General features: G+C 39.9%; 2 protein-coding genes and 1 non-coding gene across 6 annotated transcripts; 2 read left to right on the forward strand and 1 right to left on the reverse strand.

Moving 5' to 3' along the window:
* Positions 1-12421: 12421 nt before the first annotated feature.
* On the reverse strand, positions 12422-69874 carry MTDH (metadherin). Of its 4 annotated transcripts, none has more exons than XM_043879125.1 (13): positions 69125-69874; positions 53096-53197; positions 39811-39895; positions 38911-39087; positions 37423-37488; positions 35878-35964; positions 33162-33251; positions 31091-31189; positions 25012-25136; positions 21836-21943; positions 19484-19624; positions 17492-17648; positions 12422-16796 (listed from the first exon to the last, which is right to left on the reverse strand). In XM_043879125.1, the coding sequence occupies exons 1-13, from the start codon at positions 69506-69508 to the stop codon at positions 16726-16728; spliced, it is 1692 nt and encodes a 563-aa protein (XP_043735060.1). In that variant the 5' UTR covers positions 69509-69874; the 3' UTR covers positions 12422-16725. The 4 variants fall into 4 exon arrangements, with proteins under 4 accessions (XP_043735060.1, XP_043735058.1, XP_043735061.1 ...); XM_043879123.1 differs by having other exon boundaries at positions 35728-35964; XM_043879126.1 differs by lacking the exon at positions 33162-33251.
* LOC122679743 lies at positions 21281-21387 on the forward strand. Its single transcript, XR_006336528.1, has one exon. It is a non-coding gene; the product is annotated as a U6 spliceosomal RNA (small nuclear RNA).
* LOC122678955 (NADH dehydrogenase [ubiquinone] 1 alpha subcomplex subunit 3-like) lies at positions 55271-55525 on the forward strand. The gene has a single exon (XM_043879127.1). The coding sequence runs from the start codon at positions 55271-55273 to the stop codon at positions 55523-55525; it is 255 nt and encodes an 84-aa protein (XP_043735062.1).
* Positions 69875-144179: the final 74305 nt, after the last annotated feature.

Genomic DNA, 144179 nt, shown 5'->3' on the forward strand with positions numbered 1-144179 from the left:
TCTGTTGTTCCATGTCCAGTTCTACCTGTTGTTTCTTGACCTGCATACAGATTTCTCAGGAGGCAGGTAAGGTGATCTGTATTCCCATCTCTTTCAGAATTTTCCACAGTTTGTTGTGATCCACACAGTCAAAGGCTTTGGCATGGTCAATAAAGCAGAAGTAGATGTTTTTTTGGAACTCTCTTGCTTTTTCAATGATCCAGCGGATGTTGGCAATTTGATCTCTGGCTCCTCTGCCTTTTCTAAATCCAGCTTGAACATCTGAAATTAACCACAGAAGTAGTATCAATAACCTCAGATATGCAGATGACACCATCTTTATGGAAGAAAGCGAAGAGGAACTGAAGAGCCTCTTGATGAAAGTGAAAGAGGAGCATGAAAAAGCTGGCTTAAAACTCAACATTCAAAAAACTAAGATCATGGCATCTGGTCTTCATGGCAAATAGATGGGAAAACAATGGAAACAGTGACAGACTTTATTTTCCTGGGCTCCAAAATCACTGCAGATGATGACTGAAATGAAATGAAAAGATGTTTGCTCCTTGGGGAAAAAAGCTATGACCAACCTAGACAGCATATTAAAAAGCAGAGACATGACTTTGCCGACAAAGGTCCGTCTAGTCAAAGCTATCGTTTTTCCAGTAGTCACGTATGGATGTAAGTGTTGGACCATAAAAACTGCTGAGCGAAAAAAAAAAAACCAAAAACAAAAAACTGCTGAGCGCAGAAGAATTGGTGATTTTGAACTGTGGAGTTGGAGAAGACTCTTGAGAGTCCCTTGGACTGCAAGGAGATCCAACCAGTCCATCCTAAGGGAAATCAGTCCTGAATATTCATTGGAAGGACTGATGCTGAAACTGAAGCGCCAGTACTTTGACTACCTGATGCAAAGAACTGACTCACTGGAAAAGACCCTGAGGCTGGGAAAGATTGAAAGCAGGAGGAGAAAGGGACAACAGAGGATAAGTTGGTTGAATGGCATCACCGACTCAATGGACATGAGTTTGAGCAAGCTCTGGGAGTTGGTGATGGAAAGGGAAGCCTGGTGTCCTGCAGTCCATGGGGTCGCAAAGAGTCGGACGTGACTGAACTATAAACTAACCATACTGTATTTTGGGAACCGTCCACCTTCTGACTTGGCCCACCCTGCCTGCAGGGTCTGGTTCTCTCTAAGTGAATCCACCTTTTATCTATCTGTTTGTCTCTTGCTGAATTCTTTCTGTGATGAGACATCAAGAACCTGAGTTTCATTAAGTCCTGAGACCAGGTGTTTGACCTCAGTTAAAAGTGGGTTCGAGCCCCATTCCGGGTTCTGGCCAGGTTCATGTTCTGGCCTAAGGGTTCACGTCCCATCCGAGTTGCACGGTTTCAAGCGGACAGGGTGGGGTTTGAGAAGGCCCTGTGTTCTGCTAATAATCGCCATCTGTGGTGGTTTCAGATTCCTCCTTCAGACGTTAAAGCTGGCCTGTGGGAGGCAATGGTAGGCACATGGGGCCAGAGGGCGGGGGGTCAGTCGTGGCACTCAGCAGCCAAGTTATTTGCTTGGAGTCAGAGATGCTCTCAGTACCTCCTCAGCACCGTTGTCTTCTCCACCTGCTCCTCTGTAATGTCTCGGCTGCCCCTTAGGGTCTGAAAGAGACTTCCCGATGCTCTGAGTTTGCACTACAGCCCTGCAAAGCAGTAGGGTTGCCCTGTTTTTGAGTTTCGAGTCCCTATCAGGTGCATCTTCAGCCATTCTGTGTCCTGCCTCAGAGGACACACAACATGCCTCCTTTATGACAAGGCTAGGTACCTTTGTCTTGGTCCCATTCTGCAATTTCTCAAAATGACTTTTTATACTTCATATCTTAAACATCTTGCTTATAAGTATCATGAGTTTATGGATTTGCTCATGTGGTGCTATTTGTAATTTATTTAAAATGCCTCAGCATGGACAGTGTGATATAAATACGTGTGTTAGTTTAAGCTACTCCAGGGGAAGCTGGTTACTCTAATTACAGTGATAATCAGCTAGCATCGTATCAGAAAGATCCTGCTCCAGAGAAATTTACCAGAAATACTTCCATTTTCTATATCTTTGATCAGCACTGAATGTGTCATTTGCCCTTCTACATTGCTTATTGAGGCTCTTGTTTTTGCCATGAGTGTTATTTTTGTAACAGTTGAGTTTTTATCAATGGTTTTCCATTACACCTGACTTTTTTGAGTCAAACAAGCCTTTTTATTCACCCACATTATACAGGAATTCATCCATATTCTCTTTAGTATTTGGATAGTGGGGGAGGGGGGATGTTGCATGCCATTCCATTTCTGTAAGGATGGAGACATTAGCCACCGCAGTTGCCCACCACCAGTGCACCCTGAGGGGAAAGCAGGAAGGAGAAAAACAGGAAGCATTCTGTGCTTTGTATATATCATATATCGGCTCCTACACAGTGAAGATGCCTATCTAGGGAAAAATTTCAACAACCCCAGATTCTTGCATCTTCCCACCCCTAGAAAAGCTCCAAAATCAATGAGATGCCTGGTCTTTGTAATCAGCAGTTAATCTTTACATTTTTGACTACATGTTTTTGCAACAAAGTTCATGTGTATTGTGACTTCTCCTTTACTTCTTGGGAGCAGTTCTTCAGAGCTACCTGAGTGGCTGTCTTCCAGGCACTCAGGAAGTTCCTAGAATAACACTTAACTCACAACTTTTACCTTGTGTGGATTTCCTCTCAGCCAAAGGTTTTGGCGATCATGAAGGAACCCAGAGGAGACATCTCTCCTCTACCTGAACCTTATGAGGATCTGGAGCCTTAGTGCTGATCTCAGGTCTCCTTGGCCTGAAGCAGCTTGAAGCAGGATTTTGGTTCCCAGCCAGAGACTGAAGTCAGGCCAGAGCAGTGAGAAGGCTGAATCCTAGCCCCTAGACCACAAGGGCCAGTGGTTAGTGACAAGGTCCTGGCCGGTCAGCTTCATAGAAGTAAATTTCCACAAAGAGATGGAAAGAGACTTCCCTGGTGGCACAGTGGATACGAATCCACCTGCCAAATGTGGGGGACACAGGTTTGAACCCTGGTCTGGGAAGATTCCACACACTGGGAGCAACTGCGACCACTGTGCCATAGCTACCAGAGCCTGCATGCACAATCACCGCGCCCGCGTGCTGCGGCCACGGCCCGCGCGCCCGGAGCCTGTGCTCCGCAACTAGAGAAGCCACCGCAATGAGAGGGCCACGCACTGCAACGAAGAGCAGACCCTGCTCACCCCAGTTAGAGAAAGCTTGCTTGTGGCAGCGAAGGCCCAGTGAAACCAAAAAATAAATGAAATAAACAAAACAAAAAGCAGGGAGGCAGGAAGGAGTGAAACAAGTAAAGTGTTTATTAGGAGTATGTGTGGATACAGACATGGGTGGACTCAGAGAGCCAAATCCTTGTGGTAGTTTATATCAGTTTTACAGGGCATTGCTTTTGGGTTCCCTCTTGGCCAATCATCTTGCTCTGTCTGGCTTTGATTCTGCGTTTGGTTTATCTCAGATCCTTCCCTGTGTGAGCACACAGCCCTCTGTGCGTGCACATCTCTTCTTAGCCAAGATGGATTTCCAGCGAAGAGGCCTATCGGTAGGTTGACATCACATATTATAGGGTGGGGCCTCCTCCCTTTCTGACCTCCGAGGAGGCTTTCTGCAAATGCATAGTCGGGAAGGTCTTCTTGACCTCAAGGGTGAGTAATATGTGGTTTCTTTATCTCTCATCTGGGCAGAGCTCAGCTCCTCTCTGCCCTTGCCATTACTATTATCTTAAAGTCTCCATCAGAGGCAAAGTCCAGCAATTTGTCCTGTGCCTGTTTTTATTTCTATCTGGACGTGTAAACTATCAATGACTGGCTGTAGATGTCTAGCCTGGAGCCCATCTATCTCCTGCTGAAGAAGGAATTCATAGGGCCTGGACTCCACTTTAGGCCTGTTCATGCTGATCGTGCTCGGCCACCTCTCCAATGGACTCTGAACTCTGTGCTTATTGTCTATGGAAACGACAACAGAAGGATAAGACCCCCTCCGGACAGGGGAAACTTGAAGATCATATCCAGGTTACTCATCACCTAAGAGAACACATACACTAATCACTCCTTCCTCCAGACAGGCCATAAATTTTTCTGTACCTGTCAGAGTATAACCTTGTGCTTATTGATTATTGGCTAATTGTTTAACTGAGCACATGGCACATGAGTGATGGGGTTATTGGGATTGTATTTACCCTTCCTTAGTTTATGTAAGTCTCAAGGAATTTGGGGTGGTGGGTTCGGACACGTACACATTGGGTATAAGGGATTTTCACAAATGCTGGTCGGGGTCTTTGGCTAAGAGGAGACTCTGCCTTGGGCCTGCCGGTGTAATAAACTGCACTCAACTATCTGCACTGTCCTTCTGAGTGAGTTTGTTTCCCAGAAAGCGTGGCTACAACACTGCCTTAACACCTGCCAGGGTCATGTATGTCCTCCCACCTCCTCGCTGGGTCTAGACAAACCTGGGTGAGTCACTTCCGGGTCTTGGCTCTCCCAATTACAGGCAGACAGTCTTAAGTTTTATTCAGTGATGGATTAAAAGATACCTGATTCCTCCCTTGAGAGACACTGAGGAGGGTTTATTTGGTTGAAAGATACTGGAGATACCTGAATTAAAGGACACCAGGGAAAAGTGCCCCCAGTGGAAAGACACTGGGATTTGCTTAGCTGAAAGACAGATGGTTTTGGACTGGGTGATTAGGTAGGAAGCCAGCCAAACGTCTTTCCTGAGCAAGGGGCATCAGAAAGCCAACCTCCAACTGATACCATAGCCAGGTATATAATTTATACTTGTGAGTATTTAATATGGTACTTCCCTTGTGGCTCAGCTGGTAAAGAATCCACCTGCAATGCGGGAGACCTGGGTTTGATCCCTGGGTTGGGAAGATTCTCTGGAGAAGGGAAAGGCTACCCACTCCAGTATTCTGGCCTGGAGAACTCCATGGACTATAGTCCATGGGATCGCAAAAAGTTGGACACGACTGGGTGAGTTTCACACACACAGTAGGAAACTAGGGAAATTGTACCCTAAAAATGGCCAAGATGGGGCTCTTTTTGACATTTCCAAACTGGTTTTTTAGTATCTCATTAGGGAAAGCTGGTTGATAAAACAACTTTGCAAAATTCTGACCTTAAAGGAACAAAAATCCTTCTAGGAGGAATTTGCAGTTCTCCCTCTGGGCCTTTAAAACTATTTTTTTAATTAATCGATTACTTAACTTTGGCGGTGCTGGGTTTTCGTCGCAGTTGCTGTGCGGGCTCTTCTCCAGTTGTGGAGCTTGGGCTTCCGCGGTTGCAGAGCACAGGCTCTCAGGCTCTTGGGCTTCAGTACTTGTTGCAGGTGGAATCAGCAGTCGCAGCTCCTGGGCTCCAGAGCACATATTCCGTAGTTGCGGTATACGGGTTCAGTTGCTCCATGGCATGTGGGATCTTCCCAGACCAGGGATCAAACCCATGTCTCCTGCATTGGCGGGTGGACTCTTTACCACTAAGCCACCAGGGAAACCCTACAATATTTTTTGAATGAAAATTAAAAAAAAAATTGTAGCTCCTTTACAATGTTGTGTTACTTTCAGGTATATGGCAAAGTGATTCAGTTATAAATGTGTATATTCTTTTCCAGATTCTTCTTCATTATAGATTCTTACAAGGTATCAAGTATAGTTTCCTGTGCTTTAACAGTAGGTCCTTGTTTACCTATTTTGTATCTAGAAATGGATATCTGCTAATCCCAAACTCCTAATTTATCCCTCCCCCTCACCCTGTGCCTCTGAGATGTAATTGTCCCACCTGGTCTTCGTGTTTTGTGTTTTTTGAGAGTATAGTCTTTGCCATCTGGAAGGTACACACACACAGTACATCTGGCAGCCCGTTGAGTAGACCAGGATTCTGAGCAATTTTTGTCTGGCTCTGCAGCTTTCAGGAAAATCTGTTATAAGGGCCCTTTGTCATCTCAAACTTCACTATGCCCACCTGTACAATGAAAGCCTTTACTATTTTGGGGAGTAAACATTTTGAATCTGTTTTAGAACATAGGTTCGTGTGCCTGACACATAGTGAGGCCAAACAAAAATGTCAGAGTTTGGAGCAGAGAAAGGTTTATTATCGGGCCAAGCAAGGAAAGTGGATGGCTCAGGTTCAAAACCCCTGAACTCCCCAGTGATTTTGGGGGGAAAGCTTTTGTAGGCAAAATCTGGGGTGAGAACTGCAGGGTGTGTGGTTTTCTTGATTGGCTGGTGGTGAGGTAACAGGCTCAGGACTGATGACACTGGAGATCCTTCCCTGTTGCCTGGGGCTTTGCCTGTGGCACAGCCTTGGTTGGGATTTTTCCCTTTTGGACTAACCTGGGCCATTTATTTAGCCTCCCTGACCTTCCTTGAGTTCCAAAGGGCAGATGGACAGTTGCTCATCCGGGAAGGGAGGAGATGCAGAGGGAAAGGAGGAGCTGTCGATAAACAACAGCGCAGCCTCGGGGCAGGGTCCTGGTTTTCCCTCCAAAGACTATACAAAACAACGCCTTTGAATTTTTCTGCAGGGACTAAGGCCCCACCCAGATGGAGGGTGGTAACTTCAGGCTGAGAGCAAGATTCCTGGAGGACCGCCCTGGTACCTCAGGACTTGATGGGTCCAAGGGCATTATACTGAATGAAAAGGCCAATCCCCAACGGGTGGCATGCTGAATGATTCCAATTGTATGACATTCTCAGGATAACAAGGACGTGTTAGTGATTGTGAGGGGATAGGGATGAGGGTGGGAGTGGGAGTGTTTGACTATAAATAATGTTGCAGGAAGGGGGACCCCTCTCAGGGCCTGAGAGTGGGCTCTTGTCTAACACTTGGAAATGAATTGTCTGAGGAGATACATGAGCTGATAAAGCAAAAGACTTTATTGGGGAGGGGCACCTGGGCAGAGAGCAGAAAGGTAAGGGAATCCAGGAGGACTCATTAGCCACATGGCTCGAAGACTTGGGTTTTATGGAGATGGAATGAGTTTCCAGGTTGTCTCTGGCCAATCATTCTGACTCAGGGTCCCTCCTGGTGGCGCACACGTTGCTCAGCCAAGATGGACGACAGCGAGAGGGATTGTGGGAGGTGGTAGGACACGTGGTGTCTCCTTTTTACCTTTCCCGGACTCTTCTGGTTCAGTTCAGTTCAGTTCAGTTTAGTTGCTCAGTCGTGTCCGACTCTTTGTGACCCCATGAATCACAGCATGCCAGGCCTCCCTGTCCATCACCAACTCCCCGAGTTTACCTAAACCCATGCCCATCGAGTTGGTGATGCCATCCAGCCATCTCATCCTCTGTTGTCCCCTTCTGCTCCTGCCCCCAATCCCTCCCAGCATCAGGGTCTTTTCCAATGAGTCAACTCTTTGCATGAGGTGGCCAAAGGATTGGAGTTTCAGCTTCAGCATCAGTCCTTCCAATGAACACCCAGGACTGATCTCCTTTAGGATGGACTGGCTGGATCTCCTTGCAGTCCAAGGGACTCTCAAGAGTCTTCTCCAACACCATAGTTCAAAAGCATCAGTTTTTTGGCACTCAGCTTTCTTCACAGTCCAACTCTCACATCCCTACATGATCACTGGAAAAACCATAGTCTTGACCAGACGGACATTTGTTGGCAAAGTAATGTCTCTGCTTTTTAATATGCTGTCTAGGTTGGTCATAACTTTCCTTCTAAGAAGTAAGCATCTTTTAATTTCATGGCTGCAGTCACCATCTGCAGTGATTTGGGTTGGTGGTGGCTTATTAGTTCTGTGTTCCTTACCAGGGCCTCCTGTTGTAAAATAACTCACACAAATGGTTACCATGGTGCCTGGCCAGGGAGGGCGGTTTCAGTGAGTGTGTTTCCCCTGACAATAGGAAGCACAAGGGAGTTCCTTTGTGGTCAGGAACTGTTCTGTATTGGGATCATGGTGGTGATTACATGAATCCACATGCATTAAAATTGCATAAACTGCACAAATATACATACTGAAGGAAAAGCGGGTAAAATCTGAACAAAATCTGTTGATCGCACCAACAGGATCTATTTCCTGTTTTGGGTGTCGTATGGTTCTTGGTGAATTTAAGATTCTTGCCTTGTCTTGGAAAGAATTCGGAGATGAAGCAGGGAGGTTAAGAAAGTAAAGTGAGAATCTATGAAAGCAAGAATAGTCTATCGGAGGGAGCGCAGGCAGAGAGGTGAGGAGCTGCTGCCCTGGGTTTCTTTGGAAAACCGGTGATGAGGAGCATACGAATGAAGAAGTGGAATATTCACTGGGAAACGAGGGGTTTGAGGGCAGTATTCCCTGATTTTCATCCCGGCTCCATCTTCCCAAGGGGAGTGATGTGGAAAGCTCAGCCTCTCTGTACACTGGTGCCAAGTCAAATCTTAGAGACAGAGTTTTGGGTGAAGTAGGAAAGGATAGCTCTATTTACGTTGCCAGGCAAAGGCAGACACCATAGACTCCTGCCTCAAAAAAATGATGTGTCCCAAACTTCCCAGGGAAGTTTGGTGACAGGTTTTATCACAATGGTTCAAGGGTGCGGGATTGCACTCCCTTAATCTCAAGTGGTTGGTCTCCTAATATTTTTTTTGAGGTGGGGGTGGGGGTGGGTTGCTGTGCTAAGCACCATACGTGGAGAAAGTAGTCGGGTGGGCTACAGTCCTTGGGGTCACAGAAGAGTCAGACACGACTTAGTGAGTCAACGAGAAGCAGCAGCATACAGAACTTCCCAAAGAACGAACCCATGCCCCTGTGTTGGGAGGGCAGAGTCCTCCCGAACCACTGGCCCACCAGGGGAGTCCCCGTCTCCTAATCTCAATGAACTTCTGTGTGTTAGTCGCGCAGTCGTGCCCAACTGTTGGTGACCCCATGGACTGTAGCCTGCCAGGCTTCTCTGTCCGTGGGACTCTCCAGGCCAGAATACTGGAGTGGGTTGCCATTCCCTTCTCCAGGGGATCTTCCCGACCCAGGGATCGAACCCAGGTCTCCCGCATTGCAGGCAGATTCTTGACCATCTGAACCACCAGGGAAGTCTTGCTGAGCTTCTTTTACTCTTTTACTCTTGCTTCTGGTGGTTTCTTGGCTGCCCCTCCCATAATTAACAACTGTTGGAATCTGCCCTTTGGAATTCAGGGAAGGTCATGGGGGCTGGAGTCTTGCCTACCAGAAATGGGGGAAAAAAAACAGCCTCTGTGCCTGAGAGCCCCACGGGGCCTCGCTTGGTTTCTCCTGACGGATTTTTGCCCTTATTTAGCTTAGATCAGAAGTGTCATGGAATCAGTGCAAGATGGATACTTCTTATCTGCAAGGCTAATTTTATTGTAATGAGAGCATAATGAGCAAGCGGTTACCTTGGGCTGCAGGAGATCCTGCCTTTCCCCACCTTTCTTTGTCTGCTTCTGGGAACCTTATCACCCAAACTGTGTGATTTCCTGTCAGTCTGGGGGTTCCTGCTTTTCTTTGTTTGCCCAAGTCCTCCTGCTGTTTACAGAGATTCTTGATTTCCTGCCACCTGGTCCCTGTTTGCATTTCTCTGCTCCATAGTTCTTTTTTTTCCCTAGTTCCATATTTTTGTAAGAGATTGCAACTGGGGGGGAATTGGGTGAGGGGACACAGGACTGCTCTGGACTATTTTTGCAACTTCCTGTGAGTCTGTAATTACTTCAAAATAAAGCATTTGAAGGTTTTAAAAAAATTGTGTGCAGTTGAATATGTGTATCTTTTCTTTCATAGTTTTTAGGTTTCTAGTTCTTGGTTAAGAACATCTTCTCATATAAAGCAATAAATGTTAATTATTTATCTTAACGAAACTGGAAAAAAAATTTCCTTTATAAGAAAAAAAAAAAAAGAGTATCTCTTCCACTCCTGAGTTATACATGTAGTTAGTTTCCTATATTGTCATTTAAGGTTAAAAAAATTTTTTTTCGGTCTTATATCCAACTGGGGTTTATCTTCATGTATAAGGCATGATGCGATCCAGTATTATTTTCTTTGTTTTGCTGTGCTACCTATTAAAGAAATCAACATTTTACCACTGAAACGAAACCACCACCTAAACTGTAAACAAAATTCCCATGAATAATAGGAATGTATTTCTGGATTCCCCATCCTGTTCTTCCGACCTATCCTCTTACTGACAACTTACTGAATTGCATTGGTGTAGTGCTCAATAAATTTTGAACATTCGTATGTCTGGAGTTCCTCACATTGCCCAAGTTCATTCTCCAGTATCCCTTGCTGATTGACACACACGGATGGGAACTTGCCTCTGCCCAGCTCTACGAGAGGAGGGAGGGAAGAGAAGGCCTGGGCAGAACCCAGTTGCGGACACACGTGGCGTGGCCTCCAGCAGCGTAGGAGCAGCCCCTGTGGAGTCCGGAGTCAGTCCTGAGCATCCTCGGAGGAGCTGGTGGGTGGGCTGTTTTTGTTCGAGCAGCCCTTGGAAGAGGCGAGGTGTTATTCCTGGTGGTAAGGGAATCTACATCTCTTGTGCTTCCAGATTCTTTTTCAGCATAAACTAGCCAGAGGCGGCTCTGGGTTTTACGGCTAAGAACCCTGATGGATGCAAGGCATTTTAAAGTTTATTCTCATAACTGGTATTCATGAGCAGGGTCCCCTGGCCCTCTCCTGTGGCCGCCCACTACTTTTTCTCACTTCCTTTTTTTTCACATTGTTTTCATAGTCTTTGAAGTACTTAAGAATCTGTTGCAGTCTAACTGGAGTTGAATTTAACTTAAATATTTATATTTTTGCTTTCCAGATAAAGAAGGACAGTTTTTCATTTGTTAGATTGTTATTCTGACCTTCGAAAAGACTGCAGTTTTCATTTGACCTTGTATCTTTTTTGAAACATTTAATTTTAGATATGGTAGTTACGGAAATTCCCTGGCAGTCCAGTGGTTAGGACTTAGTACTTTCATTGCCAGGGCCTGAGTATGCTCAGAGTACTAAGGTCCTGCAAGCGCAGGGTGAAGCCAAAAAATAAATAAAAGGGAGTCTAGTGGTTAAGACTCCTGCCTTCAAATGGAGGGGGTGCAGCAGGTTCAATCCCTGGTCAGGAAGCTAAGTTCTCATGTGCCTTATGGCCAAAAACAAAACATGAAACACAAGCAACATCGCTAACAAATTCAATAAAAACTTAAAACAAATTGTGGACAAAAGATTGTCCACATTTAAATATTTGGTAGCTTTAGTGGTTATGTAATTTTTTTGTTTTCCATTTCCTTTTGCAGATACTTACTCTAGTATAGAATATTCTGTTTTTGCTTATCAGCCACTTTAATGTATCCTCTTTCTAGTGCTCATAAGCTTTTTATTACCACCTCTGGGGTTTTCTAGGTATGCAATCAGGAAAAAATGATTTCTTTCTTCTTTGATGTTGTACCAATTTTAAATTTTTGTTAACTGCTAATACGTAAGACAATGTTGACTAGCGAGTGAGTAAACCTGCCTTGGTTTGACTTTAATGAATCTGACATAAGTATTTCACCTACTTTAAGTTTTTGAAATTTAATTTTGGAATAGCTGTTAGATTTAACACTTTTTCAGCTTAACTGTCATGATCATGCACTTTTTCTGCTTTGGGATTAAATGGTTAGATTTCCTGCTATTGCATCTGTTTAATTCTTTTGAAAATTTTCTGGAGTTTGACTGCTAATAACACAGATGCCTCCCAGTTTCTGGCATCAGATGCCCCTTTCCTAGTTTCAGTGCTAAGACAGGTTTTCCGCCATTGTTCATTATCGTGGTCACTTCAGTTTTGATGAGAAGTGGGAATAGCTCCAACTATTCCCAGCGATATATTTTAAAATTATGGAAGACAGTTTAGAAAAGAAATTATTCATAATTCTAGTGTCTTAAGGAGCTCAGAGCTCTGGTTGATCTGCCCACAAAGCCCTGTGGTGTTTGTCAGCAAGTCTGTAGCCCCTGGCACACTTCACAAGATGCCCTTGCCCTAAGCAGGACACACACGGCTCTTATGATCCTGGGGGAGCACCTTCTAGCAGAGCCTCGCTATCCTTCCGTGTGGAAAGGCTGCCATGTAAAGTGTGCATCGCACAACTCCGAGGGCACTCTCTGCCCACGTTGATTCACTGTGTACCTTTGCATATTCATCCCAACAATTTCCCACCAGATGTCCATGCACCAGTGAGGCTGTCAAGGCAGCCTTCCGAGACCTGGTGATGTGTGTTACCTGGGACCCCTAGTCAGTTCTGGCACCGAAAAGGACCTGTGCCAACCCTGGGTATATGAGAGCAGCTATTTTCGTCCATGCCTCTGCAGTCCCCCTCCAACACCCCCCACCCCCGCTGCTTGATCCTGTTACCAAAGATCCAGCTCACCCCCAACACCCCCTACTGGTAACGTTCTATATCTTAAGCAGAATGGTGGTTTCAGAGGTGTTCTTTTTATTATGCTTTATAATTTATGTACATGTTACATATATTCATTTTGAAGGCTTTGATACAATAAATAAAAAAGGAAAGCACACATACAAATAAGAATGCCATTATCATGGGGATGACCTTGAATCTGCTTAAATTTTTCTTCAGATTAGCCTGTTCATGAACCTCAGTATTGTTAATTATTATTAGGTAGGTAGCAAACATTTTACAAGCACCTCATATACCTGTCTTGATGCTAGGATTAGAAATCTTTTATTAAAGTATTTTGAGTAGTAATAATGCCTTTTAATTTTTAAAAGATTATACACCAGGGTAACTTCCCTGAAAATTGTTATAATCTATACTTGCAGTCAACATGTGATAGCAGGCTAGTAAGTTTCTTCAAGCCTCTAGGTCTCTAGAATTTAAAGCATTGAGTGGCAGAAATTTTTCAGAATCTATTACATTTAAGTTAGCATCCAAGAGATTTTAAATTTCTGCTCAATGGGAAAAGCTAACCTGACCTTGAAAGTGATGCTTGGCTGCATAATATACACGATGTATGTCAACCCTGTTCCTGATAGCCCGCTCTCCGCTGCTTCCTCTGTCATGAAACCTGAATGTTAATTTGGCCCGTGAGAGCCCAGGATAGAGACTTAATATTTCCCACACCCCTTTGAAGCTAGCAGGATCAGGTGACTGCGTGGATAAGCCTGTGTGGTGTGAATAACTTGCTAAGAAGAGCTCTTCAGAGAAGGGGGCAGAAAGGCTGAGAGGGGGTTTCTAACTGGTGCAGCTGTCTGCAGTCGTGACACGGATGCTGCATGCTGAGAAGGCGGGAGAGCAGCACGGGAGGACGGACCCTGGGCGCCTGGCCCCGCTGAGGGTCAGGGCAGCTCTGGACTGCTTTCTCAGACGGACATGAAAGAGAAACAAACTTCTAAAATAATGATGCCAAATTTGAGTCTAATTTCCTTAAAAGGGTTGATACGAGTGATACACTGCCCCTGGTGAGTTACATCTACTGCTAAGATGATGGAAGCTGTTTCCCACAGACAATGCTGCGTCACAAACAGGGACAGCTCAAGAGATGCTTCACTCTAAACACTTCTGCCTTTTCCAGTGGTTAAAACCTCCAAGTGCACCTGTGGTTTCAGAGCATCAGGAACATTTGAAACATATAGAACCTAGAGTTTAGAAACATTAACATCAAGAAGCCTTTTAGACTAGCTTAGGATGCGAAGTCCCCTCCAGTAAGAGAACTGTAACGAGCAATTTAAACAAAACAAAAATGGCTTGTTTTATTTACAATACTCAATGCATTTTACAAATAACATATTTGCATTCCCTAAGTCTGTTGGAAGGTAATTCCAGTTTGTGCAATGAGTTTATAGGAAAGTCTTAAGACATCTATTAGACATCTTAAGCCTAAATTCTAAAATTTGAAAGACATTTCACACTATATTAATAGAGGATTGTTTTTAAGAAAAACTAAACTCTGTAGTTAAATATTGCCCTTCAGTATCTTTAACCCAAGTACAAACTGGATTAGTCTATGAAATAATACCATTAGATTCAGATGACTTATTCCCACTCCCCATCCAATAAAATGCATGCACAAAGGAAACACGGTCAATTACATTAATGACATTTTATTTCAATACTTGTTTTTTGGACTCTCTCAACTTTTGTTTTGCTCAATGTAGGGTACAGAGAGGTAGGATTCCAGTCTGGGGAAGTCCTAACCCATTACTCCCCGCTCCAGGACGGGAAGGGTTTTCACTAAGTCTGCGGAGAAAGGTCAGGATGAAGGCCAAGTTTTATTTAGGAGGCTTTGTTTGTTAATCAGAACAAGGATCCCCTTCAGGCCTGATGAAAGTTTTAATGGGGTCATTTATCTCCCTACTAGTGGCTGGGGGAGCGTCTAATCCAAGCCTCCAAAGGACAATTCTCCTCTCTTCCCCCCTCCCTGGATTTTAGTCTTTTGAGTTGATGCTGGAAAACAATTCCTCTGGTTCAGATGCCAGAAACTGCTTTCATGTCATAAACATTTATGGAACAAGTGAAGAGCGATGAACAATGAATGATATTTTAACTGTGCAACAGTCTGCACCTCATGCATGTGTAAGAGAATGAACTGATAGTAATTTTAACACTCATAGCTGCCATCTCTTGAAATATAAAAGCCATGCCCTAGTTCTTGAGCCAGAGAGAAGGGATGGGCATTTCCATCTCGGATCCACCCAAATTTAGAAGGGCACTTCTCTGTCTCTGCACCCATCTCCCCTCAAAAGAAGGTGTTTGTAACACCCAGCATCGGTGGTTCAATGAGAGATACTAAGCTGGAGAAATATAACGTCTGACATTCGACATAGCCAAAATAATTCTAAGATAAAGAAATGGTGAGGTAGAGTTGAGAGAGTTCAATTAAATTTTTTGAGCATAGATCTTTTGGCACATTCTAAAATTACAGACTTCCTATTCAATTATCCTTTGCTGATACCTTTACAAAGTGCTGCAACGCAGGAATTGAATCCTTGGATCTCTTTAGGAAGCAGCTATACAAAGCTAATACAGTCATTTCAAGAAATTCACTCCTGGCACTTTAGCTTATTTACCCCGATACTGAAGCAAATAAAAACAATGCTATCCATTTGCTGAATTTATTTAAACAAATCAATTTAGAAATATCATAGAATTAAACAAAACTTCTGACATGTAAACATACTGCCGTGTTCCTGAAACAGATGTTAACACCTGATAAAAGTTAATAATCGCTTGTTGGGAAAGCTGTCCATTAATAAGGCCAGTCTTCAGCAAAACTAAAACCATTTTGTTTCTTTAGCTTTCCGGTGTAACAATGCAATACTATCAAACCACAATCAAATAGAAGAGACAAAATTGGATGGATAGATCAGTACCATTGGTTACAGCTGTTAAACAGTTTCATTCTTGGCGCCACAGAAAAACAATTAAGCCAATCACATCAAATAAGTCATGGCTTTTTTTCTTTATCACAATTCACTAAGTGATGTTAATTATGGTCCTTGTCAAACACGTTTGGTAAAGGCTATTTACAGTGTACATGGCTGAGCATGCACTATTTATAGTTACAAAGATACCTGCCAGTTTATTACAATAGAATTACACAGTGCCTGAAAATGGTGAAACGTCTCACACATCATTTAAATCAATACAGTTTCAAGCAGGAAACGTTCCTTATTTGATCACGATTGCAATAATTACATGAAAATTCTTATAAAAACACGAATCCCCTTCAAGAAATTGATGCATATTCTACGCACTACAGGTTAAGGCAGTAAAAAAATGTATTCCTGATAACTGGAGGTCTTGACAATGTCAATTAAAGCTGTCTGACTCTAGTTTTTCATTCTCCATCATATACTCAAAGTTCTGTCTGTATAACTAGTTTGTGAAAGATTTCACTTGTAAAGTCAAAAAAGTATTAGTAACGAAGAAGAATTGATGCTGGAAAAAAGTAATTGCTAGGGAAAGGAAAAAAATATAAGTTGGATTTTGCCTGAAAGTTTTCAAATCATACACAAGAGCATTATTTGTGAGTCTCAACCTTAAAAGTATAAAACAAATACATAGAGTTTACCTTTCTTAACTTAAAATATACTGTAGTTTGAACAGTTCAAGTAAAGTAAGACTATCAAAAATAACTTCATAAGCCATACAAGTGTCAACAGCATTTTGAATGTTTTAAGAATATTTTAAAAATTGTAAACTAAACCATGACAGTTTAGTTAAATAATAAATGACTTTTTATTTGCACTTGTGATTTCTTTAATACAAATTGCTACCAACAAATATGTAAAGATATGGCAGATTATGCATTTGATCAAAGCACTTTGATTTAAGCATAAAACAGATTCAAATGGTTTAAGTTCCGTGCATAAGATCCAAGAAGCTGCCTACTAATTTGTAGGCAGCCTTCTCTCTAATCAGAATCCTTTATTCTTTAGCTGCAGATGAGATAGGGCACAATCTGTTGTAAACAGGGCACTGCTGTAAAACCAGGATGAGAATCTTAAGATCGTTCTTGTTAGATTGACCTTCCCCAAGTGTCTTCCAGCACTGTAGTATGTTCTGCTGACCTCTTAATTTCATAAATTAACTTTCCTTTGATTCCATTTTTACGGTGGTTGTGTTCACAGTTTTGTTTTAAAAACTGGTTTAAATTTATATAAAACTCTGTACATGTTCACAAATTATTGCATAAACAGCATAATCTTCAAGACAGTGTTTGCAAACACATGTCCAATTCAGGAAGAAAAAAATTCACGTTTCCCGTCTGGCTTTTTTCTTCTTTTTTATTTGTTTGGGAGATTCCCAACTAGTTTCAGACTTGGCTAAAAGGGAAAAAAAGAGAGAGAGAAAGGGAGAGAGAAAGAGACGTCAGGAGGATAGTAAATACTGTTCTGTTTCAAAAGTATAAAAGCAATATCACTAAAACCATGCTTTGAAATCCACTAATAATGCCTCAGATTTTATGTGCACATTTTCAAGTTCTAGTTAAAGGTTTTTAGGTTATTATCTGGTTGCCTTCCTCTTTTCCTCAATTCCAATGTATTATTTGGTTTAACCATAAGGATGTTCATCATTTTGACCTAGAAGAACCATCACTTACAAGACTCAATCTAAGTAATAAGAGTGAAAGTGGATAAACTGGAAACTAAAGGTAGCTGAAGGCAGAAAAAGGGGTGGGGCGGAAGGGGGCACAGTTTTAAGAACTTGTGCACAGAAAAGCGAGGGGCCCGCAGAGCAGGGGCAGGTACCCAGGGCTCCCCGTGTATGTCCTTAGCCACCGACTCTGGCCTGAAGTGACTTTAGCTGCCTGGTCCTCACCACTGAGCTCTGCAAGGTTCCACGGAATCTAGGCTTTGCAAAGGAGCAAAGGTCTGCTCCAGTAATCCTCTCATGGGGTCGCACAGAGTCACAGGACTGAGTGACTGGACTGAACTGAGTGATCCTTTAGACTTCTGAGACAGTGACACCTATGAACAGTACAGAGAACCCCAAAAGAACCAAAATGAGGATGACTCACTCTGTGAAGGAGGCACGCTGTTTTGCTTAGCATTTGACTTGGATTTATCTGTTTCTTGTAGCATCGGTGGCACTTGGGAAGAGCTTTTGTCAGAATCATTTTTTGATAAAATAACAGATGGCTCGGTAGAAATAGCAGGTGGAAGAGTCTTGATAGGCTATTTTGAAATAAAATTATCTTAGGTTTTAATAAAAAAAATCAAATGTCATAGTAATAACAAGAGGCTGCTCAGCTGGAATATAAAGATGGTGAATAAATCATTTACCAGCAGAAGCACTATAACTCATGCCTGCCCTCTAGTGACATATAACCAAATAAATCTTTAACTACAGTATCCACAAATACAGGTTGAGATAAAAATGATTAAATGTGTAAAATTACAAGATGTCTACTGCATCTCAAAGAGGAGCGAATAATTCAATTTTCATTAACTTTTACATTTGTCTTTTTCATTACAAACAACAGGACTTTTTCATGTACTGGTATTCAATGGTTCCGTCCATTTCCCACAAACTCTCACCTCTTCAAAACCTTTTCTTGTAAAGGCAAAAATAGCAAATTTCTGAACTACCAGAAGTGACATCTCCTTTCCTCCTTTTCATGAGGTAGGGATATCTCAAGCAGCAGCAGCAGCAGCTTCAGTTTTCTCCCCAAGGAAAAACATGGCCTCAGATAAAGCAGACTATAGCTACTAGTCCTAATCTATTAAAGCAACTAGTAAAACTCAGGTCCAAATCTTCAGAGTTTCATTGAGTCTGGTAGTGAAATTATAAAGCTTAGGGCCAAACTTGAGTCTTGCTTCTCCTCTCCAACCTGGGAGCAGAGCGGTCAACTAACTGATCTGCTGGAATGAGGCTGAACTGCTAATGCATGTTCGGGACAGGTAAAGGACTTGTGGAGTGAGGCTGGAAGAGGTGAGGCAGAGATCATCTCACCCTAAGCTCTACCTGTGATGATGACTTTGAATACAGAAACAAGGGTAAGTCATACTTCTCTTGCCCCTTGTTCTTCCAGGCTCCATGAATGCAAAAAAGCAAAAGGAGAAAGGAAACAAAGAGGAAGATGTGCGTGCTTAGATAACTACTAGGGCTCCTTCCATTTCAGGTATCTGAAGCTGTATTTACAACGCTTGCTTCAGTTTTATTAATGCTCCTTGTGTTTATTCCAAAATTTTAGTACCCATTTTTAAATCTCTTCCCACCCTCCATCCTCTCACTTCTCTATATTAAATCACAGAAGGACTCAAATATCCTTTACAAGGTGACTTCTGAAAATGACTTATCAAAATGTCACATGACCCTTTGCAGTCTTAATATTAAAGCTGTTTCATTAAATATGTAAGTGCCATAAAAGCAGGGGATTTTTTTCCCCTGCTTTGTTCTCTGATATATCTCCAGAACTTTAAATAGTGTGGGAGATTCTCAATACATGTTTTGAATGAGAACCATGCACAATTTCATAGTTATTAATATTTAATATATTTCTAAATGATACAACTTACCAAATTAGAAATCAGACTTTTAAAGCGCTATGGGCTTTGTGTCACTGGTCTAGACCTTTTATAAAATGGTCCCTTCTGACATATCAAAATTTTCCACAGATGGCACACATTTCAAGATATTGTCACTACATAAAAAAAAATGCTATATTTTAGAGATTGGACCATAGTCATAATATATTATGTGCATGCTTTTGGAAAAGTGCAACTACTCACATTTTCTGTAAGCCATCTGTCTATGTCCCTTGTATACCTAGATATTTAACAAGAAAAAGAAACAGTCTAGTGGCTTTCTCTAGTTTTGCTTCTGACAGTTGTGGGACTTGGGCCAACTTATTCAACTTCTCTAACGTCATTCATACCTTTTCTTTTGGGGTTGCTATGAGGGCAATCTGGTATATTAAAAATGTTTAGCACGGTGTTTCAATAAAATATTAGTATTAATACAATTCTCCAGTCATCAAAATTTTATTTCTTGGATAGCAAAACGTTACCTGGCTATTTTTGATTAGTGCATCAGCTGGATCACTAGTGCTCATGGTCTTCAGAGAAAAAGCTTTGTCCTGCTTTGGACGGACTTTAGAGGCGTTCACTGGGAGCTCTTCTCTAACGTCTGTTTCTAATTCCTCTGTGTCCTGCAGAGAAAAGCAGTGCATCAGATGGTATAAAGAATTCTATGAATTAAAACATACTTGGTGTAGAATGCCAATGTCCAAAAGATATTTCTCAAGAAGATAATTTTATTTCAGAAACTGCCCAAATAGCTTAAAAGAGCATAAAAATAATTATTCAAAGGTTATTCAAATAATTATTATTCAAAAATTATTTATTATTATTTAGAAATCTCTGGTATGTTCATCATTCCTGTTTTCTTCAGGGATTTAAAGCTTCTGTAAACTAAAAAACAACACACTCACAACCTCAAATGGGAATCATTTAATTTACTAAACCAAACAAAAAAACTAGTACTTTTTCCTTTTAGAAAAAATTACACGGTGAATTAGTTGATACTTTGAGACTTTAGAAATAGTATTTCACTTAATGACTTCTTCAAGGCATGAAATATATATACACAAGTGCATTTTCTAGATAAAATAAGCTTGCCATAAAATAGGCATGTCATAAAATATCAAGGACAAATTTTTGATTTCCTCAAACTAGTTTTCTCAACTGAAAAATAAAATTTGTGTAGATTCTAAGGTCCTTTCCAAGTTTAAGTTTAAACATTTCCATTCTTAGGCCTTTATAGACTTTCAAAAATACATAACATGCTTAGGTATGTGAAAGAAGTTATGAATAAGAATATGTTAAATATGACATCATTGTAAACGGTAAGAAAGAAAAAAAATCCAAAATGTAATCACTTATGCATAGGCTACCATGTGCTATGTATTTTACAGAACTTCACAGATCTCATTTAATTCTCAAAAGCAACCTATGCAGTTAAGCAACTTGTGCAAAATACAACAACAAAAGAATAGTAAATGGCAGAACTGAGATATGAATACAGATCGACTTATTCACTGTATATAAGTGAATTAAATACACTTAAATATATTTAAGTGAATTTAAGTGATTATATACTTATTCACTGTATTGAAAAAAACTGTACTTCCCTGGTGGTACAGTGGATAAGAATCCATCTGCCAATAAAGGGGACATGGGTTCAATCCCTGGTCCGGGCAGTTTCCACACACCACGGAGCAACTAAGCCCATGTGCCACAACTACTGAGCCAGTGCACCCAGAGCGTGTGCCCTACAAGCCGCCACAGTGAGAAGCTGCGTACCATGATGAAGAGCCGCCCCCAACTGCCCCATTAGTCTGTGCGAAGCAACCAAGACCCAGTGCAGTAATAATAATAAGAAAAAGAGCACCACCAAAGGAACTTTCACAATTTAATTAAGTAGGAAAATTATTATGTAGCCTGTTCTCTAAATATTTTGGCTATCTCCTACATTTAAAGGAATGAAAACAATTAGCCACAAAGTTACAGGTGAGAAACAAGATTTTCATAAGCTGCAATGTAACAGTGATAATGCTTTCAAAAACAAAGTCATGCATATTTCTAGTCATCTAGTACACCTGAAATTAATCTTTGTTTTCATCTATACTAAAATCTAGAAATATTTTCCCAGATAGGAAAAGACAAAAGAAAAGGAAAAGTTTCTGTTAAAAGCCAAAAATAGCAGGAAAGGATACCAAGTGCAACAGCCAGCAAACTCAGAGTTAAGTGCAAGATATCCCTTGTTGTGCACATGGTTTTTATAATTGTATTAAAATTCTAATCTGGTGCTCGCTTCGGCAGCACATATACTAAAATTAGAACGATACAGAGAAGATTAGCATGGCCCCTGTGCAAGGATGACATGCAAATTCGTGAAGCATTCCATATTTTTACACATGTACACCCATGGTGGATTCAAGTCAATGTATGGCAAAACCAATACAATGTTGTAAAGTAAAAAAAAAATAAAATAAAATAAAAATGGGGGAAAAAAATTTCTAATCTGCTAAATTCCACTGCTCAAAGAATTTCTGAGTATGAAATACCGTAACCTCTGTTTCATTTCACCATAATATAAACCCAAGTGCACTAATTTAGAATTTTAGTTAGTTGCTTTTGGTTTACATCTTTGATATGATTTTCTTTAGAGCAATAATCTTTTTATTACAGTATGATATATAAAACCTTTAAAACATTCTATGACTTTTCAAACACTAAGTAAATCTGATGTCTCACATCCTGTATTTATATCTCTACATTTTCTTAGCATCTGCAAATGATCCTTTCATAAGTCAGTAGTAGGTGCTTAATGAAGGATGTCTGTTGTTTTGATATTTTACCTGTGCAAGAGCATTATCTTCACCTTGCTTCTTCTTTTTCTTTTTTTTCTTTTTAGATTTTCCTGTTGGAAGAGCTCCCTCTCCCTTTTCTTTATCATCATCTGAAACCTGATGTTAAAGGAAAAGTACTGAAATGAATCAATGAAGTTTTCTTTATTCATAATTTAGGAAATAATTTATTAGGTTTAGTCTTTTTCTCCCAAATTCTACAATTAGTAATAATAAAACTGATCTTAAGTCACACAAAAAATAACAAAACTCTTCTTCACTCTTCTATTTGTTTATGATAAACCCCTTTTTCTTACATCTTTCATTATTCACTACATGATCAATTAGAGCTGTGCAAACATTGGTTTTTAAAAGTTCATTTCATAGGTCATTCATTTTATTTAAACACAGAGCTATTTGCATTAAAGTTGAATTTGACTCTGTTAAGACAACGACAAGGTACAGAGGAAGAGAAAGTATCTGTAAATCATATATCCAACAAAGGACTTGTATCCAGAATATATGAAGAACACTCAAAATTCAACAGTAAACAATCCAGATGAAAAACATGCAAAAGATATAAACAGGTATTTCACAAAGTGACTGGAAAGGTTCTGCATCTTTAAAAAATTTTTATTTGTATTTATTTTGGGGGCTCTGCTGGGTCTTCTTTGCTGTGTGGGCTTCTCTCTAGTTGTGACGGGCGGGGGCTACTCTTGAGTCGCAGCATGTAGGCTTCAGTTGCTGCAGTTCTCAGGCTCTCTTGCTCCGCAGCATGTGGGATCCTCCCAGACCAGGGATGCAACCCCTGTCTCCTGCATTGGCAGGCGGATTCCGCACCACTGAGCCACCAGGGAAGCCCTAGAAATGTTCTTTGTCTTGACTGTATTAGTGTCAAGGTCCTGGTTGTGATATTGTCCTAAAGTTCTGCAAGATGTTATCATTGGGGGCCCCTGGGTAAAGGGTACAGGTGTTTTTTCTCTGTATTATTTCTTCTAAGTACATGTGACTCTAAAATTACCTCAAAACAAAAGCCTTAATTAAAAAAAAAGTGAGAAGGAATGTCATTAAAAATAATACTGTGCATGACAAAAATAGCAAATTAGAATCTTGGTTAAGAGACATTCAGTCCAAGTCGGTTCCTAGCTGTGGAGAAACTTCCACAGAGGTTTTAACCACAGGCTCATAATGATGAAAATATCACATGAAAAGATGCATCCTCTGAAGGATATTCAGGTCACAAGGACTCCAGTCCGTCTGCTTTTCAGCCAATTTATAATTCATCCATAAGAGAAATGTGATTCCTCATGGTAGAACATTATTTTTGCTCATGGGAAAAAGGCTGAAATTAACATCTTTTAACTCATGAAAAAATTGACATTATTGGCCTCCCTGGTGGTCCACTGGTTAAGAATCCACCTCATAATGCAGGGAACATGGGTTTGATCCTTGGTCTGGGATGATCCCACATGGCACTGAACAACTAAGCCCGTGTACCACGACTTTTCTTAGGCCTATCTACAAAACACCCCGCATCTAACACATTCCCAAACTGAACCAACCACCTTTCCCCTCAGTTAACCAGCTTTTGTTTTCTCTGTTGGGAATACCACTTTCACCATCCCAGTTACCTAAGTGTTCTGGAAGTCATTTTTGATGATTCTTTCTCCAATCAATTCTAACCATATGTTCTGTTGATTTTGCTTCAATTTATTTTTCAAACCTCTCCCCTACTCTGTATACTATTCTTACCACTGCTGCACAGGTCTACTAAAGCAACGTTTAAACTGGTATTCCTGCCTTTATTCTTATACGCCTCCATTCCTTTATCTACAGGGATTACCAAAGTAGCAACCAACCCCCCAAAACAAAAACACCCCCACAAAAACAAACAAAAAAATCTCACAAAAACAAAACAAACCACTTTAAGACTCTCCCATTATTTATAGGACAAAATCCAAGGTTTTTTGCATGATATTCAAGGGCTTGTAGAATCTTCCCTCTTCTTTCCTTTCCAGCCTCATTTCTGACCCCTCTTTGCTCTGACCCCATTATGCTCTTACCGCTGGGATGCCTTTGCTAAAACTCCAAAGTGCTTTCATAATTCCTAATACATTATAACATGACCTTTATCTTCCAGAGTGCTGGTCTCTTTCCTCTCCTCCCTACCTGGAGTGTAGTGCTCCTTGAAAGCAGTAATTGTACTTTGTTTCTCTACTAGCACAATATCTGAGCCACAGCAGATGTAATTTTAATCATTGTTGAATAATAATGGCCCTATTATCTTCTCTTTGACTTTTTTTTTAATAGAAAAACTAACCAGCAGAAAAGTTCAATCAGTAGCTTAGTGTCTCTTGTAAATATCACTTCCATTCTTTTTCAAAGCTATCAACTTAGTTCATTATCTCCTGCCCTGATTTATGTAATCCAAATAGTACAAAATAGGCTCCAAAATCAGTCTTCTCAATTTTCTGCAATATCTAGCCTAATTTTTCTAACCCCAGCAATGACCAGGTTATCCCTGGTTTATTTTATTTTATTTTTTATCCCTGGTTTAAAGACTGTCCATAGGTTCTCATTACTTACAGAATTCCATAAAACTGTGGCAATCTACATCATTCGTTTCATCTATTTACCAAATGCCAAACATGTTGCTAGAGCTACAAAAACAGAGACTTCACAGTCCCTTCCTTAAGGAATGAAGCCTAGAAGGGGAAGACGGACATGTAAACCACTGATCCTACCACCAGTCGATTCCACAGGTGTATTATTCCTCCCCATCAAACATGCTACTTTCCTTGGCTCCTTTTTCATAATGTTCTCAGTCTTATCTTGCTATGAAACTTTCCTTAATTTTTTACTGAGATCCAATCTGCTTGTATCTAAACACACCAAGAGTTGGTAGGCTGGTAAATAATTCTAGTAAGAGGACAGAAATTGTGCGTTTGTTTTCTTATCAATATATAGTAATGCTTTCCACATAGAATCGTCAGTAATCTGTGGAAAGAAGAAATAGTAATAGAGAGAAGGCATGCGACCCTAAGATGATTGAAGCTAGTGTGATTAGAATGCCTCTCTGAAGCAGTTCTACCCCTGGATACATTTATAATACAGAATGTAACCCTTAATAATTCCAATACAGTTGGATGCACAGAGAAATAAACATACCCACCAATCCTTTTACTCACTTTTTGATCATCAGGAATTGGTTCCTGGGACTTCAGAAGTGAGGCTCTTTCTTCATCTACCCAGTTCCCCCACTCTTCTGCTGGTGCATTCCAATCAGAACTGGGATCAGCAGAAGACAGACCATCTAAAATTTAACAGTGTGAATCAGGTTATCTGTCACTTCTGCCAAAAACCAAATGCAAAACCCCAAATTCTTTATGTTGAACTAAGCTGTAATTTTAAACTATTACTCTTCTTCCTCCCAACCACATTTTAAGAGCTAGGAAAAAACCCAGTAACATGATGGTAAAAGCCTTTCCCCAACTTCTGCTGGGCACATTACATGACTAGATGGAATGACTAAGAAACTCCAGAAAACTTATTAATTAACCATTTATTCCATTCTTCCTACTTCCTTTATTATCAAAGGAACTCTGTCTCCTGAATTTGCTTTCTTTTCATTGTGTATATCTAACTATAAGAAGGACTTGGTCATTTTTTTTTGTTTTCTGATTCTTCCCCCCAGGGTACAAAATGAGTCTTTAACAGAAGTGCCAAAATCATGCTCTTCCCCTCCTTATGAACTTTTCAAGATTAGGTTCTTCAAGTTCACCAAATCATGCAGAATATTTAACCTCTTCCTCTTCTCCTATTTTTAAAAATACTTAACCTGTACCTTACACTTTTTTCAGATTATTCAATGCTACTTACATCTTTCCAAATATGTGAGTCGTTTTTAGGGTTTCTATCACCCTATCCTCAAGAACAATCTTTTCGAGGACAGGGTGATAGAATTTAAGAAAAAATTTTTAACCTAGACTTTCATACACATCCATGTATACACCCATGACTACTTACTGTCAAGATAACAGAAGTTAGACTTTATTTCTAAATGGTTAGCAAGTCATCCTAACATTATTCTTAACTGGGGGGAAAAAACCCCCAAACCAAAAAACAAACCCTGACTTCTGCCCAAATAATGCCAAATGCTACTTTTCCCAAATAATAAATTCTTATATACTTCAGTCTGTTTCTGGAATTTCTGTTCCATTCATCTATTCCTGGGATAGTGGAATACAAAATGTAACTCTGTATGCATTTTAACATCTACAAAAACAAATCTGCCTGCATTTCTCTTATTTTCTTCACTATTCTTATTTTTCCACATGAATTCTATTATTTTTGTTTAGAGGGGAGGAACTATGATACATCTTCATCAAGACTTTTAAAAAGTCTATCTTTTAGAAAAATATGTAATGATCTGGGAAAATGCTCATAGGGAAAAAAAAGGCAGACAAAACTGTCTGTGCACCATGATCCCAAATTTATATAAGGAAGAGATTAAGGAATACATTAATAATAGATACATCTCAACAATGGAGTTACAGGAATTTCATCTTATTAAGTACTAGAACTTGAGCTAGACAGGTAACAGAGATACAAAAATGAGTATGACAAAAGGCCTTCCCACATGGAGCTCACAGTACAACAGACAGTTAAGTACAGAGTGAGATTCTGTCATGAGAAGCGCAAAAAGGGAGAAGAGGGACTAAACCAGTAGAGGATGGGGAGAGACTGAAAGCATAAGAATCTATGGTCCAGTATAGGAGAAGCATGGACAAGTGACTACAAGTGTGAAATATATTACAAACCAGGAAGTTCCTTTCTATATTTCTGTATTTCCTACTACAAGCAGGTATGCAGAGCCGGAATCACACAGTAACAGCATAGAGGTTAAGACTCTAAGGTGTCTTAGAGTCAAACAGACCTATATTTGAATACTGCTCTACTACTTAATAACCATGTAATTTGGGTCAAATTTCTTAACCGTAACGGGCTATGTACCAACTTCATAGGATTGTTGAAAGGATTATATAAGATACATGTAAAGCAGTTCAGGACAATGCAGTAAGTGCTTAATAAATGCTATCTATTGCTTTTATACATTATTGATGACATTAATAATAGAAAGCCAGTTTAAAAGTTATTAGGCATATACAATTAATTTATTTCTCACAATCCTGTAAATCTCCCAATAAGATACACTTGGTTATGTCTTAATGTATGTGTAATTTTTATAAGTAAAGATGGATCTAGTAGATGTCTGGAACCAACTGCTCACCTTACACCAAGCATTCATTAACAATATTTTTAGGAGATTTGAATGCCAAAGTTGTCAATGATTTTGCTTAACCCTCACAAGTAAGATTTGGAAAACTGGTGTTCATAAACCAAGTCTCTTAAGACCTCTTATCAGGAAAAAAACCCTTTGTCAAGGGGGAAAAAAAAAAGTTTAAGCAAATGGGACTTCCTTGGTGGCTCAGTGATAAAGAATCCGCCTGCCAATGTAGGAGACGGGTTCAATCTTTGGGTCAGGGAGACCCCCTGGAGAAGGAAATGGCAATCCATTCCAGTATTCTTGCTTGGGAAATCCCACGGACAGACGGGCCTGGCAGGTCCATGGGGTTGCAAGAGTCAGACACAACTTAACGACTAAATAAGAACAACATAAACTCTTAATAAATACAGCAGTGGTGCAGGTGTGGTGAGGGGTAAAAATCTAATAAAGTACTTGGTAAAATTATTATTTTTTTTAAAGGTTTAGACAACCATAAAGCTTGAGGAATAACTGTAGCCCATGCTTCAACTTCTATCAGAACATTAACAGAAACATAAATCTCTACAGGCTTTATTAAAGCTTTATGGTGATTTTTCCATGTCTATTGATTTCAGGTTGGTATACCTATCTGTTTTTTGTGGCTACATTGTGTGGCATGTGGGATCTTAGTTCCCCAACCAAGTACTGAACCTGCGGCCCCTGCAGTGGAAACTACTGGACCACCCTTTAAAATTAACTGGAGATCAAATAAAACTGCTTCCTACCCCTGCCCCATTTGTAGGATTTTAGTTCCCCGACCAGGGATTGAACCTGGGCTCTCGGCAGAAAAACACAGAATCCTAACCAGGGAATTCCCCAAATAAAACTACTCTAAAACAACAGGTCAATCCCCTAAGCCTAAAAATTGTCACCAGGCAACTTCTCAATGCATAATTCTTACAGTTCATGGGCCTAATAAACTTCTAGACAGTTTCCTTGAAATTGTGTAGTATAGTTTCATTCAAGCCATAGTTCTCTCTAATTATAATTTCTCATTTCTTAAAATTCTTCCATTAGTTTGCTAAACTTTCCAAAGAACTACATTAGCTGTCTTTTCAAAATGGTCTTTTCAAAATAGCTCTCTATTTAATTTGCTTGTGAAACCATGTTTTAGGTTTAAGCATCTCATAGCTGTTTTCCTTTCTATTTCAGTAATAAAGTGGCTGTCAGTTGTTTCTGGTCAAAACTTAATTCAGCATTAACTTTAATAAAACAAAACAACTATGTTAGAAAGACATTCTCCAGTGTTGAAACAGACAATACAAGTTAACCTCACTGAGTCGACTATGCTCCTAAAAGACAATTAATAGTACCACAACACTTACTGAATATTTACCATGTAGTAGGCAGTGTTCTAAGGGCTTTATATGTATTATGTCATTTAATCCTCTCAACAAGTCTGTGAGGGAAGAAATATTATTTACAGATGATGAAACTGAAGCAGAGAAAAACAAGGTGGCCAAGATTCAAACTCAGGCAGTCTGTCCTCAAAGCTCATGCTCTTAACCTCTTCACTATGGGGCCATTACTTCTTTCACTCTGTGTCAACAAAAACAAAATTCTATTCAAAATCTGACTTTTTATAGGGGTTATGACATTGTTCCTTTATGGTCAAGATAATTGACAGATTAACATCTGCCTTTAAAAAATGTTACCTTCTGTACTTTAGCATCTTAATTTTACTTTTTAAACTATTTTGGCTGCAAGGCAGGAACTTAGTTCCCTGACCAGGGAGCGAACCTGTGCCCCATGCAGTGGGAACGTGGAGTCTTAACCACTGGACCACCATGGAAGTCCCAGCATCTTAACTGTATATTCAAGTGCTTCGGTAAATTAAGTGCCTTTCTGCCAGATAATGATGTCTATGCCTCAAACCAGAGGGTCAATATATTACTCAAATCACACTGTTAAATAATATATATACTTTGTGGGATTAGTAATCTCAAATATGTCATGCATTCTATAAATTTAGAAGGAATGACTAAACTCACTGAGTACCAAAATTAGGGACATTAAAGAAGGTAACACAAAAAATAAAATTCAGAGAAAATGTGGTTAAAGAGTAACTGAGGACTTAAAAGACTGCCAATACAGCATAACGAACAAAGAAAGTGTTCTTAACGCTTATTACTTTAAGAACAGAGTCCCATGGATATGTTTATTTCAGTATATTTATTAGCCATTTTTTTTATACAAGGATAAAAAGTAGAGCTGTTGTGTCCAAGCAGTGAAGCCTAGAGCCCTGCTTGCTCAGTTTTTCTCAGCTTTAACCCACAGCTGCCCAAGACACCTCAGTGCTATTTTCTTACAATCACTACCTGTTAGTCCTATAATCATTCCTCAAGTCTATTTTGCACATAGCTGTTCATTCTTCCCAAAGTACAGGTAAGGCTTTTTTCCCCCTCTAAAAATTGCTTTCACATCTTTATAACACTTTGTATTTATCTGATACTTTATAATTTTCAAAGAATTTTCATGTTCATTCAGTATCTCATTAAAACCTCATAACACTCTATGGAAATAGGTATGAGAGACTATTTGCTCTATTTCACAGGTCAGTTAATCTAGATTCCAAGATAAGTGACCAAATTCAAGACATATGAATTGCTACTTTTTAAAGTCAGGATTAGAACTAGGATTTACCTTCTAAACTAGTATCCTCACCCTTACCTCCCTAATATTTAGTCAGCAGATGGTAAAGAATCTGCCTACAATGCAGGAGATCTGTGTTCGATCCCTGGGTGGGGAAGATTCCCTGGAGGAGGAAATGGGAGCCCACTCCATTATTCTTGCCTGGAGAATTCTATGGACAGAAGAGCTGGCAGGCGACAGTCCATGGGGGTCACAAAGAGTCGGGTTAGATACGACTGAGCGACTAATACTCAAGGCTTTTTACAGTATGGTCCTTCGTAATTTACCTTTCCAACCTCATCTCCCTCAACCTCTAAGAATTACGCTTCAACTAATCTAAGAGAGCAGTCTAAGACTGATTTTCAGACTGTGTTTCAAACTTACCTTTATGATTACTATCATCACCAAGGCTGTACATGTAGTGGTTAAGAGCATGAACTCTGGAGCCAGACTACCAAAGTTTGATAGCCGTTCCTCCAACTTAACTGTGTGGCTGGGGAAAATTAGATAACTTTTCTGTGTTTCAGTCTTTTCATCTGCAAAGTGTGGGGAAAAAATAATACCTACACCTCATAGAACTGTACTAAACAAACTAATAATATACATAAGACTTAAACCACTGAGATCAGCGCCTGGCACGGTCAGGTGTCTGCCTTTATTATAACATCACTACCGAACACCTGTATAAAGCGCTGCACTAAGTACTGATGGAAAGAAAAGTCAAAGAGAGCTCCTGTCTTCAGAGGGTTGTAAATTCTAAGATTTGAGGTTGTGGGGGAAAAAAAACATTTTTTTTAAATGAAGATGGTATGAGCTTTCTGAACATAAAAATCATATTCTTCCCCCCTTCCTCTTTTTTGTGATTCTTGCCTTTAACTTTCTTATGCTTCTACTGGAAATTAGACTAAGAAAACGGTTTTCTACCAACATAAAAACCTGCATAACTCACAAATTCAAAGCCATTCTTATATATTCTATTCACTCTAGTATATTAAAACTAGGGAAATAAATAGAATATTTATTTAAAACAAACAATTTTAAAAACTATAAAAACTACAGTGCAACTATAAGAAAACTTCATGTTTAAATATTGCCTCAATCATGAAAACCGAATTTAATTTTCTTTTTTAAAATTCTACAGGTATTTAATAATCGGTTTATAAGTAGGATACATTTGGTATTAAGTTATATCGCTATGACCTAAAAGGTGGAAAATTAGAATTAAAATTAAAAAACATAAACATGAATTCAGGGTGCTAGAAAGAAAATTCTGAAAACAAAAACAAAAGCAAACTGATAAAAGGACATACTTAACCCAGACCATTCATCATCGATATAGGGTTGATTACGGCTAACATCCCACTGATAATCAGAAGTGGTAGACTGAGAAACTGGCTCAGCAGTAGACCCTTAAATGAAAACGAATGCAATAAAATTAAAAATGGAAATTTCTAATGATGTTTCATAACAATAGTTCTATACTTTGCACACGAAGATTTAATTATTTTTCATTTCTCCTAAAAGGAAAAATTCAGACATTAGAAAAAGAGTTAAGATAAAGAAAAGTAGAATTGATGGTAATTTTAGATTAAGTATGATAATCACTAGATTGAATTCACTGATCAGAAATCTATTTTTTCCCTAGTACCGATCCATTAGATTTTATCTTTTATTAATACATACTTCAAATTGGCTATCTCCAAATTTCAAGTCAAAAAAGTTTTATTTTTCTTAATGAAAAGTAATAAAGCGTTAAAAAAAACCTAGATGTTTCAGAATATCCCTATATCCTTAGAACCCTGAAGGAGAGAATTACAAAATGTCTGAGTTTCCTAGAACTTTCTAAGGAAAAAGACAAAAGAAATAGATGATACTTAGAGAAGTGAGGCAGAAAGAAGCCGAAGAGAATTTAGAGAGCTGTGCCGGCGGTTTAGAGACCAACTTAAGTTCAAGTGCAGTTAAAGAGAAGAGAAAATTATCTTTTAAATTTTTTGTCTTTATTTCTTTGGGAGGTGGGAAATAAGTGTGGTGAGTGGGGGTCACACAGCCCTTAAGCAGTATGATGAAAGCTATGGTTAGACTACTGTCCAGGACTTACACGAAATCCTGCATACAGTTTTCAGGGCATACACATTCAAAGATGCCAGGTCAAAATCCTTGGCTCTACTGCCATAAACTCATTTTAGCATGGAAATGTGAAGAGTGGTTCTCCATCAGGGATTTATATACCATGGACCTTCTGCATCAGAATTTGCATGTGTTTTGGAGTCCTTCTTAGGTGACTCTGATACTCACTTTGGATTCAGAGCCACAGATATAAAGAAAGGGTTAAGAAGAATATGTTTGTATAAGAGATTTAGCCATAATCACTTCCTCTCATAAAAATCCTCACAGATTTTCAGCTGGTTGTAGATTAGCTTATTAGCTTACCACTAACATGCTTGACATAAACTCAAAATGGTTACATATTTTAAAAATAAACTTTAACAAGTAGAGCAACTCTATAAAATTCATATATAATTAGCACATTAGTTGTTTAGAAAGACTATAGTAACACTGTTGCTATTTCTTTAGCAGCTTTCTCTGAATATATGGAGGGAACAGCATCTGTGTTGTACAAAGTCACCAAATGAAGGAAAAAATTAACTTGTACCTCTGGAACTACAATGTAGCCTGTAAGACCAGGGGTTGGCAAATCACAACTCATAAACCAAATCTAGCTACCCCCTTTTTGTACGGGCCCAGGAGCCAAGAACAGTTTTTATATTTTTAAATGGTTGAAAGAAAGTCAAGAGAACAAAATTTCACCCAGACACACTCATCTGGTTTATGCATTGCCTCTGGCTTCTTCCCTGCTACAAAGGCAGAATGGCCCACATAGCCTAAAATATTTATTATTGGGCCCTTTACAGATAAAGTTTGCTGACCTCTCTTCTAGACTAGTGGCTCCAGACGCTATGGAACTACATGGTTAGCACACTGGGTCCATGAACTATTATTAATAAATGGCATATCTATGTAAGTGAGGCTGGATTGATGGTAGTTTGGTAGTAATAATGGAATAAACTAGTAACAGAAGTGTCACGGCTTTGAAGGAAGGCCTTCTATTAATATTTGCATTTGTCTGCATGTGTGCCAACAAGTTTTCAATTATGTTAGGCCACACAATCTTCCTATCTATACAACAAAAGGAACTAAGCCACCAGCAGGTAAGAGTTTAGGTCTTTCGCTCTCTGTTTCAAGGCCTTTGCTACTTTATATTGTTTCATCTATAATTTATGTGGCTAGCAGTACTTGACTCTGATTATTTTTTCAAAGAACAAGTGCTACAATTAAACAGAAAATTCTTTGTTAACTAAATGAAAGACTGTTTTCACATACCAGAAACAGCAGAGTTAAGTGTGAGAGATGCAAAAGAAGCAGAATTCTGTTCAGAGGTATTCATTCCCCTATCCACACTAGACCAAGCAGCTGTTAAAATAAAGAACGTCACTTGGAACCTTCAATTTGCAATGAAACTTGAAAGACATGTACAGATTTAAAACTATGATAATAATATTAAAAGATACCCTGAGAAATCTGAACCACCTAGCACAACAATAGTGACTGTTTATTGAATGTCTGTTATGTACTGGGCTCTTGACACCAACTACCTCTAATCCTTAGGGCAACGCTGCTAGGCAAAGTTTCAGCGCAGTTAAGTGACTTGCTGACAGAAAACACCTGAGCCAGCCTGGAACCTGAGCCAGCTTTCCAAGCCCATGTTTTCTCTACTATGGCGACACGCCGATCGTGCGCCACATGAAGCTACTGCTAGCTTGGATCAGGCACTGAAACTGAGTGCTTGATATTCATTCTAGACAATCCTTTAAACTGCTTAAATAGGAGGTTCACAGAGCTTCAATAATTAGCCTAATCTCCCTAACAACTAACTAGTATGTGGAAAAATAGGGATTCGTACCAAACAGGTCTGTCTGAACTAGGAACATGCTCATTCCATTATACCATGATATCTTCTCAACATTTTTAAAGCAATTTCCTACTTCATATGAGTATTTTAAGGAACATATACATCTATGAGGGCAGTCACATCTGCCTCTTCTCAGAAACTAACTGCAACCCTCATTTAATACAGTTCCTTTCAATTTCAATAAAGGTCCTAATCCATCTAGGCAGGAACTCTAATCTGATGTTTAATTTTATCTACAGCAACATTAAGCAAGTACTACCATCTAATTTATGTCCTAATTATGATTAATACTACATAGCTTTTATAAGTAAATTACAAATATCTCAAAAGGTCATAGTTCTTCTTCAGATTACTTGATTAAACATTGACCATTTCTTTTATTAAGTGAGAAAGGATGCTTTATACCATAGAAAGTTATTTTTTTATCACTGCTGAAATGAGGCTAGGAATTTAGGGACTGTCTTTTACAAAACAAATTTTGATATTTCTACACAATTTTTGGACATTGCAGGGGAAGAGAGAACAAGCTTAAGAACAATATTAGCAAATGATCTGAGGTCTGTTTCTTGGGGATGTTTCTCAACATAAGTTTTTCTAAGCTTGGAAGTGATGGGAAAAGCAAATAATATAGGAAGAAATAGTTTTTTCTATTTAAACACTAAAAATTCTGTAATTATCAATCCCCTAAACTAAAATAAACCTGCTATAAGCTTAACAGAAAAGATATGTTTAATGCACAAGGAATTACAAATTAAAGCACAAAAAACAAGAGGCCATTACACAAATGGGCAAAGAACATGAATAAACAATTTATGAAAGAAATAGAAATGATCAAGAAAGTTGTGAAAAATATCCAACCCTCACTAGTGGTTTAAAAAAGTTAATAGAAATAATTTATGTATTTTTTCTTATTAAATTAGAAAAGATTAAAAAAAGAATACTCAACCTTGGTAATATACATATGATAAATGACACTCATACTGATGCTGACAGTATAAATTAGAACTTTCCTAGAAAATACTTTGACAACATGTCATAGAGCACTGTAAACATCCACATTTCCTTTAATCCAATAATATCACTTTCAAGAATCCATCCTAAAGAAGTAACCCCCAACAAATATATTCAGTACAACATCATTTATATTTCTTTTAAAAAAGAAAAGTTATTTCTGTCATAATGTGGGAACAGTGATAGTCTACGCTATGCTTACACAACATTGTAGGATCATTAAATGAAATACAGAAAGTAAAGAAAATGTTTGAGGTACAACATTAAGTGAGGGAGGGGGAAAACAAAAATGCATACATGATTTGGATTATGGGGGGGAAAAAAAAGAAAATACTGAAACTGTACACAGGGGGAAAAAAAGACCATAAGGAAAGGTTGTCACTGGGTGATGTGATTAAGAGTAGGTTCTTCCTTCTTTTTGCAGTTTTCCATATTAAATATGCATCTCTTCTATCACACACACAACCTGAAATTAAGTTGCTTTTAACTTGAAGGCTCTCAGCAGAAATAAGGCTCTCACTAATAGACTTTATCTTTAGAATCCAGGGGAAAAATTAATTACCAACAGTCATTTTGTAGACTGTAAAACAGTATATAAAATTGATGCTAGAAACTGTACCTCCATTTATTACTTTTATTTAAACTCAATAGGCATACTGTTGAAATTAATCAAGAACTCTGCTCACACATTACACTAATTATAAAACTAAAAATACACAATTATACCAGTTAGCTACACTGATAATCAAATGTGATAAAAGCATTAAGAGTAAATAATAAATGCTATTATTCACTTATTTAGTTTCCAGTTTGCTCCATGTGAAGGATCTGAGATGAGTTAGTCATTTTCTTTCTGTATAGTTTGACTAATTTTTCTACCAATGGATCTGTTTTTCATTCTTGGAAAATTTTAAATGTACCAGATAAGCATTTTAAACTAGCTTAAAATTTTCTAACAGCTCTTACCAATGCCAGAAAATATTGATCGGTCATTCCAACTCCTTCCCCAGTCTTTTCCATTTGCATTAGCATCTCCAGTGTCTTGACCCCAAGCAGATGGCTCGGTTTTCCTCTTGCCTGCAGAAGCAGGTGAAACAGAGTTCCACTTCTCCTCACCTGCACTGATCTGTGAGGAGAGTTTCATAGACTTTTCATTCCAGCCTCCTCCATTTACAGTGAGGTTTTCATTCAATCCTGGAGAAACTTAAAGAAGAGAAAACAAAGATTAAAAATGGATACATGACTCCTTGTTAAAACTGGATATTTTCAAATTTCCATAATTGCTTGGCTTACATTTATCACTCATTCACCCCCTACTGTCCTCTAAACAGTTCGAGCTTTAAAGATAAAATGAAGGATCTGAAAAGTGACATGACCACCATCAATGACTTTAAAAAAATACAAGTAGATTTGAGCTTATATATGTATATTCACACAGTAATAACGTTTTTAAAAGCAGACTGACTTGCTCAAAAGTACAACAGAGCAAACAGGAAAACAAACATTCTGGTATACTCAGAACACTCACCCACTGAAAACACAAAGGCTTCTCCTTAGTTACATGCTCTTTCCTTAAATGTTCATCCATATATATCATGTCTAAGGCAGTGATTCTAAAACCTGGCTACACATTAAAATCAAATGAAAAATTTCTTAGATGTAGACACTGGAGTTTGAATTTCAGTAACCTCTGTGAGTTGGTGATGGACAGGGAAGCCTGGCAAGCTGCAGTGCACGGGGTCACAAAGAGTCTGATACTGCTGAGCGACTGAACTGAAGACATTAAAACCTCAGCCCAAATCAATCAAAATCGAAATTACTAGGGGTAAAGTCCAGGCATCAGTATGTTTGTGTGTACACATTTATATGCAGGTATCCATACATATGTGTAATGCATGTATCTGTGTATACACAAACACACACACAAATATACATAGGTGTGTATATATAAGTACATGTTTCTTTTTATTTACATGTGTGGTTTTCTAATAGCCAGGACTGAGAACAAAGGAGGCTGAAAGTGTTAAGAACAAGTCTGAAATAAGTTGCTTCTTCATTTCTGAATTTTTGTTTCACTACGAACACTTCAGTTTTTAGGTAACAGATACCACTCTCTACTGAATTCAATCTTTATCATAACTTAGTAAATAAAATATATTTTCTATTTGTGAAGTACTGTATAATTTTAGACTACAGTCCATTTATTATGAGAGATTTGATATTGTTCAGGAAGCAGTTCAGAAGATTAAAGGTATTAAGGTTTCTCATTTAATAAACAGGAATAAAGTCTTTTATCCCATATATGCCTATATAAAACCCAAGTCCATGGGATTCTACTGGCTTAAACAATGCAAGCAAGAATCAAAATTGCATATAAACTATTACTAAAAGAATGTTTTTCCATACAAGGGAGAGGGATGAACAACGAGAATATACCAAAGACTATTACAAGTGGGAGTGACTTTTCTGTTGATCTATTTTCCAAAATCTCTGAACTTTAGTAATTACTTTAGTAAAGTAATTTAATTACTTTAGTAATTAAAATAATTTCTAAGCCTTTTTTTTTCTTTTGGTGTCATTCATGTGAGGAAAGAGACATATATATGTTTCTATTAGTACTTAGATGGGCCTTCAGTTTAAGTTACACGTAATTTCTCTCACCCTGAAGTGTAGAATCTCCTTTTCCAGACTTAAAGTTGCTAACTTGAACATTTAGATGAGAATCACCTGGTTGAAATAAAAATAAAATTTATTTACTACTAAATAGGCTATTATGCACATTAAAATTAGGAGTAACATACAAATTAATTTTTTACTAATTATAATAAATTGTTCCTTGAAGTACTAAAGTCTTATAATGGAAAAGAGTTTTACTCACAACATATTTCACATGTTCTTAGGAACTGAGTTCTCTAGTTACCATATTCTTAGTCAACTAAAATGCCAATAAAGGACCTGGAAAATTGCCCGAGTAGATATAGAGTCTCCTGTTCTACAATGGTTATCAAGATTCTTTAAAGGAGGAATTGGAGAACTGGGCTCTGTAATTGGATTCAACTTTGCCACCTCCCAACAATAGCAGCTAGCTGCCTTTTCAAGAATCCTGGAAGCAAACACATCAACTTAAGAACAATTTTGCCAATATCTGGACCAGGATTTAGGAAATATGGCAAGAGGTGAGACCGTAACGTCATAACATAGACGCTACTGCTTTTTCTCTGACACAAAAAAGCATAATGATCACAATGTATCAAAAAATCAGCATGACACAGGACTGTGCTAGCAAGGAAGGCATGCAGGAAAACAGTGAAAAAGGGTCACCAACACACACACTTAGCATGGCTAACAGGTGACAGTGAAAATGGATAAGCAGAAATCAATGCAATAAATTCCACCAAACCATGAAGCAAAAAAGTAAAAGCTATAAAAAAAAAAAAAGGTAAAAGCTATCAAGGCTAAGACATAGGTCTGAAAACAAGTGGGAAGTGCTGGCAATTAATGAAAAGGTAGAGGGAGAAAAGTCAATGCTTTGAAGCAAGATGAACAGCATCACTCTGCAGTCTGATGTCTCCAGGGTAAAAATGATAATAATGTAAGAATTACCAAGAGGCCATCAGTATTGGATAGTTTGAACATCTGAAAACTTGGGAAGAGCAGTAGCTCAATAATTTTGCAGTTCCAGTTTAGCTTTATCAAACACCTATAGCATTCTCAAAGAGTTGGGGTGATAAGAAATTCAGATAGAACCCACACTATCCAGAACATGCTTGTTTCATCTTGGAATGAAAGCACCCAACATGTAGAATGGGGACAACTCATTTCATTTAATGAATGTCCACTCTAAGAAATGGAGATGTTAAGAGAGTTGGGTCAAAGCAATACACGTGAGAAAAAAGCAACAATCATTTTCTCATGTGACTCAAGGCAGAAAGGCAACTTGAATCGGTCATTCATTAGGCAGTATGTGACAAGTAACACTGCTGGTATCAGGTAAACAAGTACGTGGTCCACAATGCTCTCATGAAGAAGGGTATATCAGCACAATGAGGTAAGCAGCTCAAAATAGCCAGATTTTGATGTAATGATATTTTGTACATCTGATTAAAGGAATTGGATTTGATCTATCACTCTTACGTTCCACTAATATACCTTTATTCTTCTTGGAACCAACAGGAAATGATGCAGCTGTAAGTTGCTCGGTGGTGACTGTGGCGGTACTCTCTATCCCAGGGACAGTTGAATCCAATGAGCCAGAGTCAGACTGCACCTTATCACGCTTACGCTGCTGCCGCTTCTCTCTGTGACTAATCTTAGTTTCCCAGGCTCCTGACGTAGCCCCAGAAAGAAAAGTGTTATTCAGTAGGGCGAAGACAAAAAGGTTCTAATTTTCGGGGGAAAATAGGGTGGGGCACCTGAAATATCATGATAAATTTAGATATTAAACTAAAAACCAAGAGTGCTGATTATATTCATTTATCCTGTGAATTTATTCTAATTGTGCTGTTTCAGGCAGCTAATTGCCATTATTTATTCTGGCAATTTTGATCAGATCTGTCATCTATGGTTTAGAAAAAAATGGATAGAAGTTATATCTTTTTTTATCTTGCTGGGGAGAACTAGTAGGAGAGTGTTATATATACTTATTAACAAAATGGGTTTATTAGGTGAGGACAATAAATCGTTTACTTAAAAATTTTGTACAGGGTCTTCTAGGGATTGTATATTTAAGAACAATGGGAAAACCCCAAGCCACACTTCTAGGAAACAAAGACAAAATAAATGGTTTTTAAATTGCTCAAGATATTGAGCTAGACGTTAAATTTCAAGGCAGTTCCCTTTAAGGAGAGAACTATTAGATCCTTAAATAATTTAGGGGAAAAAGTGTCTCCTAACAATGTCACTGATGTGTACATTAAAATCTAGAGTTATTAAACAGAAGAGCTAGATACAAGATTAAGCAAAACAAATGCGGCTTTTATATAATGCACCTTGGTTAGAAAAAAAAAAAGATTAAAAATTTTCCTACAGTCCTTTCACTTGCTCAAGTACCTTCATCAACTTCCTTTCCATCATGGCGTGAACTGTTTTGCACTGCTTTAGCATCTGACTTTGATTTCTTCTTATTTTTCTTTGACTGAAAATAAAATAGAATGTTACTTAATATTTCATTATGTTTTTGAAAAGGAAGTCAGTAAAATACATAATGAAATGTATGATGCTGACAACCAAAAAAATGTTTGATTAAAAAACTTAACATATTTAATGGCAATAACAGTACGAGGTTATCATTTATTCAGTGGTTACTATATGCTAAGTACTTTACACTTAATACTTTATTCCTTAAAAAAAAAAAAAAAATCACTGGAGACGGTATTATTCCCATTTTAGAGACGAGAAAACAAAGATTTAGAGATGTTCAATGTTAAAAAGGCTGTTCTGGGTCACATGAAGTTAACAGATTAGGAAATAGGTCTATCTGGCTCCAAAATCTGTGCTCTTAGACATCATGCTATCCTACCCTAAATCATAAATAAGCTACTATACCATGGTGTTTTCAGCACAATAAAACAAAAGACTACTGCGAGTGGTCAGAAAGAAAATGATGTACTGATTATTGGTTTTTTGATTTCAAAAAACAGACTGTTGGCATATTCTACGTATAACAAATTAATGAGTCAATTACACAAAGCAGCTAATATTTTGTCAGTTTCAAACCAGTGTGAAAATATCTAAGATTTGAATATGGTTCATGTATAGTAATTCATTCAAGAAAAACACCTACATGCATACAAGATATGGACATTTTTAGAATGGCCTTCCAATTCCCTTCTGCTAATATTTTCTCCTTTCAAAAGCCTGCTAAAAATTTCACAAAGCCATGATAAGTGTTTCCAGAAGAGAATTACTATTCATAAAATACAGATTTTATTTATACTTGTTAATTTACACTTGTTTATTTACTGAGATTGGCTATGTATGTATTATTGTACACTATCAAGTTTACAATGCAAAAGAATAGGGTAAGCAGTAAATGACAGTTTGCGTAAGCAATAAATGATAGCTGATTGCTTTTCTTACTAAGAAACTATTGACAAATAATTTCAAGTGACATCAGAATATATAAAAATCGATTACATTTTTTTCTTATATTCTCCACAGTTGATTTGCATGTTTCTTTACACGTTCCCATCATCATGAACATGTTTTAATGTATTGCTTTATTACATCTACCAAACCAGGCTCATATCCACTTAAAGAAAAAAATTTGAGATACCATCTTTTCAAGTGCACAACTCAGTGGTTTCTGGTATCTTCTAAGTTGCACAACTATCAGTGTTCTCTAACTCCAGAACATTTTCACTGTTCCCCAAAAAGAAACCTGGCATCCATTAACACTCTCCACTATCTTTTCCCCTCTGGTCCACTGACCCACCACTGATCTACTTTCTGTCTTTCACATTCACTCTTAAGCAAAGATAAAATACATGAAGCATTTATCAATTACAATCTAGTGCAAAGGTCAGCAGCGGTTTTCTTTTTGCTCTGGCTGCATGGCTTGTGGGATCTTAGTTCTCCAGCCAGGAATTGAACCTGCGCCCTCAGCAGTGAAAGTGCAGAGTCTGAATCACTGGACTGACAGGAAATTTCCAGCAAACATTTTCTATAAAGGATCACACTGTAAATATTTTAGGCTTTGCAGGCCGTATGGTTATTATATATGCAGCAACAAAATAATCCTGTTGCTGTAGCATGAAAAGCAGTCACATACCACACAGAATGAAATGGGTGTGGCTGTGTTCTAGGAAGTTCTATTTATAAAAATAGGCTTATCTGGCTGAATTGTGGGGGGGTGGTGGCCCAGAGTTTGCTACCTCTTGGTTTATAGGAGTACTGTCCAACAGAAGTATAATACAAACCACAAACATAATTAAAAATTTTTAGCATATATTAAAAAGTAAAAATATGTAACACTAATTTTTATATTTCACCCAACACACTATCCAAAACAGTATCATTTCAAAATGTAATCAATATTAAAAACTATTAAGATGGGCTTCCCTGGTGGTTTAGCAGAATAGAATCCACCTGCCAATGTAAGCGATGCAGGTTAGGTCCCCGGTTGGGAAGATCCCCTGGAGAAGTGGCAACCCACGCCAGCATTCTTGCCTGGGGGATCCCATGGACAGAGGAGCCTGGCGGGCTACAGTCCATGGGGCCACAAGAGTCAGATATGACTTAGCAACTGACAACAAGTTAATAAGACAGTATGAAAATAATGAATGTTAAATAGCCATATGCGGCAAATGGCTACCATACTGGACAGTGTATACCTACAAAAACTAGGTAAGAACCCCAACCTATGGATAAAGAAACTGAGGCCATAAAGAGATTATATAAATTGCCTAAGATATAGGGTTATTAAGTTTTGAAACTGAGACTAAAATCCAGTTCTGACTCCAGAGCCTGCCCTCACAAATCTTTCCTCTCTGTCTCTCTACATTTAATGCCAAATATAAATTCAATCAAGTATTAGCTATGTGATTTGAAGCTGAATCACTCTAAACCCCTTTCCCCAATGGTCATATGGGACAAAATCTACTACTAACTTCACATAAGGTTCTTTTAAGGATTAAATAAGATGTGAAAGCAGACTAACTACAAAGCACTATACATAAACTTTGATCTTCCCAACCCAGGGATGGAACCCAGGTCTCCTGCATTGCAGGTGGATTCTTTACCAGCTGAGCCACCAGGGAACCCCTAAAAGAGGGAAGTTATACAAAAAGGACAGAAATTGTACTCACATTGAAATATACTATGATTTGTTGTTAAAACAAGGTCTGTAGAAAAGCAAGGAAAATTATCTTGACTTTGGCTTCCATCTTGTTTGATTTCACTATTATCTTTAAAACTAACTTTAAAAGTAACCTCTCACTCAGATGAGACTTAATAACATATAAAATGCTCTTTAGAGTCATAGGTTCACACACTAATTGACTCAGCCATCCTGGTAAGGTCAATCTTTTACTTCTGATCAGCTCCGCTACAGCTAACAGTTGAAGGAAAACTGAGAACATAAATTCTGCCTGTTACCCATAGTTCCCCCTCCCCCCAACATTGTTGTAAGCTTCACCATCGAGCTGGGTGAATTATTAAACTAGCTTCTCTTGAATGGTATTCACGCAAATCAAGATTTATTAAATACCTACCATGTGTCAGACACTATATCAGGAGCTCAATATATATAGCTAAATAAAACTTTCTACTAGTGGAAACTGTACTATAATAATCTAATAGGAAAAACAGACATGTAAATGAGACATTATGAGAAATTCTTATCTTCAAGGGCTTCCCTGCCATTGCTCACTTCCCAACATTATTTATACCAGTCCAATTAATTTATATTCCCATTACAAAATTCCTACCATTTTCTACCATCTATAAAGTCTACCTTCCTTATATGACATATAAGGCCTTCCACAAATTAATCTCAACTTTATACTCTTTTATTTACATACATGTAATCACTTGGTTCCAACAGGACTGTCATCTCTAATACTCCTCTCTTTTGCCCAAACTCTACTGATCATGTATTTCTTTCTAAATACAATGCAGCAGCCTGGGTGCTTTAGGGTGACTTTCTCTGTGCCCTTTACCATGCACCCTCCTCCCCGCCGATGGCCAAATCCTAAAACAATGTTCACTATTTCTTCTTAACTTGGCTCAAGTTCCACCTCATCTGCTTTATCCCTGCCACTGTCCTGTCCCCTAATTAATTACTACCTTTTAACATCCGAATAAAGGTGCCAATGACTAGCCATATATAAAACATGTAGTAAAGCTTAATTAAAAAAAAAAATAGTATAAATAGAGAGCCTAATATCTTCTTCCTTCATCCCAGTAGCTACTTTTGGAGAGCACAGTCTTTAAAAGCACATGCTAAAGTAGTTCTAAGACGCATATCTGCTCTTAAATTCACAGAACTTAAATATGAGCTGGGAATCAAATAAAACACACAGAAATACTTCCATAACTAAGCTCATCTTTCCATTTTAACATAGACATTCCTAATATTAGACAATACCCAAATAAATGCTATTGTTTATCAGAGGGGCAAAAAGTATACCCTGATAGCAAAAGCAAATCTACTTCAATGGCTAACTGCTCTCTTAACAGACATTGTATTTTAAAGAACTGCAAAGAGTAAAGAAAGGCAGAACAGTGCCCAGTTAATGCTAAAAAGATTACCTTAGGGAGTATAATCTGATATTTGTATTGCATCAAAACTATCATAAGAATACTGAACAAATTTTAAGTGAAATGATATTTTATTTTGCAATTAGCTATTAACACACAAGGTAAGTAGCCAGGTTCTGAATGTAACCCTTATTCAATTTATTCTCTAACTTGGAAAGTAACTGGTCCTGAAAATTTGGGAAAACTGACTTAATATTTACAACTTTATAATTGTCTGAAGTCTCTGCTGGCAACGTTAGGAGTGATAAAGTTAATACAGCACAAAAAAGAGGAATTCTGAGTATTTTCTAAAGGCTAGAAATGGATACTAGTGTGTTTTGGTCTGCCGACTAATGGCTGGTACATGAGGTTTTTCATTAACTCATGGCAAAAACTTTTTTCTGAGATTTTTGTTCTTCTTCTATTGTATCAAATTTTCTTTCTTTTTTGCAATGGTGACAGTGGTTTTAAAACTGTACTTGTATAATATCATTTACATGTGGAATCTAGAAAAATGGCAGAGATGAACTTATTGGCAGAACAGAAACAGTCACAGATGTAGAGAACAAACATGGTTACCAAAGTGGGGGAGTGGACAAATTGGGAAACTGGGATTGACACATATGCACTACTATTAACTAATGAGAACCTACTGTTCAGCACAGAGAACCCTACTCAACAATTCATGGTGACCTAAATGGGAAGGAAATGAAAAAAGAGGGGATGCATGTATACATGTAACTGATTCACTCTGCTATACAGCAAGAGACTAATGCAACACTGTAAAGCAACTATACTCCAATAAAAATTAATTTTAAAAAATCAGGAAGAAAAAAAGTACTTGATGGGACTTTCCTGGTGATCCAATGGTCAGGACTCCATGCTTCCATGTGCAGGGGGTGCACATTTAATCCTTGGTCAGGGAACTAAGATCCTGCATGCCACAAGGCGAGGCCAAAAATAAAGTAAAATGGAAAAAAAAAAGTGCTTGACAAAATTAAAAGTTGTTAGTGAAATTTATTTTGGAAGTTTTAGCAACTGCCACTTGAAAAGTCTGAAAACCATTGCTTCAGGATTCTGCCTAAACAAATATGGCAAGTCCCTAATTTTATACTGCTCAACATTTTGGCACTATTTTCCTCACTTGTCTCAAACATACAGGCGAGCTGCGCCTGGTTAAATAGCAAAGGATGAAAGGCCCAAAAGGCATATGAAATTCCATTTCTCTATCTAAACTAGCAGTTCTCAATTTAACTTAGTAACTTGATGACACAAAATCAAGATGAGATTATGAAAAATGTCACAAATCTTTTTAAAAGTAGAGAGGCTTGGAACTGATTTCCCCCATTTTGGGGAGTGGATGTGATTTAAACTAGACTCAGGATCACCCCACTCACTACTATCCTGATACATTTTTTTGAATGGAAGAGTAGAGTTGCAGGTGTCAGGAAGTGCACACAACTTGCACTTTAACTCTTCTCTTTCTGGTTATTTTCTTTCACAGCATTTATACTTGCTTGTTTCTAGTTGTTTTTCCCCACTAAACTTCATGAGAACAGTGACTCTTTATTAACCCTTTTATCCTGTTTTACCAACCATCATATTGCTAGAGACTACAATACTGTATTTTGCACACAGAAGTATTTCATTAATGTTCGGTTAATTAATGAAAGGGCCTAAAACTAGACTGAATTACATATAGCCCTATTTACCCAACTTTCACTGCCCCTTCAAATAAAATATGAGCTATTATATTTGTATACTTGATTCACCAACCAAGCCATTAAATTATTTAAATATATTTGGTGTTAGCTCATAAGTTATGGTACATTGCATAAGCAGCATGGTTATCAACTTATAATCTTAAAAATTTATAAGAAACCTTTCTTAAGAACTTCTTTTATGGAGGCTTTAACTCTTTTCCCAGATTTGGTTCTCACATTTCCAATTTTTTGTTGTTGTTCAGTCTTTCAGTTGCGTCCAACTCTTTGTGACGCCATGGACAGTAGCACACCAGGCTTCCATGTCCTTCACTATATCCTGGAGTTTGCTCAATCTCATGTCCATTGAGTAAATGATGCCATCCACCCATCTAGTCCTCTGTCGCCCCCTTCTCCTCCTGACACTTCCATCTTCCCCAGCATCAGAGTCTTTTCCAATGACTTGGCTCTTTGCATCAGGTGGCCAAAGTTTTGGAGCTTCAGCATCAGTCCTTCCAATGAATATTCAGGACTGATTTCCTTTAGGATTGACTGGTTTGATCTTCCTGCAGTCCAAGGGACCCTCAGGAGTCTTCTCCAGCACCACAGTTTGAAAGCATCAATTCTTCAGCAACCAGCTTTTTTATTGTGCAGCTCTCACATCCCTACATGACTACTGGAAAAACCACAGCTCTGACTATACAGACCTTTGTTGGCAAAGTAATGTCTCTGCTTTTTAGTATGCTGTCTAGGTTTGTCATTGCTTTTCTTCCAAGGAGCAAGCGTCTTTTAATTTCATGGCTTCAGTCACTGTCTGCAGTGATCTTGGAGCCCAAGAAAATAAAGTCTGTCACTGTTTCCATTGTTTCCCCATCTATTTGCCATGAAGTGATGGGACCGGATGCCATGATCTTAGTTTTCTGAATGTTGAGTTTTAAGGCAGCTTTTTCACTCTCCGGTTTCACCTTTATTAAGAGGCTCTTTAGTTCCTCTTCACTTTCTGCCATAAGGGTGGTGTCATCTGCATATCTCAGGTTACTGATATTTTCTCCTGGCAATCTTGATTCCAGCTTGTGATTCATCCTGCACAATAGCCTAAACTAATTCCACTTGGGTGATCCATTCTCGCTTCCATCTAAGCACTTTAAAAAACAAATTCACTGTTTCACTCTTGAACCCCTTACCATTTCCTGCCAGATAGAACCATAGCATTATGGAAAAACAATGTGCTATGGCAGCAGTCCTGGTTCTAGTCTCAGTTCCACTATTTGTTAGGCATTCAGACTGAAAAGTCTAAAGGCAGAAATGAGGGTTCTCTTGGTTAACCTTAAAGAAGGCCTTAAAAATTAATTCCTTGGGTGGAACCCAAATCACAAAGCTATTGACTGTGGTACAAGGGAGCCTGGAAGATCAAAGAGTCCAAGACCTAGAGAATCAGATGATATTAAAGCACTCCAGATAAGGAGACATTTTAATGAACCCAAAAGACTATATTAAGAGTTTAAAACAGAGGTTTAGGGAATAAAAAAAAAAAAAGAGAGACCAGATAGTAAATATTCTAGGCTTTGCAAACTATAAGACCTCTTTTGCACTCACTCACCTTTGCTGCTGTATTGCAAAAGCAGCCACAGACAATACAGAAATGTGTCAGTCTGTCTGTGTTCCAGTAAAACTTTCAACAATAGGCAGAGAGCCTGATACGACCAGTTGGTCTTGGTTTGACAATCCCTGGTTTGAAACTACAGTTTCTAAGATGCATTATGGAAGATAAAATAAATGTATGTAAGTTCCCTGGGCATGCAGGTTTTGCTCTATTTTGCTAAGAGCTGCTACAGTTTATGCCTGTATAAAATCTATGCTGCCTCAGAATAACTTTGTCTTCGGTCTTCTAAACCGAAGACCACACATCTTGGTCATAGGATAATCTTTTATACTCTTAAAATGTGCTGAGAATATCGAAGAGCCTTTGTGTGGGTTGTATCTATTGATATCTACCATTATAAATTTAAACTAAGAATTTGTTTAGATATGTATTAACTTATTTCAAAGTATAATAAACTACGTACTATATAATTGTACCTATATAAACAACTTATTTTCCAAAACAAACATTTTAGTGAGAAGAATGTCATGTTTCATATTGTACAAATATCTTTTGCATCTGGCTCCATTAAAAAAAAACCCTGATTTGCATATGTTTTTGTGTTAATTTACTTTGATACACTGTCTGATTGAAGCATATAAAAAATATAGCTATGTACATGCAGATATGAAACTGGAAGGAGCAGTTTTCCAGATAATAGTGTTACTTTTTTGCATTAAAAAAATATATTTGTAAAGCAATTAAGTATAATTGCTTTACAATGTTGTGTAATTGTGATATTCTTGAGAGTACACCAAAGATTAGTAGTTGCAAGTGGAGGACAGGGAAAACAGGAAGCAACTGTTGAACAGACACACGTTTTCTTCTTGGGAAAAGGAAAATGTTTAAAGATTAGATTGTGGTCACAGCTGTATAACTCTGTAAATACACTAAAATTGTACACATGAAAGAGGTAAGTTATATCTCAAAATAAAGCTGTTTAACAAAAAAGAATGAAAACCAATGTGTCTGGAGCTTAGAGAAGATAAGAAGCAGGAAAAGACTTGAGCTACAGTGCCTTTGATGATGTTCAAGATTGTAGAACAAGAACAATGAGAAGTCATAAAGCAGTTCAGATAGAAGGAAAAAATATTAAATTTGACCAAAACTTGTCAAATGTAGTTTCTTAAAAACTGTTGCAATGTTGAAGTTGGAACTTTGTCAATGAGCTTTCTATACTACATTTAAATCCACTGATCTTGCACCTTAAATGAATCTTTTATACTTGCCTAATTTTAGAACATGCAATCCTTGAGCATTTGGAAAATACTGATTTGCTGAGTTATACTAAGCAGAGCACATACATCTCTCAAAAGGTTAAGAAGCATTGCATTATACACAATATTTAAAAAAGGAAAATTGTTAATATCACCACTGACAACAACAACAAACAAGTTCATCATAAACTCATTAAGTACTAGGATGTTGTCAAGCTCATGGTGGTAGACATTTTCCATATTTCTAATTTTCACTTGGAAACAAAGCACTTTTCAACAATACTGTCAGTTGTTTTCCTTGAAGTATCCTGACTATTTTTGAGAAAAGTCTACAAATACCCAAGTCTAAATGACCATGGCCTAAAAAAATAAAATAAATAAATAGCCATGGTCTGTCTACTGCTTGTTCTCTCAGGTAAAAATGGAGTATCAAGAACTAAGTGGCTAGTCCAGCCTGCAACTCAGTTGCACTGGTGTTTTTCCTCAAGACAACCACTGTTTTTCAGTACACAGCATACTTTATGCATACTTTCCATTTCATCATACAGAATAATTAAAAGGCATGTATTCAGAAGCCAAGATTTAATAAAATTAATTATCATTTTTATAGAGTCATCAAGGACACTTTTTAAGTGGAACAGGTTTTTTTTAACTGTAAGCAGACTACAGTAAAGAATTCAACTACTATTAGTTTGGTGTCACTGCCTTTTTTTGTACTACAGAGTCAATAGTTTTGCTCCCTGTTGCTTTCGGACCATTAATGCAAGTATTAGAGTAAAAAAGACAATGTCTCAATTATTAGGAAAACAGTTTTGTCTTCTAGGACCCAAAAAAGGTCCTTGAAACCTCTGCCCAGGGGTCTAGGGACCACACTTTGAGAACTGATATCTCAGAGAAACTGAGAGACAATTCCTTACTACTATGTGATCCTGGGAAATTCATTAAACTCTTTTCAATAAGCTGTATTAAAAAAAAACCCAAAAACGATAATACCCTCCTCCCCAGAGTTGTATATTAGGATTAAGAGATGTGGAAATACTTTGTACACTGTGTACATCACAAAATGTAAGAAGCCGTTAATACTTAAAATGAGTATTTCAGTAGGACAATCACTGACTTCGTCCTCAACAACCTGATGGTGACCAAATGTTATATACATTTTTGCGTTTGTTGTTTTTCTTACTAACCATCTTTACACTTCTATCTTAATTCAGACCTTTAAAATCATAAATACAATGCTGATTCGTTCATTATAAATACTGCTGAACATATCTAAGTTTTTATCACACCCCACCCCACCCTGACCCGTCAAACTTGATTGGCCTTTCCCTTGAGTATGTCTAAATATATTCTTTCGTTTCAAATGAACAATGACTGTGTTCACTTGTTTCTCTCCTCTGCAAAAACTGGCCCCCCACTTCTACTTACTGAAATACCATCCCCATCCTCAACAGTCCAATTAAGTCAATCTTTTCTGGCTACCCAAATAGGATAATCTGTCTTCTCTGAATACCTGGCATTCAAGGCCTTAACTGATACCTTCTCTTATGTTTGCCTTTCCTTAACAAGGCTGTAATCTCTCTGAGGGTAAGTGCATCTTCCATTTTTCTTTATTCCCTTTCAGCATCTAGTAGCACAATACATTCAGCCTGGCTAATGGTCCAATGTATATTCTACTAGAGACCAGCATCAATGAAGCACTGACCTCCCAGCACTTTTGGGTCAAGCACCGACCCAAATGAAAACCCGGTGGCTTAACTTGCTTTATACACTCAAGATTTATAGCTCGTCTTAACTGCTTTTTAGACAAAGTTTTATCTATAAGGCTTACTCAAGTGATGGACTTCCCTGGTGGCTCAGTGGTAAAGAAGACACCTGCCAATGCAGGAGATGCAGCTTTGAACCCTGGGTCAGAAAGATCCCCTGGAGAAGAAAATGTCAACCCACTCCAGTATTCTTGGCTGGGAAGTCCCATGGACAGAGGCGCCGGGCAGGCTACAGTCCATGGGTTTACAAAAGAGTTGGACATGACTCAGTGACTAAGCAACAACAACAAACAAGTGACAAGACAAGGTATTCGGTATCACTGCATAGAGTCCAATTGCTTTATGGGCAAATTGTGGGTCTGAGACAAAAACAAATATATTAAGGTACATAATAGATCTAAAATGTTTATTTATAAAAAAAGACAATAAGAAGTCTGAAAAAAACACCTCATATTTAAAACACATAAAAGCACGCAGCACAAAAAATTAACTGAAAGAGAGCTGGACTGAACCAAATTAAAAAGGATAAATTTAACATGCAAGATGGAAAAAAGAAACACCAGCCATGGGTTGTAGCATTTATTATTCAGCAAAAAGTCAAATCAAATAGGCAACTAACCAAAGGTAGAAGCCTTATACTGAAAAGGCAACAGTGACTAAAAGGAGGTGGTTCTGTCAAGTGATCACAAAGTGCATGGGCTTTTGCTTCAGAATGAGCTGGGTTCAATTCCTAGTTCAGAAACTATTAATATACATGAAATTAAGAGAAGTCACAAACCTCCTCTATACTTCAGAGCCCTTATCTGTAAATGGGGCTAATACTATTTGCCTGGAAGTGTTTGAAAGGATTAGAAATAATACAAAGCAGTAAAAAGCACAGACTTTGGAGTCAGATGGGTCTGGGTTAGAAGTGAACTATACTTGTAATAGCTTAGGTAACTTAAGCCTCAGGTTTCTTATTTTTAAGATAGGTATAATACCACCTCCTCAGTGTTCTTATAAGGATAATTAAAGTAACATGTATAAATATTCTAGAAAGTCTTAAAAGTACACTCAGTGAGTGCTCAATAAGTTGTTCCTACTATATGAGTAAATACATTTACCTCATCTTGCACAATGCCTGCCACATTAAGATACTTAATAGATCTCAACTATTACAATTACTTTCTAACATGAGAGATTTCAGAATGATTTAAATCATCCTGTGGTTTTACATCCTGATACATAAAATCTATATATGATTAATCAGAGACAAATGGTAGCTGATAAATTCTTCCAACTACAGATTTTTCAGGATAATTCAGGGAGTAGAAGCTGGAGTTAAATATGAAATGCTCACTAGTAGAGAGAAAGCCCAGGAATAAGGAAACATTAGATGCAAGAAGTATAAACCTATATACCTATATTAAACATACAAACTATTCACAGTATAAATTCACAATTCCTAAACTGTATGCTTATTTAATACAAGTAATTTTCTATTTATTTTACTGCCAAAGGACAAGTCAGGCATATATTTAATTCTTTCCCACAACCATCCTCCATTTTAAGCTATCCTACTTTCAGTTATCTTGGCTCTAGACCAATTTCACCAGATTACAGGGACAGAATTGGTCTCACCAGTTCTTCAGTGTTACTTTGAAATTACAAGCATTAAGAAACTTTATCAACCACTTCATACCACGATTCTATGGGACAGGAGCTGCAGTACCTTGGTTTCTAGAAACTACTTATCTACCTGTGGCTGTTTTTTTGTTTGCTTCCCCTGAAAAGGAGTTATGTATGCACAGGGTTAAAAAAAAAAAAGGGGTGTGCATGTGTGTGCAGTTTCTTTTTTTTTTTTTTAATTTTCAAGAAGTTTGGTAATAATAAGGGAGTGCCTAGAGGAGACAGCAGCTTCTAATATGGTAGCCCTCATAAGAAATTTGCAAAAGCTGGCACACAAGTTTATCTCTGTTGTTGTTGTGCCACTGGTCATGTACGCAGTTTTTAATATACCAAAAGGAATTAAATAAGAAGTCTCTTGCCCACAGCAGCAGGTACCACTGTTAACTTTCTTGTACATTTTGCCTACTTACAAGCTAAATTAAGTCAAATAAAAATGGGTCAGTTCTAACACTGGCAACTAGGAAATGAATAAAATCCCAGGAATGTACCATTTATGGGGTATACACTGTCTTATTTGAAAATTTAACAGTGCACACCCAAACCTTTTAATAATGACCTGAGTATAGAACATTTTCCTTTGTTAAACAAAGTCAAATTGTATCTAGTAAACAAATGATTATGCTGCTATCACAAAAGAAATCTACTTTAACATTACAACAGGACAATTTTGTCAAGCTTTTTATGTCAGATGTCTACTGTTAGCAAAGATAACACAATCTTGTCTTCTCATAAGAAATATGTAACATATCTGGAACCTTATTCATATAAAAGATGTTCAAGTCATGAATAAATTGTCTTTAGCAGAATGAATACTTAATAATGCCACAGCAAAAAAAAAAAAAAATAATGCCACAGCAATGTTTAGAAACACAAAGTGATACATCCTTCCTTAAAAAATACACAACTTAATAAAAAAAATTAAAACAAAACAAAACAAAACAAAAACACAACTTACTTAAACCTTCACTATCTATCCATCCACTACGATAAACTCACATTTTTCATTTTCCTTAAATGGGGGGGGGGGGGGGTGTATGTAACATTTTGTATGTCACTGTCTTTATTAAGAGTCTTGCATATAATTTCATAGGCTCCCAAACTTACCTTTTCATTTTTCTTGTCTGTCTCTATTGGCTGCTTTGCTGTTACACTTCGAGGAGTTCGGACAACTTCTTCCTCAGCCACTTCAATGGTCCGTCCATTTGGCTACATAGCAACAAAAATGGATTCTGTTATCAAACTGCCTGGCAGATCAAACCGAAGATCTATACTCAGGAATAGAATCAATGATCAAATTCCACCCCCTAACCCAAATTAGAAAGACTTTTGTACAGCTGTATCATCTAAGACTTGTCAGACTACCATTTCTAGGAACTTGCAGTGTAAAAAAGAATGAACTTACAAGCAAAATTTGTACCACAAACTTATACTGATTTCACCTAGACATCAGTACCTCCAACAAAACACAATGGAATGGAAGCAAGAACTAAATTGTACTTGCACTCTGACCACCAACTGGCTGTGTACTCGGAGTATTTCATTATCTTTGAGTATTATTTCTACATCTGTAAAAATGATAGGTCTGATCTATTCAAAAGTCCATGAACGTTTTTGGTAAACGGCCAAACAAAATATTTTAGGCTTTATGAGCCGTGTAGTCTCTGTTACAACACAAAACTCTGCTAGCACAAAAACAGCCAGAGATGATACATAAATGAATAAGTGTGCCTGTGTTCTGAAGAATTTTATAAACATAGGTGGAGGGCCATATTTGGTCCATGGACCATAGTTCATTGTTCTTTGTATTAGATAATCTCTAATGTCCCCTGTAATCCTACAATCTAATGGCTGTACTATTCTAGGATTTAGAAGCTTTGCTAACCCAATGCCACAGTTTAAAAAGGCTATCTTAGCTTTCCCAACATCTCTAAAACAAAATGATAGCACTCAAGAGATTTTCATGAGTAGAATGAAGTCTGTGAACACCAATTCTAGCTTTTAATCAGAATCACTAGTGTTTTTTTTTTTTTTTAATTAAGCATTTCTGAGCCCCATCGCCAGAAATGTACTTAGATTCAGGACCCTGAAGAAAAGCACCAGGAATCTGTATTCTAATCTCTTCTTTCTGGATCTTATTACGTCTTTTCCCTTGCCCATTCTTCTCATATTCAACACAATAAGTTAATAATCAATATACTAGTTTCAATTGCTTTATTTCCAGTTCTTGCAGAACAAACTTCCATGAATTACTTATTATAGCAAAGCTATAGTCAAGAAAACAATATGAACATGCAAAGTTTTTCTAATGTGACATTACCTACATTTGTGCTAAATTATCAGGGATATGCAGTTGGAAAAAGAGACAAGATTTATAGCAGAAAAATCAAAACAAAAGCTGTCTTTTACTTGATTAAATTCCTAGTTAATCCAAATTTAATCTGCTGAGTTTTGAGCAACTTGCTAAAGTCAGACGGCTAATGCTGAAACCAGGTGTCCTCACCCTTGGTTTGGTTTTCTTTCTGTTGTGCTGTTCTGCTACTTTAATGCTATCCCTTCTCATTTCTGTTTATGTATATTGGGTGGCAGGAATGAGGTGGGGTGGAGGAGACAGTGCACAGAGAATGGTCAGAAACCCTAGAGAGGCATTTGGACTTACAGCCATATCCACATCAAGAATACAAAACTTATTTAATTCTATCAATACTTTCCAGTATCACCACCTTACCTGTCAATTCTCACATGTCATTTGTTTCAGACTATCCTCTCTCTAGCCAAACTTACTTTTTCAGGTCTTCTGGGGTCATCCTCACCTTTCTATGTAAGCTTCCAGTCCACACTGTTCCCCATCTCTTTACTTGGCAGCTCACAAGCCTCATATCCATGAAGCTTCATTTAACTAATCCTTTCAGGAAACTATCATAGTCACTTACAAATACTTCCATTTTACTCATGTAAATGACTAAATTGAGTCATTTTATATACTGGGCCTTCTTGGTGACTCAGTGGTAAAGAACCCACCTGCCAATGCAAGAGACAGGTCCAATCACTGGGTTGGGAAGATCTCCTGAAGAAGGAAATAGCAACCCACTCCAGTATTCTTGCCTGGGAGAAATCCCATGGACAGAGGAGCCTGGCAGGCTACAAGTCCATGGGGTTGCAAGAAGAGCTGGACATGACTTAGGGACTAAGCAATAACAACAATTTATATACTAACTGTAAAAAAGTGAAATTAAGTGGTTAAAAACTATGTTAAAAAACCACCGAGCCGCCGCGACCAAGATGGCTGAGAGAGTCGCAGCCTTCCTCAAGAATGTCTGGGCCAAGGAACCTGTGCTAGTGGCATCCTTCGCCATTGCAGGCCTCGCTGTAATCCTGCCCACACTCAGCCCCTACACCAAGTACTCGCTCATGATCAACTGGGCCACACTGCACAACTACCCAATGCTCCTCCGAGACGACAGGAACATGCCCGACGTGCCCAGCCACCCTCAGGACCCCCAGGGCCCGAGCCTGGAGTGGCTGGAGAGACTGTGAGCGCCTCCATTGACAGGGAGCGGCCCCCGAGCTGATGGCCCCAATAAATGCGTGAAAACAAACAAAAAAAAAATTGAAAAGTTGAAAGAAATTCATTTGAGATAACTGCAAACATGTTGACAGAGCCTCCCAAATCAAAGATGAAACCATCTTTCCTTTTGAACAGTCAGAAGTCCTCAATCATTGACCAGGAACACTCAGTTTCCATTTCATATGCTTTCAATGATCAGCAAGCCAAAGGTGGTCCCACGCTCCAACCCCTGCTGATTTTCCATACTTCTCTGCAACATCGACTTGTGTAGTGGCTAGAACTGCAGCTGTTCCCTCTGGTCTATGCAGATTTCCCAATTTCCCACTATCTCTTGGGCTTTATATAGGTCTCATAATTATTGGGACTCCATAAGTCATCAACAACTTCCTGCAAATGCCAGGTATCATGAAATATTGATAAAAATCCTCCTATCCTAAAGAAAAAGTCAACAGCAGGAAGAAAGGATACACATCATGGTTGGGCCTCTCCTATCCACCACCAATAGCACTAATCTGGTCTCCTATTCTGCTACCACTGGTCAAGAAGGCCTTGTCCTGGCTGGAAGAGCGTTGTTGTTCAGCTGCCCAGTCGTGTTTGACTCTGCGACCCCATGGACTGCAGCATGCCAGGCCTCTCTGTCCTCACCATCTCCCAAAGTTTGCCCAAGTTTATGTCCAATGTATCAATGATGCCATCCAGCCATCTCATTCTCGGACACCCTATTCTCCTTCTGCCCTCAATCTTTGCTAGCATCAGGGACTTTTCCAATGAATTAGCTATTCACATCAGATGACCAAAATACTGGAATTTCAAATTCAGCATCAGTCCTTCCAATGAGTATTCAGGGTTGATTTCCCCTAAGACTGACTGGTTTGATATTCCTGCTGTCCAAGAGACTCTCAGGAGTCTCTGCCAGCACCACAGGACATCAATTCTTTGGTGCTCTGCTTTCTTTATGGTCTAGCTATCACAACTGTACGTGACCACTGGGAAGACTACAGCCTTGACTAGACTGACCTTTGTCAGCAGAGTAATGTCTCTGCTTTTCAACACACTGTCTAGGTTTGCCATAGCTTTCCTGCCAAGAAGCAAACATCTTCTGATTTCATGGCCGCAGTCACCATTCACAGTGATTTTAGAGCCCAAGAAGAGGAACTCTGTCACTACTTCTACCTTTTCCCCTTCTATCTGCCATGAAGTAATGGGGTCAGATGCCATGCTCTTAGTTTTTTTTTAATAATTAGTTTTAAACCGGCTCTTTCACTCTCCTCATTCAACGTCATCAAGAGGCTCTTTAGTCCCTCTTTGCTTTCTGCCATTAGAGTGGTAGCATCTGCATATCTGAGATTGTTGATGTTTCTTCCGCCTGTCTTGATTCCAGCTTGTAACTCATCCAGCCCGGCATTTCTCATGATGTGCTCAGCGTACACGTTAAACAAACAGGGTGACAGCAGACAGCCCTGTCAAACTCCTTTCTCAATCTTAAACCAATCAGTTGTTCCATACAGGGTTCTAACTGTTGCTTCTTGACCCACATAAAGGTTTCTCAGGAGACAAGTAAAATGGTCTGGTATTCCCATCTCTTTAAGAGCTTTTCACAGTTTATTATGATCAACACAGTCAAAGGTTTTAGTGTAGTCAATGTTTTTCTGGAAGAGGTAGATGTTTTTCTGGCATTCCCTTTTGTTTTCTCTATGATCCAGCAAATGTTGGCAACTGGATCTCTGGTTCGTCTTCCTTTTCTAAACCGAGCTTGGACATCTGGAAGTTCTTGGATGGCATAATGCTGAGCCTAGTATGCAAGATTTTAAGCTTGACCTTACTAGCATGGGAGATGAGTGTTAATTGTCTGATGGCTAGCACATTCTTTAGTACTACTCTTCTTTGGAATTGGGATGAGGATTGACCTTTTCTGGTCCTGCGGCCACTGCTGGGTCTTCCAGATTTGTTGACATAATGAAGGCAACACCTTGATGGCATCATCCTTTAGGGTTCTGCTGGAATTCTGTCACATCCACTAGCTTTATTAACAGTAGTGCTTAATGCCCATTTTACTTATCTCTCCAGAATGTCTGGCTCTGGGTGACTGACCACACCATTATAGTAATCCAGAAAAGCATCAACCACATTTAAATTAGTAAATCCCTAAATGGAAGCATCAAGGTTTCCCTAGTGGCTCAGTGATAAAGAATCCACCTGCCAATGCAGAAGACAGGTCTGATCCTGTGTCAGGAAGATTCCCTGGAGAAGGAAATGGCAATCCACTCCAGTCTTCTTGCCTGGGAAATTCCATGGACAGAGGAGCCTGGTGGGCTATAGTTCATGGGGTCACAAAAGAGACGGACACGACTTAGCGAGTAAACAACAACAAATAAAAATGTATTAGGAAAAAAAAAGAAAAGAAAATGTATTAGGTAGATTTGCTCACATGAAAAGAACTAATCACAAACTAACACTTCAAATCCAGTGTTACTTCCACGCTCAGTTTTACATGAAAGTATTTTCTCTGGTCATGGAGCCGTAATATATGCAGTTTCGCTTCTACAGATTAGAATTACATGAGCTTCTCTCTGTGCCCCAGTTTAAAATTCTCTGGAAAATTTTGAGGTGTTCCCCTCTAGGGCCAATCAAAGTTAATTTTGTATGTAGCATGCAATCTATACTTTAAATTAGACCAGTCCAAAATATCCTTCAAATTTGCTGAAAATCAACCAGTAACAGAAAAATAAAATTTCTTATGTGGATAAACTTATAGACAATGCCATGTCAACTTTAATATTAATACATTTCCTCAACTCCCAGCCCAGATCCTTCTTAAAAATACATTCGTAAAAGAGCAAGTGCACACATGCGCACATGTGTGTGTCTTGGGAGGGTGATAATGCAGAATTAAAACACTCAGCTGACAATCCGGAAAATAAAAGGGAGGAGGGGGCCACACAGCATGGGAGAAGGATTTTATATTTAATAACTGTGATTTCAAGGAAATAAAATTCTTCACGTTCGTTTCCAATTTATTAATTTCATACAATTCTTTACATACTAAGTATTTCAGTACAAGGCACTGGGCTAGGGCCTCAGGGACATGTACATATGATAGAAATCTGCCCTCTGGGAGTCAGAATAAGAAGATATGCTTAATAATAGACTTCCACTCCATTTGAGTGACCTTTACATATTTGTTAAACCAATTCTAAATTTCAAAAGAACCTATAGCTGGGACTTCCCTGGTGGTCCAATGGTTAAGAATCCGTCTTATAATGCAGGGGACTCGGTATCAACCCCTGGTCAGGAAAGTAAGCTCCAATGTGCCGCTCAACAACTGAGTCCTTGTGCTGTAACTAGAGAGCCTGCGTGCCACAACTACCAAACCCCTGGGCCACAACTAGACAGTCCATGCTCAGCAACAAAAGATCCCACATGACCCAACAAAGATCTGATGCAGCTAAATACATTCATAAATATTTTTTAAAAAGAATCTAAAGCTACAGTAAGCATATATAAGGTTTAACATTTGACACTATTTTCACTTAAATATGTAAATTTTTATTTTTAGTCATAAAATGTAAAAACCATGACTTCAAATTACTTGGAAACTTCTTAAGTTTCAAAACTAAAAGGGTAGCCTGCTGCCGCTTGCTGCTAACTCACTTCAGTCGTGTCCGACTCTGTGTGATCCCATAGATGGCAGCCCACCAGGCTCCCCCGTCCCTGGGATTCTCCAGGCAAGAACACTGGAGTGGGTTGCCATTTCCTTCTCCAACGTGTGAAACTGAAGTCGCTCGTTCATGTCCGACTCTTAGCGACCCCATGGACCGCAGTCTACTAGGCTCCTCCATCCATGGGATTTTCCAGGCAAGAGTACTGGAGTGGGGTGCCATTGCCTTCTCCAAAAAGGGTAGTCTACTAACTACCAAAAAAAAAAAAAAAGTGAAATATGAAAGACTATGGGGTTTGGACTGGACAACCTGGGATTAAGGTCCAACTTCTATATTTAATCACCGTGATTTTAAACAAATCCTCAACTGCAAATATGAAAATCTGCAAATATGAAGAAAATATGTACCTTGTCTTGTACAGGTTTCTTGTTAAAGTAAATGAGAAAACATGTGAAAGCATTCTTTACATGTTCAAGAAAGTTTCTTTCCTTCAGTATCCTTTCCTCTCCAAAGCTATGAAGAAGGCCCATATCCTCATCCTATGTTCCAGCATTCAAGTCATTTTTCATATTAGCAAGCTCAAAATGAATGTTAAGTCCTGGTGGTCAAGAACCTTACGAAACAGTACATGTATCCAATGGGCCCAATGCTGCAGACACAAATTCTTTTGGGAAGTTAACAGAATACAAATGATGAGTAAATATAGCCTCTCACAGGCTAGAAATAGTCCCGGCTTGCTCAAGAGACATGCCGTACTATCTTTTTTCTTAAAAAGCTGCTTATAGTCTGTATTCTAAAAAAGATTACACAATATTCACTCATGTTCATTCACTCAATATCCATTAAATGAACCCAGTAGAGTAATAAGCAGGGCTCTTAAAGTCTTGAAACAAGACAAGTGAGGCACAATCCCTGTCCTCACAAAGCTTAGACTCCAAAGGAAGACAGGTATAGCTCAGAAAAAACACCAGACAAAAGGTATACTCTGCCCTGGCTCCCCACCTCCCCATCCCTGGCCTCTAAAAGGAGAACAGTGTGTGTTTTGAAGGCTAGCTGAAATCATGGTTGAATCTCCAATGTCTATCACCCTGGACAAGTTACTACTTCGCTGCAGTCTCAACTTGATTAGCAAGAAATTATACTTTGCATACTGGGAAGCACAAGTCTACATAGTATGTCCATGATTAAAAAAAAAAAAAAAAGCAAGACATCATGGAAATTCAACAGATAACATCTTTAGCTGACAGACCTAGAAACTTCCAAGTATTTGCCATGTCCCGTCACTTCATGGCAAATAGATGGGGAAACAATGGAAATAGTGAGAGACTTTATTTTCTTGGGCTCCACAATCACTGCAGATGGTGACTTCAGCCATGAAATTAAAAGATGCTTGCTCCTTGGAAGAAAAGCTATGACAAACCTAGACAGCATATTAAAAAGCAGAGACATTACTTTGCCGACAAAGGTCTGTATAGTCAAAGATATGGTTTTTCCAGTAGTCACGTATGGATGTGAGAGTTGAACCATAAAGAAGGTCAAGGGCAGAAGAACTGATACTTTTGAACTGTGGTGTTGGAGAAGACTCTCGAGAGTCCCCTGGACTGCAAGGAGATCAAACCAATCAATCCTAAAGGAAATAAATCCTGAATATTCATTGGAAGGACTGATGCTGAAGCTAAAGCTCCAATTCTTTGGCCACGTGATGTGAAGAACTGACTCCTTGGAAAAGACCCTGAGGCTGGGAAAGATTGAAGGCAGGAGGAGAAGGGGACGACAGAGGATGAGACGGCTGGATGGCATCACCGATTCAATGGATATGACTTTGAGCAAATTCCGGGAGATGGTGATGGACAGGGAAGCCTGGCCTGCTGCAGTCCATGGGATCGCAAAGAGTCGGACATGACTGAGCGACTGAACAACAACATTTGCCATGTGCCAATCACATGCATTATCTCATTTAGTGGAGAAGATTTAGTCTTGGTCAGTTTCTTAGTTTTAGTTAGGAAGAGTGCTGTTCTTTTAGGAACAGTTCTAATAGGAAGAGTTCTATTCAAGGTAGAACAATTTCTTGTCATTTACTTAAAAACACAAACTGTGTGCTTCTGTCAAATGCTGTGCACGTATCAACTACATAAACTAAACATTACAGTACACAGCTTTACTCACAGTAATTTATCAACTTGCTTTTAAATTTAACCTCAATTTTAAACTCTTAAAAGCTAAGAGAATAATCTTATAAATGTGGCCTATAAATCAAATTTGCAAAAATCTTGCTATATATCCTGAGATATTTCCTTTAGGATAAAGATCCTTGCACGGGCTTCCCAGGTGTTACAGAAGTAAAGAATGTGCCTACCAATGCAGGAAACTCAAGAGATGTGGTTCTGTCCCTGCGTCAGGAAGATCCCCTGGAAGAGAATGGCAACCCACTCCAGTATTTTTGCCTGGAGAATCCCATGGACAGAGGAGCCTGCCGGGCTACAGTCCATGGGGTCGCAAAGAGTTGAATACAGGAGCACACAAAGATCCGTGTGCCTTCTGAAAAGCTAGCCAAAACTAAACCCTCCTCAGGGATTCTAAAACATCTCTTTGTTGACTCTAAAACATCAAGGATGCTCAGGGCTACTTTTATAGATGATACTCAATACCAGTCACATGGCCAAGTTATGCTAATTTTTGAAACACTAAATACAGCATTGGTTTTTAAGGTTTTATATCAGATGGGTACTGAGATAAGGATTACAGGTGACACAGTGGACACATATCCATGTAGTTCTTTCTGAGATGGATCTGAGAAAGTAGTTTCTGAGATGGATCTAAGAGTAGTTTCTCTCCAAACTACTAGCATAGTTGGAGAGAAACTAGAGCAAAAAACTAGTCGGGAAATCTCCAGCAAGCCAGGGGTTAGGACTCCGTGCTTTCACTGCCAAGGACCCAGGTTCAATCCCTGGTTGGGGAACTAAGATCCCACAAGCTGCATGGTGCAGCCAAAAACACCAAACCAAACCAAACAAATACAAATTAACTACCAACTCCCCTCCACCCAAACAACAAAAAAAGTGGTCAAGCAACACCCACTCCTCACACAGATCTCTGGATTTTGTTTGAATAATACTAATAACTTTAAAATGCTTTCAAGACTTTCACAACCTCAAAAAATAGCACATTACCCAATAATGCGGAATTGCAACAAAAGCAAGTGCTCAGAGAGTTTACTGCTGCTCTTGGTATCTGAGATGAACACAACTGTTAAAGGTCTTTTCTGTCAGAACTATTAAAGGTATTCTCTACAGCGCCTCTGGCAGAAGAAAACGACAGGATGAAAAAGTCCTGTCCTATGACCAAACAAATGAAGCCAAAACTCTGGAGCTGCTGTAAAGGTCATTATAATTTCCAGCAGAAACTTCTGATTTTTAAAAGTAAAATTTAAAAGCAATAAAGTTGTAACTCACTGAGAAAATTAGATTTGTTCTCTGAATGCAGTGTAATATCCTGGAACATGCTATCAAAACCAGAGCAGTATAATGGAAATAACAGTGAGTTCTTAAGCTAGAAATCAGGATATTGTTTTGCCTTTGAAATGCCATTGCTTTATAACCTTGAATAAGTCCATCTCTCTGAATCTCAAGATTCTTTTTTTTTTTTTGGGTATAATCAGGGATATTTGTTTTACTATCACTCAAGATTTTTAAATTAAATGAGTATTCAAGGCTTAAAACATTAGCAACTTAAAGGGAAAAAGAAAACCCTATAGATGACATGTAACTTTAGTAATACCTGAGATAATATGGCAAAACCACTACCTATGAATAAAAGACATAATCCTATTGAGAGTATCTTAAAATACAAATCTATTTAGCTCCATAACAGATTAGACCATCCAGCTAAACAGGAAGGTATCATTTTAGATCATTCAGCATTTAATTTAACAAATAGTTACCAAAGGCTCTAATATGCCAGTCACTGTTTGCCATCTGACAGCATGGCTTATCATCTAGAAGAGAGAAAAAAAAAAAACCCTGAGCAAAAGTAAATGAAGAAGTTAATAAACAATTTACAAACTATAATAAAGGAAACACATACAAAAGATTGAGACAGAAAATAGAAAGGGATGCCTATTTCAAATAGAGTGATTAGGAAAGTATTTTGTAGGAGGGTGAGTTTCAAAGTTAGATCTAAAGGCTGATCAGAACAGTGGGTCAAGTTTGCAGCATTGGGTTGCAAAAGAGCGTGAAGAAGTGCAAAGAAATTACTGTAAGTGAAGGTAGCAAATGAGAGGAAGCTAACTCAGGTTTGCTCAGAAAGAAAAGCAGCTGCTGAGCCATACAGGAAAAAAGTTTAGATTTTAAATGCAAAAACTACTAAAATGTTGGTTTTAGATAAGATGGCGATTTGCTTTTAAAAAGGCTCCTTACTAGGGTGTTGAGAAATGACTGCAGGCAGTCGACAGAAGCTGTTGCTGTACAAGTGAGCTAAGGTGGAAACAGAATGAGAGCGGCTGGACTAGATATCTGTTTTGGAGATAAAAGTGATGGTACCTGCTGAAGGATTAGATATCAGGTGAAGATGATGAAGATATAAGGAAAAGGGGAGAATCAAGAATGATTCTTAGATTTTTCGCCTGAATAACTGAAGCAAAGGCAGAGTCATTTACCATTTACAGAAATGGGGACAACTGGGATAAGGCAGGGAATTGAGTGCTGTTTTGGAGATGTTAAAGTTTTTGAGATAAACATCAGGTTTCCTATTGAAGAAATCAAGTATACATCTAGACATGAGGTTCTGGAGGTAGGAGAAACAGTCCAGTCGTTGTTGTTTAGTCGGTCAGTCACGTGCAACTCTTTCGCAACCCACCAGGCTCCTCTATCCATGGGGTTTTCCAGGCAAGAGCACTGGAGCAGGTTGCCATTTCCTTCTCCAGGGGATCTTCCCAACCCAAGGATTGAACCTTCATCTCCTGCATTGGTAGTTGGATTCTTTACCAGTGAGCCACCCCAGGGAAACCCATTAGTTCAGTTATAGATACAAACGAACAGTTGATTGCCATTATTTGGAGATTCAATATCCACAAATTCGCCTACTAGCTAAAAGTATTTCTAACCCCCAAATCAATACTTGTCATTCTTGGACATGCAGAGAGTTATGAAAAAAGTCTGAGTCATTCTACAAGCACATTCCCAGGCAATGCTCTGTTTTAGCTCTCATAAAAAATATAAACATATAAAAGAGAGACTAACTCTAGCTGGGGAGCTAGACAAAAGCTTTATAGTAGAGGTAGCAATGTAGCTGGGCCATTTAAGGATAGGTAGAAATTGGCAGAGATACAGAAGAAGGGGGCTTCTTAGAAGAAATCGTATGAACAGAAGAAGGCAGTATGAACAGAGACACGCTGACATCTGGCCAATGGGAATGTCTCATGGGTAATGTGCTGATGTGCTGAGTTGTGGCCAACTCTTTGTGACCCCATGGACTGTAATCCGCCAAGTTCCACTGTCCATGGAATTTTCCAGGCAAGAATACTGCAGTGGGTTGCCATTTCCTTCTCCACATATGGGTAATGGTAACAGATAAAATCTAAGATGGGATTAGATCATGAAAAGGCTTGAGAGCCATGCCACTGAATTTTATTCAACAGGTGTTGGGGAATTACTGAAAGGATGTGAACTTGAAAGTCACATGATTAGAGTTGGGCTTCCTAGGTGATGCTAGTGGTGAAGAATTCACCTGCCAGTGCAAGAGACATAAGTGATGCAGGTTTGATCCTTGGGTTGGAAAGAATCCCTGGAGAAGGGAATGGCTACCCACTCCAGTATTCTTGCCTGGAGAATTCTATGGACTAAAGAGCCTGGTGGGCTACAGTCCACAGGATCACTAAGAGTCAGACATGTCTGAGTGCCCAACACTTTAAAAGATTTAACTGGCATGAGTGGGTAGAAAGGATTGGCAACAAAGGGACTGAAAGCAGGAAAACCAGTTAGGATGCTGTTAGGACAGCCTAAGCAAAAGGTAATAAAGTCCGAAAGTAGGGCAGTGGAAGTGAAACTAGAAAAGAAGTAACTACTACAAAAGACAGCTTACTATTTAGAATGATTTACTGGCTGTAGAAAGATGGACCTTACAAAATTTATGCCAGATGAGGCAAACACAGCCATTTTTCACTGTAAAAATAAAAAGGTGGCTCACATGGATGTTTCTAGGCATAAAAAACAGAATCAAGCTGCATAAATACTTTGGCGGGACATTTTACTGTATTATACATTCAATAACTACTTGTTAGGTGCCAACCACTATGCAAGGTCATACAGTAGCAAACAAGACAAAACACTATTTATTGAGCTTATAGATATTAACACTTGTACTATGGAAAATCTTTATGAAAAATGAATTTTCTTTGATGATGATCTTGGTTACCTGCTTCCAGGTGAAACACAAAGCAATAACTGCTAAAGACCAGCTATCTGAGATGTTGTTTAGTTGCTAAGTCATGTCCTGACTCTTTGGGATCCCATGGACTGTAGCCCACTAGACTCCTCTGTCCATGGGATTTCCCAGGCAAGAATACTGGAGTGGGTTGCCATTTACATCCATCTAAATCACCATACAGGTTAAGTCAAGAAAAAAATATTTACTGAGTGTCTACTTAATACACACGATGAACGAGGTGTCAAGAAAAACACATGTAAGAAAACAGTGATAAGCCCAGTGAAAAGTGTCACCCCCTTCACCTTTAACAGGGGAATGAACACAAAAACCTATGGCAAGGTATTAGGGGATAAAAAGCAAACCAATACAAGAATTAAAAAAAAAAAAAAGCTTATGAAGAGATTTAAAAAAGCTAAATGACATCTACTCTATACATAAAAACAGGCAACTAGAAACAACTGAAAATTTGAGTTGTGAAATCTGGAATGATTTAAGAGAAAACTTAAAAGGGACCAAAATAAATTCAGAATTTTTTTCAAAAAAACTGTAGTTGATACCCCTGAATCCACTTGAATCAGAAGTATATTCAAAATGTTTATCAGAATGACGTAGTAATAAAAGATGAATTATAAGATAAACATGACTGGACCTAGAAATCTCTCTTACACTTTGAATCTTACGGCACTACTGCAGTCAATGATTTCCAGATAGGCAAGGGAGCTTGTTAAAAAAAGCAGATTCCCTGGACCCAGCTCCACAGACTCTGAATTTACATCTGTAGTTGGACTCAAGAATCTACACAATTTAACAAGCATTCAAAGTAACTACTGCAAGTAGTCAGGGTGAGCACTCTGAGGAATGCTGCAGTGTTTTACCTCAAGTAAGATCTTCAATTTATAAACAAGATAAGCTAACGGAAACAAGGTTAAATGCCTCACTCAAGTTTAGAGTTCCAATTCCTGCCAGGCCAACAGAGCTAAGTCTTCCACCCCCAAGCCTTTGCTATTTCTTCAGCCTTTCCCAATATCCAGTTCCTCCCCACTTTCAAAGTCAAATTCCACAAAAGGTTTTTCCTGGCTACCTGGGTCTCAGTAAGGTTGCACTGTTAAGTTTCTGATATCTTTTTTCCACAGCTGGAATAAGAAGTTCCCTGGGGAAAACTGAGCTTTTGCTTTTGTATCCCTTTCACTATAAGACACATGAATATGGTGTTCCTTTTTTACTGCCTTCAATTTGCAAGCCGCATCCTGCTTTTCCCCAAACAGAAACTTAGCAAAGTGATGAAGCATATGAATACTAACCAACTAATAACTAACTAAATGGAAGCTTGGATTTCTTAACCCTATAAAGCAGCGTTTTCCTGTGGGTCACCCCTAAAATCAAATGTGAAACTAATTTAGTAAGTCACAAATATCATTAAAGAAAAATAGAATAGTGTGAAGGAGGGGGGTATTGTAAAATGTTTTCTCTAGGTTGTGGTCAAAAACTTTTGAAAGCCACAGTTTTGTAAATGTTGATAAACTTCTCCAACACATCCTTACTGTTAGGTAGGCAAACATATTTTCTTACGCAATTAACACTCAGTCACTCTCAGCCTTCCCATTCTCTATTCTCCAAAGCTAATACTGTATTTATTTATTCATTCCCCCTAGCACAAACACTAAGTTTGATGAGTATTTTTCACAGCACAAGTTCCACAGGAGCCTGTCTGTGTTCCTTCTTCAGATGGGTCATCTAAGTATTGTGATGCGCTTCGAATGGGCTCTTGTCAGCACCGGTCTGTTAACCCAAGTCTGTGTGAAATTAGAGAGGCGCAAACAGGGCTTTGAAATTTTCACAACCTGTTTCATCCACACTGGTCTTAGGCTTATGAATGAATGTAATTTTTTAAAAGATCACCTTCTTTCCTATCTTGGAGCCAGGTTCCCACCATAACATTACTTTCCAGTAAACTTTGATACTCTCTACAATTTTAAATATAATTACATAGTTTCCAAATCACTTCTATTTTCTCTTCTCCTAACCTAAGGCAGTAGTCATACTAACAAAAGTTGTATCCTTTTCTAGTTCTTGTACATATCTTGTATCCTCTTCACCAGCAGGTCTAATCTAGACCTAATAATGCAGTAATTGTGGCTTGTCACAGCTCTAATACAGTGTCATCCTTTGTACTGTCACCAACCATACTCTCATGACTTTAGCTTGAATTCACATCTGACTGCCTCCATAACTTTGCTAAATTCTCCCAAATCCCTCCCACTCTCTAAACCTCATTTACACTGTTCACACCTCTACAGCACCTGTCAGTCCACAAGATATTAGAATTATTTTTGAATCTGTCTCCTATATTAGTTTCCACGACTAACTTTCACGTACATACCAGTCACTGTCCAGCAAAAACCAGAGGGCATCTCACACAGAACCTTACTGTGCTGAAAAGGTGTGGCGCTAAAACCAGCGGCTATAAAAATAGGTTAGGAGTCGTTTCCAATTTTGCACACCCTCCATACTCTGGTCAACTATACGCTATTTTTAAAGAAGTAAAATAAAACCATGAAAGTTCTAATGAGAGACTCATGGGGGACATGGCAATCAAGGCTACAGAAATAAAAGGCGAAAGCACGATAAGACGGTCGTGATGCGCTCTGCCTTTCCACACGTGGTCCGGTAAATGGGCGCCTGATCACTTTTCTCAGCCCGGCACCATTCTGCTCTGTCATCCTTTTTACCCTATTTCAAAACCTCCCACACGGCTCCGCTCAACTTGCCTTGGCGCCCTCTCAGAAAGCCGTGTACCCCAAGGGACGTTAGAAGACAGACTCCCTCTTGCCGGGCTCCTGTTCCGGCCTCCAGGGGCCACATGCACCAGAAGCAGAGTGGGCAACCATTTCCCTTCTAGAGCCCTAACTAAAATGGAAGCGCGTCCAGACCTGGGTACCTTTAATCCTCGAGTAAGCCCCGGAGTTTTTAATTCACCGTTATCTCCTCCACTGCCTCCCACCTCGGCGGGACCTGAAGCACGCAGGCTCTTGGATTCCAGGCGCAGTCTTGCCACAACTTCCCAACGCCACCATAAGGTCCCGCCGGCCTCCGCAAACACAGGCAGCCTAACCCAAGTAGGCCTCCGGGGGCGGGGGGGGGGGGGAGGTGCAGCGGCTTGGCATGTCATTCGGGCGGTCAAGGGTCCCCAAACTGTCTCGCCCTCCGGGGGAGCTTTTATTTAAAAGTACCCCCAAAACAGTCTAACTTCCTTCCTCAAAACCGATCTGCCCCGCGGGGTCCTATACTTCCTGAGTTTCCACCATTCCCCAAGAAACGTGTCCACCGATCGCCGCCTCCACCTGGGAGGCTGCATCCCGGCTCTCGACTATGTTCCCTCGGTCCCCTTTGCCGGATTCCGGCGGGGGCGGCTGGGGTTTGGCCTCCCGATTGCTCGACGGGGGCGGGGGGCTCCCCACCCCCCCCCGCCGCTCCTCCCCTACTCACTTTGGGCTTCTCTTGCAATTTCTTCCGGTTCTTTTTCTTTTGCTCCTCGCTCCTGAGATTCTTCAGCACGCCTTGGTCGTCAGCGGCCGGGGCCGGCGCGGCGGCCGCCGCCTCCTCCCTCTTGCGGGGCGGGCTCCTCCGCTTCTTGCGGGCGCCGGCGCAAGCCGCGGCCCAGCCGTATCCGAGCAGGAAGAGCAGCAGCAGCCCCAGCGCGCCCGTGCCCACCAGGATCACCCAGCCCGGGTACCGCTTCGGCTCCAGCCCCAGGTCGAGGCCCAGTTCGGTGCGCAGAAAACCCAGGCCGACCGAGAGCATTTCCTGCAGCCGGGCCGAGCCGTCCTCGGCCTGCTGGGCCAGCTCGTCCAGCCAGCTCCGTGTAGCCATCTTCCCTCCCCGTCAGGGGGACCGGGGGGACTCACAGGATGACGCCGGGCCGCTGAGACGCCGTGGAACAGTCGAGGGAAGCGAGGACGCGCCGAGGCCGGACTGCCTCAGGCCGAGCGCATTGCGGCCGCCCCTCGCGCCGGAGCCGGGTATCGGCCTCTGCCGCTGCCAGGAGGACGGGGGGCCGCTCCCCTGGTTCCCCCCTCGTCAGAGCCTCACTCCGCCGCCGCCAGAGGAGGGGGACGGCGGGAGGGAGTGTCTCCAGTGGCGGCCGCTAAGCGGCGTCTCCGCGCCAGTGCCGGGCCCCAGCTGTCCTCCCTCGGCGGAACAATGGCGGCTCCGGCCGCGATCCACGCAGCGGGAGGCGACGGGGGGGGGGGGGCGGGGCGGAGCGGGGCCGCGGGTCACGTGGGCGGCGGTGGGCGGGGCGTGGGTGTCACGTGGGCGCGGGCGCGGCCAGGCGGGGCGGAAGCCGTTGGAGGGAGCGTGTGGCTGAGGCGGTCGGCGGGGACGTTTTTCGGCGTGTGCCGGAGGCGCGCCGAGCACTGGGGACCGGTGACTCTGGGCGGGAGGTTGGGAGGGGTTTACTGAAGGAAGCCTCTGAGGGATGGCTGGTGGCCAGGAGCTAGGAGACGTGGCGCTTTGAATGGGTTCTAGGGGAGGGGCTCTTGAGGAAGCCTGGGGAAGCCTGGGGGCTGCGGCGGGGCCGGGGAGGTGGGGGGCGGGGCGTGCAAGAGGGTGAAGAGCTAGGATGTGAAAGTTGGACTATAAAGAAAACTGAGCGCCGAAGAATTGATGCTTTTAAACTGTGGTGTTGGAGAAGACTCTTGAGAGTCCCTTGGACTGCAAGGAGATCCAACCACTCCATCCTAAAGGAGATCAGTCCTGGGTGTTCATTGGAAGGACTGATGTTGAAGTTGAAACTCCTGTACTTTGGCCACCTAATGCGAAGAGCTGACTCATTTGAAAAGACCTTGATGCTGGGAAAGATTGAAGGCGGGAGGAGAAGGGGACGACAGAGGATGAGATGGTTGGATGGCATCACCGACTGGATGGACATAAATTTGAGTAAACTCCGGGAGTTGGTGATGGACAGGGAGGCCTGGCGTGCTGCGATTCATGGGGTCGCAAAGAGTCGGACACGACTGAGCGACTGAACTGACTGAGGAACCAGGTCAAGGGGTGTAGGTCCAAGTCGCCCTAGTAGCTGTCTGCTTTTCTCCGTTCTTTTTCTGGGAGTAGTGTTGGGGTGGAAGCAGCTTCTACTCACTGTATCACGGGTCCAGCTAGACTCTTTCAGAGTTGAGCTCAGTTGAGTCCGAAGCCGGGCACTCTTCTTTCGGGGCCTAGGTTTCGTTCACAAATTAGGTTTGTCTCAACTTACCACGTTGCGTGGCTACAGTTTGCCTGCCTGACCTAGGGCGCTTTGGCGTAGTTTTCGCTCCTTCGCTTTTGGCTTTCGTTCCTGTCATTCGCCAAAACTCAAAAAGGTTGGAAGGCACGTGGGCAGTATTATTTTCCTATTGCAGTTTAATAAGAAGTAGGCTCAGACGGTAAAGCGTCTGCCCGCAATCCTGGAGAACCGCGTTCGATCCCCGGGTAGGGAAGATCCCCTGGAGAAGGAAATGGCAACCCACTCCCGTACTCTTGCCTAGAAAATTCCATGGATGGAGGAGCCTGGTGGGCTACAGTCCATGGGGTCGTAAAGAGTCTGACACGACTGAGCGACTTTTTACTTTAACTTTCACAATGTGAGGCGTATTGGATTGTGTTTCACATGTAGATGAAGTAGTTCCCTCGTTGCGTTCTATTTTAAGCTTTTGTGCAAGATCACAGAGAATTTCCAAAAATTCTTTTTTGTATGCTGCGTTGACCATATCTGGGTAACATTAGGAAGAAGTGAATTTTCAGATCTTAAAAGTACAAAGATGATATTCACGGCTGCCTTAGGGTTTTGACATTATACTTCCCTATGAGAAAACTTGATGTGTTATCGTTAAATGATAATTAGCATTTTTAGCAAGTGTCTTAACTAAATACAGGCTTTCTCAAAGAATAGAAAGGGGAGTAATATTAATAAGTACCGAATGCCAAAAATGTATTCAGGAGTATTTTGACCTATTTTGCAACTGTGTTGTAATGCATATTGTGATTAATGAGTGAAAGGGAGTTTGGTAAATAATAAACTGTTACTCTAGCCAAGCTTTATACAGACTTATAATTAAAGACTGTAATTAAAGACAGTGTAAATTACAAGGCCAAAAACTTGGAAGCTGTCATTGGAACTGCTTTATCTAAAAGGTTCCAAATTCCATTTATATTTATGAAAGTAAGTTTACAATTTTACATTTATGTTTTGATTCCAGCGACATGAGGGATATCTTTCCTAAGAGGCCCATTCTAGGTGAACATGTGAGGGCTTATGAATTAAGCTATTATACAATAATGGTAGTTGGATATCCCTGTTCTTTGGCAGTCTGGCAAATATCGATTATGTAAAATCCTATCAGCTTTCTTTTTTTGTGTGTGTGACTCCCCTTTGACCTTAAAAAAAAATGTTTACTGTATTTGGTAATACAGATTAATAATAATTTTTCACATATAGCTTTGTGTCATCTTTTAAAGTATTTTAATTTAAGAACAAAAATGGATTCATACACTATTTACTGTTTTGCATTTAATGACAAATGCAAAGTGACGTTTTAGTGACATCAGCATTCATGTCACTTGATAGAACCCAGCTGATAAAACTCACCAGGAACATACCAGCAGCCCCACAATGTTGGGTTTATTAACTTGCTGCAGAATGAAATTTAGGTAAAATGTAAATGAGGCAGTGCTTTGAAAGAGTCAAAGCAAAGCAAGCGGTGTCTAAAAGAGAAAATATCAAGCCTGGCCTGGAACATCCTAATTCCTTGAAAATAGTGAAGTTAAAAGAAATATTAGATGTCGTTCCTGAAACCTCTTTTCTTGAAGCAACTGGATTGGAAATGAAGACTGCTAATTCAGAGTCAAAATGACCCACACAATGAAATACCACGAAGAAATAAATACATGAAGCGGCATAGCTGAATCTCAACACAAATATGCCGAGTGAAAGAAGCCAGGCAAAAAAGAGTATGTAATGTATGATTTCATTTATATAAAACTAGAAAATGCAAACTGTGAGAGCACGGAGTGTTGGGAGGGAGCGATTACAAAGGTGCACCAGGAAACTTTGGGGAGTGATGGATATGTTATCTTTATTATTCTGGTTTTATGGGCCTATGGGTTTTATGGGTTTATATATGTCAAAACTTACCAAATGTGTACTTTAGATATTGTAGTTTATATCAAGTATACCTCAATAAAACAGTTTACAGTTTTTTGAAGTGACCCACGTGGAAGGAATAGCTGCATACAGGAGTGGCGGGCTCCATGTTCACTGTTCGTATTTTTAACAAAGTTTTTACCAATCTATAATTTTAAGGTTTGTTAGCAGTATATACTTGATGTTAATTTTTTTAAACAGGTTTGCACAATAAATATTCACTTATTCTATGATCTGTCTCTACTATATAGTTTATTTAACATCGTTTATTGTTGGATAGGTTATTTACAAGTTTTTTTGTTGCTGTTCTTGTTTTTTGCCATTAAATGCAATTCTGTCATGAATACGCTTGTAACTAAATAGCTTTGTGAATACCCATAAGAACTTCCTGCTTTGTGAGGATAGAATCCTGGCATTGTCATTGCCTGAGCCATAGCCCACAGTATGTAACACTTTTAGTTTGAAAGTGTTTTTGTTTTTACATCAAGGCAATTTATTAACAAAACAACAATTTGAGGAGTCCTGTTCACAGATGGTGACGGTGGAGACCGCTCTTCTTGCGGGTGCTGTCAGAGGGGATGGGGGTTACATTCTCAATCCACCCAATCTTCATCCCTGAGCGGGCAAGGGCTCTGAGCACTGACTGGGCTCCTGGTCCAGGAGTCTTGCTCCTATTTCCTCCTGTGGCCCAGAGTTTGATGTGGAGGGCAGTGATGCCCAGTGCCTTACATCTCTGGGCTACATCCTAGGCAGCCAACATGGCAGCATATGGAGAGGACTCATCTCAGTCAGCCTTCACATTCATCCAACCAGTTACACGGCAGATGGTTTCCTTGCCTGAAAGATTGGTGACATGGACAAAAGTGTCGATGAAGGATGCAAAGGTGTGGCACACACCAAATACATTTTCTTCTTTAGCCATCTGAGGGCCAAGGCCGATGACCTGTTCTTCCTTCTTTTCTTTCCCCCTGCAAGGTGCCATTTCTGCACATCTTCTCCAGACTCTTATCACTGGAAAGAGCTTAGTTTGGAAACTTTAAGAGACCTGAAGAAGTTCTACCTAGAGCCTCTCATTTCATAGAAGAGAAGAAAAGTGCTTCAGAGGGTTAAGGGTGTATCACAGAGAGTGGCTGAGTTCCTGGTAGAAGCCAGCCTTAACTGTTCTTGATTCCTATTCTTGATCCTCTTTTTCTGTATACTCTGTGATTAATTCTTGGGATTAGTGTGTTTTTGTTTGCTCAGACTGCCAAAACAAAATTCCGTAAACTAGGTAGCTTAGACAACTGAGATTTCTTTTCTCACAGTTCTGGAGACTGGAAGTCCAAGATCAGGGGACTGGTTTTCTTCCTGGCTTCCAGATGGCCACTTCCTTGCTGTGTCCTCACATGGTGGAGAGAGAGCCAGTGAACTCTCTGACATCTCTTCTTATAAAGATACTAATCCTGTCAGATTAGGGCCCCACCCTTATGACTTCATTTAACCTTAATTGCTTCCCTAAAAACCTTATCTCCAAGTAACAGTCATGTTGGGCTTAGGGCTCCAACATGTGAATTTGGAGTGGGGACAAACTTTTGCATTTCAGTAAAGCTTCCCAGGTCCCGCAGTTGGTAAGAAATCCACTTGCCAATGCAGGAGATTCCAGAGACTCAGGTTTGGTCCCTGGGTCCAGAAGATCCCCTGGAGGAGGAAATGGCAACCCAATCCAATATTCTTGTCTGGAAAATTCCATAGAGAAGCCGGGTGGCTACAGCACATGGGGTCACAAGGAGTTGGACACATAAACAAGTTATGTGTAGAGGGTTGCAAATGAATATGTAGTGTTTTTATCTCTTAAATTAGGTTATGGGTGTAAGAGTGCTCTTTAATCTCTACTTTTCGTATACCTGAGATACTTTGTAATTAAATTTAACTGATAAAAATTAAATGACAAAAGCTATAGTTTGCATAGAAGCTAGGCAAAATAATGGAGGCTTCTGTGACTATACAGTTGTGGAGTTGCTGTAATTTTACAATGGGGAGTGATATACTGGACCGTATCTATAGGTATCCCTTTAGGCCTTTTAACCCCTTTTGCTCTGATTTCATGTTCAGCATGCCACTTATTTTGTAATGAGGCATCTTTACTATAAGATGCACTGACTTAAGTAATCTGATCGGCTTTGACATTATATTTACTAGTGTAAACCATACATTTTCCATGGAGCAATATTGCTCACACAGGGATTTTTCAGTATTGGTTTTGGGGACAAAAAAAAATTTTTTTTAGTGTACAGATATAATACACTACAGGTACAGATATGCAATATATATGTGACATTAAAACTTCATAGGAAAGAATATCCTTTAGAAGGGTGATATCACCTTAGAAGAATATCACCTTAGAAGGGTGATAATGAAAGAATGAATGAAAAATACTGCTGCAAAGGAAGAAATTGGCACTCTGTTTCATCAGTTAGACACCTGTGGTTTTAGTTAATCAGTTTCCGAGGATCATTAATTCAATCTTTTTTTTTTAATTTAATATTTATTTGCCTGTGCCAGGTCTTCATTGCTGCTCAGGCTTTTCCCTAGTTTTGGGGAGGGAGGGCTACTCTCCATTTGCAGTATGCAGTCTTCTCTTTGTGGTAGCTTCTCTTGTTGTGGGGCATGGGCTCTAGGCTTGCAGGCTTCAGTAGTTGCTGCTCCCAGGCTCCAGAGCACAGCCTCAATAGTTGTAGCCCACAGGCTCAGTTGCTCCATGGTGTGTGGGATCTTCCCATACTAGAGATTGAACCCCGTGTCTCCTACATTGGCAGAGAGACTCTTCACCACTGAGTCCCCAGGGAAGCCCCTATTCAATCATTTCTTCACTGGACATTTATTGAATCCCAGCTCTTTGGTTTAAATGCATGCTATCTGTCCTCAAAAATCTCAGAGCCTAATGAGGACGATGGATCCTTTCTTAAATGGCTTAAATGCAGGAGGGTATCACTACAGTAAACTGATTTAAGCACAAAGATTGTACTGGATGCTGTGATGTACCTCCCAGGTCCTGCTTTGGTGATGAAAGAGTTTTCCCACAACTCTGGGAATGTTGCCAGTGAATTTGAGGTTCTTTCTTCATTGAGAATTTGAAGATGAAGAAGAAAGGTTAAGAAAGTAAAGTGAAAGTTTATTTAAGCAATAAAGTTTCTTGCCACCTGGCCCCTGCCCTCATTTCTCTGCTCATACCTAGCCACTTGCCTACTCTAACAGGAGTATTACCAGGGGCCATCTCTTAGGTGTCAGATTTTGGGGAAATGACTGAGGAAAACTTCCTCAGCAAAGGCCATGTCCCCATTCAGGGACAACCTACATCCAGTGACTCATCAGCCTGGGGCTGCACAGTCCTGGCCTTGTCCCACCCTGGGTCAGTTTTGAAAGACCATCCCAGCCCCACAGTACTCCTTGAGCTTGGCTGAGGATTGTTGATACTATGTCTCAGCCCAGTTCTTGCCCTTCTCAGTCCCGTTTCCTTCTTCTTCCCCTGGTGTTGGTTCCAAGAGCGCTTCCTTATATGTTCATCTAAAAGTCTACTTCACGGAGAACTTAGTCTGTAACAGTTTGATGAAGATTTACAAAGTGATATCACCAACAAGGGAAAGGTTATTTCTGTATTTGAAGCAGTGGAACACTTTCAAATACTATATATTTAGGTTCAGTCTAGGAGTCTGAGTAGGCTGTTGCTATGAAGAGAAGGAAGAGAGTGGAGAGGAAGTTCCAAGCATGAGGACCAGCAAAAGTGAAGGCTTTGGGACATGAGAGAGCATGGGATGCTTGGATTATGGTGACCACTATTCTATAACTAGTGATAGAGTCCTTAAGATTATGTGGAGGGATTTGAAGAAGAAGAAATTCTTAACAATGACTCTTAGGTTTCTCACTTCCAATTGGATAGATGGTGGTGCCGTTCATTGAAATGGGGAATATTGGGAAAGAGCTAAGTTTGGCAATTCGAGATTAGTAGCTTTGTTTTATACACATTGATTTTGAGAGTACAAATTATCCAGATAAGTTATCAAATAGGTAGGTACACATGGATGTGGACTCCAGGGGAGAGATGAGAGCTGGGGATACCCCTTAGTTTTCTTGCTTTGTTCACACTCATTTCTTAATCACTGATGCTTTCTACTCTTAAAAACCCTTTGCACTGTGCATGAAATTCATTGATTGCTTTTCCTAGTTAATTTCCACTTACTCTTCCTATCTCAAGTGAAACATCATTTTCTCCTAGATGCTGTGCCCAGCACTTGACCAGGTCACTCCTCATGTTGCGTATATTTATGGCACCATGAAATTTCATAGTACTCATTGAAATTATTTTCACACTTATTCATGTGACATTTACAGAAGACTCAAAAAGTTTTTGAGAACATGATATACCACAAATCCTGCCATTTTGGACTGAAAGGGACAAAGAGAGTAGAAAACGTAAAGAACACATGGAACTTCCAAAACTTTACTGGCAAGAGGCAGGCTGAGAAAATTACTCGGTTGCAAACCGCTACTTTTCTTGAGAAAGAAATGGAGACTCAGAGCATAAAATCAGGGGTCCAGAGGGTGGAGTTAAGACTCATGGAGAATTATTCTAAACTTTGAAAACTAATCCAGGGACTTCCAACATTTCTGAGCTGTATTTCAGGATTGCTATGGACAACTGATGCCTTTGTACCTCTAATTTCCCCCTGGTTTGAATGGGAATGTCTAAATGTCTATAGCTCTTTTCCTTTGCTGGTAGCTCCGTTGTGTGGTGGATGTCTGAGGAGAAGAAAACTTGTGTTTAGTTTCACAGTTCCCTCAAATTGAAAGAGATTGTGCTCCAGGAGATATCATGAACAAAACTACGCCTAAGGAGCTTCATCTGTACCTGGACCTGATGTAGATGATGAAATCCTGGATTCGAGCAGATGCTCTAATGGGATGAATACACTGAGGGCCTTAAAAGAGGATGAATGTGTTTTGCGTGTAAAAGTGACGTGAGTCACTGGGGGCCAGAGGGTGGACTGTGGTTGGCATTTTCCAAGATGTCCCCAATGATCTCTGCCTTCTGGTATTTATGAATTTGGGTAATCTCATCCCCTTAAGTAATTTCCTTCTGAGAACCAATAAGCTACCTTAACATTGAGCGAATGTCATTTCTGTGATTCAGTTACAAAAGATTCTGATTTCCATCTGGCAAGCCGACCTTCTCCCTTCATGGCTCTGATGAGGCAGGTTGCCGCGTTGAAGAGGCACAAATGGCAAGCAACTGAGGGCAACAGCCAGTTGCAAACTGTGGCCCTCAGTCCAGCCATCAAAAAGGAACTGAGTCCTGCCAACAACCATGTAAGTGAGCTTGCAAGCAAGTCTTTCCTCAAGTGATCTGCAGATGAGACCCCAGCCCTGACTTATGCCTTGGTTGCTGCCTTGAAGAGACATTAGAGGATCTGGAAACTGTGAGCTAGTGCATGCATTTTAAGTTGCTAAGTTTGTGGTAATTTGTTACACAGCAGTAGAACTAATATAGCTACGATAGTGTTAAAGTTGGAAAAGATGGGCAAAAGTCAGTGTTTACAGGGCTATGGGGGAACATACATTCTCATACAGTGTTGGTGAGAGTAAATAGGCACACAGCTTTCTGAAGGCAGTTTAGTAACACAGACATTTAAAAGATCCGAAACTCAAAAGGCAAGTGATTTTTTGATCCAGCAGAATCCATTGCTAAGAAATTGTCCACAAGAAATAATCAGACAAATACACAAAAGTGGAATCACTTAGTCATTACACTGTAGTTTACAACCTCAAAAAATTGGAAGCAACCAAAGGAAGCGATTGTTTGAATGTGTTGTGACATATATAAGGATAGGAATATTATTCAGCCATTAAAGAATATGTCATATATCTATGTATATCAACTATTCACTGACATGAAAAGCCTACCTCTTAAGTGAAAACATCAGGTTACAGAATAACATGGGTATCAGATCATTACAATTTTAGAATATGTGTATGTATATACATGGATTGAGAGGCATCTGGAAAGACAATCCCTCAAATCTGTACAGCAGTATACAGCAGTAGGATGTTTTTGGAGGTTTTTAAAAAAATTTTCTTTATACTCTTCTAAATTGTTTGAATATTTTATGTGACTATATGTGCTTAGTCACTCAGTTGTGTCTGACTCTTTGTGACCCCATGGACTGTAGTGTGCCAGGCTCCTCTGTCCATGGGGATTCTCTAAGCAAGAATACTGGAGTGGGTTGCCATGTCCTCCTCCAGGGGATCTTCCCAACTCAGGGATCAAACCCAGATCTCCCACCCTGTAGGCGGATTCTTTATCATCTGAACCACTAGGGAAGCCCATGTGAATATACCCTATCGTTTTAATCAAAATAAGATAAAGGTTTTGTTTTGTTTGCTTTTTTGAAACTTTACCTTCACGGTGAGTGTGTAGCACGTCATATAAACAACTTCAAAAATCAAAACAGAATGGTACATCTGTGCCTTTGTACCCAGAGAAATCATTGAGTTTCGGGTACATTTTAATCTGAACAATGACTAATGATGCAAGTGAGATGTAAACTATGAAGCATACAAGATTGTTAATTGTCTCTGTACCAGGTAAACCCGAAGAGTGTGTGTATGCTAAGTCATGTCCAACTCTTTGCAACCCCATAGCCTGTCAGGCTCCTCTGTCCACGGACTTTTCCAGGCAAGAATACTGGAGTGGGTTGCCATTTCCTGCTCTGGGCATCTCCCTAACCCGGGGATCAAACCTGTGTCTCCTGCTTTGGCAGGTGGATTCTTTACCTGTGTACCAACTGGGAAGCCCAAATCTGAAGCAGTGGAAACTATTTTATATGGTACACATTTGGGTTTCACCCATGGCAGGGTTATAGCAGGAATCTGCCCAGAGAACCCAGCTTCTGTCTTCTGGAGTATTCTTTCCTTCCTTCTTCCTAAAAGGTTTTATTCATCTTTCAAAAACTGGAAAAAACTTACTATTGACCAATAGAAAAATTTCTCACAAGAGGATAATCATTTTCATGTATATATATATATATATTATATAATTTAGTATAAATTTAAAATGCCTCCCTGGGAAATGCTTCCTAAGAGTTATAATATTTACTTTAATGTTCTGTTTCATTTAGGCCTATTTTGCTGAATAATGCCACCACTAAACTATAAGATATGCTGATTCATGTCATAACCAGTGGCTGCGAAGGTTTCTGTTAAGTTTTCAGAGGTATTTTTGAACTTGTGAAAACTTTATTACTAAAAGGAAAAACTTCTTTAAAATGTGGTGAGTCACCTCTGCTGGATGAGAGAAAAAAAAATTCCTCAAACCTCATTTGAGACCTAATGTTTGTAAAAATGAGTAGCTATTTTGGTGGCTGAGCAGAAAGGAAAGACACAGGTGTGACGCTCTGGCAAAGAGCAAAATTTTTATGTAAGTTAGTAACCTCAGATACTCAAAAATTGACCAAAGAATTAATACTGTAATTGGAAAGGTAAACTTGGCAGTTAGTAAGCTATATCTAATGAGTCCTAAGTTTGATGAATCACTTGGACTCAATGAGTTTTTGTTTGTTTGTTGTTTTGTTTTTGCTCAGGGTATGGTACAAGTTTTGTCTGTGCTGTGACTCTTATTCCTGATGAGTTATTTTGTGAGTACCTGTGGAGAATTTTACTTCCCAGAAGCTGAAGCCTGGTAGTTAGAGAATAGGGCCTGTTTGGTGAGAATGAGAGTAATGACTTAGTCAGCTTGGGCTGCCTTGTAACAGAGGACCAGAAACTGGATGGCCTAAACAACAGAAATTTATTTTCTCATAGATCTTGAGACTGAAAGTGTAACATTAATGTGCCCTCGGGGCTGTCTCTGTTGAGGCCTCTCTCCTTGGCTGCAGACAGATGCCTTCTTGCTGTCCCTTCACATGGCCTTTTGTCTGCGTGTGTGTGGGGAGAGAGAAATCTCTGGTGAGTCTTCCTCTTCTTTGTTTTGTTTGTTTGTTTTTTGGCTGTACTGCACAGCTTGCAGGATCTTAGTTCCCCAACCAGAGATCAAAGCCGGGGCTCCCAGCAGTGAGAACATTGAGGCCTAAACACTGTTCCGCCAGGGAATTCCTTCTTCCTCTTCTGATAAAGACCCTAGTTCTGTCTGATCAAGACTCCACCCTTATAACTTCACTTAACCCTAGTTACCTCCTTAAAGGCAGTGTCTCCAAATGCAGTCACACCGGGGGTTAGGTTCCACTGTAGAAATTTTAAAGGGGACACAATTCAGTCCATAACACAGGATAAGATCTGGGATTGTTCTGTGGGTCTTTAAAGGCAAGAACACCATAAAATCGATTTGCTGGTGTCTCTTTCCAGAACATAAGCACCAAGGGGGCTGACTTGTGTACTGTGGCATCCCTAGCACTTACTGCGCTGCTGCTGCTGCTGCTAAGTCGCTTCAGTCGTGTCCGACTCTGTGTGACCCCACAGACGGCAGCCCACCAGGCTCCGCCGTCCCTGGGATTCTCCAGGCAAGGATACTGGAGTGGGTTGCCAGTTCCTTCTCCAACTTACTGCACTAGGCACTATTAGTATAAATGTTTGTTTAACTAATGAGTTAGCAAATGTGGTGACTGAAGAGTAAGATGGGGTGGAGGCTGTTGTCAGTGATCTGGAATGTGAGGTACCCAGTGCCTACATCCAGTGGTGGTGGAAAGAGATGAAGTGTGACATGTGACAGAATGTGAGATAAAGGGGAGGGAAGGATCATGGATGACTGACTTTCTGTTTTTGAGTGACATGGTGATCATGATTCCTTTAGTGGCAAAAGAGAAGTTGAGAGAGGTTAATTTATTACCATGAATCCTCATTTTGTGATGAGATCCTGCTTAAGACTTATTTATATTTTGTGAAACTGAAAGTCCTTGTAGCTTCTTCCAAATGCTCTGTATGACTTCTCTGAAGGCTATGTGATTTCTTTCTCATCCATCAACATTTAACTTACCTGACTTACCTCTCCCACCCAGTTTTGGTAGCCCAAAGAGAATTAGAAAGACTAGAGACACACATTTCTTCTCCTCTTCTAATAATACTACTTCTATTTTTACTGTGTTTTATTTGTGGTAGAGTAATAGAAACAAATTATGGTCTAATTGGCATCACAGTGAAACAAAACTTTTAGCACTAGTGCTCTTTATTTTAAAATTATTTCTCTTTTTTTTTTTTCTGACTGCTTCCTTGTCTTTATAATTCTCAAAATTTTCTTTCTTACTTAGTTCTCTACCTGAGTTACCTATGAGATAAATTTGCATCTCATAGCAATATACTTTCTGAAATTTATATAAAACTCTCTTCATATCAGAAACTTTTTGAACATGTCCATTATCTCTTCTGAACAAACTTACCTTAGCTAACTTTAAAACAAACTTAAAAGATTGTTAAATACAGGTTTAGAGTAATTTGTTTATATTTGCTAAGAGGATTTAGCAACAGGAAATCATTTATCTTGAATGACTGGAATGTTTTCGTCTAGCTTGTGCCCTAATTGCTCCAAAAAGAACCAAGTTCAGTATTCAGGTGCACTTTCTCTTAACAGAAAATGTTAATATTCTATACAAGTAGATAGCACTGTGTGTAACCTTGAGAATAGGGTTTGTTTTAACCCAAACTTGAGTTTTTATAATTAGCTGATAAAAATGATCATTCTGAGCTATCACATGATTTTAACACCCACCCATTTTAGCAAAGTTGCCATCTCTCTTTGTACAGAAATGTGTGTATTTCTTTGAGTATTTTATTGTTCCTTGATGGAAATGCTCTGCAACAGCTAGAGAAAATGAAATAGCAATTAGTAAGTAAAAGCATAAATTCTAAATGTTAAACAAGTGAAATTGTAAAGTGTTTCAGTTAGGGTACAGAATAAGCTGCTGTAACAAAGACAGGTGTTTAAACAACATAGAATCATACAGAATTTAATAGTCTAATTAATTTCTCATATTATATTGTTATGTAGGCTCCTTCTATCCTGCAATTCAACCTGTGGCCCTAAAATATTAGCCTCATCTGCTTGGTCCTAGATGGCATGTCACCATTCCTAACCTCTAGGCACTAAGAAGGGAGAAGAAGGAGTAGGGTAAAAAGACACATCTTCTGGGTCTTCCCTGGTGGTCCAGTGGCTAAGACTCCATAGTTCCAATGCAGTTGGGGTTCAACCTCTGGCCAGGGAACTGGATCCCACATGCCGCGAGTGACCTGTGTTGGCTATCTCCTGAAGCCCCAGAGTCACGATGGCTTGAGATGTTTGATACCAGACCAGGACTAAGTAGCTGTATGCTTGGGCTTCTGTGAGGAGTCCTCCAAGTCATAGAACACGTTTCATTTAGTAGTCTAGGACAGCCCTTAGGGACCTCTGACAGCTGTGAGATGCCATAACTTCCTTCTGGCTTCTGTGGCATGAATTTTTTTTTTTTTCCACTGAAGGCATTCCTTTAGGTTAAGCCATAGCAGTGAAGATATTGTCTGTGAATATGTTTTCTGGGAGGGGAAGGGATATTGTACCACTGGTCTAATCCTTGAGCTCATAACCAGTTATATAACTGACCTGTTTATCCCATTACCTGGTTGGCACTCAGAGGGTAAGAGAAGCTTGAATAAGTATTTTGGCAACAATACAGTCTGAATGACCATTGGCTGTTTTGAGGGTGATAAGCTAAATTATGCAGAGTATATCATGCAAATGCTGGGCTGGATGAATCACAAACTGAAATAAAGATTGCTGGGAGGAATACCAACAACCTCAGATATGCAGATGATACCACTCTAATGGAAGAAAGCGAAGAGGAACTAAAGAGCCTCTTGATGAGGGTGAAAAAGGAAAGTGAAAAAACAGGCTTAAAACTCAGCATTCTAAAAAAAAAAACAACTTAGCATTCTAAAAACTAAGATCATGGCATTCGATGGTCCTATCACTTCATGGCAAATGGAAGGGGAAAAAGTGGAAGCAGTGACAGATTTTATTTTCTTGGGCTCCAAAATCACTGCAGGTGGTGACTTGTTCAGTTGCTAAGTTGTGTCTGACTCTCTGACACCCCATGAGCTGCACCACGCCAGGCCTCCCTGTCCATCACTAACTCCCAGAGCTCGCTCAAACTCACGTCCATTGAGTCGGTGATGCCATCCAACCATCTCACTCTCTGTCATCCCCTTCTCCTCCTGCCTTCAATCTTTCCCAGCATCAGGTCTTTCCAAATGAGTCAGTTCTTTGAATCAGGTGGCCAAAGTATTGGAACTTCAGGTTCAGCATCAGTCCTTCCAGTGACTATTCAGCACTGGTTTCCTTTAGGATTGACTGTTTTCATCTTGCAGTCCAAGGGACTCTCAAGAGATTCTCCAGCACCACAGTTCGAAAACATCACTTCTTGAGCACTCAGCTTTTTTTTATTGTTCAGCTCTCACATCCATACATGACTACTGGAAAAACCATAGCTTTGACTCTATGGACCTTTGTAGGCAAAGTAATGTCTCTACTTTTTAATACCCTGTCTATGTTTGTCATTGCTTTTCTTCCAAGGAGCAAGCATCTTTTAATTTCATAGCTACAATCACCATCCACGCTGATTTTGAAGTCCAAGAAAATAAAGTCTGTCACTGTTTCCATTGTTTCTTCATCTATTTGCCATTAAATTATGGGACTGGATGCCATGATATTTGTTTTTTCGAATGTTGAGTTTTAAGCAGCCTTTGCACTCTCCTCTTTCACCTTCATCAAGAGACCCTTTAGTTACTCTTTGATTTCTGCCATAAGGGTGGTGTCATATGCATATCTGAAGTTATTTATATTTCTGCCTATCTTGATTCCAGCTTGTGCTTCATTCAGCCCAGCATTTCGCATGATGTACTCTGCCTAGAAGTTAAATAAGCAGGGTGACAATATACAGCCTTGACCTACTCCTTTCCCAATTTTGAACCAGTCCATTGTTCCATTGTTGCTTCAGACCTGCATACAGGTTTCACAGAGGCAGGTAAGGTGGTCTGGTATTCCCGTCTCTTTAAGAGTTTTCCACAGTTTCTTGTGATCTACACAGTCAAAGGCTTTAGCATAGTCAATGAAGCAAAAGTAGATGTTTTTCTGGAGTTCTCTTGCTTTTTCTGTGATCCAACAAATGTTGACAATTTGATCTCTGGTTCCTCTGCCTTTTCTAAAACCAGCTTGTACATCTGTAAGTTCTTGGTTCACATACTGTTGAAGCCTAGCTTGAAGGATTTTGAGCATTACTTTACTAGCATGTGAAATGAGTGCAGTTCATTGACTGCAGCCATCAAATTAAAAGACATTCTCCTTGGAAGGAAAACGATGACAAACCTAGACGGCATATTAAAAAGCAGAGCCATCACTTCATTGATAAAGGTTCATATAGTCCAAGCTGTGATTTTTTCCAGTAGTCATGTATGAATGTGAGAATTAGACTGTAAAGAAGGCTGAACACCAAAGAGTTGATGCTTTTAAACTGTGGTGCTGGAGAAGACTCTCGAGAGTCTTTTGGACTTCAAGGGGATCAAACCAGTCAGTCCTAAAGGAAATCAACCCTGAATGTTCATTGAAAGGACTGATGCTGAAGCTCCAGTACTTAGGCCGCCTGATGTGAAGAGCGGACTCATTGGAAAAGACCCTGATGCTGGGAAAGACGGAAGGCAAAAGGAGAATGGGGTGGCAGAGGATGAGATGGTCGGATAGTATCACTCACTCAGTGGACATAAATTTGAGCAAACTCCAGGAGATAGTGGAAAACAGAGGAGCCTGGCGTGCTGCAGTCCACGGGATTGCATAGAGTTGGACACGACTTAGTAACTAAACAATAACAACAAAGCTAAAGAGGGCAGGGTCTGGGAACTGCATTGTATAAAGACAACTACTGGTGACTATGCCTCAGCAAAGTAGGAATGGCACACAAGTTTCATCCAGTGAAACTTTCTCCAGGGCTTATCCCACTCTGACCTCTTTTAGGCTTAGAGTGTCTGGGCTGGAAACACCATACATTATGATGGTAGTGGTTTACTATATTAAATATTTTTCCTCCAAGGATTCATAGTTTCTTTTAGCTAGTTATGTCACTGCATTTTTGACACCATAATCTTTAAAAAGGTATATTTTGATAATTATGAATTTCGGTAAAACTTTTGTAGTGGGTGTGGCCAAGATCAAGCTTTGGATGAGCTTAGTGTGTCTCTATGACAGACCTGTATCTTGTGAATAGTGTAGAACTTTAATGATATGTCTCTTTACCCAAACTAAATAAGTAAAAAACTACATTTATTTATGTGCAAATATTTTTATAAACCTTTATGAATTAGAGGTAGTTCCTTTAATAATGTAAGATAAGCTGTCAATCAATAGAAAGCTCACTGGACCTAAATTCAGAGTTCCTTGGTTGTTGTCACGGTTCTTGCCAAAATGATTTTGTTGTGTTTTTAGTGTGCGAGATATCTAGTTAATAATTTACAATGAGAAATGCACCTTCAGAACATTCATATCTATTGATCAAGAGATGAATCAGGGTATTTGGGAATAGGTATATAATATTATTTCTGATGTAATTTCTCATGATCTTAATTCATTTTTTATAACAGAGGTTTAGATAAACTTTAAGGTTCCTTTCAATTTTAAAAATTCCTATTGTATAGGCTACATGATATGTTTACATCTCCTTTCTTCTCTGGAAAGGAGAAGGCTCACATAGAACTTACAAAGTAGATGGTTCAGTGCCAGGCACTGTGATAAGCACTTAATGTGAATTATTTAATCCTTGCAATTGATGAAGTAGGTGTTCTTATTATCATCCCCTTTTTATCACCAGACTAGGATGATAAACAGGCTTTACATAACTTTCTCACCATTCCACAGCCAGTGAGTGGCTGAGTCGAGATTCTAAACACAGGCCTGTGGGACTCCAGGGCTTGGAAACTGAAGTCTGTGCTTCTTTGCTCTCATACAGTTGCAGTCTTAGAATGTTTAGAGCATATAAATAGTCTGACCAAGAGCGATAAGTAGACTGACCGAAAGTTTTTATTTTTTAACAATTAAGTATCAGCAATATTTCCCTGGATATTTTCTGTTCATACATTATCATAAGCTTTTAAGATCCGAAAATAGGGTAAACTGACATCTGAATACAATGGTAAGATAAATCCAGATTAAAAAATCTTCCTCCAAATCTAATGAACAGAAATAGTAAAAAAAAAAAAAAAAAAGGCAACAATTTATGAATGAATGGCATCCAAATGAAGGAGAACAATTTTACATAATAAGCTTCAAAAAAAAATGGCTAAGGAGAGTGTGAGAGGTTTTGGGTAGGTCTTTTTTTCACACCTACAGGAATAGTATTGAGAAGCCTGGTAATTTTTATTAATGCCTTCTGACTGGACAAAAGCAGTCTTAGAGAGTTTGTAGGTAGCCCCGAGAAAAGGAAAGGAAGATGCCTCAAGTGTAGCCAACCCTACTTACTCCTCAAAAAGGCCTTCATGTCATCTGAATTTTCAGGTTTCTGTGGGGAGCTGAATGAATGAGAGAAATATACCCACAGCTGTGTGGGGTGGACACTGGTGCAAGATATTTAACTGGACTTCACAGGAGAAGGCTTCTCCTGACCCGGATGCTCACTCATCTCCCACTGTGCCCTCAGGCTAGAGACACTTGGATTGAAAGCAACTCCACATATTAAATGAGCTCCAAACGGGGCAGACTGATTGGCCCTAAATAAGGTGGAAACAGTAGAACAGACTAGACAGGACTTTAGTACACAGCTGTCCTGTGCAAAATGAAAAGGAATGCAATGACCAGTAAGCAAACTCATTAGGCAAAAAGAAGGAAGAAAAGATGAAGAGAAGAAAAAGAACAGAACCTGGTATAAAAAGACAGAAGTCTTAAGGGGGAGAATGGGTTTTTAAATAAAAATATACCCTCTCTAAACAAACAAAAAGACTTACCGGGAGTGCTTTAAGGTATAGAGGAACTTTATAATACTATTATTTTATAAGACTAAGGCCCTCAAATGTGGTAATAAAAGAACTGAACAAAATGAACACAGAAATTTCTGCACTAAAGGAACAGGCCCCGCAGAGCACCATAATACAGTTAATAAATAATTTAGGAAGAGCAAAGAACAGGATGGACAGTGAGTGAAAATAAAATTAGTGATGTGGAGGAAATGCTTGCAATAATCTGCGAATGCAGAGAATAAAGGACAAAGATTAAAATATGTAAAAGACAAGCAATATGGAGGTCAGAGGCCATCCAACACAGACACCAGATGGAATAGTAAAAGGAGCTACATACTTAAGAAATAAACTTTCTCTCAAATGAACAAACTGAATTCTTAGGTATGAGGGCACATTGTATGCTAGAAAAAATTGATACAGCATTCAGAACATCAGGACATATGTTAAGCTATTTACTGACTTTCAAAGATGAAAGTGAAAGTCGCTCAGTCGTGTCCAGCTCTTTGGGACCTCATGAACTGTCCATGGAATTCTCCAGGCCAGAACACTGGAGTGGGTAGCCTATCCCTTCTCCAGGGGATATTCCCAACCCAGGGATTGAACCCAGGTCTCCTGCATCGCAGGCAGATTCTTTACCAACGAGCTATCAGGGAAGCCCGACATTCAAGGATAAGAAAAGAAATTTTTAGCTGTTTAGGAAGAAAAAATAAGTCACCTATAATGAAAATTAAGCTTGCATTAGACTTCTCAGCAATATCCAAGGGCATGTTGCAATGCCACAATATTTATAAACTTCTGAGGAAAAGAGAGTGTGACCTAGCTGAACAACTGGGTATAAAGTTAGCAGGTAGGTTTTCTCAAGCATGAAAAACATGGGGAAAATAGTGTTTAGAATCTAGTGTGTAAGAAATATAAAACCTGGGAGTCCTCGAACAAAGAGACAAAGGAAAAGCCACTTGACATTGAAATTCAGCCTAAGAAGCAAATGAAGCTCAAGAATTAAAAATTGGTAAAAAAAAAAAACAAAAACCAGAAATGGGCACTGGATCTGTTTTTAAAAAGAACAAAGGTTGAATAACTAGAAGAACCACTATTACAGAACACAATGTGATGGTTAATAACCTGGCAAAGTAAAATATATTATAAGCACTGAAACGTGGAATGAGGGAAAGTGTAGGCAGTAGAAATAGCAGGGGTGTATCACCTTATCTTTCACATCAGGGAGTCATGCTATCTAAAATTTAACCTCGTATTTAAAAGGGTGTTTCCAAACCTTTGATGACTTTTTATAATCGCTTTACTTAACCTGAGAGCCAGTGAGACAAGCCTGCGTATATGTGCCAGAATTGCTTACAGCTGTATTTTAGTTTTGTCAAGGACGGTTCAGTGTTTTTACATATTTTAAAGTTTTAAGATCTTTAGGTGGGGCCAAACTTGCCAGTGAACTCTTATTTTCCACTTTATTTCACACATTTAGGAGCTGCCTAGCCCTGCCGTTGAAGGACTCTTTGGGAGCTATTAATAAAGTTTCCTGTGGTGAAGAATCACTTATCTGAAGTTCAACAATTCCTAGAGTAAAATGAAATCATAATTGACCAATAGATACATGCCTCCCATTTGTTTGGTGAAATGTCTTTTTTTCTTCATACCAAATGGTATTTTACCTAGTTTATAATGACGGAGATGTCTCCTGTCAAATGGAAACGCTACTAACCCACCTTTTTCTTCACTGGACTGCAACCCAGCCTTTGGCTCCAGTGCAGTCATGAGTGGTATACAGGGAGCGACTTTCATGAAAGGTCCCTTTTACTGTGAAGGAACACTCCAGGGAGACGTCTCCTTATGCCGCGTCTCATTCTATTTAAAGCCTTGTGGGCTTAGCTGTTGTCACCTCCTAGCTATTTCTTTGGCTCAGTTTTAACTTTCAGCCCTTTAAATAGAGCACAGTTTGAGACTGAAACAGAGCCAGAAGGAACAGCTGATTGGCTGTGAAGGCCGCCTTGGGAGTTTCTGGTGCTGGCCTTAGAGGCTGAGCTGGTCATTCTAAGAAAAACTGTGTGGGCAGTCCCAGGGTCTACTCTGATGGCCTCAGGAGGGGCATCTGATGGACACTGGAAGGACTGGTACTCAAGCAGGAGACCAGAGATTAGGCACTGAAAAACAATTGCAGAATTCTTAAGTTAGAATTTCCACATGCATATTCTGTAGTAGTTCTGTTAGGGGAAACATTGACTGAAACCGCCCTCCCTGGCCAGGCACCATGGTAACCATTTGTGTGAGTTATTTTACAACAGGAGGTCCTGGTAGGGAACACAGAACTAATAAGCCACCACCAACCAGAAGAGTCCTGGAAAGGTCAAAAGGAGACACCACGTGTCCTACCACCTCCCACAATCCCTCTCGCTGGCGTCCATCTTGGCTGAGCAATGTGTGCACCACCAGGAGGGACGCTGAGTCAGAGTGATTGGCCAGAGACAACCTGGAAATTCATTCCATCTCCATAAAACCCCAGACTGCGAGCCACGTGGCCGAGCAGTTCTCCTGGGTTCTCTTACCCTCTTGTTCTCCTCCCAGGTTCCCCTTCTCAATAAAGTCTCTTGCTTGGTCAGCTTGTGTGTCTCCTCAGAGAATTCATTTCTGAGTGTTAGACAAGAGCCCTGGAAAGGGTCCCCCTTCCTGCAACAGTTCTTCAACAATCTGTTGAAGACAAAAGATACTACCTTCAAAAAAGCAAAAATAGCTTTTTTTTTTAAATTTAATTTTTATTTTTGGCTTCTCTGGATCTTTGTTGCTGTGTGCAGGCTTTCTCTAGTCGCAGCAAGTGCAGGCTACTCTCTAGTTGTGGCGTATGGGCTTCTCATTGTGGTGGCTTCTCATGTTGCGGAGTGTGGACTCTAGGTGCACAGGCTTCAGTAATTGTGACTTGAGGTCTCTAGAGCTTGGGCTCAGTAGTTGTGGCACACAGGCTTAGTTGCCCCTTGGCGTGTGGAATCTTCCCGGACCAGAGATCAAACCTGTGTCCTCTGCATTGGCAGGTGGATTCTCAACCACTGGACCACCAAGGAAGTCCTAAACTAGCTTTTTATTTAAATTAAATCCTGCAGTAATCAAGAGAGAGAGTCCTGCCTTTCATATTTAGGTTTTGAAGTTCTAAAGGTTTCCATATTTAGACACATTTCATGGGAAAGAAGAAAGGCTGGACTGTATAATTGTGGCAGTGAGAATTGGCATGGGAGGGGGTGGGGGTGGGGGGTGAGGTGGGAGGGGTTAGATATGAGCCCCACCCCATTCTCAATGCCATCATTATACAGTCGTAACGTGTGAAAAGAAGATTCAAAGTTTCATACCATGTGAAAGGCTCCATTCTATATCGAAGGAAGACCCAAACTGTGGTTCCGGATTAGATATGGGAACAGAGAAGGATTCAAGCTTGATCACTTGAATGGTGGATAACATTCACCCTGGGCAAGTTGAGGGCTTTAAACACAATGTTTTCTCACTTGCACACTTATTGCTTTTTCAGGTAATACCATTAGAGTCAGAGTATTTCCTCTAATAAGATGAACTTCCTCTGTCTCAGCAGTGCTTACAATGACAAGTCTTTTAGGATAAAAATGCTATCTCTGAAAGCACCATGATAGACTGTCCAGTGCAGATGGGCCTCTTGTACTTAACGTTTTTGTTATGGAAAAAAGTTCATGAATTTGTGTAAAGCTGATCACTATTAACCTATAGATTAACTTCAAAGTTCAGCACTGAGAAAGGTGTTGATAAATTGCTTGCAATGGTTTAGGTATATATATGGAAAAATATATTTTAAACTGGATACTGAGAAGAAATCTCAATGGAAAATTTCCCCTCATTCTGTGTGCTATTCTGTGACATCCTTTCAGTTTATACCTAAGGCTGCTATCATGCAGGAAAGTACTATCCACAGTTGCTTGTATTTAAATAATGTAAATTGGGAAAATTTGATTTTCTTAAGCTTCTGAAGCCACTTGTTATTAATAAATCTTGTGAATTTTTGTAAAAGTCAAGAAAAATTGCTTTCTCTTGCTTTTTAAGTCAATGTTCCATTAATTTACAAGTTCAACAGATTAAATTCTCCTAAATAAAACTAGTTTACTGAGTTTCCTGAGACATTTCAAAGTACTATTACAAGTTTAATTTCATAGCATCAAATCTAAGATGCCATCGATTGTGAGAAGCACCATTATTTCACATAGTTTCATGAAAGGAAAAATACTGCCAATACTATCTTATCACATTGCTTTTAAGTCACACTCAGGTTGCAGATTTGTTAAAATGAGAAAAAAGAAGTGTGGTCTTGGTATTGATTATTGCATATCTGAATATCTCAAATAGTACAAATGCAGGGCAATTTACTTGTTAGGTTTCAAGCAAAAATCTTTCTAAGCATTTAAGCAACTCTTGTAAATCTATACACATTAAATTAATATGCATGCTATGGCTTGAATATTTGTTACCCCTCTCCCCCCACCAAGTAATTCATATGTTGAAATCCTCACCCCCAAGGTGAAGGTATTTGGAGGTTGGCTTTTAGGGGTGATTAGGTTATGAAAGCAGAACCCTCATGAATGAGATTAGTGCCCTTGTAAATGGGGGGGGGCCCAAGAGTCTCCCCTTGCCCCTTCTATCTGGAAGGACTCAGCAAAAGGTTGGCTATTTACAAACCAGGAAGTGGTCTCTCACCGGACCACCTAATTTGCTGGCACCTTGATCTTGAGCTTCCTGATCTACAGATCTTTGAGAAATAAGTGTCCGTTGTTTATAAGCTACCCAGTTTATGCTATTTTTGTTATAGTAACTTGAATAGATTAAATACAGACTTCTAAATGTAGTATATCTCAAGTGTTTAAATACTGTTTATAAAAGTAAACAAATTGTTACACTTTCTAAAATAAGTAAAAAAAGACAGATGGAAAATTTCAGTAACTCATACTGCTAATATGTCAGTTTCTGTAATATGTCAGATTCTCTTAAACATTTCAAAGACCTTAAATGCAAATACAGCAAGATTTGCTTGATGTTTATAAAACTTATTCCTAAACTTAACACAAAAGAATTAACGATGGGTTTGTTTACTTCACATTTTTTTTTTCAATTCATTCATTTCAAGGCATTCAAATTCAATGCCTTCTTAGTATTTTCAAATCACTTACCCAGTGAGCATATTTAACCCCTCCTTTGGGCTGTGGTTCTGGTTCTCAAACACCCACACTGTATTATAAATTATATCAGTGGTTCTCAAATTTTTGGTGTCAGGACCTTCTTATACTCTTAAAATTTATTGAGAACCCCAAAGGGATTTTGTTTATGTGGTTATTGCTATCAATATTCACCATAATATAAATTAAATGTGAGAAATTTTAAAAAGTTATAGATTCACTTAAAAGCAACAATGATAAACCCATTACATGTTAATGTAAATAACACAGTTTTTATGGGAAAAACTATTTTTTCCAAAGCATAAAACAGATTTTAAAAAATATTTATTTTTGGCTGTGCTGGGTCTTTGCTTCTGCACAGGGGCTTTCTCTAGTTGTGGTGAGGGGGGCTACTCCCTGGTTGTGGTGCACAGGTTTCTCATTGGCTTCTCTTGTTGCAGATCATGGGTTCGAGGGTGTACAGGCTGCATTACTTGTGGAATCTTCTTGGACCAGAGATCCAACCTGTGTCCTCTACCTTGGCAGGCGAATTCTTAACTGCTGGACCACCAGGGAAGTCCAAAAAATTCTTTAAAAAATTCGAGGGACTTCTTTGGAGGTCCAGTGGCTAAGACTCCGCACTTGGAATTCAAGAGACATGCGTTCAGTCCCACGTGCTACATGGGGATATGCCAAAGAAATATAGTGAGAAGAGTGAGAAGAAGAAATATAGTGAGAAGGCATTGTTTTACATTTTTGTAAATCTTTTAAGTGTCTGCCTTAATTAAGGAAAGTTGGATTCTCGTATCTGTTTCTGCAGTGATATCCCAGGTCATGTATCTTCTGGAATGCTTCACTGTATATTAGCAAGAGAATGAGAGAGGAAAGGCGAGAACTTATTAGTTTTATTATGAAGGTAGTTTTGACCTTAAATCCTCCTGAATGCAGCCCCAGACCACGCTTTGAGAACCACAGAGTTAGATATAACAATGAGTTAAATAATCAGGCCAGGATCTGGGTGCTACATAACTAGGATAATTCTACCCAAGCCACAGGTTCACATGCTGAGCTTCCTCTCGCAGTAGATTTGTCTGCTGTGTCAGTGGGGGCCAGTCTATGCCTTTCATCATGTGTCCCTCAGGCATCTTTTAGTTTTCAGTCTTTTTGAATTTGTTTCAACTTTTCATCAGCTGATTTAGGAAGATGGAAATCCTTTTACTGCATGATTGGAACTCACTGACCCCTGCACTTTCTCATCTTGACTCTAATACTCCCCTTTGCTGTCTAGTTGGACTATTGACCATAATTCTGTTATCAGCTTACTGCTAGGGCCTAAAGTCCTATTCTCTCTTGTGTAATAGTCAAGCATCCAAACACCGCTACATTGTGTCTACCAGATCCTGAAGCTGGATGACCATATATTAGAGAAGCTATAGGAGTAACTCCTTCATTAGGCAAGAAGTTGGACTAGACTAATGATCTCAAAGATTATGCTGCTGTTCTTTCTCCTTTCAACCCTGAAAAACTGAAGATTGCTCTAGGGATCACTGGAGATCAAGCTGTCTGTTCTCTTTCCTGATATCCATTCTCTTCTTTTCCCTTTGTAACAGAAACCCAGCTGTGTTAGATCCTTACTGTGTCCAGTTAAAAAGACAAAATTCCCTGGATCCTTTGCAACTAACTAGGGGTGGCCTCGTGATCTAATTCTGGCCAATGAAATGTAAACAGCAGGCCACAGGTGAGGGTTCTGGGAAAGTATTTTCCCTATGAAAAAAAGAACACACTTGGAAAATTTGTGTCTTCTTACTTTTTCCTTTCTGGGAGGTAGATGTACTACCTGGAGATGCGGTAGCCCTCACATGACCATGAAGAGAAAAGCCACATGCTGAAAACTGAGCCGAAAGCTAAAGGAGGCAGAGGTCTTGATGATCTCCTTGAATAAATGCATGAGGCCTAGGCTACATCCTTTTGGACTTCTCATTTCATGAGAGAAAGAGCCTTTCTTTAAGACACTGTAATTGAGTTTCTGTTACATGCAGGCTAAATGCACTCTTACATGTCTAATCCATTTACTACTTGTTAGCTGTGGCAGCTGATGCAGTCTCATAGGGCTTTAGCCTGTCATCTCACCACTTGAGTGTCCTGGAAGAGGTTAATACTATGGTACAGGGCAAAGAGTGGCTTCAGCATCTGCCAGAAGAATCCTGGCTCTGTACCACTGACTGTGTGACCTCGGGCAAGTTACTTAATCCCTTTGAGTCCAAGTCTTCTCATCCATTGAAATGAGACAGATTTAATATCCCCTGGGTTTTGTGAGGATTAAACGAGGGAACAAACAAAATCCCTAGCACAGTGCCTTGTGAGCCAAAGTAGGTACTTGAAAAATGCAAGTTCCATCTCTTTCTTCTGTTATGGAAGTAAATTAGTTCCATTCTTGATATTTCAGACCTATCTCCTACCAGTTTGAAAATAAAAATTTTGGTATACTAAAATAGAGCTGGATTTTAGTATACTAATGCTTAGGCAAATATTTGTACAGTAGGTCAGATAGGGTGGGGTTGCCTGTGACAACTGGCAGGCTGTGCAGACGGCAAAGGTGGTGTCCCCATGATCCGTGGAAACACTGAATGGTGACCCTTCAAGGGTAGGACATTAATAAAAATAATGATAGCAGCTGATATCTCTTAAGCACCTACGAAGTGCTAGTCACTGTGGTAAGTGCTTTACCACATGTCTTATCTCATTTTTAACACACTCAAGAGCTATAAAGTAGCTGCTTTTATTTCTAGTTTATGGATAAAGAAATGGACGCTTAGGTTAAATAAGGCATCCAAAGTCACCCAGTGGTAGCGTTGGGTCTAGACTCCAGCTCTGTTCAACTCCAAGGTCATATTGGTAAGTACAACTGGTTGATGAGACATAAATCAGCGGGGAGCTGAAGTTGGTTGTCAGATCATATTACTGTATGTACAGTTCAGTTCAGCCACTCAGTTGAGTCGGACTCTCTGCGACCCCATGGACTGCAGCACGCCAGGCCTCCCTGTCTATCACCAACTCCCAGTGCTTGCTCAAACTCATGTCCATTGAGTCGGTGATGCCATCCAACCATCTTATCCTCCATCATCCCCTTCTTCTGCCCCCAACCCCTCCCAACATCAGGGTCTTTTCCAATGAGTCAACTCTTTGCATGAGGTGGCCAAAGTATTGGAATTTCAGCTTCAGCATCAGTCCTTCCAATGAATATTCAGGACTGGTTTCCTTTAGGATGGATTGATTGGCTCTCCTTGCAGTCCAAGGGACTCTCAAGAGTCTTCTCCAACACCACAGTTCAAAAGCATCAATTCTTTGGCACTAAGCTTTCCTTATAGTCCAACACACATCCATATGTGACTATATGTACATCTCTTCTCAAATCTGTGTTCAGTGAAGTCACACTTGTAGCTAGAAATCAGTCATGGTGAATGTATTTACACCAATTTACACCAGAAATTGGTAAATGCTACAAATCAGGGCTCTCTTTGACTTCCCGGCCCTGAGAGCTGATTGTTATACACTTCCCAGCACATGGCTGAATAGGATACAGCTGCTGTTTTAAAAAAAAACTGTGACTGGGAAACAGTGAGTCTAGTGAAGGGCAGGTGTTAAAGCATGGAGGAAGTGAGGGCAGAGAGGCCTCTTGGAACATTTGTCCTGAGTTGTTTACCAGTGAGATAGATTCCTGCAAATAGAACAGTAGGAGAATGAATGATCCCTGGGGCTACAGAAAGGGAGTGAAGCTAGAGTGAGGGTCTGAAGATCTCAAACAAAAAGCATGCGATGTACTTTTCCCCACTTACTCCTTGATCCTCTTTTTCAGTCCCTTTTCTGTGCTGATCCTTTTTTTCCTTTTAATAGTCATTTATTAAGTTAGACTGTACTGGGTTTTTGTTGCTGTGTGCGGGCTTTCTCTGGTTGTGGTGAGCAAGGGCTGCTCTTTGTTGTGGTGCGTGGGCTTCTCATTGCAGTGGCTTCTCTTGTTGTAGGGCACAGACTCTAGGCAAGTGGATTCAGTAGTTGTGGTGCACTGGCTTGGTTACTGCGCGGCATGTGGAATCTTCCCGGGCCAGGGATCGAACCTGTATCCCCTAACAGGTGGATTCATAATCACTGGACCACCAGGGAAGCCCTGTGCTGATACTGGTCATAGAGAAACATAAATAAAATAGAATCCATTCTCCTGTGAAGCAAAAATAAACACAGGTAATTGCAATGTAATGTGAGAAAAAAATAATAAAAAGCTCTGCACCTCAATTCTTAGTGGGATGGGAATTTGTCAAAATTTCTGCAGGTAAGTTATTTTAGTGTTTCATGGATCTTTGAGATTCCTTTATTATGATGGATTATGTTAAAAAAAAAATAAAGGCCCAAGTCATACAGATGTTGTGTTCTCAAGTCATAATGTAAAGGTGCACGGCTCTAGAGACCTAGGTACCCCATTAACATCTGTTTGTCCAGGTAAGTTGGTGAAGGTTTCCAACTTTAGCTTTTTGTGGAAGACTTTCTTCTCCCTTTCAGAAGCCTTCATGTTCTCTTCAGGTTGTCAGTTAAGAAAGGATCTCCTATGTTATTCTTACTGTTTGTTGACAGACTGCATGCCTATCGCTCCTATGTACCATTTCCATCACTGTGTTTTTTAAGGACACTTTTAGTCATTTAACTTCAACTTTTGAATAAAAGGATTTTTCTGCTGGTAAAGGGACTTCAGCAAACTGTAATAACCCATAATGGAAAATAATGTATATTTCAAGAATTTTGTGAGTTGTTAAACACAGTTAATTATTAAAAACTTATGTATAACTAAATTGTATTAAAACAAAGATAATAAATATTCAAAGTTCCTTGCTTTCTACTTATTATACTACAGTATGCCATTATTTATACTCTCAAGTTTATTTATGTCTGTTATGTCCCTGTGGTGAAGAATTAGATAACAGTGCGCTACTAGGGCATCTCTTTTCAACTCAACTCTGTTCTCCATGTACCTGGACGTCACATTGGTAGCTTGAAATTGGGGATGGCTCTTTCTTGGAAATTTAGACCGCAACATCTGCAAATGCTACAAATCAGGGCTTGATTTATTGTTTTGTTGATTTTTTTAAGCATAATTTCTATCAGGATATGGCCAAGGAAGAATAGTTTTATCGTAGTAATGAATGAACCTCAAAAATCTCAGCAGCTTTGCACAATGACTTTACAAAGGAAGTTTGATAAAATTGGTGACTTTCCAGGGTACCTTGTCCTCTGCCGTGATCTGCAACTCCAGGCTGCTCATATCTTGTGAAACTTTATCTCAACATGTGACCTCCATGACCTTCAAGGCGGTGGGGGGGTGGAAAGAGCTGGAAAGGGACACTGTCTCATATACTTCCTCCTGGAAGTGACATATTTCTCCTCCCAGGCCACTGGTCAGAGCCAATCTCATGACTCTGTCTAATTGCAGGCTTGCAAGGTGGGATGGAAAATTTGGGAGGCAACAAGGATATTCTCTCAATACTAAGTATCTTGGTGAGTTTTCTGGTAAAATAAATGTTCACATTTAGGTTCCACTTTTACACTCTCTCAAAGCACTCTATACTTTCCTTTCTGGGAGTCGTCAGAATTGTAATTACATTAGTTTCTAATGTCTATTACTGTCTAATTGTCTATTGAGTAGTTTCTCTCTCCTAGAGCTTCAGGTAGACAGGGACCACCTTATTCATAGTTGTATTCCCTGGGTCTAGCACAGCGCTTGGCATATAATATGGTGGCTTGTCAAGTTTATTGCTATATTTTTTAAGTGAATGAATAAATATGTAACCTGCATTGCAATATGAAATGTATGTAATCTGCATTTCCTATGGTATGAAAGAGTTATGTGAGTGATAAATAAGTGCTTTTAAAAATTGAAAATAAAGAAGACAGCACCTACATTATCAGTAATCTCATAGAGTGATGGTGAACTTGATTTGCTGTTATAGTTCTTTTCTTTTAACAATAACAATTCAATGTCTATTATTCCTCCAGTTGCATATAAAATATTGACATACTCTCTTTGGTGGAAAACACTGATAAAGTAGAAAATACACTACGATAATTTTAGATATCCTAATTTACCTACATTTATGCGACTGTATATTTTCTCAGTTTTTATTGTTCTTCCTTTTTTAACCCCTTTGGGAACTATTAGAGAATCTATGTGGGTTTTTAAATTTTATTTTATTATTTAAAAATTATTATTATCATTGTTTCTGGCCATGCCACACAGCTTACGGGATCTTAGTTCCCCAACCAGAGTTTGAATGCACACCCTAGGCAGTGAAGGTGTGGAGTCCTAATCGCTGGCCCACCAGGGAATTCATTAAGGTTTTTACAAAGACTATTTGAATTTGAATTAGACACTGATTGATTCTGAATTTACTGTCTTAATTTTTTACCTTTTATTACAATGTGACAGACTTGAAATTCAGTAAAACTGTGATAAAGCAACCCTGGTTGTATATCTTTTGCAATGGGGAAAGGACAATTGGAAATCTATATCTCACATGCTCTCTCCATGAATCTAACAGGATTTACAAATCACCTTTTTATGATTAAGTATTTTATCTCTGGTGTCTGAGAAATCCTTGTGAAAATTGTATCTTTGTTTCTTAGAATAAAGAATTAGGCTGGTTTCTTGCAGTGTAAAAAGTTATTTCCTCCCAGAACAGAATGTTGAGGACAGATAACAGTTTTCAACCTCAAAGCTATATATTCAAGTCAGGGGCATAATGTCTGGGTGGTTAGATATGAACAGAATCATAAAGATAGCTTTCTTGAGTTACATTCAGGGAAGAAGATAATATTGGCCCTAAATTAGACCAGGGATAAACTCCAGACTAATTTTTAAAAACTTGGTAATAAATCATTCTAAGCTCGATTCCTTCTGTTTCTGAAAAGCCTCCCTTAATATCTCGACGAGACTCTTTAATTATTTTGAAGTGGTGGATGATTTGAAGTTGATGTCACTCCTCTTTAACCTTAATAGTAGTTCCACAGGTAGTGTAAAAATGGACAAACAATCAGTGCTCTTGACAGCCTGACCAGTGTGTGGCCGACACTCCTCTTTCTTCCAGATGGTCTCGCAAGCGGGCCAGCTGGGCCTCTGCCAGCATCTTCTGATTGCTATTGGAAATGAACCAAACTTCATACATCAGGGGATCTAAGAAGCAGACCGTTCTCCATTGTTTAAATTTTTCTATTCAAATTCATATTCCCTTAAGGACCATATGTCCTTTTGCCTGTCTACGAGTATTATGCCTGCTTTTTCATTCCCTGAAAGGCTCAGTAATACTTTTGGGAGGGATAATGTGTTGGCTTAAATAGGCTTTTTATTGTGAATAGCGGTAGTGATACATTCTCTTTGGCACGGGTTGGACACGCTATTGTTTACCCGATTATTTTTGTTAAGTATTTTGGAGATTTAAAATTTTTTTAAATGACTGAAACCCAGATGCCTGCTTTCCCCAAGGACTACTTGTGTTCTCATTTCATGCAAAACTAGACACACGACTTAGCAGCATTATGCAGTCTTTAGAAAATCCACTATAGGAGGGTGGTTAATAGGGTGAACTGAATCTTTGTTCTGGCTGTGGGACCTTCAAAATGTTAATGACCCTCTCTAAGCCTCAGTTTCCTTATCGCTAAAATAAAGATGATGGTAATAGTACCTAACTCACAAAGTTGTTGTCAACATCAAGTGAAAAAATTCATGTTAAGTGTTCAATAGATTGTAGCTGTTTATTAGTGGGTAGTATAAAGTTTACAAATGTTTCATTAAATAAAATTTGAAACATAAAAGTGTAAAAGTAGAGAGAAAAGTATGACGTACCCCCATGTACTCATTTCCGAGTTTCAATGATGATTATTTCGTGGCCAATATGATTTCTTCTTATTTCCCATTCCTTTCCTCAGCTTTCATTTGAAGCAGATTTCAGATTTCATGTTTTTTTACTCCTAAATATTTTAATATATGTTTCTCAAGGATAAAGAGAAGCCTCATGTTTTTAAATGTCATCAGTAATCTCATAAAGTGATGATGGGCTTGATTTGCAGCTACAGTTTTTTCTTTTAGCAATTCAACATTTATTATTCTATAGCATATAAAATATTGACACATTCTGTTCAGTGGAAAAATTGATAAAATAGAAAATCTATTTTCTGTGTAAAATAAAGTCATAATAATATTAATATTGATTAAATTAATTAACTATAAACTTTTAATCAGTTCAGTCACTCAGTGATGTCCGACTCTTTGTGACCCCATGGACTGCAGCACACCAGGCTTCCCTGTTCATCACCAACTCCCAGTGCTAGCTCAAACTCCATCGAGTTGGTGATGCCATCCAACGAACTCATCCTCTGTCGTCCCCTTCTCCTCCTGCCTTCGATCTTTCCCAGCAACAGGGTCTTTTCCAATGAGTCAATTATCACATCAGGTGGCCAAAGTATTGGAGCTTCAGCTTCAGCATCAATCCTTCCAATGAATATTCAGGACTGATTTCCTTTAGGATTGACTCCATTAAATTAATAAGATTACTAAGAATTTTAATGTCATCAGCTGTCAATCCGCTGCTCAAATTTCTAATCTGAAGTCATAATTAAAAAAAAAACAACCAGTTTACTTGCTTGAATCTGGATCCTGTTAAGGTCTGCACACTGTTATTGTTGATATGTCTCCTAAGTCTTTTTAACCCACAGATTTCCTTATCTCCTCTTTGCTTTTCTCCTTGCAGTTTAATTGCTGAAGAAACTGGTCATCTGAACTTTGCTAATTGCTCACCCATAGTGTGTAGCCTGTTCCTTTTTCTCCTATGGTTCTTGTTAACTGGTTGTTAGACCATTTTTTTTCTTTTTTTCTGAATTGAAATATAGCTGATATTCCATATTATGTTAGTTTCAAGTGTAGTGATTTGACACTGGCGTACATTATGAAATGATCACCACAATAGGTCTGGTAGCCATCTGTCCTCATACAAACAATGTTATTACAATATTATTGGCCATATTCCTTATGCTGTATGTTATGTCCCCATGGCTTATTTATTTTATAACTGAGAGCTTGTGCCTTGTAATCCCCTTTACCTATTGCTCCCCACTCCCACCTCCTCCCCTGTGGAAACCACCTGTTTGTTCTCTGTATTTATTTTCTCTGTTTTTAATTAAAATTTATTTTATTTTTTGTATAATAATAGTTTTTTAATTTAAAAAATTTCAATTGAAGGGCTTCCTGGGTGGCTTAGTGGTAAAGAATCCACCAGCCAATGCAGGAGATGTGGGTTCATTTACTGGGTTGGGAATATCCCCTGGAGAAGGAAATGGCAACCCACTCCAGTATTCTGTCTTGGGACATCCATGGCCAGAGGAGGCTGGTGGGCTACAGTCCATGGGGTGGCAGGAGTTGGACACAACTTAGCAACTAAACAATAAAAACACATGGTTGATTTACAATTTGTGTTAGTTTCTGTATGGCAATTATATATGTATATAATATATGAATATATATTCATTTTCTTTTCCATTATGGTTTTTGCAGGTTATTGGATATAGTTCCCTGTGCTATACATTGGGATCTTGTTGTTTATCTAGTTTTTATATAGTAATCTGTATCTGCTAATCCAAAACTCCTAATTTATCTCTCCTCCTCTTTCCATTTTGGTAACCATAAATTTGTTTTCTAAGTCTGTGAGTCTGTTTCCACTTTGTAAACAAGTTCATTTGTATTATATTTTAGATTTCATATATAAGTGATATCATATGTTTGTCTTCCTCTTTTTGACTTATTTTGCTAGTATGATAATCTCTAGGTTCATCCACATTGCTGCAAATCTTTGTTTGTTAGATTTCACATATAAGTGAGATCATATGGTATTTGTCATTCTCTGTCTGACTTATTTCACTTTTAGCACAATACCCTCTAATCTTTTCACGTTGTCACAAATAGCAAGATTTCATTTTTAAATGACTGAATAATAATATTGCATATTATTATTATATACAAATATATAAAGTAATAATCTTTATTTAAAATAACTTTCTGTAAAGTAATAATAATATTCTTTATCTGTTTTTCTATTAACAAATACTTAGGTTGCTTCCATATTGTGGCTATTATAAACAATGTTACAATAAACAGAGTGCATAAATATTTTTGAATATGTTTTGGTTTGCTTTGAGTAAATATCCAGAATTTAATTTGCTGGATCATGTGGCAGTTTTATTTTTAATTTTTGAGGAAACTCCATATTGGTTTACATAGTGACTGTGCTGATTTACTGTCCCATTAACAGAGTTGGACACGACTGAAGCGACTTAGCAGCAGCAGCAGTAACAGTGTGCAAAGACACCCTTTTCTCCATATCTTTGACAACACTTGTTATTAGTTGTCTTTTTGATAATAGCCATTCTGACAGGTGGCACTAGTGGTAAAGAACCCATCTGCCAATGCAGAAGATGTAAGAGACATGGGTTCGGTCCCTGGGTGAGGGGATGGCATGGCAACCTACTCCAGTAACTTGCCTGGAGAATCCTTTGGACAGAGGAACCTGGTGGGTTACAGTTCATAGGGTCGCACAGAGTTGGACACAACTGAAGCGACTTAGCACATACACGTTGTGACAGGTGAGAGATGATATTTCATTGTGGTTTTTCATTTTTGCATTTCTCTCTTGATGAGTGATGTTAAACATCTTTTTGTGTGCCCGTTGGCAATCTGCATGTCCTCTTTGGAAAAATGTCTAGTCAAGTCTTCTACCCATTTTTAAATCAGGTTGTTTGTTTTTTTGATGTTGAGTTGTATGAGTTCGTTGTCTATTTTGGATAATAACCCCTTATTGGATATGTAATATGCAATATCTTCTCCAGCTGTGTTTTTGCTTTGTTGACAGTTTTCTTCACAGTGAAAAAGTTTGATGTAGTGTGGTTTGATTATTTTTTGTTGTTTCCTCTGCCTGAGAAGACATATCGAAAAAAGCATTGCTAAGACATTAAAAGGTGAACTACCTATGTTTCCTTCTAGGAGTTTTATAGTTTTTGCATCTGTTCAGATGATCATATGAATTTTATTCTTCATTTTGTTAATGTGGTGTATACTGTTGATTGGCTTATGTGTATTCAATCAACTTTGCATTTCTGGGATAAATCCCACTTGATCATGGTGTATGACCCTTTTAATGTATTGTTGAATTTGATTTGCTAATATTTAGCTGAGGATTTTTGCATTTATGTTTATCTGCAGTATTGACCTATAATTTCTATGGTATATATGTATGGTATCTTGTATATGGTATCTTTGTCTGGTTTTGGTATCAGAGTAATGCTGGCCTTGGCTAATGAGTTCAGAATGGTTCCTTCTTTAATTTTTTTTTTCCTTCTTTAATTTTTTTGGAGTATCTTCAGAAGGGTAAATGTTAACTCTTCTTATATGTTTTGTATAATCCAGCTGTGAAACTATCTGGTCCTAGATTTTTTGTTAGACTTTTAAAAAATTACTGATTCAGTTTAATTATTGGTAATTGGTCTATTCATATTTTCTATTTATTCCTGATTCATTCTTAGAAGATCGTATGTTTCTAGGAATTTACCCATTTCTTTTGGGTTGTCCATTTTTATTGGTGTATAATTGTTTGTAGTAATCTCTCATGATTCTTTGTATTTCTGTGGTGTCAGCTGTAACCTGTTTCAATTCTGGTTTTAAAATTTATTTATTTATTTATTTTTGGCCATGCTGGGTCTTTGCTGCTGTGCGGGCTTTTCTCTCATTGCATTGGATGGGGCTACTCCCCAGTTGAGGTGCGTGGGCTTCTTACTGCAGTGGCTTGTCTTATTGTGGAGCACAGTCTCTAGGGCACACAGGCTTCAATGGTTGTGGCTCATAGGCTCAACAGTTGCAGCTCCTGGGCTCTAGAGCACAGGCTCTATAGTTGTGGTGCAACTAAGCACATTGCTTAGCTGCTTCATGGCCTGTGGGATCTTAGCTGCTTCATGGCCTGTGGGGTCTTAGCTGCTTCATGGCCTGTGGGGTCTTAGCTGCTTCATGGCCTGTGGGGTCTTAGCTGCTTCATGGCCTGAGGGGTCTTAGCTGCTTCATGGCCTGTGGGGTCTTAGCTGCTTCATGGCCTGTGGGGTCTTAGCTGCTTCATGGCCTGTGGGGTCTTAGCTGTTTCATGGCCTGTGGGGTCTTAACTGCTTCATGGCATGTGGGGTCTTAGCTGCTTCATGGCATGTGGGATGTTGGCTGCTTCCTGGCATGTGGGATGTTAGCTGCTTCATGGCATGTGGGATGTTAGCTGCTTCATGGCATGTGGGATCTTTCCAGATCAGGAATTGAACTCATGTCTCCTGAATTGGCAGGCAGATTCTTTAACACTGAGCCACCATGAAAGCCCTCTCTTTTATTTCTGATCTTATTTATATGGGCCCTCTATCTTTTCTTCTTGATGAGAATGGCTAAAGATTTATCAACTTTATCTTTTCAAACAACCAGCTGTTAGTTTTATTCATCTTTTCTGTGTTTATTTTAGTACTTATTTAATCAATTTCTACTCTTATTTTTATGATTTCTTTCCTTGTAACTGGGTTTTCTGTGTTCTTCTTTTTCTAGCTCCTTTAGGTATAAGGTTAAACTATTTATTTGAGATTTTTCTTATTTCCTGAGGTAGAATTGTATTGCTATAAACTTCCTTCTTAGAACTGCTTTTGCTGCATGTCATAGATTATTGATCATTGTGTTTCCATGTTCTTTTGTCTCCAGGTACTTTTGGATTTTCTCTTTGATTTCTTCAGTGACCCATGGGTTGTTTATAACATATTATTTAGACTCATGTATTTGTTTTTTTGCAGTTTTTTTTTTCTTACAGTTGACTTCTAGTTTCATACCAGAAGTTGGAAAGGATGGTTGATATGATTTTAGTCTTATTAAATTTATTGAGACTTTTTTGTGGCCTAGCATGTAATCTATCCTGGAGAATGCTTCATGTATACTTGAAGAGTGCAGTCTGCTGTTTTGGCATTGGATATTCTTTATATATCTGTTAAGTCCATCTGATCTAATGTGTTGTTTAATGTTAGTACTTTTCTACTGATTTTCTGTCTGAATGTGTTTATAAGTTTTTGGTTTGTGATTCCCATGAGGTAAACACGTCATTATTTTAAGTTGATAATTAAGTTTAAATACATTCTAACCACCATACCTTTTTACTCCCACCAACACATGTTTACTCTTTGTGACATCATATTTTGTATCATTTTGTGTATCCATTAACTACTTACCATGGATGAGTTTACTACTTTGTCTTTAAGCTTCCTTCTAGCTTTTAGGTGGTTGATCCTCTACCTTTACTGTATGTTTGTCTTTACCAGTGACTTTTAGAAAATTATTTATTTATGTATTTATTTAACTGGCTCTGCTGGGGGGTCTCAGTTGCGGCATGCAGACTCTTAGTTGAGTCATGTGGGATCTAGTTCCCTGACCAGGAATTGAACCTGGGCCCCCTGCATTGGGAGTGTAGAGTTTTAACCACTGACCACAAGGGAAGTCCCACCAGGGATGTCCCACTAGTGACTTTTCATGATTTTCATATTTCTGGTTCTGGGCTTTTCTGCTTAGAGAAATCTCTTTAACATTTCTTATAAACTTGGCTTACTGGTGGTGAACTCTTTTAGCTTTTGCTTTTCTGCAAAACCCTGTATCTCTTCTTCAAATCTGAATGGTAAGTTTTCCAGATAGAGTATTCTGGGTTGTAGGTTTTATTCCTTTCATCTACTCCCTTTTGGCCTGCAAATTTTCTACTGAAAAGTCAGCTAAGAATCTTATGGGTGTTCCCTTGTACAGAACTATCTGCTTTTCTGTTGCTACTTTTAAAATTCTCTTTTTATATTTAAGCTGTGACATTTTAATTACAGTGTGTCTTGATGTGGATCTTGTTGGGTTCATCTTGTTTCTGACTACCTGTGCTTCCTGAATTTAAATGTCAATTTTCTTTCCCAGGTCAGGGAATTTTCAGCTATTATTTCTTCAGATATGTTCTCTGTCTTTTTCTTGTTTCCTTCTAGGCCTACTATAATATGAAAGTTAGTACATTTGATATTCTCTTAGAGGTCTCAAGCTATCTTTGTGTTTTTCTTCTCTTAGAGGTTTCAAGCTATCTTTGTGTTTTAAAAATTGTTTTTTCTTTCTTTCTTTCTTTTTTTTTGTTCAGCTTGGGTGATTTCCACTACTCTATCTTCCAGATTGCTGCTCCTTTCCTCTGTATTATATAATCTACTATTGATTCCTTGTAGAGTAGTTTTAATTTCAGTTATTGTATTCTTTAGCTCTGTTTGTTTCTTCTTTTTATTTTCTAACTCTTTGTTGAAAGTCTTATTGTATTCATCCATTCTTCTCCTAAGTTCAGTGAGCATCTTTATGATCATTACCTTGAAATCTTTATTGGATAAGTTGCTTATCTCCACTACACTTCTTCTGAGGTTTTGTCTTGTTTCTATGTTTGGAGGGCTTCCATATGTTTCTATGTTTGGTGGCTCAGCTGGAATATGGGAGATCTTGGTTCAATCCCTGGGCTGGGAAGATCCCCTGGAGAAGGGAATGGCTACCCACGCCAGTATTCTGGCCTGGAGAATTCCGTGGACTATAGTGCTTGTGGTCACAAAGAGTCAGACATGACTGAGCGACTTTCACTTTCACTTTTTCTTTGTTTGGAACATATTCCTCTGCCTCATTTCCCCCAACTTCCTGTGTTATTTCTATGTGTTACATTTAGTTACATGTCCCAATCTTGGAGATGTGGCCTTATGTAGTAGAAGTCTTGTGGGCCCAGGAGCACGTTCCTCTCTAATCATCAGAGCTTATATGCTCTGGGGGTGCCCTCTATGTGAGTTGTATGCACCTTTCTACTGTGGTGGGACCAACTACCATGGGTGCACTGGTAAGGCTGGCCCCCAATTGGCTGCAGGGTTGCACCTTGTCCAGTAGCTGTGGGCCCACTGGAGGGAAGGGTAGTATCCCTGCAAGGTTGGCAGTGTAGGCCCAGTTCCAGTTGAGGGGTACACAGGACTGCTCCTAGCTTGCTGGAGGCAGTCCTGGGTCCCTGCATGGCTTTCTGCAGGGCTCAGAGGGCTTTGGGCTGGTGCCAGTCTGCTAGAGAGAGGGGCTGATTCATTGCATTGCTACCTGTGCAGCCTGGGAGGCTCAGTGGTAATTAGATTTTTGAAGCTTTATTAGATTCAGGTTGGAGTTTTCGGCGGGACCCCTTCATAGACCACATGGTCCCTCTATCTGGAGGTACCTGACGTCTGGTTTAAATATATTCTAACCACCAATGATATCTAACCACCAATGTCATTCATTCTTTCTTTCTTAGTTGGAATACTATTTGGCTACAAAGTAGTAGAGTTTACATAGGAAAGTCAGGATAAACATTTGATTCTCTTTATCAGTGTTCAGAATGATAAGCCAGTTCACTAGTATCCTTCAACAGTGACCAATACATTTTATTTTGCACTACTATCTTTACAAACTCATGAAATCAACATATTTGATATATCTAAGTTCTTTCCCATTATTATTCATATTAATGCTCAATGGTTCCATCTTTGGTCAAATTGATGCCTGAGCCCATTGACATGACTCTGTAGTCATTGACAACTTCTCCGTTGTCTGATGAGATGTTCCAAGCTCACCTTTTATTTCTCTGTCCTTAGAATTAGTCCTTTTTGCGTGCTTGCATGCATGCTAAGTGGCTTCAGTCATGTCCGACTCTTTGAGACCTCATGGACTGTAGTCTGCCAGACTCCTCTGTCTGTGGGATTCTCCAGGCAAGAATACTAGAGTGGATTGCCATTCCCTTCTCCAGGGGATGTTCCCAGCACAGGGACCGAACCTGCATCTCCTGTGACTTCTGCATTGCAGGTGGATTCTTTATCACTGAGCCACCTGGGAAGAACCAGTCCTTTCTAATGAGCCCTTATTTCTTTTAGTGGAAATAGTATTTCAAGTTCACAACTGGAGCACTAGGGTGCTTATTTCTACCTTTTTGAGTCCTTGTTTCCAGAACTTTCATCAGACAGAGCTAGGAAATATAGTTTTTGTTTTAAAGAAAAAATGTGTTATTTGTTCATACTGATACTTTATATTCAAATCATGACTGTAGGATTTTTACTTAATCTATTCTAATTCTTTTATTTTCTTTTTTTCTGTCTATGCCAAGAAACCCAGTTCTCAATAATGCTGGGTATGAGAGAATTTGAACATCACATAATTACTCATTTGCTTATTCCCAAGTTATAGACACAACAGCTCAGACACTGACAGTTCACACTTCGAAACGAGATATATATATATATATATATATATATATAAAGAAGTCTAGGTTGCATCTTTTTCTTTTCTACCTCATTTCCTACTTTTCTCATAGTAGGTATTATTATTTTTATTTTATGATTATCTTTTTGTTGCTTTTAAATGTAATCATTTATATTTTAAAAATAGAAGCACGTATATTTTTATACTGTGTTCTCCTATAGGTCTAGCATACTATTTTTCACTTAACAGTGTATCCCAGAGCTTGTGATAGCCGTCTAGAAACAGCGCTGCTAGATATAGGAAATGCAGATTTGAAGGCAGAAGAAAAAGAGGGTTTGTTTCATTGTTCCCTTCAGTATCCTCTTCTCCTTGGTACTTTCTATACCCCAATAGGAGCACTCTGCAGGATCCAAGCTCCCCGCTCTTTTTACTATGCAAAGCTCACTCCCTCCTCCCTCTAACACACTTGATCCCTCTCCCCAACCAGCAAAGACTCAGCTATCAGGACCCTGTCATTAGAGCCACTGGGAAAATAAATCAATAAGTAAGAAAACAAACAAATATATATTTTGACTGGACATATTGTACATTTCAAACACATTTTTGATCTTTAAGATGTGTAACAACAAAACTCAGGTTGCAATGCCCACGTAAATAACCAGTGGCGATAAATACCTATACAATTTAAATCTTCTGCATCTAAGCCATTGAAATCTGTGGCTTTGGCTTATAGACAAAAATCATTTTTTAAAAAAGTCTAATTGATTGGAAAGTAGGAATATTGTCCTTTAAACAAACTCCATAGAAAGAAATCAAGTTAAGTGTGATTACTTACATCAGCTAAAAAAAAACTAAGATCATGGTATCCAGTCCCATCACTTCATGGAAAATAGACTGGGAAACAATGGAAACAGTGACAGACTTTATTTTCTTGGGCTCCAAAATCACTGCAGATGGTGACTGCAGCAATGAAATTAAAAGACGCTTGCTCCTTGGAAGAAAAGCAATGACAAACCTAGACAGCATATTAAAAAGCAGAGATATTATTTTGCCAATAAAGGTCCATCTAGTCAAAGTTATGGTTTTTCCATAGTCATGTATGGATGTGACAGTTGGACCATAAAGAAAGCTGAGTGCCAAATAATTGACACTTTTGAACTGTGGTGATGGAGAAGACTCTTGAGAGTCCCTTGGACCAAGGAGATGGACCAGTCCATCGTAAAGTAAATCAGTACAGAATATTCATTGGAAGAACTGATGCTGAAGCTGAAGCTTCAATACTTTGGCCTCCTGATGAGAAGAACTGACTCCTTGAAAAAGACCCTGATGCTGGGAAAGACTGAAGGCAGGAGGAGAAGGGGACGGCAGAGGATGAGATGGTTGGATGGCATCACTGACTCAATGGACATGCGTTTGAGAGAGCTCTGGGAGTTGGTGATGGACAGGGAGGCCTGGTGTGCTGTGATTCATGGGGTTGCAAAGAGTCAGACACGACTGAGTGACTGAACTGAACTGAACTTACATCAGCAGTTTTCAACTCTCTTGTCCTCCTGAAAATCTTCCTCCTGCTAAGCTAATCTGGTTGTCATCCTAAGCAGGAATTACTTGCTCATCTCAGTTTCAATGCCATGGACTCTTGCTCTCCACACTTGGAATGTCTTCTGTTTCCATCCGCTGCTTTCATCAGCAGTTGGCTTAAAGCTCACATTCTCCAGGAAGCTTGTCTGACCTACTCCACTCTGTTAGGATCCTTTCTGTTCCCCACATAACCTCAAATGTAGAGTTGTCAGATTTAGAAAATAATAAAACAGGATGCCCAGTTAACTTGAATTTCTGATAAATGATGAATACTTTTTCCCCCTTCCTTTTAACATGGGACATGTTTACACTAAGAATTCTTTGTTATTTATAAAATTAAAATTTTAACTGGGGGTCTTGAACTTTATCTGGCACCTCAAAGTCTTAAAAAACAAGTAAACTACAAATATTGTTACACTTTATTATTTTGTTGCTCTCAAAAATTTCCCATGAGTTACTTTATGTGTGTGTTTTGCCAATTAGATGACAAACTCCTTGCAAGTGGAAACCGTCTCTGGTGTTTGTAGTCCACCCCTCCCCGACTTTGCTCCACACACTATGCTAGCCGTAAGTTCCAAGTTAATGTTTGATAAATGAATAAATCCTCAGAGTGATCTTTGTTTTGATTAAAAAGAAATTTTTGAGTTAAACATGAAATACTATAAAAACTAAATTACTTTAAAATCTAAATTGCTAAGGTTGATTTAGAATAAAATCAGAAGTTATTATTATTAATGGTTTACATTCTAGGATTTTTATCAATGAAGTTATATGAACAACTCTTATTAAACATAAAAGTTGTGTCAAGTTTTGAGTTCTTTGTGTGAGTAGAAGTTATTTTCATTTACTGTATTTTATCCTTACAAAATTGTACCATTATCTTACCTGCAATATACACTTATATGAATTAAATTTGGTGGCTTCACTTAAAAAAATTGTACAAATAGTTACTTCCATCATTTTAGTCACTGCTGCTGCTGCTGCTAAGTCACTTCAGTCGTGTCCGACTCTGTGTGATCCCATAGACGGCAGCCCACCAGGCTCCCCCGACCCTGGGATTCTCCAGGCAAGAACACTGGAGTGGGTTGTCATTTCCTTCTCCAGTGCATGAAAGTGAGAAGTGAAAGTGAAGTCGCTCAGTTGTGTCCGACTCTTTGCAACCCCATGGACTGTAGCCCATCAGGTTCCTCCGTCCATGGGACTCTAATCACTAAGGCAATGCAAAAAATTGCCTTATGCCAGAACCAGTATCTATATCATATTCTCAACATCAGCAGAGGGAGCCAACTTCAGTTTTGCTGAGAATTCACTGACTTCTACTTCCGAAGGTGCAAATGTAGAGGTTACTATTTGAAGGCCATTCATTTGTTCTTAGTATTGAGAATGAGAGCATAGGTAGAAAAGCTAATTGAGATAACTCATAACCAGTAGCAAGTTTATGTTGGCAATTGAGTCAGGTGCAGTTAAAGCTAATGCCATGAATTACAGTAATGAAAAACAGTTTAATTTGCCGTTAATTCTCTAAGTAAAACATTCCCTATGCATGCCAGGATTTTGACACCTTAATCTTTGTTTCTGGAGGAGCTGGCAAGATTGTAAAGAGAAAACCCGAGGGGAGGGAGCTGAGGAATGTTTCTTCACTGGAACGAAGAATACAGACAAACAGACAAAAAGGAAGAAGGGGTTTTGAGGGAAGGGTGGCCGGTGGAAGAGGAGAGGAGCTCTTCTTTTTATCTTGTTGTTCGATCGCTCAGTCATGTCCAACTCTTTGCGACCCCATAAACTGCAGCACACCAAGCTTCCCTGTCCTTTACTATCTCTCTGAGTTTGCACAAACTCATGTCCGTTGAGTTAGTGATGCCATCCAACCATCTCACCCTCCGTCGCTCAAAGGAACGAAATAGGAAATGGTGTTTAAAACAAACAAAAAACAGAAAAAAAAAAAAAAAAGCCCCCGAGAAACAGTGTGACTGGAGGGAACCTAAGAGCAGAATGCAGTTTTCTCTAACCAGAAATGGTCTGGGGCCAGTGGGAGGAAGAGGAAGTAGGAATAGAACGGAAGGAACCCTTTTTAGTGCACCTGGAGGACTGGTGGGCTGTAGCGGGGGTGGGGGAAAACCAGCCGAGCCAGGCCGGAGCGAAAACAGAGCTGACCCCGGCTGTGGACTAACCTGGGCTGGGGAAGATCATAAGTTGGAATTAAGGGTGGATATAGAGAAACATTCAAAGCAAGCTCTGGCATGGTGAGAGGTGGAATCAAATTTAAAAAGAAAGTAAAAGGGAAAATTATTTGTAGACTTTGTTTTTAAAACTGTGATTTTTTTTGTTGTTATTAAATAAGAAATTGAATTTTTTTTTTTTCCTGGAAACCAGAGTGGAAGATATAGTTCTAGATCTCCATATATTTTAGCATATAGAGCCATCATCGGGATTTTTCCTCCAAATTACTAGGCGCTTTAATTAAAATATCACCTGTAATCTCACCACCCCAATATTGTCAATATGATCAATGTAAAATTTTGATATGTATCCTCCTGGAAAAGGCATGTGTCCATCTATAGATATTTTTGATATTTAAAAAAACAATGGTGGGACTTTCCTGGTGGTCCAGTGGTTAAGAATCCACCTTTTGATGCAGGGGAAATAGGTTAGATACCTGGTCAGGGAATTAAGATCACACATACCGTGGAGCAACTAAGCCCGAGTGCCACAACAAGAGAAGCCTGTGTGTCGCAAGGAAGATCCAGCACAGCCAGAAACAAAATAATAATTTTAAAAAAAAGAACAATAGTACCACACTGACAGTTGCTATCACAGTGGTCGTTAAGACCTGCTGAGAGCTTAGTATTTGCTAGATGCTCTTGTTGGGTTTTCCTTGTAACACTGCATTTAATCCTCACAACAACCTGGTGAGGTAGTAATATCATTCCTATTTTGTAAATGATGCTCAGACAGGTTAAGAAACGTGCTCAGACACACAGCTAATAGTTGGTATTTGATCGTCGAGCCTCTGACGCTAGAGGCTTTTGATCCTTATAGCAAATTATCTTTCTTATCAGCATTGGATAGTCTGCTTTCTTTTCAATTAAAAACTACATTTAATAGACCTCCTCTGTCAGTACAGAACTTCATCATTAATAAGTGTCACAATGTATGTACTCAATCTTCCACAAGTGGACAATTTAGGCAGTTTCACTTTTGCTATTGTATACATGCATCTGTATTCATTTATTCCATTATTTTAATAATGTATTCCTACAAGTGGGATTTCTAGGTTAATTGCTTTTGGGGAGTAACACTGTGATTTCATTTTGAGAAAGAATTTCAATGAGCGTTCCACCAACATTGGGCTTTGAAGGCTTTGCAAGCTAGCCTTGAAGCCAAACTCACACGTCAGAGACTCACTGTTGCCACCTCATGGCACCATCTCTAAATTGTAGTAGCAACATTCGGAGGTCGTTCAAGAGCTCTCCGGGGGCAGATGTTGAGTAAAACATCCTCAATTTTTCATTATGATAAATACTGTTGTGATGATTATGTTTATTCATATTTAAAATCACTTCATTTGGGAATAGAGTATTAGAAATTCTATACACTGTCAAAGGTAAAAGCATTAGTTTTTTTTTGTCTTATAAATGTATAATATATATTCTAAATATAATAAAGCATGAAAACTACATTGAATTATAAGAAATATAAGATGAATAACTTCATCAGTCAACAAAATCACTCCTAAGGGACCATTTAAGTAAATTTTAATATTTTAAAAAACAAAATTAGTGTAATAGATGTACAGAGCTTAATAACCTGCTTTTTTTTCAAGTTCTTTATTGAGGAGGGGTTATAGCTTAGTGATCTGACTGCCTCCTGGGGCTCTTGAGATCAGGAACTTTGCCTTGTTTACTTTTAACACCTGCAATAATTCTTGGCAAATACTGGTTGACCAAGCAAGTTTTGTAAGAGCTGAAATCAGATTGGTTTTTTTTTTTTCCTCTCTCTTTTTTTCCCTCCCCATTTTTACCAGGTTGTGTCTCCTAGGCTATGCATCGCTTGATCCCACCTTAAGGGGAAATAGTTTCAGTATTTTGATTTGCTGATTATTTGGGGCTGTTCTGAGCTTTGTTCTCTCTCTTCTTTTCCCTTTACTGCTTTCAGTAGTCAGGGGCCTGAGAGACAAAAGGAACCCCCGGAGGAGTGTAGTTAGAAGACGGGTGGTGGGAGAAGCGGGCAGCCAGGTGAGTGAGTGGGGAGAGCCGGGGCCGTGGTCTGCCCGGCATGTCCTCGTGGTTGCCCCTTGGCCAACCCCTTGGTCTCCTGGGCTGTAAGTGAAGGGGCTGGCCTCTGGGGTCTTTTGCAGCCTGAAGGGTGTGGGAGTCTATGGTCCTAACATCTGAGTGGGGTGGGGCCGGGGGGGTCACCGTGGAGAGGAAGCTGGGAGAATGAGACCCCAGCAGAGAAGTGGGGACAGGGCTGGCTGTGTGGGTGTGTGACCCCCCTTGTGGCACAGGCCCCCAGCGCACACAGAAGGTTTACTTTAAGTTTTCCTTTGGCCATCCTAAACTATTTTTTTAATGATTTTTGAACAAGGGACCTCACATTTTCATTTTGTACTGGGCCCTGCAGCTTGTGTAGGTGATCCTGGGGAGGGAACAGAATAGAGGAGGAGGGACAGAACACGAGAGGTCGCATTGAGGGGGAAAGAGCAGAGTGTGAAAAGAACTGGGCATGGGACCCCCTGCCTAGTGGCTGCCACAAAGACGTCGAGACCCCAAGTTCCCACAAAGACTCCACCCATTGCCTGAATCCTGGGGTCCCTTTCCGCCTCCTCGTGTTTCCCATAGCCCCCACCCAGCCATGCTTTCCAGGATCTACTGTTTCTCCCCTTCACAGAAAATTATCAGAGAGCCTTCATTTAGAGTAGTCGTGTTTTTTTTCCCCCCTGTGAATTCAGTAGAATTTTCAGCTTAATTCACTAAATATTCACACCAAATATTTTGAAGGATAGACTTATGTTTACTTTGCCCGACACTTATGCTCAGGCCTGAAGAATCAGGAAGTTAGAAAATGTCTTTGAAGCGTGTCCTCCTTGGCTGGGGGCAGAGAGGCCACGCCTACCTGCACAGGTCGCCTACCTGCACAGGTGTTCTTTGTCTCCCCAGACACGGAAGGCCTGGAGAGACTCCAAAGGTGGGCTTTTAAGAGTTTGTGGCAGCTCGCTCTGCAGAGGAGCAAGGCTGTGGAGGCTGGTGACAGCAGTCTGGATGTTAAAGTAGGTCTGGAAAGACAGAAAACGTGATCTCTAAATTTAACCAGTCATTTTTTACAGAATCCCAAGACATTTAACTCTCGCACTGCATTGACAGATTACCTGTGGACATTAAAAAAGAACTGGGGGTTAAGGAACCATGAGATATTTTAATAAGCATTATTTATTTATCTTAAACAACTTGCCAAGTGCTGTGACCGAGGTTTAAATGTATTATTTCACATAATCCTAACAACCCAGTGTGTTAAGTAGTTACTGGTCTCATTTTACAGATTTTAATCTCAAATGCAGATATTAAAAACGTGTGTGTGTGAGTCACTGAGTCATGTCTGACTCTTTTGTGAACCCCCTTTTGTCACTCTTCTGTGACCCTTGGCAGACTGTAGTCCGCCAGGCTCCTCTGTCCATGGGATTCTCCAGGCAAGAATACTGGAGTGGGTAGTCATTCTCTTTTCCAGGGGATCTTCTCCACTTAGGGATAGAACCCTGGTCTCCCGAATTGCAAGCATATTCTTTCCTATCTGAGTCAGCAGGGTAACCCCTAAAAATATGTACTAGGTCTCAATAGTAGAATCAATATGCAGAGCATTTGTTGAGGGCAGATGGTCCTTAGAGGAGATGGAGCTAGCTGAATTCCCATTTACTTGACTCATTCCTAGACAAGTAAAATGACACATTCGAGTACTTGAGATCCTTATCTGGCACTGAGTTTCCTCTGACCTTGTGTGCTCTGTGTGGGAGTCAGGGGCCTGGGGGTGAGACTTTCTTAGACCTCTCATCTCAGACTTCTCAGATATCCACCTATCTGAGACCTCCCATCTCCAAAAGAACAGGCAGAGTGAGGTGTTCTGTAATGGGAGATCATAATTACCTCTCTTTCTTCACTGGCTACTAATTGAAATTCAGTATTTCCTTAAATTACAAATACAGACCACAAATCACAGTTTTCTTAGCAGTATTTGAGACTGTCTTATCAATAGAAACCACAGATTTTTTTTTCTAAAATTTTTTATTGAAATACAGTTGATTTACAATATTGTACAAGTTTCAGGTTTACCACACAGTGATTCAGTTATATAAAATTCTTTTTCAGATGCTTTTCCCTTATAGGTTCCTATGTAATATTGAGTATAGAAATCATATATTTTCATTTCATTCTGGTGGTAGTTGTGTGGGCAAAGTAGCTTCAGTGGTGTCTGACTCTTTGCAACACTATGGACTGTAACCCACGTGGTCCTCTGTCCATGGGGATTCTCCAGGCGTGAATACTGGAGTGGGTTGCCATATCCTTCTCCAGGGATCTAACCCATGTCTCTTATGTCTCATGCATTGGCAGGCGGGTTCTTTATCACTAGCGCCACCTGGGAGGTGTCTCCAAATATCTATTCTCTTCCGTTTTAGACTGACAGTAGTTATGAGACTTGTGACTAGGTCTTGGTTTTTAATATATATTATTCTATTACAAGCTGTAAATATTTTATTATTGTAAAAATACATAATCTCCCACTTTAACCATTTTTAAAATGTATAATTCAGTGGCATTAATTACATCCACACAGTTGTACAATTATCACCAGGGTTTAAAAATATTTTGGTAGCTATATTTTAATGTAATAGGTTTCCTTGTAATTCTGTTTTTTTTTTTTTTTTTAAATACACACTTGAAAGCATTTGCCTCAGAAAGGGTTAATATGGTTTACCAGACATAGAGCTCTGGAACCCCAAAATGGTAAAATCCCCCAATCTATAAGCTCTTCCCACTTTTTTAACATCCTATGACTATATGATTCTAAACCAGTTAAGTTTTCTCTCCATAAATGAGAATTGTAACATTTCTCGGCTCCATCTATGTTAGGGAAATTAAAATGGAGGAAGTCTTGCTTAGGATTCAGAGGCAGGAGAGCAGGACTCTGACCTGCTTCTGATCTACCTGGACGCTGCCTGGATTCCGTGCCTGCCCACAAGCACAACAACTCAGGCGACGCATTAGAGGAGAAAGGCAGTGGGTCTTGGAATTTTTGAGCCCTGAGGGCCTGGTCAACTCCCTGGGGTCTAATGAAATCCTATGACTCACAAGGAGAAACAAACAGCACTGTAAAAAGGTTTAAGTAAAACCAGAGTTGCATTTTTGCACACAAACTGATGATGCTATCAGTTTTCAACCTGGGATTTTAAGTGGGGAACCCCCCAAACTGCAATTTGAAGTCTCACTGGTGGGATGGGTACACCGCTTGGGACCCTTTCCCAACTGGGAAATTTGGTGATTTCCAATTTGGTGATACATGTGCTGTTACTTTTCTCTATTGTTTCTTTTCTCTTAATGACTGTATGTTGAAATTAAGTCAAGTAATCTATAAAAAAATTGAAATTGTTTTGTGTAACGAGTGGTTTCTTTTGTTAGCAAATCCCTCAAATGTAAAATGAAAGTAAAATTTTTGGCAAAACAATCTACTTTTGGGGATTGCCACTCAACGAGCCTTTTGTCCGTGTTGTCGGATACCCAGCGGGCGGGCCGGCAGGCCCTGGGCCTTGCCCTCAGCAAACCACTGGTGTTCGTGTACAGTCTTCTGCATGTGAAGACTCTTGAGGCTCAGGACTTGGGGTCACTTGTGAACAGGCTGGAGCCCTCCCTCTGAAAGCCTCCAGAGAATGTGGCTCTCGGAAGGGGCCCCCGCTGCACTTCTGTGCCAGAGTCAGACCAGTAGGCATCTGCTTCCCCTGGGCCATTCTCAGGATGGACCCCGTTCGCTGGTGAGTGTGAATCCCCCTCAACTGCTATAGTTGGTAAGATACCCATTTCTTCAGTTCATTCCTTTGTTCAATCATTTATTCAGTCATTTAATAGAATTTTACTGAGTGCTTATGTATGTGCCAGGAGACTTCAGTGAAAAAAAAAGGTCAAAGGTTTTGCTCTTTTTTTTTTTTAAGTCAACTTTTATTTGAGTACAGTTACTTTATAATATTGTGTTAGTTCCTGCTGTACGGCAGAGTGAATCAGCTGTATGTTTACATATATCCCTTCTTTTTTGGATTTCCTTCCCATTTAGCTCACCACAGAGCATTTACTAGAGATCCCTGAGCTATACAGGAGGTTCTCATTAGTTATCTGTCTTATAGATAGTATCAATAGTGTATATATGCCAGTTCTAATCTCCCAATTCATCCACCCGCCCCCCTTGGTGTCCATACATTGGCTCTTTATGTCTGTGTCTCTCTTTCTGCTTTTCAATCAAGATCATCTATACCATTTTTCTAGATTCCACATATATGTGTTAATATACAATATTCATTTTTTCCTTTCTGACTTTACTTCATTTCCTATGATACTCTTTAGGTTCATCCACATCTCTGCAAATGACCCAATTTTATTCCTTTTTATGGCTGAGTAATATTCCATTGTATATGCGTACCACAGCTTCTGGAGCTTACATTCTAGTAGGGAATAAGGAAGGGATGGATAATAACCAAAATTTAAAAAGTGCATTCTATAGCAGATGGCGATGACGAATGTTGGTAAAAAATAGAAGTAGGGAAGGGAGGCAGGAAGTGCTCTTGGGGGTGTGTTGTAACAATCCCTAGCAAGGGAAGTGGGTTGACTGAGGCGTGAGCTTGAGGGGGACGTGCACCGTGAGCAGCAGAGACGGCCCTTCTGCCACCTTCCCTTTTGGGACCTGCCTGCCTGCAGGGAACACGTGATCCCCAGCTGCCTTTGGTGGTCCAGCATCTTCTGTGACTTGAGTGGATGACTCTCCAGGGACACCGAGGCGCCTTCATCTAAAGCTGGGTTCTCCGTTTAGCCCTGTCAGTTTTAAGTGTGATGTTTTTATCTCCACATGTGGATCCTTCAGTTTCTTGGTTGGTTCAGAACCTGGGCAGGAAAAGGAGATGCTATTTGTTGGTGTTCCATTCAACTCCCCCGATGGTTTTGTATTTGAGCTTTTGATGCTTAACCTCCCTTCTGAATGTGAATCCTCCAGGGCAGGAAGGGTACTGGCCCTTTCCTCTGCCTGAGATAACCCTACTGCCTGGGAGAGTGCTTGGCACAAAGAATGTACTCCCTAATCTTTATTTACTAGATAAGTTTCATGTTAAAGTACGGAGTCACTGACTTTTGGTTGTGGGTCATCAGAGACATACTGTGCTATCGGTCAAATGAACTGTAAGGGCAAAGGCGACGTTTTTGTCTGAAACTGCCCCTATTAACCTGTAACTTGTTTAAAGGGATAATAATCCTTTTCATGGAACAGATATTTAAAACATGCTTTTAGACATTATGAAATCTTCTGAAAAGCAGGGTATTAAGTGATTTTTTCCCCCACACAACTCATGTCAACTTGACAGCTCTCATAATCAGCATTGTAATTTATTTGTGAAGCCCAAGATGAGTCAGTATTTAAGATTTCTACCATTACAGCATTGAGCATAGCCTGGAATGTAAAATAGTGCACGTGGGTATTTCAAAATCTTTAGAAATTTGACAACCAATTATTTAGCAGACATGCCACTGTTGTATACACATACAACAAATTGTGCTGGACATTGACTTGGTACATAGAGATAAGTAACATACACCTTCGACCAGGGAGCTGCTGGGAAATAGGGTTATGGAATAATGTGTGCATGTGCGCTTAGTCGTTCAGTTGTGTTCTACTCTTCGTGACCCATGGACGGCAGCCTGCTCAGCTCTTCTGTTCATGGAATCCACCAGGCAAGAATAATGAAGTGGGTAACCATTCCCTTCTCCAGGGGATCTTCCCAACCCAGGGATTGAACCCAGGTCTCTCACATTGCAGGCAGATTCTTTACCATCTGAGCTACCAGGAAAACCCCTAGGTTACATAAAAAACTTATGGGGTTTTATATGTACTTAGCTCTATTTTAAAGGCATTTTAAAAAAACACATTTATTACAACAACCTGTCAGTGTAGCTACTGTAACATTACCCACATTTTACTGAAAATGTAACAAGCAGCCTTGGGAGACATATTGTCTTCTTTTGGAGCAAAGAGCAATTTCCCTAAATTCAAGGTTCCTCTCCTGTAAGCACATGGCACGTGCAGATTTTTGCCTCTCCCTGCCAGAACTGGGGCTCAAGGAACCAGTATAAACCATGCTGATACTCTGGCTACTACAGTTGTTGTTAGTAATAAACTGTCATTTATTTCTGACCCAGGAGTTTCATATATTCTACCAGCATCTATGAAAGCATGGCAGGCTAACTTGCTAGTTTGCAAGTGGGGTACCATCTCAGATTCTTCATAGGTCTTGATGCTCACGCAGGGGGAAATTGAAAGACAAATGGTTCAATAACTTAGCCAAAGTCACTCTGCCAGTAAATGGTGGAGGTGGATCTAAACCCTTGTAGTCCAGGCTAGTTGATGAGGTTGTTTTCAGGCTTCTGTGGTTTGAGGTGCCTTGGGCCATCTAAATGGTGGTATATCCAGCAAGTCCTTGATCACATATGGAGGAACCCAGGACATAGATTCACATTTGGGAACCAGTTATGTTAATGCTGTCACTGAGATTAAGAAGTAGGGACTGAATGTGTAGATTCCTCTGAAAGCTTGGCTACAGAGAGACAGAGATAGGTTGAATGCTAGAGAAGGATGTAGAGGCAAAATCCACTTTTTTGGTGAATTTTTAATTTGAGATAGACCTGAAGATGTAAAAATATTGTTGGAAAAGAACCACTAGCGGGATGAGATTGAAAGTAGAAAAGAGAGAGAAAAGTTGGTGCAGTCAGACCACTAAGGAAATGGAAACTAATGGAAGCCAGATCATACCTTTTCCATTGAGGTGGGAAGCAAGGAGGGAAAGATAGGTGAGGTGCTGAGATGCATGTAGATGTCAAGATGGGATAGGAAATTAAGGGAGCCCTTCTCTGGAATCAGCTAGGTCACTTCCAAGAGGAATGAGGAAGGTTGTTGGGGCTGGGGCTTCCAGGAGAACTATGTAGGTTAGAAATAGCCAAGGAAGGAACAGAAGATGGAACTGTCCTATGTTTGGTTCAATGCCTTGCACATAGTAGGTGACATTAAATGACTTAATGAGTAGACACATGTAGAGGAATCCTTGGGAAATATACTGAGATGTTGGTTGAGGTTGGAGACCACGTTTCTGCAGGGGGTAGTTTCTGAGATGCTGAGTTAGATGGAGTTACAGGCAGGGAACAGCTTCCTGTTTAGTAACTGCTTGTATTAAAAAGTAGAGACATCACTTTGCCAACAAAGGTTCATCTAGTCAAAGCCATGGTTTTTCCGGTAGTCATGTATGGACGTGAGAGTTGGACCATAAAGAAGGCTGAGTGCTGAAGAACTGATGCTTTTGAGCTGTGGTGCTGGAGAAGGCTCTTGAGAATCCCTTGGACAGCAAGGAGATCAAACCAGTCAATCCTAAAGGAAATCAACCCTGAATATTCATCGGAAGGACTGATGCTGAAGCTGAAGCTCCAATATTTTGGCCGCCTGATGTGAAGAGAGGACTCATTGGGAAAGACCCTGATATTGGGAAAGATTGGGGGCAGGAGGAGAAACGGGTGACAGAGGATGAGAGGGTTGGCTGGCATCATTGACTCAGTGGACACGAGTTTGAGCAAACTCCGGGTGATAATGAAGGACAGGGAAGCCTGGTGTGCTGCGGTCCATGGGGTTGCAAAGAGTTGGACACAACTTAGCAGCTGAACAACAACTGCTTGTTGCTGCTGAGTGGGTGGCACCCAGTCCACCAGCTGAGAGATGGCAAGACAGTCAATCCTGGAGCACAGGCAGGGCCAGCATGGGGGGTGGTCAGCTGGGTTGGGGAGGGAACAGTATAATGTGAGGGCTCCCCTTTGACCAGTACAGATGTCAAGAGGTTGAAGCCTGGTCACACTTGCATTCTAAGCATATTATAGAGCAAACCGGAATTGTTTGTCATGATGTGATCTGAGAATAAATTCAATGATATGACCTTGCTCCAAATGGGATCAGTTTTTATTTTTAATGTATTTATAGAACTGAGGTTCAGGCTTCCAAGGGAATGAGATAAAGGAATAGAGGTCAATATAAAGGGGGTGAGAAAAAAAAAGCTCAAAATGAGCCAAGCGGCATTCCATTTTAAAAGAAATGTGTCTGTGGCCAGCCGGAAAATGATCATAGTGGTTGTAAAGAGAAAACAGTCAGAAGAGAAAGATTTAAGTAACTTTCCATTACTTGGCAATGTTTTTAATTTGGCTGCATCTGACACCAGGAGGCGAGGGAGAAAGCTGGTCGGAAATTCTAAAACTAAATTAAAACTGCTCCTGAGGCAACTGAAGATTTTGATCTTGAAGAGTAATTGGTTTTTGTTTCAGTTCACGCAAGTCAGCAGGCAGGGTGAAAAAAGCACTGACCTGCAGCAAAACATTAACCTTCAAGCAGTGGCTCTTGTTTCCATAAGTGCAGTGTAGGAAAAAGCTCTACAAACCTTCTGCATCTAAGCTGAATGGGCGCTGGACGATTTAAACAGGCAGGAACCTTCACCCATGTGCATTCCGCAGGCATCCAAGGATACCAGCGCCTCATGGGCTTGACTTGCAGCAAAGGACAGCATGATAGCACATCCCAAGAGAGCCATTCATAGGGCCCGAGTGCATGTCGTTTTCTTTAACTATCATCTACTCTTGATGTTTGGGGACTCTGCCATTTACTTCCACCTTAAATTATAGCTTTTTAAAACTAGACCATTGGGCCTGACCATCCAGTGGTTTCCTATTACTCACCTGCCCCTGCTTGGAAAAGTCATCTGGGGAAATGTAATGAGATCACTGGGGCAACCCCTTTTCCAAGCTAATTATTCCAGCACACTCCGTATCGCACTGTTATTTTTAACTTACTAACATAAGCTTTTTTTTTTTCTTCCTAAGGAGACTTGAGTCCACTCAATTTCCCCGTCAAAGACACAAATTGCAATTTTATTTATTTATTTCTCATTTCCTCGGAAATGAGAGCCCTCATGTCCAGCCCGTTTTCTCTCTTTTTTTGATTTTCTCACCGAGCAGGGATTACCAGCTGACATTATGACAGCAGGCTGGGCACATCTGCAGGGGAAGGCTGTCGGGAAGAGTGGCTTCCATTCTGTGGGGCAACGGCTCTCCACTCCTCTTCCTGCTCCGGCCCTGACGCCTCTCCAGCCTGCTCTCAATCCAGCTGCCAGGGCGATCCTGGTGAGACATCAATCACTCATAAGAGTCCTCCCCCCACCCCAACTGTCCTCCCACCCCCCTCCTTTTTCTGCTCTGTTCCCTCCCTCACTCCACTTCCCCTGTGGAATTTTTTTTTCCCCCCAAATCAAAAGAGTTCTTTTGTATTGTCTCCCATGAAATGTCTATCTCTCAAACAAAAGAGGCACGCTCCTGCCTCAGGACCTTGCCCTTGCTGCTCCCTCTTGCTGGAATGCCCTTTCCTCAAATATCTATATTGTTTTATCTTTCGCTAGGAATGTGAAGTTTTCTTTTTGAAAAATGTATTTTTTTAATGTATATCGGAGCATTGAATGTGAAAAAGAATAGACGCATGTGTATGTGTAATTGAATCCTATTGTTTGCGTTCTCACATCTCTTTAAAAGTCTTTACTCACTGAGGCTATCCTTGACCATTCTATTTTTTTCTTTAATTAGTTAATTTATTTTAATTCAAGGGTAATTACTTTGCAATAGTGTCATGGTTTTTGCCATACACTGACATGAATCAGCCACAGGTACTCATGTTGACCCCCCTTCCCGAACCCCCACTCCCATATCCTTCCCCACCCCATCCCTCTGGGTGGTCCCAGGGCACCGGCTTTGGGTGCTCTGCTTTATGCATATAACCTGCACTGGTCATCTACTTCACATATGGTAATATACATGTTTCAATGCTATTCTCTGGAATCATCCCACCCTCACCTTCTCCCAAAAGTCTGTTCTTTACATCTGTGTCTCTTTTGCTGCCTTGCGTGTAGGATTGTCAGTATTATCTTTCTAAATTCCATGTGTATGCCTTAATATACAGTATTTGTGTTTCTCTTTCTGACTTACTTCACTCTGTATCATAGGCTCCAGCCTCATCCACCTGGTTAGAACGGACTCAAATGTGTTCCTTTTTTATAGCTGAGTAGTATTCCATTGTGTATATATACCACAGCTTCCTTATCCATTTGTCTGATGATGGACATCTAGGTTTCTTCCATATTCTAGCTATTGTAAATAGTGCTGTGATGAACATGGGATGCATGTGTCTCTTTCAATTCTGGTTTCCTCAGTGTATATACCCAGCAGTGGGGTTGCTGGGTGGTATGGCAGTTCTATTCCCAGTTTTTTAAGGAATCTCTACACTGTTCCAGCTTCATTCTGTAAACTGGTACAGTCTCCAAACTGTACCAGTTTGCATTCCTACCAACAGTGTAAGAAGGTTCCCTTTTTTCCACATCTTATCCAGCATTTATTGTTTGTAGACTTTTTGAATGACGGCCATTCTGACCAGCATGAGATGATACCTCATTGTGGTTTTGATGTGCATTTCTTTAATAATGAGTGATGTTGAGCATCTTTTCATGTGTTTATTAGCCATCTGCATGACTTCTTTGGAGAAATGTCTGTTTAGTTCTTTGGCCCACCTTTTGACTGGGTTGTTTGTTTTTCTGGTACTGAGCTGCATGAGCTGCTGTTGTATATTGGAGATTAAGTCTTTGTCAGTTGTTTTGTTTGCTATTATTTCCTCCATTCTGAAAGCTGGCTTTTCACCTTGCTTATAGCTTCCATTCTATTCTTAAGTAGCAAGCCCCCCAACCCTCACTTGGAAATCCCTCTGTGCTGTCCCTCTATTCCTTTTCTCCACAACACTTGTCACCATCTATCATCATGGGCATTTCTTTTTTTATTTTTTTCATGTCTGTTTCCCCCCACCAGCATATAAACTCCAAGATGACAAAGCAATTTGTGTATTTTGCTTATTGTTACATTCCTTCGGCTTAACAGCGCCTTGAATGAATCAGTAAGTATGTTGCCTAACGAGGGGACATGTTTCAGGAAGCCTGCTAACATTTTACAAGGTCATTTCTTAATTCTGCCTGCAGTTTCCCTTCTGTGCTGTGCCGCTGGTATCCTTCTCTTTATAAATAGAAACCACAAATGTCTGCAACCATCCCAGAAATGAGATGCAGAAGAAACAGAAACACAATGGATTTTTAACGTATGCCTGTGTTTCTGAACACTTGGTAAATAGGTCATTCACAGTCTTTCCCGTATCATTAAGAACTCCGTTAGCACCATTAGCGAGTTATTAGCAGTGAGTTGGAAGTAAGTAGGTGTGTCATAATCTTTCCCCAAATAAAGGAAGCAACTTTAATAGCTCTGAAAGATGTCTTTGACTGAATTGGTTCAACTTGGCTCTGTTTTCTGCAGAAGTGATTTTTCGGCATTGGGGTCAATTTTTGAACTCATTTAATATTTATTAAGCAGCTTCTGTATTCCAAGCAACAATATCATGCTTACAATATCATTGTTATTTCATTTGTTAACTTCTATTAGCCATCTTGAATTAGGATGTTTGGTTTCTGCTGAACCAGGTCGTTGGTAAAGGTGTTAATTATTTTCCTTTTTAAGAATCCCCAGGAGGTTATACTGGTTAAAAACAAGCTGCAGGGCCCCACAGGGAGTTGCTTATGCTAAGCCCCACATTATCAAACTGAAATTTGACTTAATTACAGTTTCGGCTTTCCCAGAAATGGAATCTTAAACTAGTCAATCAGGAATGGCTTGATCAGCATTAGTTAGGTAATCCTCCTGATGCTCTCTACCATCCCCTAAAGGAAAGTGACCTTCCAATAATCCACCTGCTTTTTTGCCTGGCATAACTTTCTTATTCCTGCTCCCTTCTGGTTATAAAAGTCCTTCATTTTGTACAGCTCCTTGGAGCTCCTCTCTATCTGCTAGGTGCAATGCTGTCTGATTCATTAATTGTTGAATAAAGTCAATAAGATCTTTAAAATTTACTCAGCTGAATTTCGTTTTCTAATACACCCTTTGAGAGACACACAGTTCATTCTCCAGGGGGAAAGGTCTGTCTTGCTTCCGCCAAATTCCCAAATAAACCAACCGGATTTCCCTGAAGCAGTTTCTGTTGTTCTGCATTTATACTCAGTCTTTTGTGGGGATGTACTAGATATTTTGTGGCATATATATTTTAAATATATAATGTATTCTAATAGATTATATGTAATTCTCTTTTTCACCACTTTACTCACTGCCCTTTCAGGGACTGATGGGTTCCAATTGTGGTTTGCACTCCCTTCTTTTAAAATTTACTTTATTGAAATAGAGTTGATTTGTAGTATTCTGTTAATTTCTACTATACAGCAAAGTGATTGTTATACATAAATATACACATTCTTTTTCATAGTTTTTTCTGTTATGGTTTATCACAGGATATTGAATATCCTATGCTATACAGTAGAACCTTATTGTTTATCCATCCTATATATAATAGTTTGCATTTGTGAATCCCAAATTCGAAATCATCTCTCTCTAACTCCCCTGTATTCCCTTCTTAAACATAATTAACATATATTTAATTTCAATCACTCTTTCAATCATTCATTCATTCTAGTATAGTAGTTAAGCATGTGGGCTTTGGTGTGCCAAGTAAAATGTTAAAAATATAATTCTCATACAAATATAGAGTGAATGTGCCACACATTTAATTAACTCATTAATGAGGGAGCTAGAAGGATGGTGGACCTGGTTTCAACTACCTGTTGTAGTTGAAACAGAAGTATTTATAGTCCCTGAAAGAAAGAATGCTGGACTGAGACTGCTAAATTAGATACAAAACAGGCTAATCTCCTAGAGAACAATACAACTGTAACAGCTGGAGTTATCTTTTCCACTAGAGAAAAACTCACTTGTACTGGTATAGGTCAAGAATCAGTTGAATCACCCCCAGTTAACATTTGCTTTTATGAAGTTGCAGAATATCTTAATCAAGAGTAGAGAATCAGTGATTAGGGTAAACCAACCCCCTAGACACTAGGATAATTTTGGAGTGGCTCTGTAATGTTCTAGCATGACTCTGAAAAGATGGGCAGCCGTCTTTTCCAAGTTTTGGATATTTTTGTCTTAACATTAGTTAGGTTGTCTGGATTCAAATCCTGGTTCCCATTCTCATGAGCTGTGACCCTGGCCAAGTTATTAGCTTCCCTAAGTCTCAGTTTCCTCATCTATAAAGTTGAGGTAACAACAGTTTCCACCACATTGTTTTATTGTGAGGTGTCAATGAGCTGATCCATGTGAGAATAGAACAGAATAGAATTGCATATAGTAAGTTCTCAATAAGGCGAAGCTACTGTTATTTATGTAGGTATTGGGCTGAGCTACAGGTAATCAGGGCTTGTGTCCTCTAGTCCTGGTCTTGTAAGGAAGAGAGCTGTGACTCTAAGGCCATCAAAGACTTGGCTGTAGTGATAAGAGGAGTTCATTTCATGCAGGAGCTGCAGGGAGCTACTCCAGCCTGTGGTCAGCATGGCTATTGGCAATCCAGAGCAAAACCTTGATGAAAGCAAAGACAGGGCCCATGGGAGAGAAACAAGAGGTGGAACAGACAGAAGAGGAGCGCTGAGGGCCTGGTGTTACTCACAGGTGGGGGCCACTGCGCTGGCAGACATCCGAGTTTTACTTTCCTCCTTCACCTTCTTCCTGTTGAAGGATCCACTGAGTGCTGCACTGAGTACTAGGTTCTCTCCTAGTATTTCTCACTCTTCAGAGTCAAATATGATATGGCCCCTACCCTTAGGGAGTTCACAGTGGATGAGGAGCCAAGTGTGAACAATGGTTACAGTGCATGTACCTGTTGTAACCAATTGTTACAGTGCAGTACGCCTGCATCCCATGAGAGATGTGTCCGCAGAAGGAAGGCCTGTTGCTCCCTCAGGACTATTCCAGCAGCTGGCTGCCTGGAATGGACCACAGACCGGCGGCAGTGGAGTTGATGAACACATTAAGAGAACTGTAGCAACTGAGGGGGTATTATGGGTTCAGTTGTGTACCCCTAAGATGTATGTTGAAGTTCCAACCCCAGAACCTCAGAATGACCTTATTTGGAATAGGTTCTTTACAGATGTGGGGCTTCCCTGGTGGCTCAGATGGTAAAGAATCTGCCTGAAATGCAGGATACCTGGGTTTGATCTCTGGGTTGGGAAGATTCCCCTGGAGGAGGGCATGGCAACCCACTCCAGTATTCTTGCCTGGAGAATTCCCATGGACAGAGGAGCCTGGCAGGCTACGATCCATGGGGTTGCAAAGAATCAGACATGACTAAGCGACTAAGCACAGCATAGCACTTTATAGATGTAATTGGTTAAATTAAGATGAACTCATACTGCAGTGGGGTGGGTCCCCAATCTAATATGACTGGTGTCCTTATAAGAAGAGAAAAATTTGGACCCAGACATGCATAGAGGGAAGATGATATGAAAACACCCAGGAAGATGACCTGTGATGATGGAGGCAGAGACTGGAGTTTTACAGCCACACGCCAAGGAATGCCTAGGGCTACCAGAAGCTGGAAGAAGCCAGGAAGGATCCATCTTTAGAGGTTTTGGAGGGAACAAGGCCTTGCTGACACCATGTTATCTGACTTCTAGCCTCCAGAACTGTGATAGAATACATTTCTGCTGTTCTAAGCCACCTATATTGTGGTACCCTGTTACACCAGCCCTAGGAAACTAAGCACTTTTTTTTGGGAGGTAGTGTTATTTACAATTGTCTCTTCATCTGCATTAAAAAATCATAGACTAGGTCCACATTGATATAAGATTTATAGAGCACAACTGATACACTCATTTCTTGAATGGGTTGGTCGGAGAGGAAGATCTATGAGACCAAAATAACAAAGAATACAAGGTAACTTCACTGTAGTTTTGTGATGGCCCACACTCTTCTTTTTTTTTTTTTTAAAGTAGTGGTAAGTTAGACTTTATTCAAGGGGGGCTATTACAGTGGGGTTTTGTAGTAGGTGAGAAAGACTGACTCATTCCCAATAATACAAAGAAAAGTGGGAATTTATAGTCAAAGAGCAGAGTGGGGACCAGTGGATGGAAAAATACTGAGAAGAAATACCAGGGTAAGGGAGGATTCTGGGTAAACAACCTAACAGGTTTCTTGCTGAAGGCAGACCAACGTGATTAGCCATCACGTGGGGCCTGGTAGAGGATGAGAAACCTGATCAGATATTCAGGATGGGAGATTCTGGTTAAAGTGACTTAACAGGATTCTTACTTAAAATTGAATAATAGAGAGACAAATTTGAAAGCCCAAAAGTCAGCCATGGAGAAGAGAGTTCTGAAAGTCCTGAGGAGTTTAGTCTAAAAGAGATTCTTTGTCAGTGGTGATGTTCTAAAACCTTGATAAAAAATATAAAGAAGGATATCGAACAGAGAATTTCAGACTGGGATGTGCTGTTTTGGGTCTCTTGCACATTAAAATAGAGAATGTCCAGTTGGCAGTTGGAGTTTGGAAATAATATATATACAGATGGATATTTTAGCTTGCATGTAATTAATAGCCAGGAGATTCCCCAGGTGTAAGAAGGAGAGAGAGCACTCCCAAGTGAGCAAATGAGAAAACAGCCAAGGTGAGACTTAGGAGAAGGTTCACATTCCAAGTACAAGCAGGAAAGAGCAATCTTTAAGAAAGAAGTAGAAGGACCTCCCAAGACTTAAGGAGGAAACTAGGAGTTTCCATGGTCTTGGAAGCCAAGGAAGAAGGTTTCAGTAGGGAAACCTGCACACTCTTCTAAATGCTTTGTAGAGATTAATTCATTTATCCTATGAACTAAGTGTTATCATTATTTCCAAGTTACAGATGAGGAAACTGAGGTATGGAGAGGCTAAGGACGTTGCCCAAGGTCACAGCTGGTCTATGACAGGACTGGGATTTAAAGCCGAGCAGTCTGGTTCCAGAACTGTGCTCTTGACTGTAACAGTACTAGAGTCCTTCACCTGGACTTCAGGGATGAGGAAGGGACATAAAACGGCCAGCAACTTTCCACTGTCCGCCACCCCCACACTCATGGTTGTTCCTTCCTCAGCAGCTGCCCTCAAACCCTCTTCCTGCCATTGTTCCCTGATACTCTGTCTTATGATTTTTCTTCAACTGACTTTAAAAAAAAAAAATAAAAGAGATGAAATTCACAAAACATAAAATTAACCATTTTAAGGTGAATTAAGTGGTATTTAATAAATACATTTATAATATTGTGCAACCACTACCTCTGAAAGTCTGTGGGAGACTTGACTCCTTTGAGACCCAACCCAGGGACTCACATCATGAGTGTGGGACTCATTATGGCACTTCTACCTCTGAAATATTTCATCCTCCCAAACCGGGTACCATGAGGCAGCCACTCCCCACTCTCCCCTGCCCCAGCCCCCTGGCATTCCCCAACTTGCTTTCTGTCTCTATGGAGTCACCTATTCTGGATATTTCACACAAGTGAAATCTTACAATACGTGACCTCTTGTGTCTCGTTTACCTTTCTGCTGGCATCATGTTTTTGTGATTCACCCAGCATGTATCTGCATTGTATCTTTTTGATGGCTGAATAACATCCCATGGTATGTATCTGTGTACTGCAATCTATTTATCCATTCATCTGTTGATGGGCATTTAGGTTGTTTTTAACCTTCAGCTATTGTGAAGGGTGGTGCTATGAACATGAATGTACAAGGTTTGTTTGAGTATCTGTTTTCAATTGTTTTGTGTCTATATCTAGGAGTACAATTGTTGGGTGACATACTCTTTTTTTTTTTGGCTTTTAAAAAAAATCTATTTTTTAGTTGAAGGGTAATTGCTTTACAGAATTTTGTTGTTTTCTGTTAAACATCAACAACATGTATTACTTCTGTGTTTAACTTTTTGATGGAGTGTCTCTTCTTGTTTCTCATTTTTCCATGCTGATTCCTCAGCACAAAACCCTTTGCTGTTATTGTTGTTCAGTTGTTCAGTCGTGTCCGACTCTTTGTGACACCATGGACTGCAGCGCACCAGGCTTCCCTGTCCTTCACCATCACCCTGTCCTTCAGCTGTAAATCCCACAAGAAGCCAAAGAGTAGGGTCAGGATTAAGGAAAGGCTGGGAACATGCCTGCATTAATCATCCTTTATTTCATTTGTCACACTCATTATGTGGGACTATTTTCAAGTTTTGGGAAAATAGACTATATGTTTGCTCTTTAACTTTGAATCATAGAACTTTCAGGCTGGAGGAGATCATAGAGATTTTTCAGTTTGGTGAATTTTCAAACTTTCCTTGGCTGACTTCTCTTAGGTCTCATGGGGAGGGCCCTGGGGCCCTCCCATCTCCCATCCACCCCTTAACCACGTGGGTTAGTTTTTTTTTTTTATGACACAACCTGAATTTTATTTATTTTTTTCCCAATTATTTTTATTAGTTGGAGGCTAATTACTTTACAATATTGTAGTGGTTTTTGCCATACATTGACATGAATGAGCAATGGATCCACATGTGTTCCCCATCCTGAACCCCCCTCCCACGTCCCTCCCCATCCCATCCCTCTGGGTCATCCCAGTGCACCAGCCCCGAGCACTTGTCTCATGCATCCAACCTGGACTGGCGATCTGTTTCATCCTTGATAGTATACATGTTTTGATGCTGTTCTCTCAGATCATCCCACCCTTGCCTTCTCCCATTTGTGGGCTAGTTTTTATCTTTCTTATATTTTGGCTTTCTGGGTGAGATTTCACATGAACGAGGGACAATATTTTAAAATCTAAGTTGTATTTTTTTGTTTCTGGCTCCTTGACCCATTTGGTGAGCGTACTTTCTGTGTTCATTGCCTTAGGAGAAGATGATTCGGAGAAAACAGAGGGACAAAGAAAAGAAAGCATTCTTTGGTTGTAAATTTCAAAGGCCTGGGCTTCTAAAAGGGCAGGTTCCTGTGCATAGAATAGAAATTTGGGAAATGAGGAAAGGCAAAGACTCCTGCCTGAGGAAGGACTCAGAACTGGAAGGGGAGTAAGCAGGGTTGTGAATAGTGGGGAGGTCTGTGGGGCCTGAGTGAGGTACTAGACTCTGACAGATGCAGAGTCAGTCAGCTTCTAGTGACTGCCAGGCTCCCCTGGCTTATGAGCCATTGATGAATGGCTCCCTGTGTTGGGTCCCAAAGAAGTCAAGTCTCCACTGGAGTGAGTGCTACACCCCCCACAAGGAGGAGTTTTGATAATGGATTTCTTGGTGTCTGGTGAGGACTCCCTTTTAATTAAAAAAGGCTGTGCTGCGTAGCTCGAGAGACCCTAGTTCCCCAACCAGGGATTGAACCCAGGCCTTTGGCAGTGAAAACATGGAGTCCCAACCACTGGACCACCAGGGAATTCCCAAGAACTTCCTTTTAGACAGACATGTACATGTCATCTAATAACTAGCATGAGGACCTCCATCTGCGTCCCAATACCTTCTCATCCCTGTGGCATATGCAGCTGGCAGCTTTTTCAGTTTCCATTCACCTCTTTTTCCTTGCTGATCTATCTCCAGTTTGGTTAAGGGGGGCAATGCGCCCATCAAAAAATTCCCAGGCTTCCTTCAAGGTCATGCAGATAGTTCTGGACAATGAGATGTGAATGAAAGTCTTCCATCTTCAGCTGGATGAGGCTTCCAGGAACGCTATTGCTTTCCTAATAAAAATGGACAGACTCAGCTGGCATGGGCTATGTGCCCTCTCCTTTCCCTTCTTTTTCTGCCTGATATGGAGACATGATACTCAGAGATGCTACAGATATGTTGTGATACTTTGCTGGATGACAGAGCAGAGATGTAGAGGGGGCAACTACTTTAGAGCTGGGTACTTGCTACTCAGTTTCCTTTCTGCAGGAGAGAAATAAATGCTTCCCTTAAGCCACTATTTATCTTTGGAAACATCTAACTGAGCACCCTTGGGCCCCATGACTTTGACTTAGTGTGGACAACTCAAGTTGAAACACCTGTGCCACATACGTGGTGGGGGATATGCTTCTGGAGGCCTGGAGAGGTGGTGCGGTGTGGAAGGGAGAAGCCCCTGTACTTTGGTGAGTCCAAATGGAACCCATTTCCCATCTCCCTAGAGTCAGGACATTGATAGAATACTCCCCTTCCATTACAGACGAAAAGAGTTCACTTAAAAAGAAAAGTCCTCCGTTCTAGTTCAGCCCTCTCTCATTTTATGAGGGAAGAGAATGAGGTTTAGAGGCAGGAAGTGATTTGCCCAGTATCCCACAGGTGGCTTATGGAGATTGGAAGGTAGGTCTCTCCTATCCCCCATCCTTTCTCAACCACCAGAATGGTTCCAGTGCTAAGTTCCTTATATTTTGTTTTGTTTTCCGCTAAAGGCGATTAGCTGAAAATCTGGTGTGCCAAATTAGTGAAATCGGAGGGCTTTTGAATGGAAGTAAACAAGGATTAAACAAATCAAATAATTTGCAAGAAATCCAGATGGTAATTAAAAGGATTAATCCTGGTGTTTCTAAATGATAAACAGTTCCTTTAATCTTAAATAGTAATTGCTAAATTAAATGTAACAGCCTCATCTGTTCTCATATTGTTCTGATTTATTCATGATCAATGTACTTAAGAGGAGTGGAAAACATAAATTAACCGTATGTAAATTTCTATATTCATGAGCAGATGCAACAATAAGGCCGGTGTCACTAGAACAAAAGGGTTATAGCTGGTACAGAACTCCAGTTTGGGATAACGTTGACCCCACGTGACTCTCTGCCGCTAAGAAATGGTGTCCTGATCTGGGAATCGAGACCCGAAGATACAGTGCTTTTCCACGGAGGACAGTTTACCAACAATTGGTTGGGAAAACAACCATGAAAGCTTTGCGCCTAGCCCCTCGTAGGTCTTTCACAGGGAGTTCTCTGAGTTTTGGTAGAGCACCCTCTAGTGGTCAAATATTTTGCTTCGGGTTTCTCCATAGCAAAACTACGGGATGAGAGTAATTTTGGAACCACGGTTTTTATGGTGACTCTGTACCTCTTTTAGGAAAGCATTCCATTGCTTCACATATTTTATGTTAGAAACTTTTTTACTAAGTCTAAACCTGGATTGGCTTTGATGCTGTTTAAATTTGCTACTTGATTTTTCTTCAGTTGAAGAAGGTAGTGATGCTTCTTCTAGCACTTGAAATGGACACCTTCAAATTCTGCATGTAAAGATCAATTTAGTAGACCAACTGGAAGGAAGGAAACAACTTCTCCTAATGACAGTTAGTGTAAAAGGAAAACCTGCTACCATTCCTGTGGTCAAGTTGTAGTTTTTGGATTCATTTAAATTTAAAATGACTTCCCAGGTGGCACTAGTGGTAAAGAACCTGCTTGCCTCCTGTTTGCAGGAGACTTAAGAGATGAGGGTTTGATCCTTGGGTCGGGAAAGTTCCCTCGAGAAGGGCATGGCAACCCACTCCAGTACTCTTGCCTGGAGAATCCTATGGGCAGAGGAGCCTGGCGGGCTACAGTCCATGGGGTTGCAAAGAGTAGGACATGATTGAAACAACATAGCAGGCAAACTTAAAATGATTTTTAATGTATGTGAGAGTACTTGGAAAACTGTAAAGTTTTGCACATATGTAAGTCTTATCTGCATCTCTGTCGTCTGTCTCAGGAGAATAGGAAATAGTCACCAAGTTCAATTATATAGGCAGAAGATCCTCAGCCCGAAGGCTGGACGATCATTCTTTCATTCCCTCATCAAACCTTAGTTAAGCACCTGCAGTTAGCAAATGCAAAGAAGTTCTTAAATAGTAGATAGTCTAGTGGGGAGAGAGAAACATCAGAAAAATAGTTACAGTGAACAAGTGCTTTTATAAGACAAGTTTCCTTTACATTAACCATAACACAAAACCACTTTAACCCATAGAATTTGGACATACTGTCTAAAGACATGTACCACTTGGTAACAATTACACATAAAGAAAAAAGAACTCACATGTGTTAATCATGGAATAATATATTGGTTCAGATGATTCCTGAAAATTTCCTTCTATCCTTCCATTTTCTGAAATAACAAAAAAGAATACTGACATATTCAAAAAACAAAAGAAAGAAAAAGAAAACATTTCAGGGGCAAGCACAGTGTCTGGTACACACTAGAGTCTCAACAAATATTTGAGAGATGAACAAATATTAATATAGTAAGATAAGCAAGGATATGTATCTATTTCTTATGTGAGCATCTTAGTGTACCTGTTAATATCTAATACTCCCTTCTAGGATTCAGTGGGAAAAAATATGAAGGATTCATGAACATGGTGTTGTGGGAGATCACATGTCCCTTTTTCTTATAGCGTGACGTGGCCAGTGAGTTGGAAATGAAATGCAGAGTGGGAAAGCCCCGTCATTTTCTTAAAGAGAGTTGACTTAGGTAGAAGGTAGGTAGATTCTTTTGCCCTATCCTTTCTTTGTTGGGAACACAGATAGAATTACTGGAGCTCTAGGAGCCATGTTGGGCCATGAGACAACCTGGAGGAAGAAAACCTCTTGCTAAAGATGATGGAAACAGAAAGACAACAGGAACCTAGGTCCTTGATGATCATAGAGCTGCCAAACTAACCTTGGACTGTCAACCTCTTGCTTACTTTTACGTAAGAGCAATGACACCTTTATTTTGGTAGAGTCTAAGATTGGGTTTTCTGTTATATGCAGCTGAGCCAAGTGCTAACTTACACACTGCCATTTTGCTATTCTTTTCAGGGGTCTGATTCAGCAATTTCCTGCTGAATTTTATTTATCTCCCTTCACACATTTCCCTACCATAACCCCTCCAGCTATCCTTACACCCATGGATTGGGGAGCTTTCTTTACAGGCATTTTAGGAGATATTTTAGGCTTTGAGAGTCATATAGCCTGTGTCACATACTTAGAGCAGACCAAACTCTGCTTGTGCAGTACGAAAGCTGCCGACATCACACAAATGATGTTGATGGGGACAGAGCAGAGGGACATAAATAGTTAATCCAATTAGGGGACTGTAAGTAAAGAAAGACGTATGAGAGAACCCTGAAAGTTAATGATTCCTCAAGAAAGCAGGTTTGCAAAATTGAAAAAGACACATGTACCCCATGCTCATTTCAGCTCTACAATAGCTAGGACATGGAAGCAACCTAGATGTCCATCAACAGATGAATGGATTAAATAAGCTGTGGTACATATATACAATGGAATATTACTCAGCCATAAAAAGGAAAGGATTTTGAGTCAGTCCTAATGAGGTAGATAAACCGAAAGCCTATAATACAAAGTGAAGTAAGTCAGAGAAAAACAAATATTGTACACTAACGCCTATGTATGGAATCTAGAAAGATGGTACTGATGAACCTATTTGTAGAGCAGCAATGGAGACACAGACATTGAGAACAGACTTATGGACACAGCTGGGGTGAGGGAAGGGGAGGAAAGAGAGGGTGGGATGTATGGAGACAGTAACACGGAAATATATATCACCGTGTGTAAAATAGAGAGCCAATGGGCATTTGCTGTATCACTCTGGGACCTCAAGCTGGGCCTCCGTGACAACCTAGGGGGAGTGGGATGAAGGGGGTGGTGGGAGGGATGTTCAAGTGGGAGGGGACATAGGTAGACCTATGGCTGATTCATGCTGATGTTTGGTAGAAACCAGCACAATACTGTTTAGCAATTATCCTTCAATTAAAAATAAATAATTAAAAAAATCCACTCCCCAAAAAGAAAGCAAATTTTCTTAACTACAAAATTAAGCAGGCTTGCTTAGCAACAAAACCTAGGCAGCAGAAGTGTGGACATACCCTCTAACAGTAAAACAATGGTGGCATGAGACCCACATCCTGCCCAGTGAACACAGTAAGTTAATGACCCCTGAAACATGGTCTGCACATATAAAAAACAATAATTTATGGAAAGGTGCTATTTCAACATGAAAGATCTTCATTGTCCTGAGATCTGAAATAATTTTTCCATAGAGCCATGACAGTCCTGGCTTGACCATGTAGGGACAAAAACTTTGCCCTGTCCAACCTGGAGAAGGAGCTGATGATAGAAATGTGACGTCTACTCAAGAATGAGGACGAAGGTGGTCTTTCCTGTCCTCCTTACTTTTTCTTTGGTTATAAAACTGCCCCACTAAGTTCTTGGCCTGGCACCCTCTTGCCCACCTGCTTGTAAACCTCACAAGGATCCTATTCTAATAAATCACTTTTTATCTATCACTTTTCCTCTTGCTGAATTCTTTCTGTGCTGATACATAAAGGACTGGAGCTCCTTGGAGCACCACCACCACACCTACCCCACCCCCATGCCACCTAGAAGTTTCAGTGTTGTGGATGTGTCTGTTTCAGCAAACCTTCATTTATAAAGGTGTGCAGCTGGTCTGTGTGTGCTCATTAGCTGACCCTTCTTTGTTCCACAAGGCCCAAGGACAAACCAACATGTAGGCTGGGGAAGGGCTCCCAAGTGGAATGCTGGACTTGGGCTTGCTGCAGAAGTCAGACTCAGAAGCCCCTGAGAGGTGTCCACTTGGGGAGGAGTACAAGGGTTACTGAAGATATGCGCACGTCCCAAGAACGCCAGGTAATTTTCTTCTGACCCATCAATACTTAACATTAATGAAGAGTTGCACAACAGAGTCAGTCTTTCCGAGATGCATTTTTCTGACATCATTATCCAAAGCCTCTCGAGTCTATTGGGCTGGTGATGTCCCATTACCTGGAGGTGGGACCTAGGGTGGCAGATTGTTCTGGGAAGGTGCATAGAAGATGATTTACACAATGAAGTCACCGCAAAACTGCAGCTGAAGTCCAGTCCCTGATCTTCTTTTTTCCGGCTCGACAGTCCAGAAATATCTCTTTAAAAGCCAGAGAGTCCATCATGGTGAGCACCTTGTGGAAAATATCACTTCATCCTTCATGGCGCTTTGAAGCCGCCATGTTAAATCCGGGAACCCGCACCACACCCGTTCTTCTATATCCTTTTCCACCACAGAAACATTTGTTAGGGTCTTCCATGTCTTCTAATCCTGGTAGTACTTGTCCATGAAATGCCTCTGTAATCTCTGGAAATCATCGTCCATGATAATATCGGCCGGATATCCAACCGCAGCATCAAATTCTGCGTCAGAGGCGTAGGAGGATGGTGCGTAGCGCTCTTCCTCCGGGGCGTCCGGCGCTGCCGCCGTCGCCTCCGCGAGGCCTCCGGGAGGCCTCCGCGCGGCCCCGCAGGGCCCCAGCCGGCATCAGGGAGGCCTCTCTGTGCAGGGCTGCCGGCTCACGGCCCAGCCGGGCAGCGCCTGCACGCGAGGCCCCGGCCTCAGGCTCCCGGCCCTCTGGGGCCTCCACGCCGGGCCAGGCCTCACTGAGCTCGCGGCAGCCGCCGCCCACCCCTACTTTCCTAGCCGCCTGCAAACAGAAGCACCCGCCTTGCCGCCAACTGAACAAACGCCTCTCCCTTGGGGAAGCGACGTTTTGAAGTCCCAGCCCCGAACACAGGCAGTGCTACTGGCCCAAGAAGGAAATTGGTAACCAACAGGCTTTTCTGTCCTCCGCTTAAGTAATTCAGAACCCAGACAGAGGAATCCAATCAGAAAGTGAAAGTCCCTCAGTCATGGCCTACTGTTTTGGGACCCCATGGAATTCTTCAGGTCAGAATACTGGAGTGGGTAGCTTTTCTCGTCTCCAGGGGATCTTCCCAACGCAGGATCGAACCCAGGTCTCCTGCATTGCGGGCCGATTCTTTACCACCTGAGCTATCAGGGAAGCCCCTTCCAGTCAGGATGGATAACTTTATATTTCTTGTCTCTTCACTTTAGGAAATTGGGAAGAAAAACTCTCGCTCTTGGTGACTAACTTTTGAATCACCAGCAGAGGGCAGGCACTGCTCATCTAAAGGAAAACCCGCGTTTCCCCCACCTAGTTGGTCAGTAACGGGATGAAATGCCGGTGTCTGCAGCGGCCGGCTGATCCATCAAATCTCATCTTCTGGTGGTTTTCTTCCTCCCTGTCACAAGTGACACGATCAAAGTCACGCAGTAGTAATTCTGTATCAGGAAAGATTGAATTTGTTCTCCGTTTTGGAGACGATTGTGTGAGGTTATTTGAAAATCTTTCATGAAAAAAAAAGAAAAGTATTGTTTTGCTAATTAAAAATAATGCAGGAGAGAGAGATGCCACTCTCCCAGTGCAGGGCGCCTGGGTTCAGATCCCTGATCAGGGAATTAGATCCCACATGCCACAACTAAAGATCTTGCATGCGCCAGCAAAGACCCAGCCCAATCAAATAAATTTAAAAAAATAAAAATATACATGATATTTTAAAAAATGCAGGGAATTCCCTGAGGGTCCAGTGGTTGGGATTCCATACTTCCATTGCCGGGGGCACAGGTTTGAATGGATCCTTGGTCAGGGAACTAGGATCCTGGCATGCCACAAAGTGTGGCAAAAAAAGAGAAAAAGGCATAAAGCGTTGAAGAAAATTAGAAAAAATATAAAACCACAAAGGAAAATTTCACCTCCTGGAGACGATTCCTGTTAGTTTGCTTTTTGGTGCTTTTCCTTTTAATCTCTTTTCTTTGAACACTTATGAAATGTATTTGTAGCAATGACACAGGAGGGATTCTTGACACTGAGAAACATTATCAACATGCCATGCTTTCTTGCCTCTGTACCTTTGCTCAACCAGCTCAACTGGAGATTTTTTTACTAATCTCTGAAAATCCAAATGTAATATAGTCTTCAAGGTCAAGCTCAAATGTCTTGCTTGATTCTCCCCAGCAGGAATTGATTTCTTTTCTCTGTATTTTTGTGTCACTGTGTTTATGACTCTCATGGCAATTACCACCTTCTGCCTTGTTTTGTGATTTATGTGTACACTGAATCTTCCTACTAGGTAGGTCTAAATCTTTTGAATGTAGGACTCTGACTTCATCTTTTGAAAGGAAGGAAAGAGGGAAGGCCAATGGTGGGATTTTCTCAGAGTAGAAGACCCAAAGTTTGGGCATTTTGGTGGGCTGAATTGTGTCCTTCGAAATGATATTTTGAGGTTCTAATGCTTTGGATGTGAATATGATCTTATTTGGAAATAGTGTCTTTGCAGATGTAATCAAGTCAAAATGAGACCACACTGGATTAGAATGAGCCCCTAGACCCAAAGACTTGTAAGAAAAAGGAAATTTGGTCACAGAGACCCACAGAAGGGGGAAGACCCTGTGATGACCAGGCAGAACTTGGAGTGATGCATATACAAGCCAGGGATGCTTGCTACCACCAGAAGCTGGGAGAGGCAAGAAAAAATTTTTCCTTGGAGTCTTCAAAGAGATCATGGCCCTGTTGACACCCTCATCCCAGACTTCTGGTCTTTAGAACTGTGAGAGAATAAATTTCCATTTGTTTAAGCCACCTGGTTTGTGGTAATGGTATTTTGTGACAGCAGCCCAAGGAAATAAATGCATCATGTTTGGAGTGCTTACTGACAACAAATCCCCCTGGGAGTGAAGGGAAGTCCTATGGATATTTGGAAGGAAGTCAGAATAGAATTTGAAGGAAATTTACAGAGTTCTTGGTGAGGATCAGACAGAGGCAGATGTGTTTGATGGGTTCAAAGTTAGCTTTCAGTTGTTTCTTTGCCAGAATTTTAGCACAGCAATTCATCTTTCCCCTTCATTTATTTCTGAAGGCATTAGGCCTGACTGAAGGTCTTTGAAAAATGTTGCAGAATTGAAACATTTCATTTCTCCAGTGTCATCATGGACTATTTCTAAATGTCAACAGTTGGCTGGCATCTTTTTATTTCTTAAATAGTTTCTATTGTATCGTGATATATTTGAAAATATGATGTGAAAAGCTAAGATTATGGTACCCACCCAGCTCAAACTCTCAGAAGGAAAACAAAAATTTCAGGTACTGCAGCCATTCATTTATCTATTGTCATCCTAACAAAGATTATTATTGATTCTGAGGATTAAATTAAAACTGGGAAAGTATTGCCAAAGTAGGGGCAGTTTTCATTCCAATTCCAACGAAGGGCAACGCCAGAGAATGTTCAGTGTACCTCACACTTGCACTCACTTCACATGCTAGCTAGGTCATGCTCAAAATTCTCCAAGCTAGGCTTCAACAGTTTGTGAACTGAGAACTTCCAGATGTACAAGCTGGATTTAGAAAAGGCAGAGGAATCAGAGATCAAATTGCCAACATTCATTGAATCATAGAAAAAACAAGAGAATTCCAGAAAAATATCTACTTCTACTTCATTGACTACACTAAAGCCTTTGACTGTGTGGATTACAACAAACTGTGGAAAATTCTTAAAGAGATGGGAATACTAGACCACCTTTCCTGCCTCCTGGGAAACCTGTGTGCAGATCAAGAAACCACAGTTAGAACCAGACATGGAACAGTGGACTGGTTCCAAATTGGGAAAGGAGTATGTCAAGGCTGTATATTGTCACCCTGCTTATTTAACTTATATGAAGTGTACATCATGTGAAATGCTGGGCTTGATAAAGCACGAGCTGGAATCAAGATTGCTGGGAGAAATAGAAATAACTTCAGATATGCAGATGATACCACCCTTATGGCAGAAAGTGAAGAGGAACTAAAGAAACTCTTGATGAAAGGGAAAGAGGAGAGTGAAAAAGCTGACTTAAAACCCAACATTCAAAAAATTAATATCATGGCATCTGGTCCCATCACTTCATGGCAAATAGATGGGGAAACAGTGGAAACAGTGAAAGACTATTTTCCTGGGCTCCAGAATCACTGTGGATGGTAACTGCAGCCATGAAATAAAAGATGCTTGCTCCTTGGAAGAAAAGCTATGACAAACCTAGACAGTCTATTAAAAAGCAGAGACATTATTTTGCCTACAAAGGTCCATCTAGTCAAAGCTATCGTTTTTCCAGGAGTCATGTATGGATGTGAGAGTTGGACCACAAAGAAGGCTCCAGAAGATGGTGAAGGACAGGGAAGCGAGGCATGCAGTCCATGGGATTGCAATGAGGTGGACACGACTGAGTGACTGAACAGCAACAGCAACAGGGGAATGGAGTTTCCTCTCTGAAATTAGCCCAATTATTCCCCTTCACCCCTATAACTCAGGTAACTTAGGTTTTATGATCCAAGATAGAAAGATCAATTCTCAGAATAAAATGACTTTCTGGGAGGTATAGGTGAGACTGCTTGATCTATGTCATCATTTCTCCCCCCTCGTAGGAACCATGAGTCGGCAGACATCTAGATAACTTTCCTTGGGTTCCAATGGTGACCTTCACATGCTTCCAGCATGGCAGAAATAATGATGAAGATGATGGTGACAGGGATGAAATAAGCATGATCACTGGAACAAAAACAGTAGCAAACATTATTTATTTCAGAAAAGATTTTAGCTTAGCAGTATCTGGCACATAGTATCTACTCAAAGAAAGTGCTGGGTGGATGGAAAAGATGAATAAATGAGTGAGAGGATTTGAATCCCTTATAGCAGTGCCCTTTATTGCTTTGTGACTGAGTTTATTTCTGTAATTTCCCATCAGGATGTCTAGGAGTGATGGAGGCTCAGTAAATACTGAAAATACAGGCCCAGAGCTATTAATTTCAAGCTGTTAATGAGTTTTGGTTTTTCTATATCACCTCCTGTCTTTTCAGGGTCACTGGCTCCTGAGCATATTAGTGGGCTGGAATTTGATCCTAGACAAAGATTTCAGGGCTGCTGTGATGCATTGTCTTCAAAACCCAAGGCAACTGTGTCGAATGTAGCAATGCCCATGACATATCTGCTTCCACTTTCTGCTAAGTCCCTCCCTGGATTAAGTTTCTATTGGCTAAAAATAATATTGCTATTTGAGTATTTCTAGATCTTAGGATTCAATCCTAATTGATTTACTCAACAAATATTTTGGGGGTACCTACTATGAAGCTCCAATATTTTGGCCACCTGACACAAACAGCCAGCTCATTGGAAAAGACCCTGATGTTGGGAAAGATTGAAGGCAGGAG

Source organism: Cervus elaphus, chromosome 21 (assembly GCF_910594005.1).
Source record: "Cervus elaphus chromosome 21, mCerEla1.1, whole genome shotgun sequence".
Lineage (NCBI taxonomy): Eukaryota > Metazoa > Chordata > Mammalia > Artiodactyla > Cervidae > Cervus > Cervus elaphus.

What these genes read in the sequence shown, in the direction of transcription:
- MTDH (XM_043879123.1), bottom strand. Translation starts at nt 69,508, where the DNA reads ATGGCTACACGGAGCTGGCTGGACGAGCTGGCCCAGCAGGCCGAGGAC. An exon ending in CAGACAAGAAAAATGAAAAG is followed by an intron (nt 39,896 to 53,095) that starts GTAAGTTTGGGA and finishes TTTTATTTTCAG; the next exon opens with TCAAAGAAAAATAAGAAGAA. An exon ending in ATCAATATTTTCTGGCATTG is followed by an intron (nt 33,252 to 35,727) that starts GTAAGAGCTGTT and finishes TTATTTTAACAG; the next exon opens with CTGCTTGGTCTAGTGTGGAT.
- LOC122678955 (XM_043879127.1), top strand. Translation starts at nt 55,271, where the DNA reads ATGGCTGAGAGAGTCGCAGCCTTCCTCAAGAATGTCTGGGCCAAGGAA.